Source organism: Anolis carolinensis, chromosome 2 (assembly GCF_035594765.1).
Source record: "Anolis carolinensis isolate JA03-04 chromosome 2, rAnoCar3.1.pri, whole genome shotgun sequence".
Classification (NCBI taxonomy): Eukaryota; Metazoa; Chordata; class Lepidosauria; order Squamata; family Dactyloidae; genus Anolis; species Anolis carolinensis.
The window spans coordinates 103,922,551-104,066,729 of NC_085842.1; the positions used below are offsets into that span (position 1 = coordinate 103,922,551).

The window sequence follows — 144,179 nt, forward strand, 5'->3', positions numbered from 1 at the left end:
GATCCATGTAACAGGACTGATTCAGTGCCCAGGAAAGCATTGGGATCCGTGTAACAGGACTGATTCAGTGCCCAGGAAAGCATTGGGATCCGTGTAACAGGACTGATTCAGTGCCCAGGAAAGCATTGGGATCCATGTAACAGGACTGATTCAATGCCCAGGGAAGCACCGGGATCCGTGTAACAGGACTGATTCAGTGCCCAGGAAAGCATTGGGATCCGTGTAACAAGACTGATTCAGTGCCCAGAAGAGCATTGGGGTCCATGTAACAGGACTGATTCAGTGCCCAGGAAAGCATTGGGATCCATGTAACAGGACTGATTCAGTGCCCAGGAAAGCATTGGGATCCGTGTAACAGGACTGATTCAGTGCCCAGGAAAGCATTGGGATCCGTGTAACAGGACTGATTCAGTGCCCAGGAAAGCATTGGGATCCATGTAACAGGACTGATTCAGTGCCCAGGGAAGCACCGGGATCCGTGTAACAGGACTGATTCAGTGCCCAGGAAAGCATTGGGATCCGTGTAACAAGACTGATTCAGTGCCCAGGAAAGCATTGGGATCCGTGTAACAGGACTGATTCAGTGCCCAGGGAAGCGCCGGGATCCGTGTAACAGGACTGATTCAGTGCCCAGGAAAGCATTGGGATCCGTGTAACAGGACTGATTCAGTGCCCAGGGAAGCGCCGGGATCCGTGTAACAGGACTGATTCAGTGCCCAGGAAAGCATTGGGATCCGTGTAACAGGACTGATTCAGTGCCCAGGGAAGCGCCGGGATCCGTGTAACAGGACTGATTCAGTGCCCAGGAAAGCATTGGGATCCATGTAACAGGACTGATTCAGTGCCCAGGGAAGCGCCGGGATCTGTGTAACAGGACTGATTCAGTGCCCAGAAAAGCATTGGGATCCGTGTAACAAGACTGATTCAGTGCCCAGAAGAGCATTGGGGTCCATGTAACAGGACTGATTCAGTGCCCAGGAAAGCATTGGGATCCATGTAACAGGACTGATTCAGTGCCCAGGAAACCATTGGGATCCGTGTAACAGGACTGATTCAGTGCCCAGGAAAGCATTGGGATCCGTGTAACAGGACTGATTCAGTGCCCAGGAAAGCATTGGGATCCATGTAACAGGACTGATTCAGTGCCCAGGGAAGCACCGGGATCCGTGTAACAGGACTGATTCAGTGCCCAGGAAAGCATTGGGATCCGTGTAACAAGACTGATTCAGTGCCCAGAAGAGCATTGGGATCCGTGTAACAAGACTGATTCAGTGCCCAGGAAAGCATTGGGATCCATGTAACAGGACTGATTCAGTGCCCAGGAAAGCATTGGGATCCGTGTAACAGGACTGATTCAGTGCCCAGGAAAGCATTGGGATCCGTGTAACAGGACTGATTCAGTGCCCAGGAAAGCATTGGGATCCGTGTAACAGGACTGATTCAGTGCCCAGGAAAGCATTGGGATCCGTGTAACAGGACTGATTCAGTGCCCAGGAAAGCATTGGGATCCGTGTAACAGGACTGATTCAGTGCCCAGGAAAAGCATTGGGATCCATGTAACAGGACTGATTCAGTGCCCAGGAAAGCATTGGGATCCATGTAACAGGACTGATTCCGTGCCCAGGAAAGTGTCGGGATCCATGTAATAGAACTGATTCAGTGCCCAGGGAAGCGCCGGGATCCGTGTAGCAAAACCTGATTCAGTGTCAGAAGCAAGGCCGAGAGGATTTGTGCAACAAAACTGATTCAACACCTAAGGCAAAATTGGCAGAAGTTGTACTAAGAGAAAGATTGTGAGGCAGAAGTAAACTTTTATCAGAAATGGCTCCCCTAAAAAGTGCGTTCAGAAAGTGGAGATAAGCAATTAAGTGAAGGAGAACATGAAGAATCATCACAAGAGCAAACAGGAGAAGTTCTAAGATTAAAATTGAAATTGAGAAAAATGAAAATTGAAGAATGCAGTTAGTTAGGATAGAGGCGGAGAGAAAGAGGGAACAAAGAGAACATGAAAGGGTGGTGATGCAATTAAGGATACAAGAAACGAATACAAATAGTGGAAATGAAAATATACATAACTATAATGAATTCTCTGCCAAGGTGAAGAGATTTGCTAAATATCAGAGGGGAGATGCTATTGAAGCTTTCAGCTACATTTCCCCTGTAATTTTATGTCAATTATATAAAAAGCCAGATTAAGTGGTGGTACTTCAAGAGAATTCTTTCTATTTTTTTTAAATTGACTTCTGGAAGAAAGTGAAGGAACTACCTTTGTGCATAGCTAAATATAATGTCATTTGGCTGTACACATTATGAATTGGGGAAATCTGTCATTTCATCTGCACTTTAGGCCACTAAATTTTAATGGACCAAAAAGGTAGGATTTTGTTTTCTCCTATAGAGGACGATCCAGAGAACCTTCCCTGCTCTTTGCCATTTGAAAATTGTATCGTCTAGAAAAGATTTACAACTTGATTTTTGTGTTTGCCTATTATATATGCCAGTTTCTTGTATTTCACAAGTAGCACCAGTCTGTCATGAATGGTAAGAGCAACTCTAAGTTAAACAGCATGCCATAGCAAACTATTCCACAGGGAATGGAAAAGGATAGCTTTTTCAGGGGCTAGTTTTAACAATAAACATGATAGAAAGGCTGGAGCCTCCGGTGGCCTAGGGGATAAAAGCCCTGTGACTTGAAGGTTCGGTTGCTGACCTGAAGGCTGCCAGGTTTGAATCCCACCCGGAGATGAGCTCCCTCCATCAGCTCCAGCCCCATGCGGGGACATGAGAGAAGCCTCCCACAAGGATGGTAAAACATCAAAACATCCGGGCGTCCCCTGGGCAACGTCCCTGCAGACAGCCAATTCTCTCACTCCAGAAGCAACACTGGTTGCTCCTGACATGAGGAAAAAAAATAGAAAGGCTAGGGCTAGAAAAATATATTTCATTGCTGGCATGATGTACACAGTTGGACAGGCTGGGGAAAGTGGCTTGCAATCTATTTCATGTATTTGATTCTGTATGGACTAAACCTTGTTAGACCATAGCTCCCATTATCACTCAATAATTATATCCTAACAGGGTCTGACACCTAGAGTTCTAGTTATATGTGTTCCTTTGTCACTAAATAGTAAATCCCCAAAACAATACACTGTATATAAAAGAATAGTCTAAAATATTGTGCAGAACTGTTGTCAGAAATTCAATTTCTTCTGACGAGTCAAACGATTTTTGAAACTATCTTGCATTCTGGTCATCTCTGAGCCTAAAAGAACAGTCTTTGAGGTCCAATTACCTTGACTTTTAAAAATGTTTCAAGTTCTTTCCTTCTCAAAATATGAAGAAATTTGTGAATTTTGGTGAACTCAGAACAAAGACTAAATTTTCACTTCTAGCTATTGGGCTTGATGTGGGAGCTATAGCAGTATTTTTGTCTTCCAATTTTGCTGAAACAGTGAGTTGTTCCAGCATCTACACTGTAGAAATAATGCAGTTTGACATCACATTAATTGCCGTGGTTGAATGCTATGAATCATGGGAGTTGTTGGTACCTCACCAAACTACAACTCCCACGATTCCATAGCCTTGAGCCTTAGCAATCAAAATGAAGTCAGACTGCATTAATACTCTTGAACAATAAAGGTGAAAGGTTGTTCTCCTATGAGGGTTCATTCAGTGTCATCTTAGTGATTCAGGAGGGAACTTATCTTGGATTAGCTATATATTACAATCTGTAACTCTCCAAATTTCATAGTCAGCATGGCCAGTCACCAAGGAATTCTTGGAGTTATTCTCCCAAAACATTATTGTCCACATTCTGGGAAACAGCAGTGCTACTATAGGTCTTTCTGGGGTAATCCAAGTATTAGAGCACCGTGATAAAACTGTCTACATGATGAAATATTTGCAATATTAACACAGCACACTTATATTTTTAAAATAAAGGCCAAGTTTTATTACAAATGAATGGTTTATTTGCAGGTTTTGATGAGGGAGAGAAACTGTGACCATATTACAGAGGGGGATGTTTTCAGACTCAGGAAGAACAAAAGATATTAAAGTTACAACCATATGTGTAAACAAAAGCTAACTGACGGTAATGATCAAACCGTTGCTTATATCATGCAAATTTCCCCAATATCAACAATGAGGCTTTTAAAAAGTTATAACACAGAATTGCACGGAAGGTTTTCAAAGCACAGGCGGGAAGAAAATAAAAAAACACATGTTCTTGCTGAAGTATACAAATTGTACAGTTCAGAGACTGCCAGTAAGGACTTTTAATATTATAGGACACAATAGGTCAGTTACTTTGCTATATTGCAATTTCCAGACAACAGCACTGCTGGCAATCATGGAACATTATGTGAGCCATAACCTGGCAAATGTAACTTTTCCCAATTTTGGACCACAATTCAACATGTGTGATAATTCCCTGATGCTTAGGCAACTTCTGGCAACCATTACCCACATGACGTTGGAAAGCCCCTTTGAAATTTAGAGTTTCTATATTTAGGATTATCTATAATGCTGATTGTGGAGCTCCTTGAATTGCAACTTAAGAAGCTGCAGTTTGATTGAAGGCATGGGTTAAACTCTTTAAATACACAAATTTTCTTCAACATGTGTCTGTACAAGCATGCCCAACACAAGGGAAAAGCAATAAAAAATAGCCATTGCTATTAAACTTGTTGCCAGGTCTACTACCCGGAACCACAACAGAAAAATATTATGCAGATGGGTTAAAACCTCAAGCAAGAAATTGTGAAAGGTCTGTAAAGCTGGGTGGTTAGTCTGAAGTTTAGGTGAGGAACCTCTTGACCCTCAGGTGTTGTAGGACTACAACTTTCACAATTTCTCTCCACTGGCCATGCTGGCAGGGGCTGATGGGAGCTGAAGTCCCAAACATCTGGAGGGTCAAATGATCCTGGTCTGAAATGACATTTCTTCATTATGTGATACAAAAATATATAATCATCAGCACCAAGGTACAAGTACAAGCTCAATATATGGAAGTGAATCCCAGATGGGCATTTTAGCTCTCGTCAAAAAATATTTCACAGCAAATCTCTTTGAAATAGGAAGCTCCTACTTTGTTAGCATCACTGAAAATGGACATATTGGCCTGTTTCTCCCAAGGATGGTATAGGGTTCCTTCAAAATTGGTTTTCAACGTGGAAGTATGCCAAAGAGCAGGGTCCATCTGAATGACTGCACTTTCCTGATTGTATACAAAGCATAGCTTGGGAGTAGGGAGCATATTTTTTGGACTACAACTGCCACAATCACCTAGCCAGCTTAGTACACAGGGATTCTTGGGAGTTGCAGTCCAAAAAGGGAATTTCTCCAAGTTCTTAGACAACATTAAGAAGAAAAAGGGAAGCCTGCCTGAAACTCATTTAATTCTCTTTCTGCAACCAAAGTCCAAGATATATCATACGACACTGTGGGGGGAAAACTTAGAAAAACATCATGTATAGGTATAGGAACATCCCAGAGTTATATTATGTGGGAAGTCCAAGGCACAATGGTCAGCAAGACAGATCTGCCAGAAGGGATGAGAAAAACCTAACCTTGAAAACATGAAGATCCCCTGCCTACCAGAGGAGATGGCATTGGGCTAGAAGGACCCAGCATACTACAGTGACAGAACAAAACATCCTTAAAATCTTTTTAGCATTATCCTGAGAGACAGACTTAAGTGTTATGGTTAGTTGTAGTCATTGTTCTCGTCCATCTGGACGTGTGGCCTATTTGAGGCTTCTCAAATTATCAACTAAAGTTGGGAACAAAATTAGGTTTATTAAAAAGAGTTTAAATATATATGTGTATGTGAATGGCTTTTATTTTCTCTCCTTCATTCTCAGTTGGGAAAAAGGTAACCTTTGTGTAACACATTTTGACAACAGTTTTCGGTTTTGTTTTAAAGCAGTCCTTCTCGTCAGCAACCCAATAGCCAAAGCTAGCTGAATCCTTGGTTGTGATTCCAATGCAGAATTGCTTTCATCTCACTGCTGCTGCTGCTGCTTTTCTTGTTGCTCCTTCAATTTTTTTAACAGTAGTGAATATGTAGGAGCTGGAAAAAGAGGAAAGTAGAGACAATGAATACAAGCATATTAATCATCCTCACCAACTGCAGTGCCTCGAAAAGATACACTGAGGTCATTCTGATTTAAACTCAGTAATCATTTGACTGGTCTAAACTGTTCCATTGTCAACCTGTGTTCTCAACTAAACAGAAATTGCTTGAAGCAAGATTCAGAATAGGCTTACAGTGTTGGTTTTGAATATAGGCTATACAGTAATTGTACATCAATTCACACATGGTCAACTCCACTGGAGTTGTAGATCTGCACTAAATGAAGTTTAGTGGCTGTCGTGAGCACAGATTGAAGTCTACAGAACTGTGGTTTGGACACACCTAATATTAAGGAATATTAAGTGTTGGCATTGTGGTAGAGAGGGTAACAGAACAACCTGTATCCATAGGCATGTGCACTGAAACCTTTATGTGTCTATTCTGCAATATATGAGGCCATGAGGGAAAACATGTTGATAGTGCTCTATCAGTGAAGAATAAGCCCTATAAGAGTGTTACAATGAAACATATCAACTTCACACTGTTCGTGAAAGAATCACACTATAAAACATTTCCCTGTTTAAAAGCAATCCCATTTCCCAAAAGCTCACTCTGACTGAACTGGGCATTAAAAAGAGGGGTTGTGATTTGACTTGTTGTTTTTCAGTCGTTTAATTGTTGTTTTATTTTATATCATGATAATAATGGAACTCCAAACAGAAAAGAGAATTTTTAAAATGCATTTAAATATTTGAAAGTGCCATCCACCATTTAAAGCCCGAAGTGGCATGGGTCATCCTGACATCACAGAATTTTGCCTCATGTAAACTAGGGCTTCTTCTTAAAGCTTGGCATAAAGTTGCCCAGGGATGAGCATCCCACTATTGTTGCTCAAGTATACAACCAACTCTATCCTACAGAGCCAAAAATAAGGAGTGCAAGGAGTTGCCATCCAACAACATGCACAACAACCCAACATTTAGAAAGCTTTATGAGCCCCACCCCCAATAGAAAAAGAAATCTATGAAAAGATCATGATAATATGAAATTAATAGTTCTTTGGTACAGAATGTGACAGCCACATTGCTATCTGGTATTGCTTTAGTACATTACTGCATTGGCTGTCAGTTTGCTTCCAAGCTCAGTTCAAGGTGTTAGCATTGGCACAGAAATGGCCGGAACAACTAACAACCTACTTCCTCTTATATCAGCCTGTACAAATGCTAAGATCCTTAAAAGAAGTCCTATTGCACAGTTCCTAGGCACAAGGTTGGTGGGTACATAAGGCAGGGTTTTCTTGTAGTAGCATCTTGGTTGTGGGAATTGCCTCCTAAAGGAAGTTAGATTGCCTTTGTGCTCTTTGAGCTTCTAGCGAAGACAAAAGTGCACCATTTCTTATGGCTTTTGGACCCTAAAAGCAAGGTAAGATTTTGCCATTGTTTTAACTACTTGTGTCCTTTACAACATGCTTTTAAAATATTGTTTTGGTTTGTTTTAAAATAATATTTTTATCTACTGTGCATTGCCTCAGAGGCCTTGACATGCTGAAGTGATCAGCAAAAACTTAAATAAATAAAGTCACTTCGCAATTATCTACCACAGCAATATCATGTGTCTATTATTTTGATTATTAAAATGTACTGAAAATTTGACTTTGCTTTCCTTTGATGTTGTTCAATTAATGACGGATACTGAAGGGCATGGAAAACTACAAATAAAAGTGGATGAACTATCCCCAAAGAAGCAGATGGGGAAGTAAGTGAATGAAATGCTAAGCAAAAAACAATGTCTACCTCCATAAATTATGAAAAATAAATATTTTGAAATTTGGACAGTGTGTTCCATTTGCATCAGCAGACTTGACACACTGAAACCATTTGAATATTGGCTCAGACAGCCATGTCAAGGCAATGGAATCATGAGCAAGAACTCGAAAGCTGCTTTCTTCATCTGACTTGAGAAGTGTTTGCCAAGTTTGATGTGACAACACAGTACAAATTAACCATTACCTGTTGTTTTTTTAAGCAGGGGTCAATAGCACAGTCTCCCCAAATTTCCCTCATTGCTACATTGTGCCTCATTTTATTTCTAATTATTCCAGAGGAATAGGAGGGGAATTTTGAATATTCAGCAGTCCACATATGGTCATAGGTCCTTGAATTGCTTCACTTTCATTTGCAGCATTTGCCATCACAAATACATCACTCTTCAGGGTCTTTGTATATATACAATCTATATATCTAAACCATACAACAGATTTGAGGAATGTGTCTTGTGTCTAGATGTTGTGAGCTTTCACTTGGCATTAACCTTAGACAGCACTGCCAGTAGCTACAATTCAACAACATTCCCAGCTGCATCCCTACTATTGCTTCGGTTGTTGGCACTGTAATAACATCCAGTGGTCAATGGTTTTCAGCCTTGCATGTCTTGTTATCAGTCTCTCAAAGACCCCTGACAGGTTATCCCCAACTCCCTGCTCAGTCCACAAGCCACCACTTCCCATCTGGTAATGAAACCCATGCTGTGCTGGACCAGAAGAGAGGGAATATGCTATCCTGGTGTAAAGAGGGATTGAGAGATGGAATAAACAGCCCTAGTTATCACTGCACTTGGAAAGCTGAGAAGCATTCAGAATGAAAGGGTCCTGAATGTACAAAGAACAAGTGAGACAGAAGGATGCTAAGTAACAGGGAAATTCCAACAAAGGTCCAATCTCTATGTTACCCAAGGATAGTGAGTGCTGCTAAAATGTTTTGTTTTGTTTTTTTCAAATTCACAACACACTAACAAGACGTGAAAGCAAATAATCAGGTCAAAATGCCTGGCCTGCTCCACTAAGGAGGCATGGGCTGCCTCTCTCTCCCAGCTCCCTTGTCACTGATGGGTAAAGAGGTCAAGAGGTCATGAGTTCGAGGCCAGTTCGGAGCCTGCGTTTGTCTTTGTCTTTGTTCTATGTCAAGGCATTGAATGTTTGCCTTATATGTGTAATGTGATCCACCCTGAGTCCCCTTCGGGGTGAGAAGGGCGGAATATAAATACTGTAAATAAAATGAATAAATAAGTTAGCACTTTATAGTTGGCCACGTCAACGTTAGATCATGGCCACTGTATTTGGATTCATTGATGGAGTTCTGTTATTAGGTTTTAAATGGTGGGTTATGTGTTTTTATAAATATTTTTATGTTCATCTGTTTTTGTGTCTAATGTTGTAATTGCTGTATTTTAATTGACTGTATGTTTTTAATATGTTGGAAACTGCTTTGGCAGAAAAAATGGAATGCAAAGATACAGAATGGGGGACACCTGGCTAGACAGCAGTACATGTGAAAAAGATCTTGGAGTCCTTGTGGACAACAAGTTAAACATGAGCCAGCAATGTGATGCGGCTGCTAAGAAAGCCAACAGGATTCTGGCCTGCATCAATAGGGGAATAGCGTCTAGATCCAGGGAAGTCATGCTACCCCTCTATTCTGCCTTGGTCAGACCACACCTGGAATACTGTGTCCAATTCTGGGCACCACAGTTGAAGGGAGATGTTGACAAGCTGGAAAGCGTCCAGAGGAGGGCAACTAAAATGATCAAAGGTCTGTAGAACAAGCCCTATGAGGAGAGGCTTAAAGAACTGGGCATGTTTAGCCTGAAGAAGAGAAGGCTGAGAGGAGACATGATAGCCATGTACAAATATGTGAGGGGAAGTCATAGGGAGGAGGGAGCAAGCTTGTTTTCTGCTGCCCTGCAGACTAGGACACGGAACAATGGCTTCAAACTACAGGAAAGGAGATTTCACCTGAACATTAGGAAGAACTTCCTCACAGTGAGGGCTGTTCGGCAGTGGAACTCTCTCCCCCAGACTGTGGTGGAGGCTCCTTCTTTGGAGGCTTTTAAACAGAGGCTGGATGGCCATCTGTCGGGGGTGCTATGAATGTGATTTCCTGCTTCTTGGCAGGGGGCTGGACTGGATGGCCCATGAGGTCTCTTCCAACTCTACTAATCTATGATTCTATGATTCTATGCTTTGAGTCCCTTGAGGAGATAGGGCGGTATATAAATAAAGTTTTATTATTCTCCTCCTTCCTGCAGAGCTGATCAGCCCCACCCCCATGACTACTGGATGACATATGTTCTGTATCAGAAACTAGAGCTGATGTGATCTATTCAATGCAATTTTCTGAATCAGCACACCAAATAACCAAACCGAATCTAAAGTTGACCAAAAACTGATTTGTAACTCTCTTGGTACTAATGTTGGAGAGTGGTCCCTGGTCAAAGTAGTCCCTGTTCAACTGGTCCCTGGTCAAGTGGTTCCTGGTCAAAAAAAGGTTGGGAACCACTGCTATAAAGGAAGTCCTTTGAACATTTATCTTATTTGGTATGGAAGCTGGCTGGCTTCCATGTTTCTGTTTTACTGGTGTGCTTTTAAACTGGATTCTAATGCTTTCATTCATGTCATAATTTCAGTTATTTCATTTATTAAGGTGTTTGCACCCTATATTCAAGAATTTCAGAAAGGTGCACAATGCAATTTATTTTAAACAGGATAAAACAATAACCTTACCTGAGACTGTGCACCATGACTAAAATTATGGTATTGGGGTTCCATAACTACAAGGGATAATGCTCCTCCACAACTACCTTTGTAGCCTGATAGCACCCCACTTGAAGCATTTCTGAGGCACTAGAGATCAGAGTAGAGGGAAATGACATCTCAGAACTCTTCAGTCTCAGAGTGTCTTGGGGACAGGCAGCTGGAAAGGCCACTCTGGGCCCTGCCACAGCCACTTCTCTCATTTCCCGTGGAGAGCTTTGGACATTAAAGTTGGGTTCTTGAGTTTCTACTAGAGTTTGATTCCAGGACCCTTGTGGATACCAAAACCCATGGATGTTCAAGTTCCCTGCCTGGCCCTTATGACCTCTTCCAACTCTATGCTCCTATATACTTCTAAGTTCTATTATGTACAATGCCATAGTAAAATCGTGTCCTTATATAAAATAGTCCAGTAAAGCTTTGCTTTTTGATTAAAAAATACATTCAAGCTGTAGATGGGAGAATCTAGGCCAAGATGTGTAATATATAAAAATCACTTACTTAAATAATTTCGCCTTGCTGAACTCTGTCAAAAAGAAAAAGAGAAAGAAAAAGTGAAATACAGTATGTTTGCAAGAGAACATGTGTGTACTTCAGACAATCTCCCCTATCAAGTAAGATAAGTCTTGACCCCCCAGGGGCTCTCCCTTAATCCGCCAACCCCTCCTGTAGCATATATCCCTTTATGTTGCTTGATATTATGCTTACAAAGGATAATGCAGGAGCATGCCTGAAGATTTCCAGTGCAGGGTCAGCAGGCTCATCACTCCTTTCGTTAGCTTTAGGGGCTAGAGAGACACAATACAAATAACATTGAGACATTCTTGCAAATATTTTTATCATTTTATTGATTAGCAGATCCAATTTTTATTGCCAGGTTTTTTAAAAACATATTTATACTTTCAGTGTTTATTCTGACTGCAAAGTCCTTTTTTTGCAAAGGTTATTGCCATCTACTTACCCTTTTGTCTATCTAGAAAGTTATAGCAGCATCATCTAATGAAAGAGAACTGGAAAAACAGACTTTTTGAGCTGAACTATAGCAATGTGCTTGCAGTAAAGAAAATCTGAGCAGGGAAAGAGTAGGATTTTACTCCAGTTGACCTTTCTTTAGCTGAGTGCCTCTCTACAACAGGCAAAATAAGCTGTATCTGCCTCTAGGATCCCCTACTGAGTATGCATGAACAGTAAAACAGAAAAAAGGGAGAGCAGATAAGCTTCCATCACCAGGTTCCCTCAATATATATATATATATATATATATATATATATATATATATACACACACACACACACACACACACACACACACACACACATACACACACACACACACACACACACACACACACACTTGAAAATTTGGTCACCCACATGGAAATCATAAAGAAAAATAAAGGCTAGTGAAAGAAAATGTCACCCAAGAATGCATTTTGGAAGAAGCCTTCAAGCAGTCCCTGAAAGGTTCAAAAATCTTTATTTACCCATGCAAGATTTACCAGACTTGGTTTGTTTCATTTTATATGTGTACTGAATATTGTTAGTTCTGAATGAAAAGTTTGTCAAAACATGTCACGGGAGTCTTCTTTTGGGATGCAAGGACCTATTCCTACTCTTCCCATGATATTTCTTGCCACTGGTAGCATTTTTTCTGTGAAAACTGTAATATTCCAAAACTCACCTACTTTACTGAGGTATACCTGCACACCCTTCAGAAAACTGTTGGGTTGCACATACAGAACAGCAACCATTGTGACAAGTACCAAGTATATGATATCTGTATAAAAAACTGGCCACACAGTATGATACAGGGCTTCCTCTTTTATTAGTGATCACTATGTTTAAAAAATGACATCCAACTGAGCCCCATGAATAGGCCAACGCATCAAAAGCACATGCTTCAGGTTATTACTGCAAAGCTGGAATACATATTATAGAACTAATCAGGAGAATAGGAAGTTGTTTGTCTTAAGTAACTGGTCTAACTCAGTGTTTCACTCCCTCACCTGTTCCAAAGCTTTAAACACGAATATTGCTTCACACTACATATGTGGCTTACTCAAGGTATTGCCCATGCAGTGAAACAAGAAATCTAAATTGATTGATTGTGTATGTCAAATTGCATATATTTGTAAAAGTTAAAAATGATAGTTTTGAATGGAAGGAAACACCTCTAAACACATTTTTGAAGATAATGGGAATTTTAGCATGGGCACCATCTGACATGAGGAAATCAGATATGAAACTTTGGCCAATAGTTTTATTAAAATCAGTCAACATCTCGGCAGGCAAAATATGAAAAGGAAACATACGCTAGAATGATAAGTTGCATTTTAAGAAATTAACCCCTGATCCTATTATCAGCCTTCTCTCTCATAAAAACTGTTGCAAAATAGATACAGCTCCCAGCGATTCAAAGCAAGGAGCATTTGGATCTCAAGATATTTGACTAATGGTTATAACTCTAAGGATATGTCTCCTGTTGACTTGTGGTGACTCTATGAATTTTATAAGGTTTTGTTAGCCAAGGAATGTTCAGAGGTGGTTTTTCAAGTTCCTTCCTCTGAAATATGGCCTATAGCACCTGGGATTCATTAGTAGTCTCCCATCCAGCTACCACCCAGGGCTGGCCCAGCATAGCTTCCAAGATAATATGGGACCTGGTGCTGAGCATGGAAGAATTCACATGGTCTGCTTCCATCCCAGAAAGAAGGTAGAACATAAATTCAATCAATTAATAAGACAAAAAAAGAGTATTTTATGGGATATGTTAACACTGAGGAAAACACAGACCCCGTGTGGCTGCTTCATGTATGAACTGAGGCAAACTCTTAGCAATTATTTTCAAAGGTTTTCTGCTTAATAGTAGTCTTCTTTGTGCTAATTGTGTGCTTCTCATTAGACAATTTGAGATCCTGCTAGATTCTATAAATGTGTTTTATATTATAGAGAGTCAATTTTACACACAAGGCCAACTTGACTTCATCAAAAGCCAACCTTCAAATAGCCCCCCTTATTTCTGCAAGAATACAAGCTTATTCTTGTCAAAGGAAATAATTCACAGCACAGTGGAAATCATTTTTCTTTTTAACTCCCAGTTAAAAGTTAGGAGTACTTATACATTGAGTTTTGTCCAACTAAGCCCCTCAATGCAATTTACAGTGCAAAACAATAGATTGAGAACAGATGGGAAGCATTCCTTAAGATGCACCAGAACAATATTACAAAACCCATCAGAGCTAGAACAGTATTGAAAGCCATGACAATGTTTTGTAATTTTTGCTTCCTATCTAAAACTCAGAAGATACGAGGCCAACCTGACCTTCTCCGGAGCAGAAAGAGTTCTAGGGTTCCAGTGCTGCTACCTACATAACACCTATATGCCATTTATATTTTAGTCTTAAAGTTCACCGTCGATCAAACAGCGAAGTGCATTAATATTCCGTGCACACCCTTCTGAAATGAACAAACAGTTTGGAGACTGGAGCTATAACATTACTTTGGAAAATGAGAATCACCCTCTTGTTTCCTGCTGCACAGGAAATGGACTTCCTTTTAACTAACAGGCATTTTAATGGTGTTCCATAATAATAATGCATTCTTAACTACTGAGGAAATAGAAGCAGACCTGGGGGAAAACATAAGACTTCTTTTGGGCCTGAACCCAGTTTGACCTACCTGGTGGCTGTAAAACAGTGTTCACTGCATAAATCACACCATTAGTGGCCATAATATCAGCCTCAGCAACAGGCTCCTTGTTGATATATATTTCATCATTTTTCTAAGGGAACAAAAAAGAAAAAAATCAGAAGTATATGCTTGGAGTAAGGTTAAGATCAGTTCCAAACTTTATAGAAAGTTTGTAGGTTATCAATCAAAAATTCAAAAGGGGGAATAAGCTCCTGCCAAACCTGTTAAGAGCACTAAAAACTGAGCCTGCCAAACCTTGAACATGTGATGGGATAACATGGGTCATTAGAAAAAGTGATCTTCTTTCTTTGAGGTTATAATGAAAGTGTTGTCACTCTTCTCCTTGGTTGATAAGTCCCACATAAGACCAAACATTACCCCATTTAGATTAAATAGTATTATTTTCATTTTGCAGGTATGACAGATTAAGTTTTGGGCTCACCATGGAGAAAAGGTAACAAATTAAGTTTGGCAGTGAAAAAAGCACTTTATGTTAGACCAGTGGTTCCCAAACTTATTTGGCCTACCACCCCCTTTCCAGAAAAAATATTACTCAGAGCCCCCTGGAAATTAATTTTTATTTTTTATAGCAATTAAACAGAAATATATATGTATTAATGTTTCTACTTTTTTTGTAAAATATAGTAAAGAAAGGTGTAAATTAGAAACATTGAAGTTTGAAATTATGAAACTATTTTTTTGAACTCAGAATAGAAAGGTAATACAAAAAAATGCACCTGTGGCCATCACTGCCCCCCGGATCGCTGCAGCGCCCACCAGGGGGTGGTAGCGCCCACTTTGGGAATCACTGCATTAGACATTTCTTGCTAGAGCTCCTCTAATACTCTTCATAGAACTCTAATTTCTCCAGATTTGCTTATGTCAGCTTAAAATCCTTAAAAGTACTTTTGTGGCATGCATTGTCTAACCACCATCATTTGAGGCTAGTTAGCTTCAAACTGCATTACATGGTCAGTGTAATGGGGCCTTAACCTGGTCCTATTCTCTGGGGCAGCAAAGAAGAAACCTGTGCCCTCCTCTGTGGGAATCTTTGGGATATTTAAACTTTGCAATCATGTCGCCTTTGTGTGATTTCTTAGGAAAAGGCATACCAGAAAGAATCAGAGCAGAAGAGTACAGGAGTACGGAAACAAGGAGTTCGGCAATAAATAAATAGCCCACGTTTCATAAATTTGTGGATAAAGAATTCAAATCAGCCATCTGGGAGAGAAACAGATTTTCTCTAATGCTAATACTTAAAGTTTAAGACTTCCTTAGGCTTCATGTGGTAACATTCAATCTGTTAGGCCCTAGTGGGTCTTCCTTTTAGTAGGGGAATACATAAATGGGAAAACTGTTCTTAAAAGTACATTAGAACAAAATGATTCAGCATGAAAACAAAAGGGAAACAAGAGGTTTCTTTAAAAAAAATAATGAAGGGAAGGAGTGAGGAGTAAACTTACAGAGCTGACTTCTAGTTTATCACCCTGCAGAGACTTGATTCTTACAGCAGCCCCAACTGCCCCACTGACCAGTATTTCCTCCCCAATGTGATATTTCAGAATGTTGGCAAGTTCTTTTGCATTACCTGGGGGAAAGAGACCAACAATGAAGAATGGTTAACGTTCCAAAACCCATGTGTTTCATGGTATTCAAGGAAAAAAAAAATCTTCACCCTGGGATCCTATATAGGAAGATAAGCAGATGGGGAGAAAAACACCACAAAGTATTTCTCCTTCCGCCAAAAGCATGCAGCTGTCCTAGGAGAGGTTTTTTTTTTTTTTTTTTTTACAATACACACATCCAAATTTTCCTTTATGCATGGGGTATTGCTTCCAACTAATAAACTGTTTTAAGACAATGGGGCGGAAGCATTTTGTACAAGCAGCAGGAGAGATAACACCAAATTGCACAGAATCTTCCAGCTTCCTATGGTTTAGTTTTCAAGTACAAACATGTGTGATTCGGGTCACACAAAGGTTTTAGAAGAATGGCCCAGGGTATATATTTAAGAGTTTGGAATTTCTCTTAACAGAAGCAATGAATTTCCACCATGCTGTTTTAACTTCTATAATGCTTAATTGACATCACACCATTTTTCTACTACTCCAGGCTCCCACTGAAATTCAACCATTTTTTTCCCCACTACTGAAAAAAAGGGGGATGCCAGCATACAGGGATACTGAATCATAACAACTATCATATAAAATTGATCTCTGGCAAGAGATTCTGAAGGGGACCTGACTAAGAAGAATGGCTCCAAAGTGACTATTTTAGGAAATACGTGATAGTGAAGAACTTCCTAATTGTGAGAGCTGTTCAGCAGTGGAACTCTCTGCCCCAGAGTGTGGTGGAGGCTCTTTCTTTGGAGGCTTTTAAGCAGAGGCTGGATGGCCATCTATTGAGGGTGCTTTGAATGTGATTTCCTGCTTCTTGGCAGGAGATTGGACTGGATGGCCTGTGAGGTCTCTTCCAACTCTATGATTCTATGAAAGAGCATCAGGGAGCAAAATAACATTTGACTTCGGGCATAAGTTATCTTTTAATCCATCAATTATTAGCAGGCAGCCAGGATTTCTGACTAAATGCCAATGTTTGCATTTGTGTTGTGTCTTCAGCAATTATTAATGCATCAACAAAGCATGAGGAGAAGACTGGGGAGTGAGATGGCGGGTGCATACTCTTGTGTCTAGGATGCCATTTGAAATGAAGGAGGGTTATACCTGGCAGCAGCTCTGTAAGGCCCAGAAGAAAAGGGAATTTTCCCAAGAGGTGAGGGCTGGCAATGAGCCTTTTACTTGCCCCAACAGGTGTTTAGGGACTGCAAAAAGACTCCCTGCATGTCATGTGTGCTGCATGGGGCACAAGACCTAACTATAATGGCAGCAACCATCGTAACTATTGGATATCAAAACTGAACCATCCCTACCCTACTCTGTCCAGTCTTTCTGGATTGCTATATTACTTGTTTTACTAGGTTTCACAGAAGTTCTGGCCTGGTTGCTCTCATGCCCTTTTCCAAAACCAGGTGGCTCAGAACTATTTTCAAATTGGCCTCTAATCCTTGTCTGCCTTACTTCACAACATCACAAGGACCCACCATCTGATTTCAGGATTAGGCGATTAAGTCTTGAGCAGGAAGATGTGTTGACCTCACAGCTCTATGAAAAGAATGGTAAGTAATTTTTCCTTGCCCTAACAATAATTCTTGCCCCCACAATCATGTCTCAGGTGAAACACCACTGGCTCTTACAGCCTCTAGTAAACAGGCTAGGAACTTGTTTTCAAATTTACAAGCCTGTGCATTGCTTTCGTTTGCACAAGTATTTTGTGAAAGACTATGCAGAGGGGACAAGTCTGGAGAAAGTGATATATGTATATACATATGTATTTATGTATGAATTTGACCTTAACCTTGGATTGACCCTTCATTTTTCCTTAGGTGCAAACCTAAACCAAAGCTAATGAGATTTAGGAGCAAAGCTTGATCTAATTATAAGAAATGATAATGATATCATCTAATGCAACAATCATAATATCATAGGGGCATCAAGTGGAATCTAGTCCAACTTTCTGGCAGTGCAGGAATCCACTGCTCAAGCAAACCCAAGAACCGGTCCTCTTTTAAAACACTTCGGACAAATGAGAGCCAACCATGTCTCATGCTAGTTTATTTCACCATTTTTAAATTCAGAAACAAAAATCTGTGTTCACACAGAAGGAAAATATACTCACCTTTTGTCCAATATTCTACCAATACATGGCATGCTTATTATTATGAATATGAACCATGATTTTGGGGTACTTCTCAGTGGCCAACATGGCATTAGTGTTCTGAAGTGAGAAGTATTCCAAGCTAAAGGCACTTTAAAATAGTGATCAAACAAGAAACCACAACAACTGTTGCTTCCACCCCCATGTCTTACACAACTCCACACTTTGCTATAATGTTCCCACTAACTCTGATTCACTGCTTTCAGAACCGTAAGTTAAATATTTTGCTTACAAAGCCAGAGAACATTTTGGCTGTACACATCTGGGATGTCTCAGCTCCACAGCTGCTTACAGTAGCGACAAATCAGTTTATGAAATATTTGGACAATAAGCAATAGAAGGAATAGACAGAGTGCTGCTCTACACACTTAAAAGGCTAACCAACTTTCATAAGCTGTGTTGCCTCACAAATTGGTTGGACTTTAAGAGTGAAAAAGCATTGCCCTAGAATGGCTTGTAATTGTTCCCAGCCATAACTATTTTTCAGCTCATGTCTCAATGTTTTTTTTAAAGATGACTAAACATGTAAGCTTAACCTTTCCTTACATGGCCTGAAGTCAATGCTTTCTGAACTGAATCATCCCTATGGTGATATAAGAACTGTGTTGGATCAGATCAGACCAAAATCTGTATGATCCAGCATTCAGCAATGAAGCAGTTGTCTATGACAAACCATCATACAAGACAAATCCATCCTACTCATTTTCCCAAGCAACTGATAAGCTGAGGTACTGTCCTTCTCCTACTGGGGGAATGTATCTCTAGCATTTTCCCCATCAGCACAACTAAAATTATTGTAATAGATATACACTGCTAAAATATAATTATTTTAGACATGAATGTTAAAAGAAAGAAACCATGTATTGCATACAGAAATATCTAAGACAGAAAAAAAATAAAATGAGCACACCAAATTTAGCAAAAGAAAGAAAAATAAAAGAAAGGAATCTTGTGAACATATAGTATGGTCCCCGTATCTATGGTGAATAGGTTTTCTCCCTGAAGAAAACCCTACCGAAATGAATGACTTCAATAGAAGCATACCATAGGGTCTCATTGGACAACCTAGAAACTGTCAAGAGAGAACATCTTCTAGCATTTCTAGGACCTCCAGCATGACTCTATGGTCAATTTCTGGTGCAAGCATGCTATAAAATCACATAAATCCAATAATAAATCCAATAAGATAAATGCTGCACATTATCCACATACAGGAAGACTTTTTGCAATCATAGACAGCAACCATGATTGGTGCGCACACATCCATCTTCAAATCTTGATCAATACATCTCTTTATTTTTTCTTCAGTATATCTACAATATTCTTTATAGTATAGAAAAGGTCAACAACGAAAAGCTCTGTGGCACATAGGAGGTCAGAACTATTTGGATAGAAAGTCTTTGTCACTCAATGGGCAAACATTTCATTAAACATCTGCTGTTAGAAAAGCTAGTACAGAATGGAGCAAGTGGCCTGAGGTCTGAGCATTTGAAGCAGGATGTTAGAGCCCAAAGGAATTGATGAGCAGAGCATCTTATGTCAACAAGAAGTAACAACGGATTGCATTAAATCTTTGATAATATCATTTAGCTAGCAAATATTATTTTTTATTTTTTTCGTGTTAGGAGCAACTTGAGTTGCTTCTGGAGTGAGAGAATTGGCCATCTGCAAGGACGTTGCCCAGGGGACGCCCGGATGTTTTGATGTTTTTACCATCCTTGTGGGAGGCTTCTCTCATGTCCCCGTGTGGAGTTGGAGCTGATAGAGGGAGCTCATCTGCGCTCTCCCCGGGCGGGATTCGAACCTGGCAGCCTTCAGGTCAGCAACCCAACCTTCAAGTCACAAGGCTTTAAACCACTACGCCACCGGAGGCTCCAGCAAATATTATGGAAATCTACTGAAATTTGGAATTATTTCTCAATCAACCACGTGTGTGTGTGTGTGGATTCTCATGAGAAGAATGGACAAGGTGGAAGAGGAAGATATTACAGATGGATAAGAAATTTCATCCTCTATGGGTCCTTGCACCTTCTTGAACCTACTAACAAAGCTTTTGACCAATCTCCAACAAGCTGATCTGTTTTGCCTCCCCTTTAGTAGAACATGCTACTTTCTAAATATTAGTAGTGATGGTAGTAGTAGCAGCATTATTGTATTCCTACTCAAGCTTGCAGGTCTGCATCTAGCTGTCTTTTGCTTTTGCACAGAAAAGCCTGCCTGAGTAAAAATGTTTTAGCTTCCATCAGAAGGATAACAGGAAGGAGGAAATTCTAGCCTCCCTGGGAAGGGAGTTCTAGATCTGGAACTACATTAAATTGTAGCAAACAACAATAAAGAATGCTCGATTATAGTCCTCCTCTCCCCAAGAAAACAGAATTGATAAAATAGTTGTGTGCTTGCTTTCCTCAATGAAAAGTATTAACTCACAATGGAAATCTGGGCATCTCTTTTGTAACTAATACAGAACTCCCTATTTTCCCTGAGATTAAATCAGTTGTTGGAGGCATACTTATTCAAGGAATACTCAAAACATAGCATTATATTACAGCAAAACGAATCTATGGAAATTTACCCATGAGTTTGTTCAGCTCCCTTTGTGACATGGCTCGGAAAGCTTCATTGGTTGGTGCAAATACCGTGAAGGACCGTGGCCTATTCAGCATCTCTGTAAGACCTGCAGACTGGATGGCTGCTACCAGGGTACTAGAAAATAGTCGTATGCGGAGCAAAAATACATTAAGTATTGTGCATTTTCTGAAAACAGTTCAAAATGTCACAACAAAAATACAACAGTCCCAGTTTAAAGCATCACATGCATCCCAAAGAAACTCCTGAGCAAATTCCCCATTCATTTCATCAGAGTACACAATTTCATTTTGGCAACCCTTTCCCTTGGTGCTCAATATGTGCAAGTTAGTGTTGATGTAGAGAATATCAAGTTGAGAATTCCCCAAGGGAGTCTGTCTGCTGTTAGATTCTGATTGAGACCAACTTTTGCATTTGTAGATCACCTGTTCTTAAGAATGAACAAAAGGGTTCCTGCAGTTTGACTGCCCAACCTGCATAAAGTACAGTTGAATTAACCAAAGGCTCAGGAAGCAGTCTCACTCCCCATTGTTTACAATAAATTATGCTATCTAAATTTCCTCTCTTTAATTTGCAAAATGTGATCTACATCGATGAATATGCTTGTTATTTTATGGTGACTCATTCCATTTTCTTAGGCAAGGAATATTCAGAGATGATTTTGCCTGGTTTTTCTCGAAAATAGAGTCTAGAGCACCTGCCATTCATTAAACGTTTCCTATCGAAGTACTAACCAGAGCTGACCCTGCTTAGTGTCCCTAATCAGATGGTATCTGGTACTCTTTTATCTTATAGTACTGGTTCAGTGTGGTAATTACAAGCCAAAACTAATTATGTTAAGAGCCATAGCCATAGAGTAGTACATATTTTGTATGCAAAAGGTCCCAGCTTCAATATTCTGTCTGAAAACTAGAGAACACTTGCCACTCAGTATAAGAGCATTGAGTGAGATGGATAAATAGCCCCACACAGTATTAAAAAGAAATGCTTAAATCGGATTACTTGTTTCAAAATATTGCCTGATAGCCTCCATTAAACAGGATGTCATCTGCTCTCATCTGACTCTGAAACCCACCTTAACAGCCCATCAGCTATTCAAGGCAACTGAGGTTGTTACTGAGTAGGGTGTTACAGAAAGTTGAAAATAGCTCTGTTCTACCAGCAAGTGACATCTCAATGAGGGGCCTGGTCATATCTTTCTGCAGGACCCTGCTCAGCAGCAGCACAGATATTCCTTGCACCAGACTGGAGACTGGCTTTTAAAGTGGCTGTCATAGACATCTGTAGTGGCTGTATTTCAAATGAGCACTACAATGTCCTAAGTCAAACACAGGACATCATAACTACAAAAATGTCAGCCACAGGTAGAAAAAAATGAGCTGCACCAATAATACTCATTCTAAAGCAAAATTACTTCACTTTCCACCCCACTCCACTGTTTCCTCACGGACAGTAAGAAGTAAAAACAAGACCTGAAACGATCATCCGCTTTGAGTACGTCCATCACAGTTCCAATTGGGGGAGTCACTATCTTGTCAACAGCAAACAAGGTGCCAAATCTCCCTCTCTTGTCATGGGCAGCAATGCAGGCATTTTCAATACAGAGATTCTACAAGAATAATTGTATTTTTTAAAAGTCCCAATTTAAAAGATTAATAGTTTATATGACAACAAATTCAGTTTACTATCCCATTTTATTTGCACAGACTGCTAGATCGGAAGCTCATTTTAAAGATATTTCCCAATCTGCATGTGGATCTTTAGGGGCAAAGGGCTGCACAAGGAAAAAAAGGAAAACCCTTTTGCAAGGAATTCAAACTCAGTAGGAATGCTATTTGAGCTAATGAAATCAACATAGAAACTGGAAGTTATTATTAATTAGAAACATACATTGCGGTATACAAATACTCTCAGTTCTTTGCCACTCAGAGTTTCCAGCTTCTGTCCATGGAAAAGGTACTTTGAGGAAAGCTGCTCTTTAATGATGTGATCCCGGAGTAAGTTCCGATCTGCAGAAGGTGTCCGACCTGCAGAACATACAGAATGAAACAAAATCAAGGTTCATTAATGGACATTAGTCCAGTTAGATTGCTGGTTGCACACGCTCCAGAATCTTGTTGGAAAGTATACAAGTGATAGCTATTGCTTTCCTTTTACAGTGGAAACAGTGTTTGTAAGGAGCAGATTCAGTGTCAGCAACCCCTGAGGAGAAGCCTGTATAAACAGTGATGGAAAATTATGATTCATGTTGGTATTTGTCCTCATCCATCACTCTGATACTTACCAGAACCAAAAACAACAACAAAACACTTCACATTTCCAAGACAATGAACTCCCTAGTTACACCTTCCCAGCCTGCTGGAGACATTGCCTTAAAACTGTTTCAAGATATTTTTGTGCAGAACACGTCATTTCCTTTAGAGCCCATAGGTCTCATCTTCTCTCCTTCCACATAAGTACTAGTGAGTTGCAATTACCCCCAAAAGGGCAGAACAAAAAAGAAGGAAACTCTGCTATAAAAGCAGCCAAATAAAACAGGGCTGTTTGAAGACCAGAAATTGAATTATAGTGAAAACTTCAGTGCGTTAGGCCCAACTTTGCCAAGATTTTCTGGCAAATGCTGATATAGCTCCACCATTATTGCACGCTGGGTGGTTTGATTTTAGTAGAGCACTACATTTTCATTAAATATGCTTATTTCTATTTTTGTGAGTAAATAAAGGATGCTCAGGATAAAAAGCAAAAGTTCTCCTCCTGTGATGACTCATGGGCCTTGTAGTCCTGCTCATGACATTGTAATGCCTGATGAAGAAGAAAACTTGGGTTTTTTACCTTCCCAGTCAGAACTGGAATCTTCTCAGCCAGATCTTTCCCAGGCAGATCTGGGAACCTTGCACCTGCAAGAAAGTTGTGTCCCAGAAGTATGTCAAACAAACCCTGAGCCTACATCTCCCGTGTTCTCTCGCCATGAGTTTTGTAAACAACAGAGGGGTTTGGAAGCAGCTTCGCGCAGGAGTGCGAGGATAGCAGCTAAGAATGTACCCAATTAAGTCTGCTTTTCGTGAGAATCTTTAAGGAGTCAGACATCTGGTCTCAGAGTTTAGCTTTCGTTTCTGGTTCCCAGAGAACTGCTTCGGCGGGAAAGTTAGACTCTATATAGGTGTTTTACCCGCGTAGTAACTTCGCGGAGTCAATTCGTCAGCCTCCGGAGCGAGTTGTGTCTGGACAGCGCGCTCCGATTCAAGCCTCGTTCCTGCTCAAGCCTTGCCTTGTTTCCAGCCTCCGCTCCTGTTTCCCAGCCTTTGTTTACCTACGGATCTTGCCTTGTTTCCCAGGACTAACCCTTGCCTTGTTTCACGGATTTTACCAAGTTATTCCACGGACCTTGTTCTTGTTCCTCGTTACCTTGTTCCACGTTTCAAGCCTTGTTTCAAGTATCAAGTTATTTCCTAGCCTTGCTCAAGTTCATGGACTAAAGGACCTTGTCATCTCCCCTCACTTTGCCTGGCAAAGTGAGTGTTTCGGTTATTGGATTACAACTTTGGACCTTAATATTTCATATTGGACATTATTTCTTTGGACTAATTTTGACCTTTCCTGAAAGGTCTGCTTCTGGACTAACTTTTACATTTGCTTTTACTAACTTTATATATTTCCTTAATAAAGATATTAGATAGAATCTGGCCTCTGCGTATGGTTATTGGTGCTCTGTAGCCTGGGTCGTGACAGCTTGACTCCGCCACCCTAAGCACCAATTAACCTCGGCCAGAATGTCTACCGGAACCGTACCTGGGCCGAGCGGCCAGCCGATTACCTACACCATCGACAAGGACGAGGTGGACCGAATCCGTGATAAGCTCAATGCACAGGATGGGGAAATAAAGGGTTTGAAGGAACGCGGAATCCGTCTTCCGGCCATGGCGTTGCCAACCAAGTTTACTGGAGAAGCTTCTAAGGTTCATGTTTTCCGTCGCCAATGCCAAGCTTATCTAGAGGCCCGTGATGCCGAGTTTCCCCAGGAAGACATCAAGGTGGCGTGGATTTACAGTCTCCTAGACGGGCCAGCGGCTAACTGGGCGACGGCTCTGTTCGACCAAGCCTCCCCACATCTAAGGTCAGCGCAACATTTCTTGGACCACCTTAAGGCGACCTGGGGAATCGAGGACAATTTGGAGGCCGCCGGGCACAAACTCCGCCGCCTCTTCCAAGGAGACAGACCCATGTCTCAGTACATAGCCGAGTTCCGAGTGCTGGCCCACAACACCGGCTGGAACGATGTTGCCCTCAGAGGACAATTTCGGGAGGGTCTCAACATTGAAATGCTGGAGGAAATCTCCAAGGTGGATCCTCCCCAAACGCTGGAAGCACTCATCGATCAATGTTTACGGGCTGAAGTCATGATTGCCAACAGAAAACAGTGGGTCCGAGGCCAGAGCGGTAGAGCTGGGGCAAAACCCTCCGCTCCCGCCAGCGTTCAGCCGCGTCCAGTGTGGAGACCCCCACCACCATCCCCATACCCCAGAGGGAGCGAGGAGGTGCCGATGCAGTTGGGCAATGTGCGTCCCAGATTAGATGCCGCCGAGAAGGCCCGCCGCCAACGCCTAAATCTCTGCTGGTATTGCGGGAATGGGGGCCACTTCGCCAGAGAGTGCCCAGCCAAAGGGAAGCCCGCCGCCCGTCTTGCGGCGGCGTCCTCCACGGAGACGAAGGCGTCTGAGGCGGCTGGCACACAGCCGGCGGGGGAAGCCAACGACCGGGCGTAGAGAGGCTCGCCAACCCGGTCAAGAAACCCGTTCAAGAGCCGCCAACCGGGGTCCTGTTCCTTCTAGTGGTCACCTTATGGTCAGCAAAAAGGGGACCCGTCATGATCCACGCCATGATAGACTCAGGAGCTACCAACAATTTCATTGATAGAGAGTATGCCGACTCTCTGGGATTACAATATCATGACTTCAAGAATGCCCGTGTGGTGCAAGCCATTGATGGTCGCCCTCTCAAGACGGGCCCCGTAAGCCAGTGGTCGGAACCCACCAGGATGTGGATAAGGGAACATATGGAAGAGATTTCCTTCTTTGTTACTGAGGTTCCCCATTTCCCTGTGATTTTGGGGATTCCATGGCTGACACTTCATGACCCAAGCATCTCCTGGTCCAACAGAGAACTGCAGTTTGCTTCAAAGTACTGCCAAAATCATTGCCTCGTAGCCAAGGTCTGCCATGCCACAGACACCGAGCCCATTATCACCTTGCCAAAGAAGTACTCCGAGTATTGGGATGTATTCAATGAAAAAGAAGCCGAAAGGTTACCCCCACATAGACCTTATGACTGTGCCATTGACTTGGTGGAGGGGGCCCCGATCCCGCGAGGGCATCTCTACTCCCTGACTGAACCAGAGCAAGAAGCTCTCAGGGAATTCATAGAGACAAACCTTCGCAAGGGATTCATCAGACCCTCTCAATCCCCAGCCGCCTCCCCAGTGATGTTTGTGAAGAAGAAGTCAGGGGAATTACGCTTGGTGGTGGACTACAGAGCATTGAATAATATCACCAAGCGGAACAGCTACCCCCTGCCCTTAATCTCGGATCTACTAGACCGACTTCGAGGAGCCAAGGTTTACACCAAGCTGGATCTTCGGGGAGCTTACAACTTAGTTCGCATCAGAGAAGGGGACGAGTGGAAGACCGCCTTCCAGACTAAATTCGGATTATTCGAGTCCCGAGTTATGAATTATGGATTATGCGGAGCTCCTGCAACGTTCCAGCATTTTGTCAATGACATTTTCCAGGACTATCTAGATAGGTTCTTGATAATCTACCTGGACGATTTTTTGGTGTTTTCTAGATCACAATCAGAACATGAGAACCACGTCAAAATGGTGTTACAACGATTGCGGGATCATGGACTTTATGCCAAGCTGGAAAAATGCGCTTTTGATCTACAAGAGGTAGATTTCCTTGGATACCGTATCTCGCCTCTAGGGCTCTCCATGGATCCAGCCAAGGTTTCCGCAGTATTGGAATGGCGGGCGCCAACTAACAAGAAGGAGGTGCAGCGATTCTTGGGGTTCGCGAACTACTACCGCAAGTTCATTCCAGATTTTGCCCGCTGGTCTGACCCAATCACTAGCTGCATCCGTGGAAAACAGCCCTTCCGCTGGACTGATCAAGCAGAGAAAGGGTTCCAGCAACTAAAGAAATTATTCACATCCCAGCCAATCCTTCAGCATCCAGATCCTGAAACCCTTTTTGTGGTGCAAGCGGACGCCTCTGATGTGGCAATTGGGGCTGTGCTCCTACAACCGGTGGGAGATCACCTTCATCCTTGTGCCTATTATTCTCGTCAACTAACCACACCAGAGAGGAACTATACCATTTGGGAAAAAGAACTATTAGCCATAAAGGCAGCTTTTGAAACTTGGAGACATTGGCTAGAAGGGGCCAAATTTCCCATTGAAGTCCACACTGATCATCGGAATCTAGAACATCTAAGAACTGCCCGCAAGCTAAATCAGAGGCAGCAACGTTGGGCTTTATTCTTTGAACGTTTCAACTTCCAGATTCATTATGTGACCCCAGCCCAAACCAAGCAAGCAGACGCCCTGTCACGTAAACCGGAATACGCTGCAGGACGCAAGGAGACCTTTGAATCCCAACTACTACAACCCGAGAACTTTGCCACGCTCACAGTGGGGAACACCAAATCCACTCCCATTGATTCAACTCCCTCTACTCCAGGGCCCATCTGTGCTCAAGAAATCAGGGCTAGTCAGCAAGCAGATGCCTGGGCGCAGGACCAACTTCGTCAAGGTCTGCATTTTCCCTTTTCGCTTAAAGATGGACTGCTTTGCTATAGAAATCATGTTTATATCCCACCCGGACCGGGCAGGGAAAAAGCACTTCGTCTGTGTCATGACTGCAAACCAGCAGGGCATTTCGGACTATTTAAAACCATGCATTTGATCCTAAGAGATTTCTGGTGGCCCAAGATCCGCAAGGATGTGGAAAAATATGTTAACACCTGCCCAGTATGCCAGCGCTCCAAGATAAGAAGGGAGAAGCCCTCAGGGCTTCTACACCCCCTTCCTAACCCATCTCGCCCATGGGAAATAATTTCTGCGGATTTTATCACTGACTTACCACCTTCCTGTGGATTCACCACGATCCTAGTGGTGGTGGACCTTTTCACCAAGTTAGCCCATTTCATTCCCTGTGAAGGTCTTCCCACGGCCCAAGAGACTGCAGATTTATTCCTCCAACATGTTTTCAGACTACATGGATTGCCCAAGAGTTTGGTCACAGACCGTGGATCCCAATTCACCTCTCGTTTCTGGAAGGCACTACAAAAACTATTGGGCATAGACTCTCGTTTATCTTCAGCTCATCATCCCCAAACGGATGGGCAAACGGAGCGCACCAATGCCACTTTGGAACAGTACCTTCGCTGTTATGTAAACTACCAACAGGACAATTGGGCTTCTCTGTTACCACTGTCGGAATTTGCCTACAACAATGGAGTCCAGGCTTCTACAAAAGAAACGCCGTTCTTTGCAAACTACGGCTTCCATCCACGTTTCTTTCCCCCTGTCATTGAAACTTCAGAAGTTCCCGCAGCAGAAGATTGGCTGCAGGAACTCACAGCGGTGCAACAACTTTTGCTCCAGCAACTGGAACAAGCCAAGGAGGACTATAAACGTCACGCGGACAAACATCGCCAGCCGGGCCCCGAAATCAAGGTAGGAGATCGGGTTTTTCTGTCCACTCGCTTTTTGCCCTCCCACCGCCCTTGCCGGAAGTTAGATGCCCGTTTCATTGGCCCCTATCCAGTGGTGGCGCAATTAAACCCCGTGACTTTCAAACTCCAACTTCCACGTTCAATGCGCATTCACCCAGTGTTTCACCGCTCCCTGCTCCTTCCGGCGGATGGTGTGCGGCCAGATGTAGACCGGCCGGCCCCCGTCCCTATTTTGGTGGATGGGGAGGACGAGTTCGAGGTTCAGGACATTTTGGATTCTCGCTTTCACCGCCGCCGCCTGCAATATCTCATTGACTGGGTGGGTTTTGGCCCTGAGGAACGCTCTTGGGAAGACGCCTCCACAGTCCATGCTCCTGATCTAACCCGTCGCTTTCATCAGACCTATCCCGCCAAGCCACGACCTCGCGCCTCGGGGAGAGAGTCCCAGTTTGGGAGGGGCCTTGAGGAGGGGGATAGTGTGATGACTCATGGGCCTTGTAGTCCTGCTCATGACATTGTAATGCCTGATGAAGAAGAAAACTTGGGTTTTTTACCTTCCCAGTCAGAACTGGAATCTTCTCAGCCAGATCTTTCCCAGGCAGATCTGGGAACCTTGCACCTGCAAGAAAGTTGTGTCCCAGAAGTATGTCAAACAAACCCTGAGCCTACATCTCCCGTGTTCTCTCGCCATGAGTTTTGTAAACAACAGAGGGGTTTGGAAGCAGCTTCGCGCAGGAGTGCGAGGATAGCAGCTAAGAATGTACCCAATTAAGTCTGCTTTTCGTGAGAATCTTTAAGGAGTCAGACATCTGGTCTCAGAGTTTAGCTTTCGTTTCTGGTTCCCAGAGAACTGCTTCGGCGGGAAAGTTAGACTCTATATAGGTGTTTTACCCGCGTAGTAACTTCGCGGAGTCAATTCGTCAGCCTCCGGAGCGAGTTGTGTCTGGACAGCGCGCTCCGATTCAAGCCTCGTTCCTGCTCAAGCCTTGCCTTGTTTCCAGCCTCCGCTCCTGTTTCCCAGCCTTTGTTTACCTACGGATCTTGCCTTGTTTCCCAGGACTAACCCTTGCCTTGTTTCACGGATTTTACCAAGTTATTCCACGGACCTTGTTCTTGTTCCTCGTTACCTTGTTCCACGTTTCAAGCCTTGTTTCAAGTATCAAGTTATTTCCTAGCCTTGCTCAAGTTCATGGACTAAAGGACCTTGTCATCTCCCCTCACTTTGCCTGGCAAAGTGAGTGTTTCGGTTATTGGATTACAACTTTGGACCTTAATATTTCATATTGGACATTATTTCTTTGGACTAATTTTGACCTTTCCTGAAAGGTCTGCTTCTGGACTAACTTTTACATTTGCTTTTACTAACTTTATATATTTCCTTAATAAAGATATTAGATAGAATCTGGCCTCTGCGTATGGTTATTGGTGCTCTGTAGCCTGGGTCGTGACACCTCCCTTATTTTCATTGTTCATTTCCTATTACACAAAAACACACAAGTCAATGAAGTGATGTGACTTCAACTTGCAATGCTACTAATGAGAAAGGACTTTTGTTGAAGCCATGAGTTTATTAAAGAGTATATGAAAGACAATATGAAGAATGAAAGACATACGGGCCTTCTCCACTTCTGAGATCTTTGGAACAGGCCCGTCTTTTAGGATGTGTCTGCACTGTAGAATTGATGTAATTTGACACCACTTTAACTTCCATGCCTATGGAATCATGGGAGCTGTAGTTTTACAAGGTCTTTAGCTTTCTCTGCCAAAGAGGGCTAATGCCTTACCAAACTACAACTCCCATGATTCCATAACATTGATCCATGGCAGTTAAAGTGGTGTCAAACTATTAATTCCATAGTGTGCTGTAGATGCACCCTTAGTCATATGACCTACTTGGGAACAACTATTGAAAACATAGGAGCAGACCTTCTTGGTGGCCACTTGCTGGCTTTGGAACTCCCTTCCTAGGGAGGCCTGGATGGTTCCCTCTTTGTTGTCCTTCAGTCTGCTTCAACATGCTTTTAAGAACAGACTTTCAGAACTTTCAATAAGGGTCTGTTGCTTTCTATCCTTTTAAGGGATTTATTATGAATAGTTTATTCTAGAATAATGTATACTTTGGATGGCTTTATAGAAGAGATCCAGTTCTTACCTTTGTAGTATGAGTTAGTGGGCACCAAAAGGGTCAGTCGCTCATTTCCAGTGAGATGAGAACCAAGACCAGCTCGTTGAAAAAGTTCAATAGATGTTGAAACATCAGACTCCCTGCCCAACTCCAACAAATTTTTAACTTCAGTTTACAAAAGGAAAGGAAAGAAAGATTATTGGATTACCGCATAATTGTTATTTGTTGTTGAAGAAATAACAGATTAATTCTCAATGCTTCTGAAACTAGAAGATGCAGCAAAACATTTATACTCAATATCACACATAATGCCTTTTTGGGAAATAGTCTGAGCTGATATTTTAAAAGAGCAATTCCCTTTTTTTTAGAATTAAACTTAGCAAAAGGTTTTAATTTTCTGAATTAAAAACAGGAATAAAGAGACTCCTTCCAGCAGTGAGAAAGCCACACTCTTTAAGAAATGTGACCCAACATTTTCCTTTGGAGGATGATATCTTAGATCACCTTGGATTAGGAAAAAATGAGTCAACTGGAACTGGAAATCAAGTCTGATACACATTAACATTATTCGGGCATCTGAAATGGATAATGAAGATGAGAGGGGAGTTGTGAACATTAATTCCAGTGCTTTGAAGGGTTTATGTTTTGAGACAACTTGACTAGTTTATCAATTCTTCTTGTTTCCCCACCTCCGAATTTTTCTTTTCCTTGGTTATAATACAGCACTTTATTATCAATCCCCTCAGACTCCATGCACCTTTGCCCAATCTTTTATTATTTTAAATCGCTATTTTGTTCCTTGTGGCGGTTCTATTTAATCACTGCATTATTGTTTTTATGGTGCTTTTCATCTGTTTAAATCTTTTACCACTGACGATCTTTGTTTGTTCTGATGGTATTTTATCTTGTTTTATTGTGATTATTTGGGCATGGCCCCATATTAGCCGCCCCAAGTCCCTGCGGGGAGATGGAGGCAGGATATTTTAAAAAGTTGTTGTTGTCATCAAAAAATTAACTTGACCAAATTCTGAATTTCAGCACTTCGAAGAAAACGAATCAATTCAGAGTGATTAAGGCATTGACACGTACATATGACATGCCTCATTTTGAGGGAATGACAGAAGGAAAATTGTACCTGAGTCTGGGATGAGCAATTCATTGACAAAGTGTATCACACCATTGGTAGCTATGACATCCTTGTTAGCTATGATAGGTCTCCCATTGAGGGTCAGTTCATCTCCATTACAGCCAATTTCCAACATGTTGCCTTCTAATGTTTCCATAGATAAACCGGCAATAATAGCTTCAGCACACATGCCTGATTTCAAGATGTGGTTGCTCAACAGATCTACATGTAAATAAAACACAGAAAGCCATTTTCAAGCAGCTTGGGAGTTACTATTTACTAGCACAGGAACACGTTGACACAGAAGATGTCCATGGCTTGCATGAGCCCATGGGCATCTGAAGTGTAGACAGCTGGACAGAAGAGGGTAAAGTAACAATTGATCTTCCGATCTTTTGCTTACAATGTCATTAGGTAACGAGAAAATCTAGTACTCTTTAAGTATGTGCAAAGTCTTCCTATTGATTCCAAAACACAGATTTACACACACACACACACACACAAACTGCACTTCATCAGAAACTATGGCTGGGATACTCATTTGTGAAAGCAGGCACATGTTTTTTCAGAAGGATGAGATTAGTTTTCCAAGCTTACTGCAGGCACTTGCCAGTATAGAATGCTGCCTCTCATCTAAAAACCTGGACATCCACATTAATTGTAACTTTTTTTTACAATCTAAAAGCAAATGTATATTTTAAAAAACCTTCTTGCCTTTGCTGAAGTTGTAGACATTAGAACAAAGGTTAGAAAATTACTTTTCAAACTACAGCCAGAGCAGGCTGGGGAATTCTCTAAATTTAAGTCCACAAGATGACGAGGCTGGCGACTTTTAGTATGGCATACAAAGTGCTGATCAACTTGCTCATTTAGTTCCTCATGAAAATTGCTGATCGGCTTGCTTACTATTGCTCATTCAACGGCTCTCAATGCATCCGTTTTTGCTTTCTGACTAATAACTTAGTGCTGGTGCAGCATCTTTCATGACTCTGTGTTCTGGCCACCCAAGCAGTTTCCCATCAAGCAAATTTGCAGGGAAAGGTCATGGCCACTGCACTAACTTCTCCAACCAAGCATACTGTAATGGGGAGCAGGCCTCACTTTAATTCTTGAAATCTGTAGTACAAGTATTCTACTTGGAAAAATGATATTAACAAGAAGAATAATGCTCTAATAGAACTAGACTAATGCCTAACCAAATATTCAAAATACAGTAAGACCCCCTTAAGCACAGAACCCATATCTGAAATTTCAGTTACTAGCACCCAGGAAATATAGTCTCTCGAGGCATTTTCTAGACACAACTCAACTCTATGATATGCTAAGTCTGGAAGTGGGGTAATTTAATGGTGTTCAGTTATACCTGCAGTTTGATGTAAATGTCGTTCCGGCTGGGAACGTATCTCCTATGGATACAGGGCTTTTACAGTACTACAAAAAGCCCCCATTATTCCTTACGTTTCTGTCATTATAAGTAAAGTGGCATGAAGCAGATATAAGTTTGTAATGCTGAGAGGACCAAATTTCTACAACTTTCTACCATCTCTTTCAAAGTCTGAAAACTATACCCAACTTCAAAGAAGTTATTGAGAGCCAAAGTCCTGTGGGAGATGAAGCAACAGGACAGAGTTGATCTGTTCATGATACTGAGATACTACACAGCATATCATGACCAGGGTTCCCAAAACTGTTATTAAAGGAGAGGGTAGCTCAAAGCTAGCAGGCAGGCTATTGTGAATGTTGCAGTTAACAAGGTGATTACTATGACAGCAATGAGAAACTAATAAATGAAAATTTGTTTAGAGCACAAAATGATATATAGAGAAAAAGAAAATATATAAGAGCTATGAAGTGATGCAAAGATGGTGATAAACACTTATAACAAGCAACTGCTCAATAGACCAATTTTCAGAATAATCTGTCTGATTGTTTGGGGGCTTCAGCCCACCTCAGCCTAGCCTTTGAGAGGACTCAAATACCTTGTCCTCCACCTTGAGCCCTGGTGATGAGAGTTTACCTTTTAAAGCTTCTGGGTCTCTCAGGATCCTGTTTAAAGTTTCTTGTGGGATCTTCTCAAAGGCTTCGTTGGTTGGAGCTAGCAATGTATACTGGCCTTCTTTTTCTAAAAGGTTGTTCAGGCCAGCTGCTGTCACAGCAGTCTTGAAAGAAATGCAAAAGAAATTAGCAAATTGGAAAGACTTCTGTGATGCGACAAATGAAGTAGATCTCCAGGAAAATGATCCCAACTTAAACTGACATCAGAAGATATAGACTTACCAAAAGAGTTTCTAGACTTTCTTCAACCTCAACAATCTGCAGGATATTATTTGTTGTTGTGGAAATGACTTTGTCTATGAGATGGACAACTCCATTGGTGGCATGATGGTCAGCCTTCAATAACCTAGCACAGTTCACTGTTACAATCTGGAGAAAATAAAAATCAACAACATCAAAACCTGCAGTTAATGGATTGTAGGTATGAAAAATGTTGATGTAACAATATGGTGTTTGTTTGAAGAATTACAGTTTATTGGATTACTCATTGTACAGATGCAGGTTGAGTCCTTGAGACTGAGTGGGATGAAAACTATTTCAAGGAGTTCCACTGATTTGAAAGTCTGATCACCAGTTTTAATACACAAATAAACTAAGTGGCTGATGGATTTATTTTTTAAAAGAATATCACTGACAAGCAGATCATCTTTTGTACTCAAAAACAACTTAGTACATAATGCAAGCATACTGAATCCATTACAAAAGTTGAGTGATCAATTTGTTCTTTGCTGCTTCTTCACATACCACAGTACTATATGCATCCACACATTGATAAAGTTGCAGTCCAACACTGAATGGACCACATGTTCCTCATGCTTGATCTTCAGTAAGAACAGCTATATCTATTCAAGTAGATATAAATACCTTTTACAGCTATGTTTGCATTTTCCATAATATATCTAAAAAAAACCTGAGGTAGCAGCTGTACAAGGGCAGTAGGATTTAGGCAACTTCCTAGCTTAAATTTCCAAGCACTAATCGATTGACTGCCAATGAAATGCAAAGGGCATACCGAGACCATGTTGAAAAGCTATTGAAAAAAGGAATCAAAAGACCAATGTTTCCTACCAGCTTTTCTATGTTTCTGTAGAATTTTTTGGAACTGCTGCTGGGATTGTACACTTTATCTGAAGCAATGAAGGGGAACATGATTGTATAATTCACTGCTATATCTTTCATCTCTATATTGCATCTAACTATGTACCTCTACAGCAAGGCTTAGGATCTTACTGTACTGCAAGTCTCATCATCCATCACCATCATATTTTATGCTGGATAGAGATGATGGAAGCTGCAGTTCAAGCCTAGAGGGCCATGCATTCTTAAAAGAGCAGTGATTTTTATCCTTTTTTTGACATTTCCCTTTTTTATAAATATATTTGATATGTTTGAACTCCCACCATGAAATAAAGAGCCAGGCACAAGAAAATGGATCTAAAGGCCCATTCTCTGACCTATTTATTGAAAGAACTGGTAATAACCTGTTGAAGGAAAATCTGTAAAAACACAAAAAACATAAATCATGGGTGAATGGCCACCTAGTGAGCCTCATCCCGGGTCCAGGTGTCACTCCCTCTGACCACCTCTAAGGACATGCGTGCACCAAGGATCCTGAAGGCCAACCAAAATTCTTAGTCTGCACCCTTGGCCGATCATAATTGGAAGGCCATCCTGAGGGCGCAGAGTCTACAGAGTCTTTCAAGAGTGAGAACCCTCAATCCCGCCCCAAGGGTAGCTCCCATTTTATGAAAACTTATGGGGACTTTTGTGGGAGTCTACCCTTCACCCCTAAGGGGGGGGGGGGTGCCACGGTGCCTACCATACCTATTTAACCTAGTTGTATAACTAATTCACTTACCTGTAGGGCCCCAAAGAAAGCTGTCATTGCTGTAGCATGGAAAAGCAGGGCCTCGAGTGAAAATGACAAATCCCAGGCCAAACATTTGCCACACCCCTTAAGATTGCTGGCCCTCAGTGGTACCCGAGTATCTTTTACTGTGCCACAATTATGAACCCTGAAACTCTTGGTTGAGTTTGTGTACCCTTGAGTTTGGAAGGCAAATGCCAATGCAGGCAATTTATTCCTAATTGTGGAATAAATCTTTTATTTCCTCTTTCAAATTGCTCACAGACAAAACATTCCCTTCAACTGAGAGGTGAACTCCATCAGCCCTAAACAACTCTGGCCATTTGAACAGTTTCCCTGGGTGGGACTAAACAGCCCCCACTCTGCCCCATGGCAGTTTCCATTTCCCAATTGACCTTCCTCCTGGCAACATTGAGTTTCTTGGGATCACAATCCCTTAGCCACAGCAATCATGGCAACAGTGCTGACCAGGCAATCGAACTCGAGACCAACATTGCCAGATGGCCACATTGTCACACCAAAAGTGAACTACATTGTTGGCGAAGTCAAAGGCCCATAGCCAAACAGCTACCACTATAGGGAAGAACTCTAAAAGGTTAAATCAGATAACACTCCTGCAGAGGACCACTGAATTGGCCACCACTGGCCATTAAAGTAAACTCCAAAACCCACAGATCCAGAGGAATCCGATGCGACCTTCAGAGTGTCACGCAACTGCAAGTTGTGTCTCCAGAAAGAGACACCATTGTAAAAGTTTAAGAATTCTGCCCAAGTACTCAGGTGTCCCAGATGCCCCAAGATATAGCTATTCTGTGGTGGGTCTTGGTGACACCACACGTAGCCTCACATAAATGATGCAAAAAGAACCTACCTGGAGCAACTACTTGACAGGTGAAATTAAGATGCCCCATGAGTTTTTGAAATTCTTTGAGTGATGCTTTACGGTGACCTAAAAAACTACTTAACTTACCCTTCAGGTTTCTAACTTATCAGATGGCAATCAACAGCTCTGAGCCACTGTATCAATTTCAATCCTCTCCCTCAATTTCAATCCCACCCCAAAAAGAGAGTACCTCTGTTTACTCGCATGACAGGGGTACGCCAAAGTGATCAGCCAATTGGTGAAATTGCTGCATTAGGTATCTGCATTGGCCTGCTCCTGCTTTGCCAATGAACATGAAGTCATCCAAATAGTGAGCCACCCCGACCAGCCAGATTTCTTTCTAATAGCCCATTCCAAGAATGAGCTGAACTGCTCAAAGGCATTACAGGACACAGAACAACCCATGGGAAGGGCTCTGTCCCTATAGTATGCCCATGCAAAACAGAAACCCAATAATTCAAAATCCTGAGGGTGCACTGGGAGCAGACGGAAAACTGACTTAATGTCACATTTTGCTAGTTTCGCTACGGGTCCCTGCCTTCTAACTCTCAAGACAGCATCATCGAATGATGTGTACTATACTGAGCATAATTCAGCCAGGATGGCATTATTCACAGACTCACCTTTAGGAAATGAGAGGTGATGTATGAGGCGAAACTCTCCAGGGGCCTTCTTTGGGACAATTCCCAATGATGAGACCCTCAAATTCAGAAGGGGGGTTCACCAAGGGACCCCCCCCCCACATGTCCTTCCCAAACTTCTTTTTGTATCTTGTGGTGAACTGTATCCTCCATTCCAACAATGGACCGAAGGTTACCTGACCTAAAAGGCCACCTATCCGCATGAAATGGAATTCAAAAAAAACCTTCAGAAAAAATTCCAATAGCAAATAACTGGCAGCAATACGATCTGGTATTCAGCCAACCAGCCCATCATGTTTTCCAATTTAATGGGGCTGGGGCCCTTTAGGAGGTAATTGGGGGCCTCCTTGATTCCACTGGGCATTACTTTAGTTTCTTTTGCCTGACTGACCCACAACTTGTGCATTGCCATGTCCTTTTGAGCAGTTATGAAAGGAATGCAGTCCTTTGCACAATGAACACTCATGCTTAAATAGGCACACCTTTCTATTGCAACTACCTTGAATCCCAAATTCCCAGTAGCATTTATTCTGTTCCCCTTGTTTGAAGCTAGTGTTGTTAAGGAAAAAACTAATGTTTGCCAACAAATGGCCGCTGTGTGACCTGTCCCCTAGCACTGGGTGGGCAGGATTCATGATCCTTATCCACATCTCAGAAAATGGCCTATCCCATGGCAAAGTAGGAAAGGAGGCTGCCTTCATACGGAAAGCCTCATCATAAGAGAGCCAGGGGGGCCTTGATAGTCTGTGTATGCTTTCTATATAATGTCTAAGTATTTGGTCAGGGTGTAAGCCTGCCATGGCTGAACCCTAACAATGACTCCCATGTAGATAACATAACCTGCTAGTCAGTTATGCCAGGTTCTATCCACTTTTCGTTTCTTCACAGTTTGCCTTTCTTTGTCATCCAGTAGTTCCCAATCTTTTTTTCAATTTCCCTATGTAATAATGAGAATATATTGACATACCACCCTTCAAGATTTTATCAATGGTTCCCTGAGTAAGGTGATCTCCTAGCTCCATAGTCAGGTCACCTGGTGGATGGCCGAGTAGGCTTGCAAGGTGGGCTGTTGCCCCACCAAGGTCTGCCCATAAACCAATTGTCCTGGCTGAGGGACTCCTGGTGGCTTGGTGTGTGCAGTGGCACCACCTAATGAAACGGTTGATGGCAAAGCTGCCAGAGCATTTCTGACAGAAAGTGACCCAGGTCATACTACTAAGCTTGGTTGTGTACCTATTGCTGTAGAAACCAAGGGCGTAACACCTACGTAAGGAGGGGCCTGAGGCATAGATGATGCCGTCTGAGAATATGTAGGGACCTGCAGAGGCCTTTTTAACCATAAAGGCAGGCACATAGGGTACCACAGGTGCAACCTGAGGCATTGGAGAAACTCCTGCAGGGGCTACTGCTCCAGGAAGGGCAGGTGCCTGAGGTCCCATTGGTGCTACCTGAGAATAGGTAGAGGTCTGGGGCACTGTAGATAGTACTGCAGAAGCCATAGTGCTAGAAATGGCAGGAACCTGGGTCACCAATGGTGCTACCTGAAAAAAGGAAGGAGGCTGATGCAGCGCTGGTAGTACTGTAGAGGTGAAGATAGGAGCCTGAGGCACTGCAGGGGCCACCTGAGAATAAGCGGGAGCCTGAGGCAACTGCAATAGCCCTGCAGGGGCTGCAGGTGCCTGCAAACTTCCTCAAGGCCAAGCCCCTGCTACAGCTCTTGAGGGGGGCAAATGCTGAGCGGGCAATGGAGGGCTTAATATTGCTGACCCTGCCAAGGACTGTGGCTGAGAAAGTGTGGCTGCACCCATACTCTGCTGAGTGCCAGGCTGGGACATCTGTGCAGGGGGCTGGGTACCAGTACAGCCCCCATTGCAGCCTCCTGCCAAACCTGTGGAGCCCCCTGCTGCCCAGCCATTGCTCCAGAGGCAGTAGTGGACATTTGCTGTGCAACAGGGCTCCCCTCACAACATTGCTCAACTGTTGGAGCACAGGAGCCTCCTGTGGTTCAGAAACTATTGCAGTCCCCGAGGGGGCCTCTTACTGGACTAGAGATTTCCCCTCTAGGTGAAGATGTCAATTCCTAAATGATGGCCTATGCCCTAATGGCACTGTCTGCCAAATGCAATGGAAAGGTTAAGTTAAATGGCACAAAATGGCTGCCATAATAATCAGACTTAAAAAAGATACAACAAAATGGCCACCCTACTACCAAACAGGGTCTCTGCTGACCATGTGGTTAGGCCCAAAATCAAAATGGCTTCCCTGCCAAGCAAAGGTATCAAGGACAAAATGGTCACCATACTCCTAGGCAGGCTTCTTGCTGGCCATGTGCTTAGGCCCAAAATCAAAATGGCTGCCCTGCAAGGCAAAGATAAGAAGGACAAAATGGCCACCACACTCCTAGGCAGGCTTCTTGCTAGCCATGTAGTTAGGCCCAAAATCAAAATGGCCACCCTGCTAAAGGGGAAAGGCATTCCCCAGAGTTAGGCTCCTGGCAAGCAGGCCTTCCTCCAGGAGCAGTTGGCACTGTGAAAAAAGGCTCTTCCAAGGGGGCTCTAGGCCCAGGGAGCCTCCAAGGGGACAAGAGAAGGACCAAGGGCCCATCAAAATGCAGTCCTGCTAGAAAGGTCACTCCATGGGATATGTGCAGAACAGGCCCCTCCAAAGGGGCAAAAGGCCAAGGGGACCGTCAGTGCCACCACAGAATACACACCAAAAGGCCCCTGCTAGAAGGCGAATAAAGGAATCAAGCAGAGGGGAGGTCTGGCACTGTTGGCACCCCTGCAAGAGAGGGCAGGCTGAAAGGGGGCGATAAGGAGAGGCAAGGGGCCCCTAAGGGCACCCAAAAGGCTCCTGATGGGGGCGAAGGCCAAAGGTGCTGGAGCAAGGGGCAGCCAAAATGGCTGCTTGCCTAGCTCATCTCTCCCCACTCTATAGTTACCAGCCTGGAAAGAGGAAGCTTTGTCAGGCCTGAAGAAGGGCAGATCAGCAGCTGCCTGCTGAAGGCACAACCTCTTCGCATGCCGTCAGCAGGAAACTGAAAGAGGGGAATGGAACAGCCACTTGTTACAACTTGTTGCTCCGCCCCCTCACATGGATGGGCTGGCAGACCAGCCAGCCTCAGCAAGTTTGGCTCCTTCATGGGGTCTTTCAAACTGCCCTCTCGCACCTTAAGCTTGCTTGGCCGTGGGTGGGGCAAGGGCCATGCATTCTTAAAAGAACAGTGATTTTTATCCTTTGACATTTCCTTTTTTTATAAATATATTTGATATGTAAGGAGGACCTTGGATTACAAATGTGATTCAAGGTCCTCCTTACATATCAAATATATTTATAAAAAAGGGAAATGTCAAAAAAGGATAGAAATCACTGCTCTTTTAAGAAAGTACAGACAGAAAACTTGGGCATGTTCATATCCCAGTATGTCAGTCCAGTGTAGCATCTTGCTCTGCTCTCCTTTGGCCAGTTTCCATTATGCTCAATTTCTTGTTGCTTATGAAGATCCTCTGTGACAAACTTCATGGGAGGAAGAAACAGAAAAAATCTGATTCCATGATCTTGCTTTTGTTTTTAGTTTTTGGGATCCATGCTAGAGTGAGTAGCCATCTACAGTATCTTGTAACTGCTATGGACTTGTCTATGTATCATAACTGCCACATGAAAGCTACTGAAAGAATTCCATGCAATGGCATAATGTTGACCAACTTTAAATCTGTGGTCACCATCACCTTTATCGCCGCATTGGGAAAAGACAGTTAGCATTAATAAGTAATTTTTAAATCAATTCATCTAAAAAAGTCTCATTGTTGCATTTGTACCATTACCAGATACTCACTCCATTTGGATAATGATGGATCTGGATATCAATATTCTGGTACATCGAAGGGAGAGATGTTCCATGCTTCAACTCATCAGTTAAGACTCGCTTATTCACCATGTGGTAGCGAAGAGCATTCAGCAGTTCAATATTAACATTACTCACCAACGAATCTAACATTTCCTAAGAAGAAGAAATCTAATTAGTCACTTAGTTCTACTGAGTTCATTTTCCCAGTTCAAATGCAGTTGACTCTGTCTGCCACAGCATGAAAGGAAGAGAGAAATCAGCCCTTTTACTTGAATTTCTTTTATGTATTCTGTAAGCTCCCTTGACTCTAACTCTTGGGAACAGTCAAGATAGAAAAAAGTGATTGAATGATTTACTCAGAGAACCAACTAACAATTGCTCTCTTAATAGACTTCCTGACTTGAGACTTGTTAAGCAAAGCTGCATCTTATTCACCTCTAGGAACATTATCACATTAGGAAATGTTCCCCTTCTGAGATTGTTTGAGAATGATTTTGAACGAGTCCCATCACATGACGTTTCCCTCATTCCACCTGGGCTGTGGCACAGGCTGGTGAGCAGTCAGCTGTAGCCAGCTGCAACAAATCACTCTAACCAAGAGGTCATGAGTTCGAGGCCAGCTCAGAGCTGCGTTTGTCTCTGTCTTTGTTCTATGTTAAAGCATTGAATGTTTGCCTTATATGTGTAATGTGATCTGCCCTGAGTCCCCTTCAGGGTGAGAAGGGCGGAATATAAATACTGTAAATAAATAAATAATAAATAAATCAGTATTCCGTTGGAATCCGTCTGCAAAGCATCACAGATATGGATTCTTTGCAGGCGGAATTCTAATCATGTTTTCTGAAATACTACAGATTCTTCTGTTGCTGAAGTGCCATTTTTGTGTGTGATAGGAAAATCTGCATGCATTCCATCAGCAACTATACTTTTTAAAAGGTCATAGAGTGAGGTAGGGGGTGTTTGGAAAGGATTTGAGGAGTCAGCCTTCCATGATGAGTCAAAGCACAGTATTTTCAAATACTGTAATAAGAATCGTAATAATCAGGTGTAATCAGGAGAGTATGCATTCCATCTCAATACAGTATGCATCCAGTCCTTTAAAAATGTGGGATGCATACTGATACAAATGGATTGTATCCCAATGTGATAAGGTCCTAGGTCAGGGGTGCAAAATCTTCAGCATTCCAATGTTTGTACCTCAACTCCCGGGAAATCCAGCTAGTATGAGCAACGACAAGTAATTATGGAAGCTGTGGTTTAAAACAGCCAAGAGACAAAAGATATTTTCTCCTGCTCTGGATAATAGGGATTGTGCCTTCCCAAACAAGTAACTGTACTAATGAAAAGGACAGATCCATTTGCATAGATCCTGTGACAATAGAATTCCACTGTGCATTTTGTCATAGGAAGAAGTGTTCAGATTATCTTATTTTAACTTTAATATTTTAATGGCACCATTCAATGTTTTGTAGCAAAAAGCTTTAGTTGTGTCTTATTGCGCACTTCCCACTATGTGGCTAAGTATCCCCATTTTTCATTATCTCCTCCCCAGCCCATTCATATTGGGAGAAATGATTATTTATTCTTACAGCAGGCAATGATGCCCAGGCCTCATTGGTTGGGGCAAAGATTGTGTAACTTCCGGGGCTCGTGATTTCAGCACTCAGGTTGGAGCTGGCAGAGTAGAGTTGAGTGGTCGTGGCTCCAACAACTCCAAGGGTCTCATAAAGGTTTGAAAGTGGCAATGCTGTTAAAAGCAACAACAAAAACAACAATGTAACGTTTAGTTCACTTTGACAAGGTAATAGCAGCACCATGGAAACAACACCTACTATTTCCCATGAGGATGATGAATGCTGGATCAAGGTGTTGGGTCCAGGTTTGCATAGACCCAGATTTGCACTCATGTATAGAGTCAATGGAACATGTTAGTCATCCCTAAGTAAATCCTATTGGTTTCAGTGATCTATCCATAAGTATAATTAAATATGAGTCCAAACAAAAGAATTAATTCCAAGTTTTAACACATCAACCTTCATATCAAATCTCAAATGATGTTTTAGGTACCATTCATAGGTTCTGTATATGTATATGCGATTCAAATGTTCAGTATCTAGAATTCAATTAAAGTTCGGAATCTAAGCATGAGAAAGATGTGATGAAATGGAAAAATGACAGAATTGAGGAACCCTTTTACCATCCACCATCTTTCATCTGTGCCAACTTGTCCACCCAGCAGTCATTTTCTGTCAGTTGTTAAGTGAGCATTTTCCTGAGGACTGAGAGAAACTGTCTGGATAATTTGCAGCAAGCAAATTATCAACAGTGGTTTTGGAAATAAGGAACATGACCACCATCTTATTATTCCACGTATTAATATCCAGATTGCCCTCAGCATCTATGGCATATATGATAAAAGGCAAGCCAAACAAAAATATAAATATTGAATGGGAGCCCAATTACAGGAACAGAACAATATTACACATGCAGGCAAAGTAAGCCTAAGCTTATTTAGGAACAGCCAATTTATTAAAAGTTGATATGTGGGACTTAAGAATAGTCTTTAAAGAAAAGGGGAGTATGGAGAAGAGGAATCTCTCCCCCCCCCAATCTCTCTCTCCATAGAGTTTCAAACCTTCTTTTTATACCCTCCCTGCTCCCGCAGGGAGCAAGATGGCAGAGGCCCTCTATGGCTGAAGCTCCTATAGGTGTGGTCCATTTGTGCCCTGGTCCCTGGAGGCAGGCAGATGTTCTTGCTGGGCCTTGCTTCGTAGAATGACTGAGTCACAGGGCCAGGGCCTCAGTTCTGCAAGGAGTGAGTTGCGGGAGCTGAGCCAGAGGCAGCAAAGAAAACAAAGGCTGCCTCTTTCCTCAAAGCCCTTGGCTTTCCTCAAAGCCCCTTCACTAGCTTGATGGTTCTCTATGCCTCTATACATGAGCAAGCCCAGTCCAGTCTGGTAGCTTTCTTACTGGTGAGTAGTGCTTAAAATATTATCTTTGAACCTAGAAATATATTTATCCATGAATCAAATAAGCATTGGCAGAAAATAAATGTGGCTCCTGGCGATAAGAAGACTTTAACATATGGCTGAACTTCTTAACAGCTTGCTTGTGGGAAGAGGTACCAAAAAGGTTGCATGCCCTGAGACATACAGACACCCCTCATAATGACCAAAAGTAGGAGGTGTTTTGCTCTATAATCCTTTTGAGATGTCAGCAGGATGCAATGTGAATCAAGAACAGCTACTTTTTGTATATATGGGAACATACTTGTGTTTCTGGTTACTAAATGTGTTTTGTTTCCAAAACGTAATGTTTAAAATCAAGTGTGGCTGCCACTTTTCATATCAAAGACTTTGAGGTCTGTATCTGAGGAAGACCTTTCCCCCTCTTCAGTGAAAGCTACCAAAGAGGTTTGTTGGCTGAATCCCTAAACAGACACCCCATTTATAACCTATTCCAAGTTTATGCAGGATTTTATTGTGTGCTTTATTTACCAGCTGGGCAGCCTTTTTCTCCAGGAACTTCTTCATATCCTGGACAGCATTCATAGGCAATCACTCTGCAGTTTAAAGAAACACAGTACATTAGATGAAATAACTAACCGGTATTCAATTGATATCCATTTCAGCAGACGTGGGGAATGCCAAGTGGAGTCAAATCCAATTATACTAGCTGTCTCCAAACTGGAAGTTCTCGAGAAATTCTGGCTCACAGCTGCCATTACGCCTAACTATTGGCCATGGAACTAACACAACTATGCTTGAGAAGGCTGAATTAGGCAATTGAACAATCTGTTCAGAAATACATATAAGACTATAGCGTGAAGTAGTTACAAAACGCCTTCCATGAAGTCTGGAATCAGAACCCTTTCATTGACATGCAAGCTTTTCATATGAAAGGAACTTGGAGGATGGGGTAACATCCAAACATGCATTGTCGAATGCCCCTGCTACACTGCCATATTAAATTCAGATTATTGCTTTGAACTGGATTATATGGTCGTGTGGGCTCATATAATGAGTTCAAAGCAGAAAATGCACAATTTACTGCATTTAACTGGAATTCATACACAAGCCTAAATTGAAACTATGACTCGGAACTAACTGAGTGCCACTGCTTTAATGGGAACTTTGTAAAATGCATAACAACAACAACAACAACAACAACTTTATTCTTGTATCCTGCCCCCATCTCCCCAAAGGGACTCAGGGCGGCTTACACAAGGCACAAGGTGCCTAAAACGCAGAACATGAAATAAAGCACAATATAAAATGTAATTGAATAAAACCTATAAGCATGTAAACAACAACGTAAAATTCAGAATAAAGCAGTGCTCATCTGTCAATGGCAGTAGCAATGTAAACATGGCCAGGCTGTAAACAATAGGGCAAAGGAATGGGAATAAGTGCAGAGCTGTAACCATGTGACAAGGGCATGGGTAAAGTGCAAGGCTGCATAACAAATTCGTAGATCTTAGGCAAGTTCCATTCACTCAGTAGGTCTTTTTCAACTGGGAGCAACTATAGACTTCAGTCAGAGACTTTGGATATTTTCACTTAGGACGTGACCTGCATATTTGCCTAGTATCATATTCATATGGTTCTCACAAGCCATGTTTCTTATGTGCAAATGTATTTAAGTGTATCACTTGCAAGAGGAAAGTTCTCATTTGTGAAGGAAGTACCTATTTACATACAAGGACGGCATTTTTATTACCATGGCGGATTTGAAAAGGGGCCTCACCAATCATAGTAAAAACATATATAGGCATTCCCCAAGTTACGAACAAGATAGGTTCTGTAGGTTGGTTCTTAAGTTGAATTTGTATGTAAGTCGGAACAAGTACATTTTAAGCGTACCTCCAGCCAAATATATACTTTTTTTAAAGCTTTGGATAGCATAGGAAAGGGTTAATACCCCCTTTGTATTTGTTTTGTCTTTGCTAGAAGATTACTCCTCATTTTCTGATCCCATGATAACTGGATTTTGAAAAAATTGGTTTGTTGTGGAAACAGAGATTAGTGAGAAAGCTTCAGTGAAGATACCTTTTCCCCATGATAACTTTTTCAGGAGTGACAACTGAAAAAGTTGTCACTCCTGACAACTTTTTCTTGGGGGTAGATTTCTTTCACTTCCTGTTGTCCTACTCCCGCTCTTAACTAAGAGTCAATTGTAAGTCAGATGTTTGCAACTCAGAGATTATCTGTAGTAAGTTAAAGCATGGATTTCTAGTTTGTACATTATTTTCTCTCCAAAATAATAGGCAAGCACACCTTTTATGAGCAGAAAATTCAGTAGTATAGTCACTAGTGGACATTGATCCTTGGTCTGAACAAAGAAACTGAAACATTCAACTTTAAACAAAGCTGCCACAATCACAATGCAGTTACAGATGTGGAAAGGAACAACCCTTGCTCTGTTGCATGAAGAACGTCTATAGCATATTCAGAGAGTACAGAGCTAATTAGCATTGCACAAGAATACATGCAGAACAAAACTACAAAATGTTAAGATTATATTGTTGTTGTGCTTTTTATTGTTGTTTATTCCACTGGCTGCCGATTATATTCCGGGCCCAATTTAAAGTGCAGGTTATTACCTATAAAGCTCTAAACGGTTCGGGACCTGCCTATCTTCATGACCGCGTCGTCCCCTGTGAACCCACCTGGTTGCTGAGATCTTCCGAGGAGGCCCTCCTCTCACTTCCGCCTCCTCACAACTGTGTTTGGTAGGGACGAGAGAGAGGGCCTTCTCGGCCGTGGCTCCCCGACTCTGGAACTCCCTCCCCAGGGAGATTAGGTTGGCTCCCTCTCTACCTTCCTTCAGGAAACAACTGAAGACTTGGATGTTTCGGCAGGCCTTTGGAGATACAGTCATTAATTAATCAGTCCCAGAGGGTTTTTAAGAATCTATCCCGTTTTTGTTACAATTTTACCATTTATGTGTTTTAAATGCAATTTTTTATCCTGTATTTTTGTTTTAATTGATATATTGTATTACTGTTTTATCTTTTTATAGTGTGATTTGTATTATGTTGCTTATGTTTTGTTCTATGTTGTTTGGGCCTCTGCCCCATGTAAGCCGCCCCGAGTCCCCACGGGGAGATGGTGGTGGGGTATAAATAAAGTTTTTTATTATTATTATTATTATTATTATTTATATAGTACCATCAATGTTAATGGCACTTTACAAGTGAAATTGTACACACACACACACACACACACACACACTAAATTACATGAGTTGTTAGATCAAACCCAATGAGAGATGTGAAAGCCCAGAACTAAAACAGAAAAGTCTGAGGAAATTCATTATATTCTGAAGTCTTCTTTTTTCAAAAACTGAAAAATAAATAAATACAAGAGATGATGCAATATTTTCTTTAGAGTCATGAATATTTTTTTAAAGATAAAGTGTTCATATATTTACTCCCAAAAATGATTTCTAAAAGCGTTTCACTTTATGTAAGACAATGCACAAATATCTTATTGCAATTCCTGGTCTTGGTTTCATTTTCCTCATTTATTTATTCCCTTCGGGTCTCCTATACAAACAATACCCTTGGTATCTCCATTGCTTGTCCAACTAAAAATAACAGAGCTCACTATTTTCTATAGTTTCACCTATCCAAGTGATGCCTGGGAATGTATCCCTTGTGGATATTGAGGTCATACTGTATACTTAACATTGAAAAAGCTGCACTGTTTGCCCATTAGCATTGTTGACCATTTTGTTGTTGACACACAAAGTTCAACACTTTACGAACACACTGGATTTTCATATACATGCCCTGTGATCCTAAAGAGAAGCCTTACTGGTTTGTTCTATATCCAACTAAAGACGGCGGAGTCACACGGCCAAGGCAGGAGTGCTCAATGATGGAACCCACCCTCTGGCTCTCTTTCCCTCCAATGACTCCAAGTGGCAGACCTTTCTTCCAATGACGATGGCAACTATTCTTTTTTTATATTATTGCTACTGTTGAAGTACTGTTTTATGTTTTAAAATTGCATTACAATTACTGTTTTACATTTTGTTTTTAGATCGGACTAGATTTGAATTTTCAATGTAAACTGTTATTACATCACACAAGTCATAAATACTGTAAAATCATAAGCATAATCACACAACTTTCAGAAATACAGCTGCTTTATGCAAGAACTGTCTGTATTTCCAGGCTTCCACAAGACTTTGGTGCTGAACATAGACAAATGTTACTGCTATAAGATAAGCTTCATTGGTGGTAAATGATGCAGCAGATGGTAACAGCTGAGAAGCATTCCATCCCTTTGACTGATGGAGTGCAGCATTCCCCTCACAACCAATGGTAGAACTGGATCCCAAACAACTAATTCAACCCAGACTAAAAGATGCAAATTCATCAATGTAAATTCATCAGGGCATATTTGTTTATTACCCTTAAGCATTTGTTTGTGAAGTTGTGCAAAAGAAGAAAAAAAGTCATGCAGGAAATCCCTTCTGTAGGAGATACATAAACACATGGGCTATAATGGTAGCCAAGATAAGGATAGGAAGATATCAGCGCAATACAACTAAAAATATGAATTGCACACTAAACATAGCAATCATTTATGTCTAGTTTGTATTAAATGGAGGTGTTTTAGAATTCAAGTTCATGTGCACCTTTACCGTACCTTATCTTAGCATGGAGTAATCCTTCTGATTACAGTGGGACTTATATTACTTCTGATGTTCTTAAACTGATTTGAGACTGCGGACCTTGGGGCTTCATGTATTTTCTAAAGCCCCAATAGTTCTCTAGAAATTTGTTTAGTAGTATTACAAGGAATCTCCTGATAAAAAATGGGAATGTTTGGTAACAGTCTCTTGTGTCTAGCACTGTGTTTTGTTAGTAGATTGAGCTATTTTGGGAATTGCTGGGCTTGTACATCACATTTAATCACTGTTTGGATAACACACTAATTCCATTATGTTTATTATCTTAACAAAACCAACTTGATGTTTTCTCTCAGAAGGAATAATGCTTCTTTCCTTGAGAAACACTTTTTGTTTCCTTGGATCACACAGTCATAACGCTTTCAGCAACATAGACAACACTGCAGTAAATGGCTTTATTTATACTTCCTACCTATTTAAATGTGCCCAGGGGACATCTCAGCTCTGTAATGAGCAGTTTGATCAGTAAAACAGCAAATACTGTACACCTTTATGAGAGTGAAACTAGCTAAGCCACTTAGTAGCTATGTTCTAAGGCTTTGGTCAATTACATAATACTAATGAACTATTCTATACATTTAACAGCTGCTGGTTTGTCCTTTCTCTGCCTCTGAATACTGATAAGTCATTCTAGCAGGGAATCAATTAATAATGCAAATACAAATCACTTTTTAAAAGACACTTCTATTTTATATGTGTGCATATATGTCTGTGTGTGCATAAAAAAATAAAGTGCAAGCAAATGATTACTGTGCTTTCTTTTTAATCATAAAAAACCAATCTCAAACTTTCATCTTGTTTGTTTTAATTCTAGCTTTCTGGTTTTTGGAACACAACAAAACTATCATATCTGCATCAAAATTATAAAAATTAATTGTGTGCTGTCATGTAAAGTTGTTTTGGAAGCAACTGTTGTCAAAATTGACCTGCAGTGATACAAAGAAAAGTGTGTGTGTCTCTGTGTGTGGAAGGGCAGGGAGAAGCAATCCAAACTATATTGCATGTCATGATTTGGACCAGTAAATCAGCAAGGGAAACACTCTGGGATGAAACAAAATCCTTCAAGGTAATTAGGAGTTAGTATGTGAAACAAATACCTGCATGTCAGCTAGGGAAGCAAATAAATTTCATGTCACTGTTTCCAAGAAAAATTACACAGGAAAATCCAGACTGATTGTCTAGACATTATATATTCCACGTGGGAAAACGTTTGCCTAAAGCAAATAGCTTTCTTTGACTCCTGGAGATCTCAACACCCGCAGCAATATACTTTTCAGTCTGCACCGCTCTACATTCTCATTAAGAAACACAAATGCTCACTTGTATTCCCTAATTGTACTTCTGGGCCACAAAACACACAAACGTATGATAGACGGATAGACATAGAAACTCATACAAAATTTGTATATGCTCTCTCACAGCCTAGCCAGCATCTTAGTTCAAAACTGGAATTAAACATGAAGAGATGATTAAAGGCAAGTCCACCCAACATTTAACATGAAGAATTCTCAAGATATGACGTTGTTTCTCAAAGGCTTATTTATAGAGAGATGGGAAGTTAATGAACTGCAACTAACAAGCCAGGAACCTTATGTATACAAAACTCGACATGGTAGTCTAAACTGTCCAGTGAATGAGTCTGACTGGGTGAGAGAAGCCACAGAACTGAGCTGTATTTAAGATTTGCTTATAAGAAGTTCAAGAAAAAGATGGTAAGTACAAAAGAAGTACTTTTTCTGATGTATGCATCAGAGATATATTACACAGACAACCAACACTTAAACAAGTTATTAATATAGAGCCACTGCTTTTGTCTAAGCAAATAAATCTTTCTCAAAACAAACAAGGCTAGGGTTATGAAAAGTCTTGACAGCCATGAGCATCACAGGCATGGAAAAAAATGTTTCAAAGCACCTTTTATGACTTCTGACTGGCTTTCCACTCACTGCATACTTAACATCAACAATTATTTTGGCTGCAAGCACTGTGACATAATGTGGGCGCAATTAACTGGCAGACCTTCCAGAAAATAGTGCCCTTAAATTTGTTCCATGACAATGCAGCAAAGCTAAAGTTATACATTTGTTAATATGAAAAAGGAGAGGAAACTTTTCAAATAGTATGGAATAGTTATAGTAGCATTAGAGGTCTCTTTCAAACTCCAGCAGATGTGTGACAATGATAACCTGGAAGAATAAAGATGGTTCTCTCCACTTAAACATGTCAGTATTACCTAGAAATAAACTTGAGCCCGCTCTTCATTTATTCTAGACATTCCTAATTCAAGCTCAGATTAGTATGGGCTTTGAGGAGGATTTATTGTAGACTACACAGTGTCTTAGCTTAAACTAGCTCTCTTCTGTGCCAGTTTCCTGGATCACATTGAAACTGGGTTCCACGATGTATGCATGTGTTTGTGTGTATGTCTTTTTGTTTTTGAGGAATGACTGGACAATTACGAATTGTTACGTAATAACCTTCGGAATCCCACCAGGATCTCAATTTAATATTAGTAAAATGGATCTCAAAGCAGTATCTTTGATTTTTCCCTGCCACTACTTTTGTTAGTTGTTCCATATTGATCAGGCCATTTCTCCCAGGCTATACTTCCAAACAAGCAAATTTCAGAAAAGGAATTATATTTTGCAGAGCATTATACACCTCAGTAAGAATGTTCATAACATGCTCAAGAATAGGAATAGTGATAGGTAAAGGTAAAGGTTTTCCCCTGACGTTAAGTCCAGTCATGTCTGACTCTGGGGGTTGGTGCTCATCTCCATTTCTAAGCCAAAGAGCCGGCGTTGTCTGTAGACACCTCCAAGGTCATGTGGCCGGCATGACTGCATGGAGTGCCGTTACCTTCCCACCAGAGTGGTACCTATTGATCTACTCACATTGGCATGTTTTCGAACTGCTAGGTTGGCAGAAGCTGGAGCTAACAGCGGCTGCTCACGCCGCTCCCGGGGTTTGAACCTGTCAGTCTGCAAGTTCAGCAGCTCAGTGCTTTAACACACTTTGCCACTGGGGCTCCTTAGGAATAGTGATACTCTTGTCATTATTGTGCCTCCGCAAGACATCCTTTAGTTTCTTCCCTAGTTAGGAAGGTTTCGCCTATATTGTAAATAAATGTTGTGGAAGAGATCCAAAGTTAGCCCTTTCCCTTTAAGACATCCCCCACCTCTGCCCTTTAAGAATCTTCCCCAGGGGCAGAGTCTCATCACCAGACCCAATTGCTTCCCCTGGAATTGTACATTTTGGAGTTGTAAGGTGTAGAGGACAGCTGGAAAGAAGTACAATTAGTACGTTGAGCATTGGACCTTTATTACTAAAAGACAGATGAACGAAGAACGCGAAGAAGGAACACAAAGCAAAGTTAAGCAGACAGAAGCAAGATTTCTACCTTTTTTAAAAAAGACTCTAATAGTCATTCCCAGGAGGAGAGAGGATTTGAAGTTTGTAGTTTATTAAATTCTTGTTTACTGTTCATTTGTGCATTTCCCAATCTGTTGTCAGATAAATCAAGGCACCTTCCACATAAACAGCTCATGGGAGTAGAAAGGTCACTTATCAGTATTCCAGAGTTCAAACCAGTCCTAATATCTTGTCTAGAAATGAGTAAAAGTGAAAAAGTGAATATAATGATGGAAATGACTATGAAAATGCCCAAACCAGTAATCACTAGTCTTGTGTAAGTCTATAGAATCACTATTCATTGCTGTTTGTTTCATTCGCAAGGCCCCATTTGCATTTCTGAGCACCTCTCCCGAAAACAGGCACCTTTCTGAATGAGCTTTTCCATCCAAGGTCTGAAAAATATGAAAATTTTCAGCCCATTAGTGGCAAAGCAGAAGGGCCTGCCAGGGCCTATATCCGAGCGCTGAGTGAGAGGCGCTAGGCTGTAGGCTTTGCCAGGCTGTAGACCCTGTCTTGGAAAGAGAGTGCATGTGTGGCGAGCAGGCCCAAAGCATCTCCACCGGCAGCAGAAAATCAGCCAACCAAATGGTTACCGTTCCCACTTCCGTTTCGTTTAAATTATATTTCTATACCGGAGGGGGGTGTACCGTTTTGTGCATTCCAAATGAACAAAACGGTACGGAAATACGAATTAAACGGGTGAAACAGTAACCGGGCCAATGACTAATAATCACACAGAAAAGAAGTCATCACTACAGTAAAGGGGCTTCCAGACAGCAGGAGTGAACATGTTAAAGTAACCAATTTTTGCCCACATTTGGGTCTCCACATCCCACCCCAAATCCTGGATTTTTCCTTGTGGGTAGCCAGATAGTACTCCCATTGTAATCAAGATAGCAGCCAGCCACCCCAAATCCCAAATTTATATCCTAAAACTTACCTAAATGGGCTGGCAGGTACAGGGTCTGCTTGCCTTACCAAAATAGCACCTGAAAAGATGGAAGGGGGAATGAGGGATTTCCCTCATTCCCCCCTCCCTTTCAGCCCCCACAGGACCCATATCCCATTAGACCCAGGCTTTTCAGGAAGGCCCAAATATCTAATTAATTTGGGATAAAGCAGAGTTTTCCTGCTTTGTCCCGAAGTAATCCTCTTCTACCTGATGCCTCGTTTGCATGTCTCAGGTAAAAATCCGACAGGGCCTGCATTTTTGGGCCCTGTCTGGAAGGGCCCGAAGATCTCACAAACTGCAACAATGCAGGCCACCAAAACATGCCTCTTTGAAAAACACTGAAGCTCCTCTCAGAACATTAACATTAAAAAAAAAGATTCAGACAATTTTTTTCACCATCCTATCTCAAATGCAATTTTTCTCACACTCCAACCTAACCAAGTCCAGTTCCTACATACCCAAGCTAACTGAAATAAAAACAAAAGTGAAAGTAATATGATGTAACTTTGGGATGCACCAGACAATGGAAGACAAAAGAAACCAGGATGGCACATGCATCTGAAAGTGTCTGGCTTGAAATTATACATGTCAGTGGATTGCTGAAAGGAGTTTCCTTGAGAGGAGAGAGAAGGTTATCCATCTGTTAGAATAACAACACTTTTTCTTCATCACAAATCTGTGTAACCATCTTATGACTGAAAATATATAGTGCAGTGGGAGAAAGAGACAGAAGTTTAAGGTGCTAAAATGGAATGTGATATGTTTCAAATTACCCCAAGAGTAAGCAAAGCAACTGGTACTACTTGACAACAACTTGTCAAATATGATTTCCCCCATCCATTAAGCAAGTTGGAAGAATGTGCACACTGCCCTACACTACAACTTTTTATGCAAGTAGCAAAAGGTAGATGGATGTGCTTATTGTCCGTGAAGACCTGCACATATTCTCAATGTTCGAAATATTTTTAAAACAGATAATATTGAAACTGTCCAACAATGGGAGAGGCTGTAAACAGATTTTGCTCTCATCAGCTTTTATATTTTTCCTCCAGCAATGAAAATCCTGATGTTGGTTCCTAACAGGACTTTTAACATATTTCTTTCACAATTTACAGTCAAGAGCCTGTACAAACCACTAGTATACTCTAGTTGACAGAACTGCATTCTGTGCTTATGACTAGAGGTATCTATGTCTCATAAGTTCATACCAAGGGCATTTGTCCTGTGCCCACTAATGTCTACTAACCATTTTATCCCACTTTCTTAGGCATGAGAGGTAAGCAAAAATCTTTCTGATGACATTTGGATTTGAAGACAGGAAAAACAGGCATTAGAAGGTATGAGGAAAGTCTCTGCTTTTGTTGGTCATATTGCTTCCCTTCTCCCAATGACATTTAGAAGCCAAAGTTAACTTGCAGTACATTTCTGAAGGAATTTAAAATAAGCATGAACAACCAGCCAAATCAGATTCATGGGGTTTGGCATTATAAATCCCACATGTTTTGATTTGATAAACTGTATCTGAGATTCATTTCCCAGAGACAAGGAAAGCTCTCCATCAACCAAAGGATGTGCTATAAGAAGCAAAAGCAGAAAGGCAATTTTTAAATATTCAAACTTATGAAACTCCAAGAGTGGAATCAAAAACACAAAGAATTTCTGTCCTCCATGAGATCATAAAACTGAGCAGAAGATTACATAAAGAAGCTTAGCTGAGAGAAAAATAAAGAGAGAGCAGAGACCATTGGGGTTTCCAGGTCAAGTGAGGGGCATGGTTCCTGTACCTTTAAGGGTTGTGTAGGAAAGGAATTTCATCATATGTTGGTTGTTTTGCAAGTAGAACTTACTGAAAACCCTCACCTCTATACAACAGGAGTCCTGTCCCCTCTTTCACTTGGCAAACGTAGGCTGGATCTACACTACCCTATATCCCAGGATCTGATTCCTGGATTATCTGCTTTGAACTGGATTATATGAACCCCCAAATAAAATCTAGATTATCTGCTTTGAACTGGATCATATGGCAGTGAAGACGCATATAAACCAGTTCAAAGATGATAATCTGGGTTATCTGATTTGATAATCTGGGTTATATGGCAGTGTAGATTTAGCCATGGTGACCTTTTCCAAAACAGCAGCATCTATACTGCGCATAGCTACCATGCAGACACCCTGGGTTAAAATTTGAATACCCATTAAAATATTTTGGGCTCCCAAGGATGCAACCAAAATGGAGGTGAGCCTGGACTGAGTGACTACACATTGGTCCCATTTGCTTCAGAAAAGTGCTATGGACATGTTATCTCTTAATTTACTTATTGAATAAAATAAAATAAAATTGAAAGTTCTTCATATGGCCAAATACTCCAAGTGCAGAGAGGAAACAGCGAAGCTTCCTTGCATGAGGTAATCTTCAGGCTAGAAGTGGCTGACTATCTCTATGGGGCCCAAATCCAATTTAGTGCTGCTGTTGAGCCTTCTATTTGAATTATTATTAGAAATAGTTCTGCAATGTTTTTCATTTACAGAAATCACTAAGTACAGTAGAATCTCACTTATCCAACGTTCTGGATTATCCAACGCATTTTTGTAGTCAATGTTTTCAATACATCATGATATTTTGGTGCTAAATTCGTAAATATAGTAATTACTATGTAACATTACTGCATATTGAACTACTTTTTCTGTCAAATTTGTTGTATAACATGATGTTTTGGTGCTTAATTTGTAAAATCATAACCTGATTTGATGTTTAATAGGCTTTTCCTTAATTCCTCCTTATTATTGAACATATTCGCTTATCCAACATTCTGCTGGCCCGTTTATGTTAGATAAGTGAGACTCTACTGTAGTTTACAATGGCATCTCAACATCATTTATAAAAATCCAAAAATAAAATAATATATGAGAGTTCCAAATATGGCAATTAGCTTATGGAATCTCATTTATAATGATCTAGAAACAAAGGTATTCTGTGGGATAGTTTGTGTTTCTGTGGGAGAGAATTTTAACAGGCATAAGTAATTTTCAGTCAAAGGGTGAAATCTAACAGAAGGCAAATATAACAGATATCAGAGGAATTTACTCATTTCCCCTGAGATATCCAATTTTAGAAAGTTACATAACTCACCAAACAGAGCTCTTCTTTTACTACACAGTTAATAAAATATGATGATGTCACATTTGCTGTCACTGCTTGTACGCCAATTTATCCGCAATTTATCCAAACATATGCTAACAATTATACTCAAGTACAAACCTACTTCTGGACCAGATGTTCCACACCAGGACTACCAGACCTGATTTTAAAACATGGAATAACCAAGCAAATGCTCTGTGAGCAGAATAGGGTTAGATGCATATTCTGTAGTAGCAATGCTACATACTTGCCAAGTATTGACTTGAATATAGCACTTTCCCAGGGAATAAATTGCTATCGTGCATCTGTTGCAACAAGAGCCTTTGTGTAACATAGCAAAATGCTCAATATATCAAAGTAAGCTAAAATCTATTATTTGTACTTAAGAAAAGCAACCGACAAGAACATAATGACTCCTATAATTTATTTCAAGTTGGTTTGGCAACCATGATTCATAAGACCAGGTGGGGTTGGAGATAGGGCAACCCCATACCAGAGGAAAGAAAATGGAACATGTACCAAGCCTAAACTGAAAACAATGAAAGCCGGAAATGAAACAGGACAAGCTTTTGCCCTAATGCACATCACTAGTGCCTACAATTTATCGGAGGACTACTGATAGTTCCATATTAAAACAATTCCACTGAATGTTTACAGACAAACTAAACATATACTATTTGGCTGCTATACCCAAGAGACAAATGAAGGAGTCAGGGACATTCTTAGATGTCAGAGATGAAAGGATAAGTTTTAGAGGCTGAAAAGTAGGATAACTTGGTAGCCTCCTTCAGATAAAAAATTTCTACAAGGAAGCCCAAAGGAAATGAGTACCTGGTAGCTTCCTATATGTTTTCCATTAGGAATACATAGCTCCTCAATATTTCACAGATGAAAACTGGGACACATGTGTCCAAGCAACATCAAAGTGTGGTCAAGATGGCAAAAGTTATTACTGACAAAGAACACACAAACTAGGAGAATAGTTTGCTTCCCCATCCCCCAAAAACAAAAGCAACAGTTACAAGTATGGTCCCTGCTCTCCTCTCCTATTCCTGTCCCTGAATTGCTTGAGTGAAAACTACTTTTGAATTTTGAATTTAGTGCATAGTTTATATACATGAAGCCAAGAACAAAAGGGGAAAGTGGAAAGAGAAACTGGGAGTTTCAGAGTAGTTGAAAAGTAGAATGGCAGAGGAACTGCCCTTGCTAACCAGATCAGTTGGAAGGCAAGGGATGCTGAGCATAGTCCTTTTGTACTAAATAATTCTCTGAATTAGAAAGGTCAGTGGTTCTCAACCTGTGGGTCCCCAGGTGTTTTGACCTACAACTCCCAGAAACCCCAGCCAGTTTACCAGCTGTTAGGGTTTCTGGGAGTTGAAGGCCAAAACACCTGGGGACCCACAGGTTGAGAACCACTGTTCTAGGCAGTTCTATGTTCCAGTTGTAGCTGCATACATTTCCATTCAACAGCTCACTGACCAGGAAATGAAAGAAAGAACTAATGCTTCATAATGCCAACTGGAAAAAGCAGGTTTTGATAGATCTCCCAGTCTATCAGAAATCAGGGAAAAATTAGCTGTAGAGAAACAACAGAGAACCACATGGCTCTTGTGTACCAAGAAGGCAAGTCACTGTTCAGGATTTCCTTATATATATGAAAAGATATCCCAGTTCTGATCTTGCTTTGGGGATAAAACATAACAAAAACACACACATTGAAATATTACATTATTATATTTAATATTCAAACATGCTTCTAAATGAGATTACTTTCTGATCCTCCTAGCCCAAGAATTAATGGTAGATCACAATACTTATTTTATTACTTGGGCAGCTCTTCAAAATAGGCTATGCAATAGTAGTTTACTCATGGCACCTTACAGTTCAGCAGGGATTTTTTTTAATTGATGGTCCAAATATATAACCTAATATTTTATGGATACAACCTAGGCAGACATACCTAGTGCCATATATAAAGAAAGAGAGAAAATGTACAAACTAACCACTCTTTTTTACAGATCTTTTAAACATCAGCACTAACATTCAGCAATGAGACATCCAGAGGGAAACATGGGGAAGGTAATGTCAGACAGGCAAATGTTTCTAATTACCTGAGGTTGTGCCTGTATCAGTCATGCATAACCACTAGACTCAACTGGGACTCCACAGTAGACAAGATGCATTAACCACAAAAGTGCTGAAATGAGCATTTCATTTTACAGTGGAAAGAAGATACTTTAAAAAAAGAAAAGAAAGATAATCTTTAGGAACAAAGCCAATGAAATGTTCCATTACTTCATAGATAAAATGCATGGATTCCAATATGTATGGTTCATAGCCAGAGATTCACTTATGTTGGGAAAGCTGAGGTTTGTTACGCAGCAGAAACTATGCACCCTACAGAATTGATCTTTCATAGAGAAAGAGTGAGGTAAGCACAATGTTGGGAAATGGACTGTCATTCTTGAGCCCCAGGACACCCCCCTCAATGGGATGGCAGAGTGGTGTATGGGTCACAGCCTTCCTAGACCTTCTAAACTAGTCTGTTGTCTCCATTGCAGTGTCAACTGCAAAGAAGCAAAATTAATTGTTTCAGGTACCTCTGAGTTGTCATGGACAGCTTATTTTCTGATCAGGGCTAGAATCACAATTACAATCTACCTCTTCAGGGATACGGACCTATTAAAATGATCTATCCTCAGCCTTAGAGTTCTATATTTGGTATCACGAACACGCCTGCTAATCTAACCATGGCCCAGCGCTAATGACACAAATGCTCCCAAACATCTTCTCCAAACCATTACCACTCAGTCTTCCTGGAATACAGAGATCTTCAGGAAATTGAAATGGGAAGTATGGTGACTAGAGCACAGATGATGGAACACTCGAATTCTGTGTGAATTCGAGAGCAGACCTTTCTGTTCCTATAAGGTGGCAATATGTGCATTAACCCCTTTCTCAATTTCCTGGACATTATTAATTACAGACCAGTGTCTAATCTTTTTTAGGGCAAGGTGATTGAGAAACAAGTTATCTCAAACTTGTGGCAGTCTTGGATGACTCACACTTCCTTTACCCATTTCAAACTGGCTTTACCAGCTGCACCCCTTCCTAGAATCAGAGGAGCTAAAGATGGTGGTGCACGTGCTAGTAACCTCAAGGTTGGACTTCTGTAATGCACTATACATTGGGTTACCTCTGTATCACCTTCAAAAACTCTAATTAGTTCAAAACATAGCAGTAAGACTGGTTAGAAGAACTTTTGGGAATGAACATATTACACCTATATTATAGGCACTCAACTGGTTGCCCATTAGTTTCCGGGCAAAGTAAATGTGGTTTGGGCCCATGTTACCCATAGGATCACCTTCTCTCATATAATCTACTCCATAATTTAAGTTCTCTGGGAGGCATTACTTCAACCAGCCAGAATCTAACTGGCAACCGTCTCCCAGAATACTTATTTCATCAGCTGCCCATGACTTTCAAATAACCTGCTGGAAAAGATCTGGCAGCTAAATGAATGCTAGAATTCAAGACAAAATTGAAGACGTACCCTAGTCAATCAATTTTAAACAGTTAAAGTTAATTTTAAATTTCCATTTTATTAGTATTGGTATCAATCTTTGTTCTGTGTATTTTATGCATTTTAATAGTATTATATTTTATCTTTTATTTTAACTATATTGTACTGCACCTTGAGCTATGAGAGGTGGGCAACTATTATTGCTATTATTATTATTATTATCTCAGTTCATATATGGCATAGCTGAGTATCTGTACCAGAAATCAAATCACAACGTGGAAGGCTACTCCAAGATTGGCATGAGTCTGCTGGCACGCTACAGGTGCTATGAGACATTCCTGTTCAGGCATGCCTGAGAAGGGACTGAACATTCTGGGATGTTATTCTGGTATTCAGTATCCTAGCTCTATATATATGCACCTTGAGGTCACCTGTTGATTTATGTTCACCCCATTATTTTCACAGGGGTTTCTTAGCCACAGAGGAGGCTTTTACAGTTCTTTCTTCTAAAATATAGCCTACAGCACCTGGGATTCATTGGAAGTCTTCCCTCCAAAATGCAAACCATGGCTTACCCTGCTTAGCTTCCAAAATAGGATATTGGTGCTTTCAAAGTACAGTATGTAGGCCCTTTTAAACTAGAGTAAGTCCACTAAAATCAATGGAACATATTTAAGTGATAACTAACACATTCATTTCAATAGTTCTATACCAATGGAAATGACCACTGCATTTAGCCCTGTATGCTTAACTACTGCATATACTCATGTATAAGTCCAAGAGCTTATACATAGGTCAATATAAATTCTGTACTGTAACACTGATCAAAAACTACATTGGCAAAAGGTAAGAGCTTATCCTCTCTCAAGAGAACCTAAAAGAAGCACCGACTTCTGCAGTCTCTCTGCTGTGATACCATGCTTTGTCTTTTTGAATGTCTGCCTGGACAAATGATAGTGATTCTCTTATGCTTTGTCTGAAATTAATCATTTTATCATTTCTGTGTTTCTTTAATATTCCTCCAGGATGGACTTAGCCTTCACTTTTCACCACTCTGCTCACTCTACATAGAGAAAGTTCGTGCCTTTTTTGTTAGGAGTTAATAATATACCTTAATTTTTATCTTAAAAAGAGGGAAACATCCCCTTCTCTTAGTAAAGTGATGAAAGGTCTTTTTGAATGCCTGGGCAAAAGAAATGGTGTGGGAATGGCCAGGTGTGTTTAGCTCACGGTAGTGGTTGAGGAGGGGGACAGTTTTCCCTCTCCACAGAATGACCCTTTACTTATCATAACAAAACAAGTCATAACAAAACTGACTTAGACATGTGATAGACCTTTACTTGAGTATATATGGTAATTCTACTCTAACCAACATATCTGGAGTATGGACCCTGGCCTGACCCTGTATCAGTGGGGTAACTGCTAGTCCTGTGCTCCTATTTGGAAAAGTTTAGGAATACTTGGCCAACACTACTCATTTTCCAAATAACATTCAAGTTAACATATACTGAAAACAGTTTTGCTACTTCATGGCATTTTCATCTCAACATATTTTATCAAAGCTCAAACAAGTTTGTGCAAGATGGACAGCTTACAGTACAGTTCCAGCATTGCTATATTGCTGAATTATCACAAAATGTATTTTTGGCCCCACAACTCATCACAAAGGTGTTTGGCAAATCTATGCTGAAGGAAACTATGTACAAGTTAAGAGGCACACCCTCCACCTGGTTAGTGCAGACAGAAACATTCTTCTTGTCTGAAACACTGATTGCACTAAATATTTGAATGGAGGCAGAAGATGCCCCCCTCCTTTCTGCCATGAACAAAGACAACCACTGGTGAATCACTAGAGTTTATATTTATAACGACATTCTCCCCAACACTTTCTTTTTCCTAGGTACAAAGGCTTAGTTTGCATTCTTGATGTAAAGTTTTCAATGGCTGCTTCTGAAGGTTAAGCAACAAAGTTTAATCACAAAATGAAATGAACAACTGATCCCACAATCAAAAAATGGTAAAAACAAATGCAGTGACAAACAGTCAACTCTGACTATTAAAACTGGATTGCACAATATATCCTAATCCTGCTCAGGCATTCATCTGAATGCATGGAGGAATAATACTGTGAATGGGAAAGTGGCATAAGCCACAAAAGTGAATTAGATATTTACAATTGAGAATGAAAATATTAAGGCGTGGTAACTGCATTCAGCTGAATACAGAACTATCCAGGTTGGATGCCCTACCTTATCATGGTTCCTAATCATGTTCAACAAAACAGAGTTAGAAAGAACTTTTTAATCCTTTAAAAAGTTGAGAGACACAGTGGCACCTGGGGATATGATTTATTTAAGGATCCATGACCACACAATTCATTAGCTCCTCACACTTTCAGGAAAATGTCTTTAATGTAAATGTCCACATTATACTACTGATATATCCAAATAACACTTTGTTATGGTGCCATCCTATGTTGAGGTCTGCAGTTTTGTAAAAAACAAAACAAAAAAAAAACGTAGAATTCTCTGGCAAATCTAATACTGTAGTTCAATGGTGTGCCTCTGACAAATTACAGATTCCAGAATTCCCTAAATTGGATCCATGGCAATTAATGAAATCAACGCACTATGATTATGTAGTATAGAAGTAACCAATGCCACCCAATAACTTCCTAGATTTGTTATAAAACAACTCTTCCAGTTTATGTCCACCAGACATGATTATTAGAAGAGTTTTATAAATAGGAAGCCACTACCAAGAAGGCTTTATCATCCACAAATCTAGATGCTCTTCCAGGCAGATGTGCAAATAGGGTTTTCAATACTGAACTCAGAATGGGGATAGATTGGTAAAGGGTATCTTTGTTTGTTTTTACAGGCAATTTATGGGCCCTGCTTGTGTAACTTAAGACACTAAATGTGTAGGAAAGGAAGTTAGCATGTCTTCCACAGTTTTCATGGCATTTCCCACAACAATATGAATGCATACAAGTTGTATGCATGCAGGGTCGTTGCTTGTGCAGAGACTGTATGCACAATTTGTGAATACACAGATAGCGGAATTACAAAAGCAATCTCATTTCATTCTGTCACATGTAGACCTCTGAATAAACATATGATCATACACTGAATGAAGAAGAATATTATTCCACCCTGATTAGTAGTAGAAAAATATGGCAAAGTTAAGCAGATAAATTATGTATTTATAAATACAAGCAATTGTTTTTCCAAAAAAAACTGAGCAGTGGATACATGAGTAAATCATCTAGGGGTCTACAATGGTTGATTAATGTATGTACGTTCAATACTTTGGCTTCATAAATACTTTATAAATTTAAACCTGTATAGATGAACAGCCCATTGATGACACCATATCACGAAGGACATGACAGGGCTAACTCAACACATTGCTATTCCAACAATTATGTGACAAGAATAGGTTGCTCAATGTGCAAAGTCAATCCAAAAATTTTACTTATAGGGTGCCCAAAATAATTTTTACAATTTCAATACAACTTCAAACTGTAAAGACAATTTTCAGACACCTTGTATTTTAAAAAATATTTCCAACCCACCATATGCTACCACTCATAAAGAGTTAGGAGTTACAACAAATGCTCACATTACAATGTGGTGACAGACAAACAGTTCCTCTATAAAGTTTGAACCACCTGTGAAAAGGGGTGAAATTATTAGTCTCCATGGCCTCAGTAAAACCAGCCAATCAATCAAGCCTTTAAAATGCTAGGTGAGTTCAGTATGTGTGTGCGTGGGGGGGGGGGGGGCAAGACTATAAACTCAGATAAAAATGTTGGTTTGATGGAAGCTACCTACATGGAAAGAGATCAGGCCAAATCATGACTGTGTTAGTTAATATTGTGTAGTGAATATGCAGAGTCAGCATGGAGATAAATATTTAACTTGTTGTATACAAAGAAATAGTTGTATTAGTCTCAAGCAGTAAACCTCTGATCTTGTAGCCTTCCTAAAATTGAGCAGGAATGGGGAACCTTTTCATTGTGACTATTGCCTCATGGGAAAAGGCAACTGGATGCTGGAGACAATGATAGCCATGGTCACAGCTGATAGTAGTTGGCGCAACTGCTTTGCCTACACACACATCTTAAAATTGAGAGTTTCATGAACAAGCATTCCCTCAATGCCATATTTGTCATCTATAAGGATCCATGTGTGGATGAGGATGTCCATGGCAGCAATATGCTTAGATCCTGTTATCCATTTAGATCAGGGGTCCCCAAACTAAAGCCGTGGGCCGGATGCGGCCCTCCAAGGTAACTTACCTGGTCCCTGTCCTAAACTTTAGACTTAGGGTTGACTTAAGTCTGAAACTACTTGAAGCCACACAACAACAACAATCCTAATTTTGGACTATTTCATCATGTTTTTCATGAACTATTTCAACGTATTTTTCATGTTCATCATGTTATTCTTTTACTAACCCCATGATCCAAATATCTCTTCATCCCAAAGTGTTTGTAAATCCTAATTTTGGACTATTTCATCATCGTTCAGCCCCCCCCCCCCCAACAGTCTGGGGGACCGTGAACCGGCCCTTCACTTAAAAAGTTTGAGGACCCCTGATTTAGATTGTGGGATTGTCTGTATCCCTTTTTGGACTGCACTTCTATCATGCAGAAGCAATTTTCAGCAGCAGGCACACTGCTGCACTTGCCCAGTCTTCTTAGGTTATCTGATGTAGGAAAGCAGCAACTTCTGATAGGACCATTGGCTACATTTATTTGTTTCATCCTGAAAACTCTTCAATGACCTGCAGTTTGTGGACCAATGCTGTTCTAGCCCTGGGAAGAAAGAAGACTTGCAACTTTTATCCCAAGAAAGAGGATCTGTGTGCTTTTAATTCAAGTCTTTTCAATGAGTTAAAAAAATGCTGAAATCATGAACGTGAGGGAATGCCTCCCGCACAAGCCTGAAGGAAATACATGCTCTCTGCAGACACATTCAGCTACTTCAGTTTATCAGACATTCCCCTTAACTCCTGCATTTGTCTTGGCTTACACAGAAACTTTTATTCATCCCGATTGCTGACAAACATTGAAGTCACTCAAGGGAAATTAGCTGTCTGGAGTCTTTCATGAATCTTTTACACGTTTGTCTCATCCAGTCCCCCAAATTTCAATTTTCTGGAGCTGGCGTGACCTTGTGGAGGTTACACCTTCCTTAGAAGACTAGCAGACTTCTGCTCAAGACTGGCAGTCTGCCAGCCCAGTCCCCATGCCTAATGAGGAGCAGGCTGCCCTTTGCAAGAGTACGTGTCGAGGCCACTTTTATACGAAGCTATAGGCAACAACGCGGATTGAATGCTAACATCTGCAGGGACAGGCTTCAGGTTGATTTGCAATTCTGTCTGTGTCTGGAAGGACTGGGGCAGGGAAAGAAAGGCAAATAGTTTTGCATTTATTTGCAAATATTTGTATGCAAATTTGAAGGGTTTATACATCCAGTACATTAAAACACAGCAACACAAAACACATCAACACATTTTTAAAATCATGGGAATAAATATAGTTACCATAATCAAAGAAGACTTGCTTAGATAAGTATGGTTTTTAACATTCATCAAAAACAAAAGACATTTGGAGTATAGAATGAACCCACCTATCCATGAGACATACAATGTCTGATGTGGATATGTGAATGTGTTGATAATAGCAAAACCTATTGAGAGGAAGGGCTTCTGGCCAAAAATGCCATAGACTATGCCGGAGGACCTAGAAAATGCCCAGTGAGGACATATTTTGTCATATGTGGATAATGAACTGAGGATACCAGGATTCAAGGATTGTTCTGTACATATTTAAACATTTGGCACTGCCAGGTGAGCTGCAAACAAATGTAAGAACCTCTCTCCCCACCCAAAAAAAGAAATGCAAAAACCGCCCCCCCCCCCCCAACACAGACATAGACAATCCAGATGCAACACCAAAGTCTACCTCTCCAAATGTATCTCCTCCTACAAACCACCTCAGAGTCTGAGATCGTCTGGGGAGGCCCTGCTCTCGGTCCCACGTCCTTCACAAGTGTGGTTGATGCAGATGAGAGATAGGGCCTTCTCAGTGGTGGCCCCTCGGTTGTGGAACTCCCTCCCAAGTGATGTCAGGTCAGCCCACTCCCTCCTGGCTTTCAGAAAGAGAGTTAAAATCTGGCTTTGGGAGCAAATCTTCAAGAAGTAGTTGTGCGATACGTTTATTTGAAATCGTGCAATTGGCTCTGGATTGGCTTTAGACCTTGCTTTTGGACAGGCCCGGTCTAACACGGAAGCCAATTACCTCCGTGTTGGGTGCCATGGTCCTGGGGGCGCTGTCGAGCCCCCAGGAGGCAGGGCCAGGGTGCGCAGCGTGAGAGGCGGGGCCAGGGCATGTGGGCGGGAGGCGGGGCCAGGGCGGGAATGTCCAGCCAGCCTGGCTGGTCCTTCACCACGGCCTGGAAGTACTTTCCCGCTGTGGTTTCTGTCTGGGCCAGGCCGGCTGGTGGCTGGACCAGGGCACGCGGCGTGGGAGGTGGGGCCAGGGCATGCAGCGCAGCCTGGCCCAGCCACCAGCCGGACTGGCCCAGCCAGCAGCCATGGCGAGAAAGTCCTTCCAGGCTGTGGCGAAGGCCCAGCCAGCTGGGCCAGAGGGTGCGGTGCGGGAGGCGGGGCCAGGTCTGGCCCCGCCTCCCACGCTGCACGTCCTGGCCCAGCTGGCCTGGCCCAGCAGCCCAGCCGGCCTGGCCCAGCCAGCAGCCGTGGCGGGAAAGTCCTTCCAGGCTGCGGTGAAGGCCTAGCCAGGCTGGCCGGACATTCCTGCCATGGCCCACGTGCCCTTGCCCCACCAGGAGGCATGGACACGTGACGCAGGAGGCATGGCCGCGCGATGCGGGGTCAGGGCGCGTGGCATGGGAGGAGGGGCCAATTCTGGCCACGCCTCCTGCAGCACACGGCCACGCCTCCCATGGCGTGCAGCCATGCCTCCCGCGATGCGCGGGGGGGGGGGGGGGCAAAACAAAGTTTGCCTACAACTTTAAATTACCTCGGGCCGGTTCTGCTTTTGGATGCTGTGTCTTAATGTTGGATTGTATTTAAATATGTTTTTATGTATGCTTATTTTAATATTAACTTTTTTATGTTTTATGCTGTAGGCACTATGTAGTGTCGTTTGTAAGCCGCCTTGAGTCCCCCCAGGGGTTGAGAAAGGCAGGATATAAATATGGTAAATAAATAATAAATAAATAAAGCATGGTTAGGCAGTTTTCATATCTGGTCTTCCTCTCTCAAATACCCATAGCAAGCAAAGGCCCCATCTACACTGCCACATAAAATCCAGATTACCTGCTTTGAACTGGATTATATGGCAGTGTAGACTCATATAATCCAGTTCAAAGCAGATAACCTGGGATCAGATACCGAATTATATGGCAGCATAGATCCAGACAAAGAGTCCTCCCAGTCCTATCTAGTGATGCTGGGACTGAACCTGGGACATCCTACTCTACCACTGAGCCATGGCCACAGGAAATCACAGTCCTCCAGTTTTTGTGATATGATTTTATTTTTCTGAGCCCAGTTTGTGTCTCTACCCATCAAAACAAGATTGCAAGCCAAAACCACAACCAATTTTGCAGGCCAACAACAAATCCCATTTTGCCAGTTTGGATCAAACTGTACACACTGAAGCCCTAGCAAATCCTCTTTTTTAAGAAGCCAAACTGCTCATCGGCTACCAAAGAGAGAAAGAAAGGGTACCAGGCTGTACAGGACATGGCTCTTGTCATTTTAAGCCTGGACAGATTGAGAAGCAGGACAAGGTACTGCAATATCTGTCACAGTCGATGAAGGTCTCTGTCTAACCTTACCTTCCTATGTCAAACTATTGGCCACAGCTCTTGCCTATCCAGTTGGAAAGCAGGGTGTTTCTGCCAAGATACCATGGACAAGAACAGAGCTTGGTGCTCCTGTGTTGCCCCTCCCTACTCTCTACCAAGCTGTCTTTAGAAGGTATCCGCTGCAAGTAAAAGTTTGAGTCTATAAGGGAAGAAAGGTACCTTTGCCCAGCATCACAGAGTTTTATGGTACCTTGTCCTCAATGTGTTTGGTCTTAACATTATAAGAGCCCCTTCTTATAGCTAACTTGGAAATCTTAAGAAAGAGAGAAGTTGCAAAAAACATGGAAGTGTCATCAAAATCATTAGTGGTACAGTGTTTGGACCTGTGGTCAGAAAATTTACTTCTTGAGAAGGTAAGTTCTTAGTTTCTCCCAATCAGATGCTGGCAAATAAATTTTGTGAGTTTTTTGGGGGGTTTTTTTTAAGCATTTTTCCAAGCTCTGTCTTGACCTTGCAGATAAAAAGAATCACAGACCTCCTATAAAGCATCTTAAAGTCATGAGATTTCCACTTCACAGAATAGTCTTTGAAGTCTATTAGAAATACTTACGTTGATTTTCCACAGATTTTCCTTTGGTACCAAAGTTTGCAGTTTGGCAAGTACTTCCTGTTTGTTCCAATCAGCTTCAGCACAGCACACACATTGGGACTGCAGAGAAAGGAAATGATGAGAGATATTTTGAATTGCCTCTTCATATCTTGATGTTCAACGATCTCTTGTAAAAAATATATATATCTTAATATAAGCACTGCATTTCTACCAGTCATGGAATGTGTTGTCGAAGGCTTTCATGGCCAGAATAACGGGGTTGCTGTGAGTTTTCTGGGCTATATAGCCATGTTCCAGAAGCATTCTCTCCTGACATTTCACCCACATCTATGGCAGATATCCTCAGACGTTATGAGGTTTGTTAAAACAGTTTCCAACATATCTCACAACTTCTGAGGATGCCTGCCAAAGATGTGGGTGAAACGTCAGGAAATAATGCTTCTGGAACATGACCATACAGCCCGAAAAACTCACAGCAACACATCATGGAATGTTTCAGTTGTTAATATTATTGCTCCAGTAGCATAACCCTTGCAGAAGATCTGAATGCAAAATTACTCACATATATTGAGCTAAAAGGACCCCCCCCCCCCAACACAAACACACACTCACATATACACACTTACTATGCCAGGTGTTGGGTGAAAATAAAAAAAGTTGACTTTTCTTTCCTATGATAACAACAACAGTGATTTCAAATTATCCAATTCCAATTGTACATTTTTATTAGGGCAAATGGTTCTCAAAAATACCACAGGAATAAATGGGTTTCTTCTTGAAATAACCACCAAGCACTGCTACTCAAATCAGTTGTACCAAAACAAAGATTCCTCTCAAACAAAAATTGTTGAAAAAATCAATTTCCATGTTTTAAATGTAAACAAATAGACAGTGATTTGGCTATCTAATCATACCCATCCTCCATATCCACAGATTCAGTCATCGATATCCATGGATTCAGTCATCAAGACTGATTTTAAAAAAATCCAAGAAGCAAATCTTGATTCCTGCCATTTAAATAAGGAGCAGCATTTTACTATACCACTGTATATAATTAAACCTGAGCATCCATAAATTTTGGTATCCACAGAGAGTACTGGAACCAAACCACAGAGGCCCATTATACTGTGGCGGAATTTTTAAAACGTTCTCTTTTTTTTCTTTTTTTTTGATTTCTACATGATTTAAGGAGTTTTATTTGCAAAAGTGGTCTTCCCAAGCTTTACTATGGTGGCCTCACAATACGCCTTGTTGTACCAAATTCTTCACCCATGCTTTCCCACCCACACTGCATTTGATACTGTCAGCACAATGAACACAATGAGGTCTTGCTTTCCATTTATTCTTCTAAGGCTTTCTGTATGGAGGCATCAGCTCACGTGTGATCAGCATGGGGATCCATCTCATTGCCCAGCAGTCTGTTTACAGGCCCAAAGTATATGGGCACAGAGGGGAGGATTTAGGATTCCGGAGAAAATTATACTCCATGGGAAACATGTGGTAGTGGCATATGACATATCATTACCATTACCCTATATTTAATTGGCCCTTTACATTTAGGGGTTTAACATTTGTGGATTTGATTATTTGCCATTTTGATTATTATGTTCTTGCTAGGAACCTTTAGGTCAACTTCTGGCAGAGATTGATCAAAGAGTCATGCTGGAGGGCCTAGAGCAGTGGTTCTCAACCTTCCTAATGCCGTGACCCCTTAATACAGTTCCTCTTGTTGTGGTGACCCCCAACCATAAAATTATTTTGGTGCTACTTCGTAACTATAATTTTGCTATTGTCATGAATCATAATGTAAATATCTGATATGCATGATGTACTTTCATTCACTGAACCAAATTTGGCACAAATACCTGATATGCCCAAATGTGAATGCTGGTGGGGTTGGTGGGGGGGGGGGGGAGATTGATTTTGTCATTTGGGAGTTGTAGTTGCTGGGATTTATAGTTCACCTACAATCAAAGAGCCCCTTAAGCACCTTGAACCTCACCAGTGATAAAATTGGGCCAAACATCCCACACACAGAACCCCCATGACCAACAGAAAATACTGTATGGATTTGGGTTCCTAAGACCATCAGAAATATGTGTTTTCTGATGGTCTTTGGCGACCTCTCTGAAATCCTCCTCATGACCCCCCCAGGGGTCCCGGCCCCCAGGTTTAGAAACGCTGGCCTAGAGATTCCTGGGGAGATGTTCTCTAGGTTAAAAAATATTTTATTATTAATTTGGCCTTTTACTACTTTCTCTGGGGCCCTCCACTCCTAATCTCCATTAATGTGGAGGGCCTACTTCAACAACCTGCACAAAACTGCTCAGACACTGAAACAGCAGATGCTAGGGACCCATCTCTTCTTTGCCCCTATTTTTATGTCTTCCCCTTGGTATCTCCTCCTCCTACTTGTGGTTACATATCAACAAGTGAACTAGAAATATGTTGATATCTTTGGCCTAACAGCTACTAAATCTGGGATGGATTTTACTATGCAGCTTTACAATTTGTCAGTCAAATGAGTAATCCAATTTGCTTCCTTTATAGTCCATTCCTTTCATCTCCTGCATGTATCAGCCTGCTTTGATTCACTTTTGTTTAGTTTTAGCATGTGTAAGAAGTTCAACTGAATGCTATTTGGCTCATTTAATTCACTGGCAATCCACAGATGTTTCTAAACTGTGCTACACAAAGGGCTTATACTATCACATGACATGTACACATGTTTATGACAGAACGTCCAGATTGCAACCAGGTGTTTATTTATATAGCAGGCTGGTGTGCCACTAGGCAGGCTGAGCACTAGCCACTTCAGAAGAAGCGGGTTGGACTGGATGGCCCGTGAGGTCTCTTCCAACTCTACAATTCTATGATTCTATAAGAAATTATTTAGGAACCAGGACACATTTAACGCAGAGAAGACATAAGTCCCTTCTCCACTGCCATATAAAATCTAGATTATATGCTTTGAACTGGATTTGGTAGTGTAGAATCAGGCTGCATTTATTCTGCCATATAATCCAGTTCAAAACAGATACTTTTGGTTTTATATGGCTTTGTAGACTGGGCCTCATATAATGCAATTCAAAGCAGATAATGTGGAGTATCTGATTTGATAATTTGAATTATGTGACAGTGTAGAAGGGGCCTGAGACAGTATCTTTTGTTGCTGCTGTTACATGTCTTCAACTCAAAACTGATACATGTCAATTATATTTTAGGGTTTTCTTTATAAGATCATTCAGAAGAGGTTTGCCATTGTCTGTTGTACTACAATTTTTTGGGTCATCATTGATCCTTTTGAAACAAAGTTTGTTTAGCTGTATGGCTGGATATGGTGTGACTTGGTGACCCACTGGCACTCCTTTTCTGAGTATTTGAAAATCAGCTAATAAACTATGGTTGCTATTCCGGGACAGAAAACAATGGAATGAGATATCTCAGATATCTTCTGGAATGAGATATCTGAGATAGGCAAGATTTTGAAAGATCATCAATTAGATGTAAATGCCAAATGGTAATTAGAATATAAGAATTTAGCTTTATATAGTATTAATTGTTATCACTTGCCTATATATTGATTCTGACCTCATGATTTGATCAATAGGTTTTCTTGGCAGGATTTATTCAGAGGGGTTTGCCACTACCTTCCCTTGAGGCTGAGAGTGTGTTACTTGCCCAAAATCACAGAATGTGTTTGCACGGCTGAGTGGGGATTTGAACTCTTCAAAGTCCTTGTCCAGAATTCAAACCAATATATATATCATGTTTCTTTCCATTCTATTTCAATTCACATGGAAGACAGTATTAGTAGTCTTTTATAGTTATGTTTTTGAAATTGGTGATAGTTAAAGGTAAAGGTTTTCCTTTGACAGTTGGTGCTCATCTTCATTTCTAAACTGAAGAGTCGGCGTTGTCTGTAGACACGTCCAAGGTCATGTGGCCAGTATGACTGCATGGAGTGGTACCTACTGATCTACTCACGTTTGCATGTTTTCAAACTGCTAGGTTGGCAGAAGCTGGGGCTCCCCAGATTCGAACCATGGACCTTTCAGTTAGCAAGTTCAGCAGCTCAGCGGTTTAACCCGCTGCACCATTGGGGGCTCCCTTTATGATATTCATGACAATACACAGTATTATTACCTCAAGTATTTTTGAACTGTGAGATGGAATTCCAGAAACAATGGAATGGGACAGGCCACCAGGAAAAGTAGGGAAACCCTGTAAAGTTAGGACTCTACCAGGGGAAACTATGGCCTAAATCAGATTGCATACCCTCCAGCATTTGACAGATGAAAACCAGAACACCTCTAGCCAGGCAACATTGCAGAGTGCTCAGGATGACAAAGGCTTTTAATGAGGAAAAACAGACAAACTAGGAAAGGCTGCATCAGTTTGCTTTTGCTTCAGCCTTTTGGCAAGGACAAGATTTTCTCCTCTCCCTTTCCCCATTGAGTTAACTGAGGCCCCTTCTACACCGCCAGAAAAAAAAAATAGATTATCTGCTTTGTACTGGGTTATATGGTGGTGTAAACACGTATAATCTAGTTCAAAGCAGATAATGGATTGTCTGCTTTGGTATTCTGGGGCCCCTTCTGCACAGCTGAATAAAATCCCACATTATCAGCTTTGAACTGGAATATATGCCAGTGTAGACTCAGATAACCCAGGGCCCTTCCACACAGCCCTATATCCCAGAATATCAAGGCAGAAAATCCCACAAAATCTGCTTTGCACTGGGTTATCTGAGTCCACACTCAGATAATGTGGGATTTTCTGCCGTGGTATTCTCGGCTATAGGGATGTGTGGAAGGGCCCCCAGTGCAAAGCAGATATTGTGGTATTTCCTGCCTTGATATTCTGGGTTATATGGCAATGTGGAGTGTAAATTTGCTTGCACTTTAAACTCAAGTTTGCAATAATTCCAATAAACTGAGGACAAGGTGGAAAAGTGAGAGGAGAAGGGGGGGAAACTGGGACAACGGAAAAGGGAGGGATTGGGACCATTCTGTCCAAATCAGAACAGCTGAAGAATAAAATGATTGCCAATTTCAACTGGAGTAAAACCTATGAATCTATTATGGAATGGTACGTTTAGAAGAGTATAGCAATAAATGCCATTGTTTCAGTAGATTCACTCTAGTTATGATTAGGAATTTGATTTAGGACCTAATGTATCTTGTAAGACTATAACTAACCCACAATAACTCTGGGGCAGTGTGCAACTATTCTGGCAATGTCATTTGGACAGAAAGCAGTAGAAAAAACTGTGCTTTGTTCTTACACTTTCAGATATGCTCCTATAAGAAAGAATTGCACGAGACTTCCTTCCAGTGTGAAAAAAATGAACAGCCTTGTGGCACATGGAAAATAACACACTTATTGCTGAATAAAGGTCAGAGTCCACTGATCCACACATCAAGCAGCAGGCTGTTTGCAGACCACTTTTTGCAAAGATCTCTTAAACAGATGGCTAGTGGGGAAATCCATGCATACGCTAATAGAGACACTGAATAAACCGAGGCCTCATCTACACTGTCATATAAAAACCCAGACTATTTGCTTTGAATTGGATTATATGACAGTGTAAACATAATCCAGTTCAAAGCAGATAATCTGGATTTTATGGCAGTGCAGATTCAGCCTGAGAAAAGAACAGAACTGAAAGGGTGAAAAACAATAGGCTTATTTATACTTTGCCTTTTTCAAAGTAAAGTAAATGTTGGCTAGAAGTTTGTCTGGACATCAGATTTAACTTTGGGTGTCATGGCTCAATGCGATGGAATCATGAGAGTTGTCGCTTGGCAAGCCTTCTCTCCCAAGGAGTGCTGGTGCCTCACCAAACTACAAATCCCAACATTCCATAGCATTGAGCCATAGCCATTAAAGTGGTGTTGAACTGTATTAAGATGCACCATTGATACCTTCTTGAGCCTTTTCTTTTGCTGTGTAAAACATCATACAAGCCACATAGGACTTTCCTGTGTGCACTTTTAACTCTCACCATTGTGCATATAACTAACAGCACCTGGAATTCATTGGTGGTCTGCCATCCAAGCACTACCAGAGCTGATCCTGATTAGCTTCCAAGATCAGATGGGATCTGTTGTTTTAAGGTCAGTGAGCCCCTTGAGAAACAATTATACCCATAGGATTGTTGTGAGTTTTCCGGGCTGTGTGGCCATGTTTCAGAAGCATTATCTCCTGATGTTTCGCCCACATCTATGTCAGGCATCATCAGAAGTTGAGAGGTCTGTTGGAAACTGGGAAAGTGGGGTTTATATATATGTGGAAGGTCGAGGGTGGGAAAAAGAACTCTTGTCTGTTTGATGATACCCATAACTCTGGCTTCACAATTGATTGCCTCCTGCTCAGAGCCATGCTTTCAAGGAAAACTGCCAATGTTTGTTTTTCGCCACCTCTATCCAAACAGGGCAGCTATAGCACCCTCTACTCTACCATCCTTTAAGGATGCAATGCACACAGACCTTTCCTCCAGGCATTAAAACAAGGTGTGCATTTTGAACCTTAACCATCCTACCCAAGTGGTCCAATATTGCCATTGCTTTCATGTTGTTGTTTATTGTTCAATTGTTTCCTACTCTTTGTGACCTCATGGACCAGCCCACGCCAGAGCTGCCTGTCAGCAGTCACCACCCCCAGCTCCTTCATTGCCTTTATAGCAGTGGTTCTCAATCAGTGCGCCACAGCCCAGCAGTGGGCCATGAGAACGAAAATCCAGTCTGCGAAACTCCTTCCTCTTTATTTATTTTATTGATTTTATTTCCGCTGCTTTCCGCAGAGCTGACCATTGCATTGGATAGATCACATCAGCTCTAGATGATTAAATATGGTTTTCTGTGGGCAAACACTTGGCGACTATTGGATGATATATGTTCTGTATCAGAAACTAGAACTGATGTGGTCTATCCAATGCAATTTTCTGAATCTGTACCCCAAATAACCAAACCGGATCTAAAGTTGACTAAACTGATTTGTTACCCTTTTGGTACTAATGTTGGATAGTGGTCCCTGGTCAACGTGGCCCCTGGTTAAAAAAAGGTTGGGAACCACTGCTTTATAGCTTAGGTTTTACTTAGAGTGCACCTATACTGCAGAGGTAATGCAGACTGACCCAACTTTAACTGCCAAGGCTGAGCATTACAGGATCCAGGGAGTTGCAGTTTGACAAGGTCTTGAGCTTTCTCTGCCAAAGAGTGCTGGCACCGCCCCAAACTCAGGATTCCACAGCACTGAACCATAGCAATTACAGTGGTGCCAAACTGCATGAATTCTACAGTGTAGATCAGGTATGGGCCAACTTGGGCCCTCCAGGTGTTTTGGACTTCAACTCCCACCATTCCTCACAGATTCAGGCCCTTTCCTCCCCCCTCCCCCCCCGTCAGCTGCTTAAGGAAGGGGCCTGAGGCTGTGAGGAATGGTGGGAGTTGAAGTCCAAAATACCTGGAGGGCCCAAGTTGGCCCATGCCTGATGCACCCATTCATGCCTAATTCTTTGAGCCTTCCCTTTCGCTGTAAAACAGTTTTTCAGTTTGACACCACTTGAAGTGCCATAACTCAGTGCTACAGGATCCAAGGAGGTAGTAGTTTGACAAGCCTTCTCTGCCAATGAGTGGCGGTGCCTCAGCAAACTACAACTCCCTAGTGTCAAACTGCATTCATCCTCGAGCGCAGATGCACCTAAAGCAGGGTCCCGCTTGGATCAGGGGACTCACTGTGCGGAAGAAACCTACTTCATCTCCACAAACCCTTGAGTCCAGGATGAGACAGAGGGAAATGTCCTGGCACCCAAAGGCGTGGCGGGATAGCGTGTTCTCAGGTGGAGAAACCTTCCCCTTCCTCTGCCCAGCGCGGGGCTTCTTACCCTTGATGCCTTCCGCGGATCCGGCTGTGATGCAGGATCTGCTGGTAAGGGGCCCTGGAGGCAGCCCACGACACGGACAGCCACAGAGCCAAGGCCAGCGGGCACAGCAGCAGGGAGCGCATCGCCGCCGAGGAGGAAGGGGCCAAGTTCGGAGAAAGGCGACCCGGCGGGACAACGCAGGGAACGGAGTGAGCTGCTCTCCGCCTCAGGAGCCCTTACTTACAGAGGGGGAGGGGGCGTGGCCACCGGGAAGGGGCGTGGCCAAGCTCCCTGAGCGATTTTGTGGATGTGGGGCGTGGAGGTCCCGACCCCAGGCGATCCCCGCGTAGAGGAGCGGGCGAGGAGAGGAGGAAGCCCAGCCCGGGGTTGTGGATGGAGCCTTGGCCTGGGACTCCAGAGACCAGGGCTCGAGTCTCTTCTGAGCCATGGACGCTCTTTGGGCGACCCTGAGCCAGTCGCGCTCTCTCAGCCTCAGAGGAAGGCAAGGGCCAGCAAGGCTTGCCCAAGTCGCGACCTGCAAGCACACCGCAACAAGAAGTCTGTTCCAAGCGCCAGGAAGCGCCCCCCAGATGGACCCTTGGAGCGAATCAAGGCTCTGGTTGAAAACTGCCTCCTGATCCCCCAAAGTCACTTGGATCCTTTTGCATCTTTTCTTTCTCCTTTGTTCTTTCCTCATTCTTTGCTGTAGAACAGGCATGAGCAAACTTCGGCCCCGCCGATAGGCTGTTAGGAATGGTGGGAGCTGAAGTCCAAAACACCTGGAGGGCCCAAGTTTGCTCATGCCTGTTATAAGCAAGGCCTGTTTGGAAAACCTTAAACAACACAGTCCCCCGACTCCCTTAGTGTCTTGGTTTTTATCTTGTTCCTGGAGTTATTTGGGGCGCTGATTCAGAAAATTGCATTGGCTAGGCCACATCTACTCTAGTTTCAATACTCCAGAAGACAGGAGCAGAATTCAAAATGATCTTGAACAAATTAGAGAGATGGGCCAAAACTAACAAAATGAAGTTCAACAGGGACAAATGCAAGATACTCACTTTCAGCAGAAAAAATGAACGGCAAAGATACAGAATGGGGGACGCCTGGCTTGACAGCAGGATGCATGAAAAAGATCTTGGCGTCCTCGTGGACAACAAGTTAAACATGAGCCAACAATGTCATGTGGCAGCTAAAAAGGCCAATGGGATTTTGGCCTGCATAAATAGGAGTCTAGTGCCTAGATCCAGGGAAGTCATGCTCCCCTTCTATTCTGCCTTGGTCAGGCCACACCTGGAATACTGTGTCCAATTCTGGGCTCCGCAGTTGAAGGGAGATGTTGAGGAGTTGGAATGTGTCCAGAGGAGGGCAATTAAAATGATCAAGGGTCTGGAGAACAAGCCCTATGAGGGGTGACTGAAAGAGCTGGGCATGTTTAGCTTGCAGAAGGGAAGGCTGAGAGGGGACATGATAGCCATGTACAGATATGTGAGAGGAAGTCATAGGGAGGAAGGAGCAAGCTTGTTTTCTGCTGCCCTGGAGACTACGATGTGGAACAATGGTTTCAAACTACAGGAAAGGAGATTCCACCTGATCATTAGGAAGAACTTCCTAACTATAAGAGCTATCCAGCAGTGAAACTCTCTGCCCCAGAGTGTGGTGGAATCTCCTTCTTAGAGGCTTTTAAGCAGAGGCTGGATGACCATCGGTTGGGGGTGCTTTGAATGTGATTTTCCTGCTTCTTGGCAGGGGGTTGGACTGGATGGCCCATGAGGTTTCTTCCAACTCTGTGATTCTATGATTCTAAGTCTTGCTGAAGTCATGACCTGAAAGCACACTGCAACAAGAAGTCTGTGCCAGGAACCTGATTATTTGATACAGCTATAAAATCAGGGGAATCGTAGTGGGGGAGGGGAGGAAGGGAGGAGGGGAGTGAACGGTGGGGAAGTGGTGGGGATGGGGAGGGGTGAATAAAAGAGAAAAGGAAAGAGGGAGAGGAGAGAGGATCTATGGGGCAATGAGATTTATGGGTGATAGAGTATAATCTCCTGGTGGTCATGCGGTTGGATGTGAAAAAGTAGTTATGAGTTCTGAGAGGTGGGGGGACCTTCTCTTCATATGACATTATTGTGGTTGCTTGGATAGTCTAATTCTTCTTTTTCATGTGTCATTTCCTCGGTCTGTATCCATCTTTTTCTTACTTATTCTTCAAATGTTGACCAATCTGTTTCTTTTATTGGTTTTCCTTGGTGTTTCATCATCAAAAATGTCAATCTGTCCATGTTCTTTATTTCCCATATCTTCGATATCCATTGGTCAACTGTAGGGATCTGGTTCAGTCTCCATATCTTGGCAAAGACTATTCTGGCTCCTATAACCAGGTAGTTTAAAATCTTTTCCTCATTTGTGTCTAGCTTCGAATTAGTTAGGCCCAGTAGATATAGTTCTGGTCTTCTGTTGATCTTCCAATGTCTCTAGCCCATTGAACCATGCTTTCCTTAATTTGCTCCGTCTTGGTGTTCCACTCCAATAGTTTCTTGTAGAACTTTGTAATTGCCTTGTTTTCGGACTCCAGTATTTTTTCCCAATCTGAACCTTTCTTCATAAAACCTTCTTGTTTATCCTTGTTATATTGCTCCTTTATTTGCCTGTAGTGGACCCATTATAGTTGTCTAAATGGTTTCAGGGCTACTTCTTGAGTTTTTAGGGTATATTCGTTATTTTGTTTTATCAAAATATCTTTGTAAGTTGGCCAGTTCGTATTGTGCCAGGAACCTTGGAGCAGGTCAAGGGCCTGGTGAAAACTGCCTCCTGATCCCCCAACGTCACTTTCCCCTTTGTATCTTTTCTTTCTCTTTTGTTCTTTCCTCATTCTTTGTTGTAGATCAGGCATGAGCAAACTTTGGCCCTCCAAATGTTTGGACTTCAACTCCCACAATTCCCAATACCAGAAAATTGCATTGGCTAAACCACATCAACTCTAGTTTCACAAATATGATTATCATGATTTTCTATTAGTGAGCAGATAAGAACTGGTAAATGGCGTATGTTCTGTATCTCAAAAATTAAAGTTAATAGAGTTGAAGTGATGCCATTTTGGAGATCAGCAGGTCAAATATATGCAGAAACTGCTAAAATTTGAGGCCCCAAAATGTGTGTTGGCTGTGTAATTTTTTTTTAAAAAAGGAGTCCCATTTGCCTCATTTTGGGAGTTCAGAAGAAGAGACAGTAGAAGATATGAGCAAAAATTAATTTTAAAAAAGGTTTTTTAAAAGGCCCCTTTGCACCCTGTCCAAAGTGGAGCTGTTGTAATTGTTGCTATGTACCTTCAAGTGGTTTCCAACTGATGACAACCCTAAGGCCAACCTGTCACAAGGTTTTCTGGAGCTGAGATGTGATTTGTCCAGGGTTCTCCCAGTGGTTTTCTACGTGTGGAATTGAACTCTAGTTTCCAGAGTCAAAGTCTGACATTCAACCTTATTGGGCAGATAGAAGGGAGTGCAGATTGAGAGGGTTGCCTCCACTCAGAATGCTAATACACACACCACAATAACATTTGCATTCAGTCTTCAAATGTTGCAGTAACTTACAGTATTTGGTGACAGAGTGTAGACCTCCAAAGAAAAGAGACAGGCATAGTTATCAAGGGAAGACAACCAACGTAACAGTTCTAGGTATGATCAATTTTCCCTCTGAAAAATTGGAAGCCATTATGGGGGAAACGCACCCTCATTTTGCCCCTCTGGAACTATATTCCTTTAAAGCTAACAAAAAAGTCAGTCATTCCTAGAGATAAGGGGATAATGGGATTTTCCTGCCTCCTGTGCCAAGGCTCACGGCTGCCTTTGGCTACTGTGCACCTTGGGGAGGGAAACATTGTTGCTCAAGGCAGCCAAAAGTCTTAGTTTAGTCCCATCTTCAGCTCTTTGTCCCTGTTTATATAAATCCTTATTTTTGGCACGAGTTTTAAATATCCCTGATTCACTTCTCTGTTTCGACCCTTCCCCACCAACACCATCACTTCGGCAGAACTGAGCTCCCTGTTCCCAGAACAGTCCTCCCCAGAGAAAAGAGAATTGTCTGGAGCCACAAATATTTATCTGAGATGAAAAAAGTCAGACAGTTGAGTGAAACATGCATACACTCTTTGGGCTGAATGACGAACAGTACTAAGATGCTGGATTTTTTTAAAAAAATATTTTTATTGAAAGAAAAAGGTTTTAACTACATAAAAAGTGGGAGAACATTATCATTAGAGGAAAGTAAGAAAAGCAAATAAAAAAAGGGGAAAAATGAGCCTACCATTCACCATTATCTTGGCCCACTGTTGTTCATGTAGAAACATGTTGTGCTTGTCTTTTCTTTCTTATCTGCCTGAGATGCTAGATTTTTTTGACTTACTTTCTCAACGTTTTGTTGTTAAATGAACTAGTCAGAGAACTAGATTATGACTTTACTTCTGGATCAAGAAGAAAGAGCAAGGGGGATAATGGCATAAGAAACTGATGCATCACCCTACTGGTGATGGAGAACAGTAGTGGGTTATTTATTTATTTAGGTTGGATCAGTGCCAGAGGATGTGTTTTACTTGTTAGCCAACAAGTTGCTTCAGAGTGATAGGTTTTTTAAAAGACAGAATTCCAAGCTATGTCAGCTAGGAATAGTCAAAGACATTTTACTCCTTGAGGTTCTATCTGATCCCTGACTGATCCCTGACAGACCTTCCTTCAATACAGGCGATGGGAAATCTATTTTTTTTATTTTTGTTATTATAGGTGGCTTGCAAAAAAATCAGTTTGAACCATTTAAATTGGAAAACAATAAAATGTAATTAAAATACAACTTCAAAAACATAATAAACTATAGAATCATTTTCAAAGTTTAAGCAATATTAAATCATATTCATATTTTTTATTTTTGTGGATTTAATTATTTATGGATTTGATTTACAATGCTCTCTCTAGCATTTCTAGTTCCTCTAAGGCAGTGGTTCTCAACCTGTGAGTCCCCAAATGTTTTGGCCTTCAACTCCCAGAAATCCTAACATCTGGTGAACTGGCTGGGATTTCTGGGAGTTATAGGCCAAAACACGTGGGGGCCCACAGATTGAGGACCACTGCTCTAGTGCAACTTTATGGTCAACTTTGTCTAGAAAATTTCTAAAGAGAACAGCTCTCTAGATCCTCTAAAGTAGTCCTATGGGCAATTTCCAGCAAAATAGCACATGGAGTCATGCTGGAAGACCCAGATTTTTCCTAAAGAGTTGTTCTCAAGATTACAAAGAAACAAACAATGCTTTATTTGGAGTGTTTCATTTGGGGGGGGGGGGGCTGTGTTCCTATCCCCAGCAAATGTGGAGAATTGACTGTAGATGCAAAGTAGCAATGGGAGAGACACACCATGTGATAAGCGCTCAATCAAGATTTTCCAGCCTCATGTGATAAAGTCCATGGTCAGTGGATACCAAAAAGACAGAAACACATGTAAAAAGTGTTTCAAATGTGCTTTAAAAGCCAAAGTGAGCAGTTTTATCTAGTGGTCTGAGAAAATAATTCTGACCTAAATCTAGCCCAGTGGTTCCCAAACTTCTTTGGCCTACTGCCCCCTTTCCAGAAAAAATATTACTCAGCACCCTGGAAATTATTATTTTTTAAAAAATTTAATAGCAATTAAACAGAAAGATATATGTACCTGTGGCCATCACTGCTCCCTGGATTGCTGCAGCGCCCAATAGGGGGCGGTAATGCCCACTTTGGGAATCACTGATCTAGCCTAATACCTGACTAAGCCTATTTGCATATCTGCAGCCTTTCCTTATTTCACCTTAATATCAGTCACTTCACTTCCTCTCCAATACCACACCTTACTTCTTTGGAAATCAGATTAACGTTTTATTGGGAGTAAAAGTTCAAAACTGGTGCAATGAAAATGGATGTGAATCTTGGCCTTTGTGATACAATTTCACCCGTCTGATGTTCTAGTGCAGAAGTGATCAAAATATAGATTGTGATCTAGCGATAAGTCTTTGAGTGTTCAAAGTAGATTGGCAAGGATTTCTAAATCCAAATTACTTAAAAATAGCAATGGCAGAATAATTCCTTTCATGGCAGGGGATAGACTAGATGGCTCATGAGGTCTCTTCCAACTCTATTATTTTATGATTCTGGGGGAGAGAGAGGGGTATAAATAAAATCATTGATTGATTGGATCCTTTACTCCACTATGCTTTAAAAAAGGGGGGAGAGTAGGAGTGAGAGTGAAAGTAAGGAATATGTGAGAGATCTGCAGGCTCTGTCAGGTCTGATACTCAAAACAAATTCTTGGGCTCAGAATTCTTAAATTTTAAGTGTAGCTCTTTTGTCTCAGGTGTCAACTGGCAATTCCCAGGACTCCATCAAAGCCAAAGTAGATCCCCAAAGTCTACCCACCAGTGTTCTAGTTCACTTCGTATCTCTCTTGCAGACCCTTTTCCACCTCCGTGACTCATGGTAAAGCACATGTTTTGCACGTGGAAATTTGCAGTTTCAATCCCTGGCATCTCCAAGATGGGCCAGGAAAGAATCCTATCTGAAATCCTATAGAGCCATTAGCAGTAAACCTCAACATTACTGGACTTATGGAGATCACCAGTCTGGTTTAGTTTAAACCATCTTCTATATTCTTCTATGTTTGCATGATCAATTTAAATTAACAATAATGCAAATAAAAGGAGAGGCAAGTTACTAAATTATAGAAAGATTGTTTCACTCAAAGTTGTAAGATCTTACAGTATATACACCACAAAAATGGACTGTCAGATGACAAGGGAGCAAAAGGTGTACAAAGGAGAACAGAGAGACTGTGGAGAAGCTGAATGATTTTTTTTTGCACCTGTCTTCACCGGGGAAGATGTAAAACAGAAACCCATGCCTGAAGTGACATTTTCAAAGAGAAAGGAGTTAAACAGATGTGATAAGAAAGTGCATCTGGAGTTAGCTTATCAACAAATGGGGGGGGGGGGATAGGAGAACAGATCTGGACGATGACCACTCAAAAGTTCTTAAAGAACTCAAATGCAAAATTGATGGTTTCATAGAAATGATTTTACAATGTGTTGTCGAAGGCTTTCATGGCCAGAATCACTGGGTTGCTGTGAGTTTTCTGGCCTGTATGGTCATGTTCCAGAAGCATTCTCTCCTGACATTTCACCCACACCTATGGATGGCATTCTCAGAGGTTGTGAGGTTTGTTAAAAACAAGTGGGGTTTATATATCTGTGGAATGCCCAGGGCGCAAGAAAGAACTCTTGTCTGTTTGAGGTAAGTGCAAATGTTGAATGTTGCAATTGATCACCTTGATTAGCATTTAATAGCCTTGCAGCTTCAAAATTCTCCTGTTTTTGAGTGTTGTTCTTTATTTACTCTCCTGATTTTAGTTTTCAAATAGTGGTAGCCCAATAGTGGGCTAAACTACTGAGCTGTTGAACTTGCTGACCAAAAGGTCAGAGGTTCAAATCTGGGGAGCTCCCACTGTTAGCCCCAGCTTCTGCCAGCCTAGCAGTTCAAAAACATGAAAATGTAAGTACATGCAAGCCACATGACCTAGGAGGTGTCTACGGACAACGCCGGCTCTTCAGCTTAGAAATGGAGATGAACACCAATCTCCAGAGTTGGACATGACTAGACTTAATGTCAGGGAAAAACCTTTACCTTTTACCTTAGCCAAATTTTGTTCATTTTATAGTTTCCCCCCTTTCGGATGAAATTGTCCACATGCTTCTGGATTTCAATGATTTCTGTGTGTAGTCCGACATGGTAGTTGTTAGAGTTCAGATATGTGGATGACAGCTTCACCATTTGGAGCCATGGAGAGGAAGAAGTAAACAAGTTCCTGGACCACCTCAACAGCATCCATCCAAATATCCAATTCACCATGGAAAAAAGAAAATGAAGGAAAACTGCCATTTCTAGATGCCCTAGTTATCCGCAAACCCAACCAACAGTTGGGTCTCACAGTTTACAGAAAACCAACACATATGGATAGATACCTGCATAAAAACTCCAACCATCGCCCAAGTCGAAAGAGATGCACAATTGAAGCCCTGGCAAACTGTGTAAAACGAATCTGTGAACCCCACCTCCTCCAAGGTGAACTAAACTACCTAAACTGGGCTCTAGAGGCCAATGGATACTCCACCACAGACATCAGAAGAGCTGCAAGACCCATACTCCATTCTGCTTTGGCTTCTTGATCCAATTAGTCTTAAAGTTGCTGCTTCTATTTGTTACCCCCCTCCCTCCTTTTTATGCCTACATATTTAAAAGCACCACAAGATGTAGTTATGGTCCCCACTTTAGATAGTTTTATCATAGATGAAATCATGAAGCCAAGGTCAGCTAGAAGCATAGCTATAGGGACTCTCTAAATTCAAAATCTTATACCCCTAAATTGGGGCATCAAGATTTGTATGTTTAAAAGGTTGGTTTCATAGCTGCATAGGTGGATGTGGTCTCTCAGACCCCTTCTACACAGTCAAATAATCCAGATTATCAAAGCAGATAATCCACATTACCTGCTTTGAACTAGATTATATGAGTCTACATTGCTATATCATCCATATTATCAAAGCAGATAATCCACATTATCTGCTTTGAACTGGATTATATGAGTCTACAGTGCCAGTTCAAAGCAGTAGTGTATGGAATTGGTTGTGGTTTGAGCACTGAACTGCAGCTTTGGAAATCCAGAGTTCAAATCCCTGCTTGCCCATGAAACCATTGGGTGATCTTAGGCAAATCACACTCTCTCAGACTCAGAGGAAGGTTATGGCAAACCTCTTCTGAACAAATCTTGCCAAGACAATCCTGGGATAGGTTCAATTTAGGCCCCTTCTACGCTGCCATATAAAATCCAGATTATAATCAATATAACTGGATTATATGGCAGTATAGACTCAAATAAGTCTTTGAGTAGCCAGTTTACATGTTTGATGCATTTTCAAAGTCGGTCAGACAATTCTGGGCCTAGATCTAAAGTACCATTGCACAAAAAGAATAGCTTCTTTTACTTAAGGAGACTATCACAAGAGGACAGCGACAGTCCTCTTCATTTTGGGTATTCCTCTTTCCCTTTGGCAGGCCTCAACACTATCTACAAAACTATTTGGAAGGATTATCTAATCTTTCAGAATAGTTTTTTGGAGGATGCAGAGGGCAGGTGAAAGTCAGCAAAAATGACCTTCCTCTTTCCTCCAGTGGGAATTTCTCATAGCAGGAGTTTAGCTCACATGAATTCTGGATCCAAGATATATATTTTTATTATTACTATTATCCTGTATTTTTACCAGTCTGGGACTCAGGGCTTATTACAAAAGTTAAAATAGACACAGATTTAAAATTCGCATCATAGAAAAGTTAAACACATAATTAAACTACCAATAGAATTAAAATCATGAACATTAAATAGAAAGCAACAAATAAAAACAATGTTACATCTTCTGAATAGCTCTTTTCCTCTTGAGTGGTCAGGCTACATATAGTTATGAAGGGACCATAAGCCAGGAAGTAGTAAAATATTGCCTATGTAGTTTTGCCTCTGCCTATACCCCTCCCTTCCTGTGAACTGGTGCCTTCCTTCAGGAAGTTCCAGAGAGAGTAAACAAGTTAGGTCATTGTTATCACTTATGCCAAGTAGGTGTGGAAGGTGAGGAAGACCCTCAGCCATTGGTCAATTCTCGATAAGGCAGAGATATAAAATTCTTTGTTTGCTATGACATGCTTTGCGGCAGCCATTTGCATTGTGCAGCCCTCTGGGGTATATACAGCTGTTCGCCTTCTCATAGTTTTTGAAAATAAACTTTGCTTTTTGCATCTCTCATGAGACTGAGTTTCTCTGCCTGATTTCCCTCCTGAGCCAGGACCCTTTGAAGGTAATTGTCTTACAGTCAAAGAAATAGGCTAAATGTTAGCAGGGAACATAGGCCTGGGGTTTTCTGTGTGAGCCATACTAAAACTACTGAGAAGGATTCAAGAATGTTTGTGCTGGATTGGGTCCAACAATACAAAACTATATCCAGGACTGTAATTTGCAAGATCACAAGCCAGTGTTCTGCCTGAAACAAAGGATAGTTTTTCAGTCCATTATTACTATAGTTTTTTTTTAAAGAAAAGAATCTAAAAGCACTCTCATCAAAAAGGATTTTCTACATGTCATAGGGGAATACCTTGTCCATTGTCTCACTCCTCCAAATAGGTTGGAAATATTGACAGTCTGCACACAAACATGCTTTTATACACATTTTCAAACCAAACAACAGCCAAGAAATGGCAGCTGTTTTAGTACAAGTCAGGAAGCAAATTTCCCCCAGAGGTATCATAGAGCCAAACAGAAGAAGCCTTTAGCAATGATAAGGCATTATTATTTGGAAAACTCTTCATGCTTTTCCCCCTTCTGTAAGCAAAACTTGAAAATGACTAAATGATGCAAATTTTCTTATGGGGGAGCAGCATGAAAAGTTATCTTATGTGAAGTGCGTAGGACAGTCAGGCAGTTACTAGCCATGATGATTGAATAACTAGGCATCTCCTCCTGTTATGAGCCTGGCACAAATATCTAGGCCCCTTCTTCTCCTGTATCCCTGAGAAGGGCTGCTCTAGCATAAGGTAACCATTTTAGGCAGGGGTCCCCAAACTAAGACCCGTGGGCTGGATGTGGCCCTCCAAGGTCATTTACCTGGCCCCTGTCTTAAACTTTAGACTTAGAGTTGACCTAAGTCTGACACGACTTGAAGGCACACAACAACGACAATCCTAATTTTTGACTATTTCATCATGTTTTTATGGACTATTTCAACATGTTTTTCATGTTCATCATGTTATTCATCTTTTACTAACCCCATGATCCAAATATCTCATCATCCCAAAGTTTGGGGAGCCATGAACTGGCCCTCCACTTAAAAAGTTTGAGGACCCCTGATTTCAGGTGTCTAATTTGTGATCCACAAAAATACAGTATGCTGTTGAATTTTTACTGCCAGGGAGCTGGAAATATGTTTAAAGAATGCCAGACTAGCTGGGTTGGTCTTGAAAATATCACATACTTTGATTTATGTAAGGCTGGTGCTGATGGATATGTGGCAATTCTAGCTCAGGAAAACAATGCATTTTTGACCAATTGTGGGGACCTCAAAGTAATTGGCATGACTGAATCCTGTATGATGAAACAAAGAGCACTTGGATGTACATAGTGGCTAGAAATGTTATCGCCCGCAAATAAACAGCAGAGCATTTTTGTCAGATGCATAAATGTCTACATTCAGTCCAAAGATATAAAGTGGACTTCTTGCCATTGCTCATGAAAGCATTGGTAGGTGTGCATTTGAGGGATGCATTAAGTTCCATAATCTTTTCATTCAACAGGAATGATACCAGGCCCACAGCCAGAAAAAAAGTCGAGAGGGGTTGAAACTTTTTTCCAAGATGATTTTCAGGTCAGTGTCTCCAGTTCTGGCATGAGATCTCAACATTAGCATCATTGTGTGAAGGTTCTTCACAGGTAATAGATCCTGAATTATTGCTCCCTCTTTAAGTCAGTTCTTGTCCGCCACAAAGGACAATAGTTTCCACAACTGGCAAAAGTTTCTTTCTGTTTTCTTCTGCTTCCATCTTATTTCCTTTATCATGATGATGGGTTACATCAAAATGTTTTCCCCTGTGAATTAGCAAGAAGTTTTCAGCCAAGCACAAGTTGTTCTGATGATACTCTGTTTTTTTGGTATCTATTGAAGACTTGAATTGCATTTTTCCATCGCACAAATGGTTTAGCAACCAATGCGCCAAGCTTCTGATGGCCACCTTTACTCCAACTTCTCCTCCACACAGTACTTACAGAGTACATATCATACATGAATTGAGTAGGCCAATCAGGGAAATCTGCTGAACCATTTGGGTTGAAATCTTAGATGCTTCTTCTTATCCACAGGAAATACATATCCTGGCAATGGAGTCTGTTGGTTTTCCATTAACTGAGCTTTCACTTGGTCATCAGAAACAGTCTTGTTCATATAAAATCCAAGGTCTAACAATGACACCACTTCTTGTCTTTGTTCCTATTTCATGGTTTATTTGGAAAGGCTTGGATTAGATGAACCTGTGGGAGACACCTCAGTTTCTACAGTTTCCTCAGTTTTCATCTGCCATTCAGGTCAAATCTGAAAATATATCTTTTCAAAATGGCAAAACCATTTTACATATCTTATCTATTAAGAATGGTTCCCAGCAACTACTACCACAAATTACTAACACACTAATGAAAGAGATCCATTAAAATTGACATCAGTGCAAACAAAGCAGAAACATCTTTCTGTTTCAGATTTGGGCCAATCTCCTTCAGATATGGCTTCTTTCCAGCAGTGACATAGACTGTTCTGCAGCTCAGGTTAGAGATAAATATCTATCAGTGACAGCTAAGCCAATATTGTACATATTGACTTTCTTTCCTCTGGATCTTCAATTTTATTTGCTGAACATTAAAAGTGTGTTTAAGGCCATGAAAGGAAACAGAACGCAGACATGGCTACATTCATTTCACTATGCTAATGGCCCTCTAAATCCAATGAGTTGAAGTCACGAAGAAAAGAAAGAGGGTTGAGGATCTCCCTAACCATGAATGGAAATGCTCTCAATTGTATGATGTCATTGCATACTCATGTCATGCCAGTGAGTGATTGTTAGGCTGCCCTTTTCAATGCATGGGGGACTCCCATTTTTAGGCTGGAGAAAGTGTTGCTATGGTGTGATATGTCAAATACATTACTGCAATGAGTTTGGGACATGCACATATTGCTGTGAGTGTATTGTGGGCATCACTTTTCACTGCTTTACTTCCCCAACTGCTGAACATTCAACTTCTGGCAGGCAGCAAGAAAGGGCCTCCAACTGCATCTCCATAATTTCCTGATTTCTTCCCATTTGCTTCATTTTTTATTTTAATTCCAGGTAACTGTGCAGTTTCACAGGTAATTCCTAGCATGTATATCTATTTTCTTTTGTTGGTTAAGCATTTCCTTACTATTTGAAAGGCTTGCAATATTTGTTCTGCAAAGGTTTCGGCTTCTGCAATCCAAAACAAAGTTTGGAACTCATAAGTATACTTCCTCCTTCAATAATAAACTGAGACCCCTTTGGGCAAGCATATCAGAATGTGGTCAAGATGGCCAAGGTATTAATGAGGAAGAACAGACACACTGGGAGAGATTGCATCAGTTTGCTTATGCCTGAACCTACTGCGAAGGACAAACCTCTACTCTCTCCTTTCCCCCTTGCTGAGTTAATCGAGTGCAAATAATTCATTAATTTTTGAACTCAGCTTGAAACCATTGAAGTAATCTGAGAATAAAGTGTGAAAGTGGGAGAAGGAGGGAGAAACACAGACATTTTAAAAGCAGCAGAGAGTGAGATGAGAGAAGATTAATTGGGGCTGTTCTTGCTAAATTGTGACAGTTGGAAGTTAAGCACCCTTATAATGTCCGCAAACATGTTCTAGTTAATTTTCTCTTATTATCCAGATTCTTTCATGGGGTAAAATTATAGGAACAGAGAAGGAGGAAGTAATGTGTTTTTTTTTTCTTGACATGTACAACATGTTCTTTCTACCTGACCTGGCAAGAATCATCTAAGCCTGTCTCATCAGATCAGTCAGCTCATCAGATCTAGGTATGGTATGAAACATCTGTATAATTTGTGCCCTTGGTCATTGTTCTGCCACATAGTGTTCATGCATATGTATGTGTGTGCACTATCCTTTCTCAGCTATGGCCACACACAGTGAAAGTATCTTGTTAAGCAAACTGGCCCTCTGTGAATCATTATGCGGTACTACCAGCAACAGCTGTTTTCTTTCTTCCTTCCCTCCCTCCCTCCCTCCCTCCCTCCCTCTCTCTCTCTCTCTCTCTCTATCTCTCTCTCTCTCTTCCCCCCCCTCCACAATTAAAAAAGCTTTAAAAGTCTGGCAGAATTATGTTACACCAACCATGTGGATCCTTTATAGAAACAACAACCTACCTGATAGTCTAACAGTAAAGGTACTTTTATGGGCACATAAAAGTTAAAGGCCAAATGCTACGTATCAGTGATACTGGTATAGGAGAATCTGAAGACTTTGAAGTCTTTCCCACCCACAAAGCTAATAATTCAACTGAACAGCCAAACTGATTTTCAATGGAACAATCAGTCACACTGGTTCACCTTCTGCACCAGCCCTGTGCATGCCCAGAATTGGAACTAAAGGAGTTCTTGGACATCACTAGCCATGGACACAGAACACAGATGCTGTATTGTAATGGCACTCATGCTTTTGATTTCTCTTCTGAGTGAGACCCATCCATTGCTTCTGGTCTTTCACAGGTCTTCTTTAAACAGAAATTTGAAGTTGACTGAATCAACAGCCTCCTCAGCTAAACTTTTCCCTTTCTTATTTTGTTATCATGTCTTTGCTTATTCAACATACACTTTAAAATAGAGGTTGGCAAAGTGGCCCATAGGTTGTATGCAACCCTGCAAGATCATTTTTGTGGCTTTAACAGCGTTCATGATTTTATTTTAAAAAATTGGTCCAAACTGCCCCAAATGCACCTTTGCATATTTCAACTACATTTGGATGGCCAAGGATAAAGAATTATGCAGAATTATTTTGATTAATTCGTTATTTCTTGTCAATTTAAAATTTCTATTTCAGGCAAGACTATATCCAATCATTAGAAGAAAGAGTCATGTAAATTTGTATCCATCCCCTCTTCTCTTCTCATCCATGACTCTTTGTTGTCTAAATAGAAGTTGAGAGTTGTATACTGAATAGGAGTATAAAGGATATTTTCACCAGTCATTTCCTGAGATTTTGGAAATCCGTTCAGGAAAAATAAACTGGGGTGATAATTTTTTCCTATTTTACTCCAGTATCTGTACATTTTCACATATTTAAGGAAATTATTCTATGCAAAATACATGTGCAATTTTTGTGCAAAACATGTGCTATTTTGCACATAAAAGACATAAAACACTGTTTTGTAAATAACCCATGTGTGCCTCTTGAAGATTTGTTTTTGTGCAGTTAACAGCACTTGTGCAAATAGTGCAAGGGTTTTGCCAAAAATGTTCATAACATTAGATTTGTAATAATCCAGCACAACTTGTATTAAGAATATTTATCATGCAAACTTCACAGTGCATGTAGATAGAAACTACAGGAAAAAGAAGGATCATGTTTATGAGAATGATGGTGATGAGACTAATGGCTTTTAAACAGAGGCTGGATGGCCATCTGTTGATTGTGCTTTTCCTATATGGCTGGGAGTTGGACTAGATGGTTCATGTGGTCTCTTTTAACTCTGTGATTCTATGATCATCCTTGAATAGATGTTCCTGTAAATTAGGGATGAGCAAAGTGCAGCCTGTGGGTCCCATGCAGTTATTTTTGTGGCCCTTGGGCAGTCTCAGAAGTCAAAAATTGCTCTCTAGATGTCTTCTATGCATTTTCACTATTAATGTCCTGTTTCATACCATTGGAGGCCCAGGAAAAATCCCTTTTTTGTAAAACTAGAAGCAAGCTTAGTGTGATTTCTTGCCACCTTCTGATCTGAAAAAAAAGTCTGGATAGGTGAACTGGCGCAATTGCATGAATGAGAAAAGGTGTGATATTGAAGGCATTGAACTCAGCTACTCTTGCTGCACAGAGAACTGGTTTGATAAAGTCCCCCCCCCCAAAAAAAATGTGTCAGGTAAAAAAAACCTGATTTACTCATGAATTTTAACTGGTTAACCAATTCATGAGTAAACCAGTTTTTTTTAACCTGACACATTTGGAGGGGGCGGGTTGAACCCTTAACCCTCCCCCAGCTATGGCCCTGATGAGGACACTAGTTAAAAAAATACTAACTCTGGGATTTTAAAACCTGGAAGATGCTGTTCCAAGTACCTCCACCTAAAGAAGCAAGGTGTGTGGTTCATCTTCTCAGAAATAATACCTGTGACAATGAAGAGTCTAGTTTTCAGAGTGTTTGACTGACAAGAGAAAAATTCAGGTATTAGTTCCTGCTGTATAGAAATTTCACAGTCCAACAAATGATGCTACATTTGGGAAGCCTTACAGGAAATTAAATGGTGGACAGCTACTCACTATTAAACAGAGTTCTTCTACAGGGTAAAATTGAAATAAAGAAAAGCCAAAGTGAAGATTCCTGGAAATAATAAGGCTTCAGGTGTAGAATTAATGCAGTTTGACACCACTTTAACTGCCATGGCTTAATGAAGTGAAATTATGGGAATAGCACTTTTACAAAGTCATTAGCCTTCTCAGCTAAAAAGTGCTGTTGCCTCACCAAACTACAAATTTCCTGACTCATAGCATTGAGCCATGACAGGTAAAGTGGTGTCAAATTGCATTAATTCTAGGTGCACTATTAATCTCTCCTCTACCCCGCCCCCTCCAACACACACCCACTTCAGTGCTAACTATTTCTTGCATGTTGGACATAATTTGACCCAACTGAAGTAGGTGAGAATGAAGAGAGGAGACAGGAGGACAGAGAAACTTGGACATTTTAAAAGCTGTTGAGAAAATGGAGCCACAGAGGATTGATTGGGACTGTCCCTGTCAAATCAGGCCCGTTGGAGGGTATGTTTTATCTAGTTAAGCTTTGGGGCACCAAGCAGCCATATATTTCATAGATTCTATGGACACCCAGATGTTTAATATAGAGTTATTTCCCTTTGTCCATTACATCATGATGTAAGTGAGACTCCCTAAACTTGGTCCCGGTACAGAGCATGGAAAATGGCAGCCAGCCATCCCACCCTTGGGCCTTTCACTGCGTGTAGACTTTAGCTCTATATGCAGAAAGAAAGAAAAACAGTTCCTTACAAAGACACACACTCTCTAGGTCCCATCTTTGTATTTGGAAAACATATGGTTTATTTTAGTAAGAATGATTTTGTAGATTACAGTTAAGCAGATAATTGGGAAAAGATGCTGTTTATAGAAAGAGAAAGAGAGCCAATTCAGAAGATTGGTAAAATTCCTTGATAAAAGAACTGGGAAGATAAAAAGAGAATTAGATCTTTTCCTTTCACAGCTCAATTAATAAGCCGAATTTGAATGAACTTTGTTTTGTATAATTAACTACTAGATATAACAAGACTTCAATAATCAAACAAAGTTTTCTTAGTTCTAGCCAGTAATTACTAATTGCATCAAAGTGCTCTTCTCAAAGTGCTCTTTACAGAGTTTTCTTGTAACACGCTTCCATTATTGTGATGCCTCCAGGCCAAAGATGAGATGGGAAACATGTGGCCCTCTAGATATGAGGCCAATCCTCCAACATTTCACAGATGACAACATAGGCATGTAAATCCATGCTGCATCAGAGTGTGGCCAAGATGGCAAACATTATTGATGAGGAAGAACAGAAAAGAACAGCTGCAGCAGTTTGCTTTCCCACAAGCTCCTTGTAAGGACAAGGGATGCTAGTGGATTCACCATTGCAGACTATGATTGATTTTACTGCCCAACTCTCCAGAAGCTGCTCTCAGTTGACCTGGAACTCAATAAGATAAAGTTACAATGCTGGTAAAATACAAAAATATCAAAAAAAACCAACAAAACAGTGATGCCTTTATTAGGTTAACCAAAAATGCATAAAATATATGAAGAAGCTCTATTGGATTCTTCCTCAAGCAAAGTGTTAAAAACCTTACAGGAGAAGAAAAAAATGAAGTTAGAGTCACAGATCTACTTTTGCTAAGATGTCTCCTTTGAGTTCAGATGGTCTGGAAGGATTTCCATGGAAGTAGTGGCTATTCTCTCTTTGGCCATATAGGTTCTGAAGAACAAAGGGCAGTTCCACACAGATACATAATGTGGGCTGAAACTGGCATCAAAAAAGCCAGTTCTGGCCAATATTGTGGGCTAACAGGGGAACCCTGAACCACTTTGGTGGTGGCAACTTACAAGGTGTTCCTACTGCCCAGCCATACTGAAGCAGTTTTGGCACTTCTGGTAGGAACCGGGCTGTCATTCCCTTTCTATCCCTGTTACTGCTAATTGCAGTGGTGATAGGGGGAACTGATTTGGCAGCTTTGGGGGGGGGGGGGTCTCTTCCTGGTTCTGTGCCATGTGACTGGCGAAGGAGCTTGTGAGGAGCTCCCCTCTTCCTTTCAAAAGGTTCAACATAAAGAGGAAGGACATCAAGTGGGAACTCCTGCCACTGCTGTAGCTGGCAACTACAATAGATGGGGGGGGGGCACCATCCCATGGCCCTGAGCCCAGGGAGCCCAGGATAACTATCAAGACATAGGAACACTTGGTGTGTATCTGCACTGCCAGAATACAGGGGAAAGCTCAAATCCTGGTATGGATTTGGCTTTCCCTTGAGTTATTTTAACCTGGGTTGCTGCAGCATTAAGCGGCTTTCCCTGGGTTCATCCAGATCAGCTTGCAAGTGTTTTGTGACCACCTGTGGGTTGATCCAACTCTACAACAACTTAAGTGGTCACTGTAGATGGTGTGAAAGAATAATAACATCTAGGAAATAAAATTTAAACTCAATAAGCAATATAAAATCCAGCCTGTCTCTGTCCAAGGTGAGACTATGTAGTCCTTTCTTAGGCAGAGAATTGTATTTTGCTGTATGGTCAACATCTATGAGGCCAAAATAATGAAGTTTGACACCACTTTTAACTGCCATGGCTGGATGCTATGGAAACCTGAGAATTCTAGTTTTACATGTCTTTAGACTTCTTTGTTAAATAGTGTGGGTACTTCAACAAATTACAACTCCTATTTTAAATTGTATTTATTATTTTATTTATTATATTTTTCTGGATGTTAACCTAACACACATGGTATTATTTAACTGTGTTTTTTTTAATGTATTCTCATTGTTTTAAATTGATCAAAGTGTGTTGTTGTTAGCTGCCTTGATTCCCCTCAGGGAGAATGTGGTGTCAAACTGCATGATTGCATCCCTGTGGTACTTGAGTAGATATAATGTATTTCCCTTTGAAAAAGTGTGTTGTGTTTTGGTCAATAATCTGTCTTTGCCAATAACTTTTATTCCCTTGGGACCCTCTTTTTTATCACTAGAAAGCTTTTCAAAGCCTGTATTGAAATTTTGGGCACTTCCAGATAACACAAAGTATGAGTTTAAAATGTAGGTTAAAAAATCCCGAGACTTGACTACAGGTCCCCACACAAACCTATAAGTCCCCGGATTGAGTCCCCCACCATCCTCATGGGCTTCGTCTGTATTGGAACAAGATAGAAGGCAGATGGGGGACATCTGGCTGAAGGGGTTTTAAAAAAATCGTGATGCACTGGACTGTATATGCATACTTGCAAATATTTTAATATTAATAAAAACTTCCACCTGATTTTTCTCTTTCCCCAATTGTTTATTCAAGATCTCTCAGTTTGTGCTTCCTTTAAACCACCTATGTGTCTGTTTCACAGTCAAATCAGCTGATCGGGCTTTTAAAAAGTGGACATGTGTTTGAGCAGTCTCCACAGCAGGAGGGAAGGAAATCACGTGGTTTTTTTTTTGCAGAGGCAAGAATGTACAGTGATGAGAATATGTGCATTTTCCAGCTGGAATAGGGATGTAAGCTGACTTTTTAAACACATGGTTTTTTGTCAATTGCAGTGAATCAGTGTGGATTTACTGCTAGTGTCATGTAGCCATCCCCCCTTTTAACCCGGTAACTTCCATGTTTTAGGTGCTGTGTAGATGGGCCCTTAGGAAGCTTTTCTTGCATAAGGCTGTATCCTATGCATGCTTACTTAAGAGAAAGGTTTATTCACCGCAATGAAATATATTTTTGTGTGGGCATACACAACATCTTTGAAATCCTTGAATAGCATGATGTAATCTATGTAGAATTCCAGTAGGATTTGCCTATATTTTGTTACACGATCAAAACAGACAGATGTGGTGTTTATTACATTTACTCATCTGAGCCTGTAATGCTGAAAACTGTGTGTGGGGTGGGGTGTAATGTCCTTGAGTGCTAAGCTAGCAAGTAGAAATGTTGGCTTCTTTGGTTTATTATACGTCTGAGACTTTCTAATTAGGTTCTTTGTGTCTGTTAAATTGTAAAATAAATGAAACGTCCTTTTATAAAAGGGAGAATCAGCTTTATTTAGTTTTTTGTTTTGTGTAGCAATGAGGCAAGGGACCATGGGGTTTGAAAGTCATATGGTTTTAATCTCTTCAAGCAGTATAGAGAGTTGAAGTCATCCTTGGCTACTTCCTTTTTTGCTGTGTGTTCCTAGACAGAGGGAAAGGTAAGGAAAAGGCGGAAGCGTCTTTGGCACGTTTTGATCCCTTCAGTGGTTTTGTCTGCATTGAAAGGGTCTCAGGAACAACTCAGCACAGCATCAAAAGAGCACTTAAGAACATGTTTTGGGATACCACATGTACTCCATTTTCTCAAGAGATGCTGAGTTTCAATCTAGACACATGCAAAATCAATTAAAAGAGTGGATGGATGTATGGAGGGTCCACCTATGTTGTGCTAGAAACACAAAATGGTTGTGAGAGAATCTATCCTGGGATATGCAGTAAGGCTAACCAATGAATAACTACTCAAGGCAATCCTAGTGGTCAGACAAATGGTAAACTCTAGGTGGCCCCAAACTCTTTGGATTACATTTACGCCTGAAGGAGAAAATATGTTTACAGTGTACAAATCCTGATGTTGAAAAAAAAGAGAGATGATGCCATTGGTCTGCTACTGATTTATGCTTCTAGATTAAGTTTCCTTCTTGTGTGGAGCAGAGTTCTGGCTTGTGAATATTGCATGTATTTCTACAGCACATTGACTTTGGCAGGTTCAAGACCAAAAGAAACATAAGCAGTCTTGAGATGTGCAAAACAGGCATTCAGTTTACAAAGACTGCTGTCAGATACAGTCCAGAGAAACAGCCAGGTGTTTCCCCAATATGATTTATGTCTGGATATGTTTAAATAAAGAGATGCTAGGTTATGGTATTTAAAATGCTGTCTGACCAGTAAAAATCCTTGTATGTAGTGCAATTGACTGCTGTTTATATGGACAAAGCCAGGCTGACCTGAACACTACCCGATGCACCTAGAAATGAAGTTGGAAGATGCTAGCTTGTTCTTTTTCCCACTGAAAAGAAAAGTTATTTTCTCGTACATTGTGACTGCTTCAAAAACTCTTTTCCAATCTACTCCATTACTTAGTAAAACTGGGAGCTCACAGATACTTTACATATTCCCTCCATCTATAAGCGCTGGCTGATTCTTCATCATTTATTTATTTATTTACAGCATTTATATTCCGCCCTTCTCACCCCGAAGGGAACTCAGGGCGGATCACATTACACATATAGGCAAACATTCAATGCCTTTTAACATAGAACAAAGACAAGACAAACATAGGCTCCAAGCGGGCCTCGAACTCATGACCTCCTGGTCAGAGTGATTCATTGCAGCTGGTTGCAGCTGGCTTGCTCTATGTTCAAAGTTCTCTTTCTTCCTCTCACTTTTCCTCTTTGCCTTCAAATTTTCTCAATTACTGCAAAATGAGTTCAAATAGCAAAAGCTGGTTTGACTCAGGATGATTTTGCACTGACACTACAATGCAGTTTAGAGATGTATTAAAGTGAACTGGTTTCACTGTGCAGCACCTTCACAAACACCCCAGGAGCCAGTTCCAAGCTGGGATGGTGATCGCAGTATCTGCTGATTTGGAATCAGAACCGAACACAGGAATATTTTTTTCATAACCAGTTTGCTGACATGTACTGATGCGCATTGCCATGTCTGTTCAGGATCAGCACTGGACATGGTAGGGCATAGGAAATGATAACAAAGGAGCAAAAAGTGACAGTCCACCTGGGAATAATGTGGTTTCCTTCCTAGGAGAGCATTTATTTACCCTTTAGCTAGAAGTGTTTCAGTGTTTTTTTTAAAGTGTGTCAGCATGAGCAGTATAACAGTGCTGTATTTTACAGTTCCGGTGTTGAGACCTGCATGTGATATACTCTGGTAGGCTGCAGCACATTATTCTGGACATTATGGCTTATTCTGGACATTATGGAGATTTTTTTTTTAACATGCTGCTTCTAGCTTGATGTGCACTGCAGCATTCATTTGGGTGGGGGTGGGAGGGCAGGAGGTGTTTTGTGGACACCCCGCTCTCAAGCCAGCTTCAAGCTCCATCAAACAGTATGTTCTGTGTAGATGCACTCACAGTTATCTTATCAGGAAAGAAAGGAGATGGATAGAATCTTAGGCTTCCTTATAGGCTCAGATAAAAGCAAAGTGCAGCGGCATCTTCTTGCTTGTGCTTTTTTCCTCATTACAGTATCCAAGACTCACTTATCCAAGGTTCTGGATTATTCAAGGCATTTTTGTAGTCAGTGTTTTCAATGTATCATATTTTGGTGCTAAATTCGTAAATACAGCAATTACAACATAACATTACTGCGTATCGATCTACTTTTTCTGTCAAATTTGTTGTATAACATGATGTTTTGGTGCTTAATTTGTAAAATCATGACCTAATTTGATGTATAATAGGCTTTTCCTTAATCCTTCCTTATTATCCAAGATATTCACTTATCTAAAGTTCTGCCGGCCCGTTTAGCTTGGATAAGTGAGACTCTACTGTAATTATGTTTGCCTCATCTTGAGCACATGTTGATAGTGGTTACAATGAATTCATATTTATTTCAGGAAATTATTTCTACACTAATTCATCTGACACAGAAACCAGCAAACAATAAAGTTGGTTCTTGGATGTGAATTCATTTTGCCAATAAAAATGGCCATCAGCCACTGTGACCTATGAAAAGTGACTGGTTAACTGAGAACACAGGCTGCATTTGTGTGTCTGTATACTGCAGGGGGAAATTAGTAATGAGCAGAAATCCATAAATATAGTCACTAGGTCACACACGGTGACCATAAATTCTACTGTGGCAACCAACAGGAAAGAACTCTAGTATGCTTCCCCATCTGCTGGAAACCTTTAATTGTAGAAATCTTCTATTGCTGACCTTTCCACTGAGAAACCCACGATAAACTCCTGGGGAATACTCAGAGTTTCCCAGAATGCTGGTTTGCAACCACTGATATAAGGGAAGGTGGGAGGAGGGAGTCAGAATGGAGATAACAAATAGAAAAGCAAGGCTCAGACCACAACGACACTGGGGCCTTTTATTTCAGTTCTTGGGAAATTGGCTTTCAGCTGTTTTTAATCCGCTCTCCAATTTTTGTGTTTCCAAGTTTTAAGCTAACAAAACCTCCCTATATAAAGTCAACAACTACTTCCTATTTTGTTTTATTTTCCATTATGAATCTTTCCAAGCTCAAAGCATTTGGTCTTCCATTTCCAGAGAAGGAGGATAGAGGAGAGCCACAGAACAAGAGTTGTATAACAAATTATTTCTTCCCCACCTCCAGATATACACTTTTTGTTCTCCCTAACATAGGTAATTCAGTAGCTGCAGCCCTTTATCTCTAGGTGAAAGTCTAGCTACGCATCTGCCATATACATAAAATTTCCCTGCGGGCATGGCTGCCATTAGATAGAATTTGGCCACTATTTTAAATATCAAATGCTGTATGACAGCAGTTGCAGGCTCTTCAAATCTGAGCATCTGATATGCATGCTATGCAAATTAAATTTATGCATATACAAATTATAATAGTTGTAAAGCCTCACATTGATAACTGCAATTTTTGCCACTTTGTCTCAACCATTTTTGTAATTAATCCCTTTTCTGAGAGAATCGGTATAAAATAATGTTTAAAGTGTCAAACCTGGAACAGAGGACCCAAGTTCAGGTCCCTGTCTGGTCATGGAATTTACCTTGTGACCATCAACCTCCAGTGAATGTATGTATGGCCTTCAAGTCACCAGTCAGTGTATAGCTATCCCTTTAATTTCATAAGGTTTTCTTAGGCAAAGGAGGTGTTTTTGCCTGTTCTTCTAAAATGTAACCGACAGCATCTGGTATCCCATTCAGGTACTAATCTCTCAAAAAATCTACCTATCAGTTTTTTTAACTGACAGCCACTGTTACAGATTTATAAAAATATCACAAAGCACCCCTCCCTGAAAGTGACTGCCATCTGTCCTCATTCCTCTGCCCTCTGTTGGGAGAATGGACACAGGATTTCCAATTATGTGCTGTTCAGTATTTATAAGGAGTTCTGCAAAAAAAGGCTCCATTTAGATGTTCTTCCAAAAGTTAAACTTTTCAACAGAGTTGTAATACTAACTCAAGGAACTGAGGGACCTTCTACACATGCATTATAACCTAGTTTAAATCTGATTATGGGGGTGATGTCTAAATGACATTCAGTCAAATTGCAGGAGGAATCAGGAGGAATCAAGTTAAAGGCTGGAAAACACGTGTTTTAAAGGTGCCCTTTAAACCCGATTCCTCCTGAGAAATGCGCACCTTTCCATGCCTGTATATCCCTGCAGGCATGGAAAACACTTGTTTTCCTTCCCTCCTCCTTGTCTGGACTCCCTCTCTGGCCCCCATTTCCCTCTCAACTTACTGGAGCCTTCCTCCAATGCAGGCCTGTAGCCTTTTCTTCTCTTCCTCCTCCCTGGAAGAACCAACAGGGGGGCTTGGAGGAGAAAAAACCCCTCCCCTCCCCAAAGTCCTCCTTTGGCTCTTCAAGGGAGAGGGGGAAAGCCTGCAAATCTCAAATCGTGCTTTCTTCTGGTAAGTGCAGGGGAAAATGGAAGGCAGGGAGGGAGAGGCTGATAGTTCCCATGCCCTGGGGTGAGTATCTGGACAGCACCCCTGCAAAAGTGCAAAGTTTAGGCCAGCTGTGTGGCCTCAATTCCAAGAGAAAGTGGGATTTAAAATCCCAGTTCCTCTTGTATTTTTGGCCTGTCTGGAAAGGCTCAGAGAGAGGGCTTTAGAGAGCAGTGGTCACTAATGCTAGCCATAGATATGAGATTTCAATTATTAGGTGTACACACTCAAAGGCATGAGCAGGCTTCTTTTTGAAAAATGGCTGAATACAAGAGTGGATGCACATTTTGCCCCATAATTCAACTTCTTCAATAACTAGGGACTAGAAAGTTGTAATCCAGGTCCAAATGGGCAGCGGGTGGCATGTTTGGAATCTGCAATGTCTAGAACCTAGAATATAGAATCTAGAACCCATGAAAGAGATATAGAATTGGTAGCCTAATACTGGAAATACAATCACAACACTGTATACAATGGGAAAATTGAAGCCATAAAACACACACACACTTGTACCTTTAACTGAACACATATCAAATACTCTCAAATTCAGTGTCTCCAAATAGGTGACAGTGCAGGACTTAACCATAGGGCTCTTCTACAAATGTGCTCAGTAGTATTGAAACTGTGGGTGGAAAGCACAAAATAAAACATATAAAAGAAATGCAAATGCATAATAGAAACTTCACTATAAGAGATTTTTCTTTTTTATCCACTTCTTAATATCTAATTGAAAATTCTTCTACCTAATTCAAGGTGATAAAGACCTAATCCTTAACCTGGCAACTACAGCTCCATTTCTCTCCAGCTTGTCTTCTCTTTCTGAACTAAGGTAATAAGTAAAGCTCCCTCTTTAGAATTTCCATACATTCTGGTCCAAACCAATATTCATTGAGGTTATTTTACAATACCCTCTCACTGTACTGCCCCAACTGGATGGGAATTTGCAAAAGCAACACAATATTTGCACAGCAATATACATTAACTGTCTCCATACATTACAAAGGATACTGACCTTTCCCACTTAACTGCATGGACTAGTCCATCTACCATACCAAAGAATCTACTGGATTCTACTAAGGGAAATTTGGTACCATGGATTTCACTGCCTTCCCTAGTCCAGCATTCCATGTCTTCAAGTTATAATTCTGTGGTATTTTCTCACTTTTTTCTGTTTTATTTTTTCTTTCCATACACACCTAAAACTGTTAAGGAATAAAAGAACAGATGAAAATACAACAGATTGGTAGCATGAGGAGATTTCTTCCTGGGAGTACCCAAAACAGCATATAACTTCTTTCTATCTTTGGATTCTATGTCTAGAATGACATATTTTATATTCCACTGAAATATTTTAGGTGCAAAATTTAATAACATTGATTTTCTTTGGAACGTAAACATCCCTTACTTTATTTGAACTATGCTTTCTGCCTTTTATTTATCAATGATCTTCATGCCAGTATCAACAAAGCATACTTTGCATCTGTATGGGGTTCCTCTCCACCCCCCCTTTATGTTTTTGTCTTCAAAGCTTTCTCTGTTTTCCGAATAGAGCAGCAGCCACGTCAGTTCCTCTATTTATGAGCTCTTCACATTCCGTTCTCTGGGATAAATCATTGGAGAGACATTTTCCACCTTTTGCCATTCCTTAAACCTGTTTCCTTTTCTTCTGGTTTGGTGATTAACCACAACAATGTGTTTTTTCTAGTACTTAAATATGTAATACATGTGCTGAAATGATATTCTTTGCCTTATATTATTCTTGTTGGCACTTGCTTCTAGAATATTCACTGATGAATCCAAAGGGGGCAAATGAAATAAATTAGCATTGTCACGGGTACCAAAAACGTAATGAGACACTACCCCCTCCCTCGAACACCATAAATAATTTCTGCCATACATGAACATGATCTAATGAGAAGTTGCTCCCTCTTTGGCAATAACAGCTACTGTTTCCCAAGAGGGAATAAGGGATCCCAACCTGCTTTTAAAAAAAAATTACTACAGACCCCAAATGGTTTTGCAGGAGTTTTTTTCCTGTAGAAAACATATCCATCAAATTCTGGGCAAAATTATTCCTTCTTGAATCCCAAAGATATGCTGCAATACTAATAAAACTGTTGAAGTCAGTTTCCTTTGGCTAAATCTATATATATAAAAGAGTGATGGACTTCGAGCGCCGAGCAAAACAACAAAATTAAACACCCCCCAACATAGAAATTTAACCACACAACCCATCATCCACGCCTTAAGGTTGAAACAACAAAAACTCCCGTCAAGAACCTCCATGGGGCCTTAAAAACCTAGCCGTCAGCCTGGCTGGAAGGCCCCATGGTGGTTGGAGGAGGAGGGGCCTCCATGCGGCGGGGTCTGTGACGCCAGCCGAAGAGGAAGGCCACGAGGCCCCAAGGTTTTTTTTTTTCTTTTCCTGCGTTCAGGCCTGCAGAGCCAAAGGTGTGTGTGTCAGGGGGGGGGGCTTCCAGAAAGACGGGCCCGCCCCCCCCCCCCCCGGCCTCCTCCATGCTTCACAGGCCGGAGGGAGGCCGCCCCCCCCACCAAAAAAAAAAGCCGCCTCAGCCTCCCGCCAGGGAGGGAGGGAGGGAGGGAGGGAGGGAGGGAGGGAGGGAGGAAGGAAGGAAGGAAGGAAGGAGGGAGGGAGGGAGGGAGGGAGGGAAGGAAGGAAGGAAGGAAGGAAGGAAGGAAGGAAGGAAGGAAGGAAGGAAGGAAGGAAGGAAGGAAGGAAGGAAGGAAGGAAGGAAGGAAGATTATCTGAATGAATACAGAAACAATTGTGGATCACTTAACCATTGTTAGTTCTATCCGTGTGTCTACCAGGGTCTTCATCTGGCCCTCTCTGGTCCTCCTAGGCTGCATTTATAAACAGAGTTTGGAAAAGGTGGCAAGTATTTTGTTTTGTTTTTTCCTACAAGTTTCAATTCCCTCTGCCAACATGGATACATTTTGAATTGTAGAAACATTTTACTCAGTGCTCATTCAGAAGCAGGTTGCAATCCAAAAAACTTTCCATTTCACCCTAGCTTCCTCTTCACTGTCAAGGTCTGAGGCTTTGAAGAGCTGAAAACCCAAGATATTATTTTAGGAAACTGAGTTACCAGCATATAAGTGAAGACACGAGCAGGATATAGAGAAAGTGAGAAATGGAAGAATGGGGGTGATGGGACAGTGGGTGAGCTTCACATCATCTGCTTCCTCCCAAAATGTACAAAGTTCCCCAGACACTGCTTGAGCACTTTGCCCTCAAAGGGGATGATAGGAAGGGGCAGTAGTTATAGCTTACCTCTGGACCGATGTAGGTCTTTTCAAAAAAAAAGGATGCATTGCTACCTCTTTCAACAAAGCTGATACATCTCCCTGACAGAATGAAGCAATCTCTGTTCAATTCTGTGGAGAGGAAGAAGGAAAAACTACCTACAATTAAGGGCCACCCATGTTTTTCATGAACCTAATAATTTAATAATTTCTTTTGGCTCTCATATTACTGTGAAAGGCCAAGATTTTTGTCCCATACAACTTTGAAAGAATTCTCTTTAAATTTTTGGTGGTTAATAACATGTAACTGATGTATGACTTCAGAAGGGTTTGCCTTTCTCCTTTTTAATTATTAAAACCACTTCAGACTGTGTATCCATGTTTATCTGGATATCCTCACAGTTGTTGAAATTGTACTTCATTTCCTGAACCATACTCAGACTAAATCCTACACATTTTGCTATATAAATTTATTGAGTTAGTCCTGTGGCTTCTTCATGTATAATTTCCATTTCCATTGATATAAGGCATCTGTTGCATTACCAAGATTGGAGAATGTTTTTAAAAAATGATAGTAAAGTTAGCATTCTTCCCCATCATGTCTTTACTTTCAATTTTAGGACATGGTAGTTCAGACTGCTGCAACTGAAAATATTGTGAAAAATAGAATTAGTGATTATTCAGGGGGCTGGAATCGGATAATGATGAAGATGATTGGAGCGGGGGTGTTCAAGGAAGTCTATGACATAGGTTTGGTTTTGTTTTTTCATGTCAGGAGCAATCGGAGTTGCTTCTGGAGTGAGAGAATTGGCCGTCTGCAAGGACGTTGCCCAGGGGACGCCCGGATGTTTTGATGTTTTACCATCCTTGTGGGAGGCTTCTCTCATGTCCCCGCATGGAGCTGGAGCTGATAGAGAGAGCTCATCCGTACTCTCCCCGGGTGGGATTCGAATCTGGCAACCTTCAGGTCAGCAACCCAACCTTCAAGTCACAAGGCTTTTATCCCCTAGGCCATCGGAGGCTCCCTATGACATAGGTAACCTCGGTGGAAATCCATTATTGTTTCTTCTTCAGTTTCTTTATTTTCTAGCTGGCAAGATGATGGATAGATCTTACTTTGGAATAGTCTGTAAATCAATGAGTCCTATATTAGGAGAAAGGTGTGATATTAAATGCATACATAGCTGTATATTAATTTAATTTCAAAAGGACTAACAATATTTTAAATTATTAGAGGCTGGTCCAGATTAGTCCAAAAAAGCATGACTACAAATAATATAGCTTCTTGGGTTTCACTGCATATTGCCAGTTGTCATTTCTGTATCCATTCATCCTATTCTTTTTTTTTGTGCAGCTGTTTTAGAGATTTATTTCATCTGCATTGTTTCAAATGTATAAACATGCATGCTTACACACAAACATTGTGTGATTTTCTGAGGTGATCCTACAGTCTGAAAAACATGCTGCAGAGTGACCCTCTTTAGTTGGAAGGGGAAATTGGAAAGCCTCGACTTGCATCTTTACAACTCCCAGAAAAGTATTAGAAAAAATGAACAGTTATGTATTTCTTAGCAGCTCTTAAAAAAATAGAACCTGCATATCAGATGAGCACTAGATGAAGCTAGTGTTAATAGTTCTCGAGCTGCTACTCAATAAACAACACCCAGCATACCTTTATATACTCACAGAGTAGTGATTGCTACTTTCTTTCAGATAAGTCTACTGACATTCCAAATAAAGGAAATTCTATAGGCTCTTTTCATCCTCTGCCAAACATCTCTGATTCCTCAATTCCTTCAGTCCCACCCCTCTTCCCTGCCCTCAACATCTTTCCTTTTCAAGAGGTTTTCCAGAGTCCACTCTCTCTTCACACATCCCTCTGGGTTTTCCAGCTGTTCTTTTTTTCATACGTTTTTATTGAGCATTTTCATTTTTTTCGCACAAAAAGAAAAGAATAAGAAAAAAGAGGATGAGGGTAGTGGAGTTCTTGTTAATAGGTTAGATCTATACAAATACAGTAGAGCCCCGGTTAACCGAGCTCTGGTTAACCAAGGCTCTGGGTTATCCGAGGCACCGACAGGGGCGCCCCTCCCTCTCCTTGTCCTTCTCTTGAGTTTGAGAGAAGGAGAGGGAGGAGGAAGCGCCCAGCGATCCTGCCTAGATATCCCTCTGCGGGACTTCGCCCCTTGGGAAGCCCCTCACTATCGCTCCTGCCTAGACACTCCAGAAGCGACACGAAAAACAACAACAACAACAAACAGTTACCAGCCAAATCCCTCTGCAATGCCAGAATGGTGTAACACCATTAAGCTGTACTTCTGACATTGCAGAGGGGTTGTCTGGTAACTGTTGAAAGAGCACTTTGGTTTTCTTGATATTCAGTGAGAGGCCAAGTTTCTCATATGCTTTTGCAAAGGTGTTTAGAGTGGCTCTAACTGACCAGCAGGCCTGTGTAATTAGAAGAGGCTTGAATGGAGGGCAAAAGGAAGAAACATGTCAAGAGGAAGGCATGTCAAACTAACCCTGACCAAAACCGCCTTCCACCTGGAAACCAATACCCTCACTGTGAAAGAGCATATGGATCAAGAATATGGCTCTACAGCCACTACATATCCACTGCCAAGACATAACACTTGGAGGGCCATCATCCTTGGACAACGAGGAATCGCCTAAGTAAGTAAGGGTGTAATATTTATGCATTTTAGCAGAAACACTTATCATCTTATAGTTTAATAAATGCCATGTCTCTTTGTCTGGCTAGAAAAAAACCTGCAGTTAATATTATTATGTATAGTTATGTAAACCTATTTGCAATCTGATAATAGTACTACCATAGCTATCAAACCTGCTTCTGAAGGTATGGTTTTAATTTTCATTCTAAACTAGATCCATTAAGGGGAAATGTGAGACTGAATGCATACGCTTATCATAGGAAATAGTGGACACAGTTTCTTTGTAAAATATTAAAGCATGATGTGACTGTGGAAAACGATTACTAAATATAAACAACACGTGAAGGCAAGGAAAGGAAAAAGATGAAAAGCAGTATAGCAGACATAATAAATGTATATTGGTTTTTTGTTATGTGGCACCAGTGAGTCAACATGGAGAGACCTTGTACTCTGGTCAGTGTCACTGCCAACCCACCATTGCAAATATTGTCAGATGTACTTCCCATAGAGGTCCATTCTTCATGAGTGGAACTACCAAGGACATGCTCCTGGGCTCGCAAAACCTAGAGCTACTCCCATCTATGCAATTACATTCATTTTTGTCTTTGAAGCTCTGAAAATAGGCACTTGGTTGCCAACTGAGAGAAACAGGGCCACACTGATCTTGCTGGACTCTGTTGATATTGCCAGACTAGGTGGATATGACTGAATCCAGAACAGCATAACACAGGACTATGAAAAGATTTGAAACTGAAACCCACATGACTATATTAAAAACAAAAACAAAAGAATGCACATAGTTTTAAATGCATTGTCTACACCACATATTAATTAAAAACCAGATTTATTGACCTATCCTATCTCTGGAGACCCTAGGAACTGTAATTCAATGACAAAGTGAACAACTGGTCCTTTTCCAAATGTTGTTGAATTGCAACTCCCACGAGCCCTTATCTGCCTTGTCAATAAAAGTCAAAGATCATGAAAAATGTAGTCCAACAATATCTGTAAGGCCATAGTTATCTAGTTCTATTCTATGAAAGGGTTTTGGAATTTCATACAGTAATAGCAACAAAATCTTGACACTTCTACCAAACTATATTCATTGGGATTCCAAGAAGAAATCCATAACAGTTAAACTAGTATAAAATCAATATTTTTACATAATACAGCAGAAAGGACTGTAGCAGCAACACATCAGTTCAGTATTCTGTTAGAAAATTAACACATGGTTGCTCTAAATAAGCACTTAACAGCAATGCTGGCACTTAACATCTTTTGTGTTTTTATGCCAAACATAAATATGATTTTTTCACAATATATATTTATTGCAATTATCTCCAGTTCAATAAAGAAAAACAAAAATCAGTTTTAATGTGTACAGAGCATGTATGTAGGTTTTGGTTTTACTAGCCCTTTACAAACAGGCCAGTATTTTAACCTACCTATAATTACATAGCATAAATCAGATGAAAATTGAGAGCAGATGTTACATAGCAATAGTAGCCAGGATTATCGTGCTTAGGTTAGGCTTTCATGGAAAATACCCTCAACAGGTTTTGAAGGATGGTTTATGTATAGAGTAATGTGGCTACTTGAAAAAGAATATTTATGTCTTGGTTTCTTTTATTACAAGTGGTAACTCATCCTGTCAGTCTCATTTCAGATGAGTCAGACTAAATTTACAGATGATTTGGCAAGAGAAACATTTTCCACTAACGGATCATTTGTAATCGTCTGCATCCCTTGAGCATAACCTTTTCACAACTTCTTCTTTTTACAGTTCACAAAAGCCCATCCAGTTTAAAGAGATCATTTTACTTTTTTTTTCCACACCAAATGCTGATAGTTCCTTTTCAGTGGGAAGTGGTCAGATTTTGCTCAACTAGAAATAATCACCATTCATGAAAGCCATGAAAGAGTCAAAGAGAATGCCAGCATGATTGAATGAGAGTGTAAACGAAAACATAAAAGGCAAGACACCCTCCTTTATAGAGTGGGAGAAGTGTGAGAGAAATATTGAAAACTGGAAGAGAGACTTCAGAGACATTAAAGCTCCTTACATCACACTCTGATATGGTGAAAAGAGAGAGAGAGATTATAGAATGTAGAAGTGTGACTGCTCTTTGCCATGGAGCTCAGCTCTGGAGCTGTCCTCCATAAAAGTCCTGCTTAGCCCCTTCTCTCTCAGCTTGCTAAATGACCACGACAGTCTTTCTCATTAGTTTAATCCAGGGGTCCCCAAACTAAGGCCCGTGGGCCGAATGCAGCCCTCCAAGGTCATTTACCTGCCCCTTGTCCTAAACTTTAGACTTAGGGTTGACCTAAGTCTGAAACGACTTGAAGGCACACAACAACAGCAATCCTAATTTTGGACTATTTCATCATAGTCTGGCCCCCAACAGTCTGAGGGACCATGAACTGGCCCTCCACATAAAAAGTTTGAGGACTCCTGGTTTAATCCTTCCCTGTTTGGACTTCAGTAACCTCAGACTGGTGTTTTACTATGGCTGCTCTGATGTTATTTACTCGATGATAAGCAATTTCCAGAAGGCAGGTATGCTTGTATGTTGCAGCAAAACCAACAAGAAATCTTCTGGTGTCTCAAAGAGGAACACATTTTATTTGGCCTACATTTTCATAGACAATGACCTACTCCAACAGATGGATCTGATCCAATGCATCTGGTGAAATGGGCTCCTCTTCATGAACCTGTATATTAAATAAACATTTAAAATAACTATAAAACCCTTTATTATCTCATTGCATGTGTCTTGTTCTTCAACGTATCATAGCATTAGAAGGGACTACCATCTGGTCTATTTCCTTGCAAGGCAAGAATACACAATTAAAAGCATGTCTGAAAAATGGCAATTCATCTTTGGAGAACAAGATCTCCAATTCTGTTCCTGGTTTGAAAGTGTTACTTCCTGTTTAATTGTGCAGGACTTACTTTGAAAGTACAGTAGAGTCTCACTTATCGAACATAAACGGGCCGGCAGAACGTTAGATAAGCGAATATGTTGGATAATAAGGAAAGATTAAGAAAAAGCCTATTAAACATCAAAATAGGTTATGATTTTACAAATTAAGCACCAAAACATCATGTTATACAAATTTGACAAAAAAGTAGTTCATTACACATTAATGCTATATAGTAATTACTGTATTTACGAATTTAGCACCAAAATATTACAATGCATTGAAAACATTGACTTCAAAAATGCATTTGATAATCCAGAATGTTGGATAAGTGAAACTCTACTTTAGTTATATACCAGAAACTTGTTTTTGTGACAGCCACAAACTATGTTGAATTGGGATATTCATTGAAAAACTATATCAAAATGTGCTGTAGGAAAAAAAGTTTTTCAGTTTACTAAACCTTTTCCATGTTTCTATGATAGAACCAATTAAGAAATCACATTTATAACCTATTTGTAGTTAGTTTTTCCATATGTTTTCATATTGGCAATAATCCATTTATTAGTGTCCCACTGAATTTCAGCAGCAACTTGCTATATTATTTAAAAATCAGTGAAGGAGTCACAAATAAGTCTTGGGGGCTGCATGTAGCTTGGATGCCACAATTTGCTACTCCTCCTGTATAGACATGGAAATGGGGGGGGGGGGGGGGATTGCTACATTATTGGGTTCTCACCTACTTTTCTTAACTCATTGCTTTAGTACAGCCATAAGGCAAGAGTTCTGGTGTCATTATTCCCCTATTATTTACCAAATAGTTACCATCACAATACGAATTACTGCTTGGAGTATGATCTTGTAGTAACCAGAATTTGGCCACCTCCATAAATTCCCAATACAATCTCCAACAAAGAATGACTCGCAAGACAATCTGATTTTCTAGAATCCTCCCCTCTCCAGTTTTTTTTTTAAGTAGAGAATGGGGATGTTGAAGTTCTGAAAGAGAAAATATCCATATATGGAAATTTCAGCTTGCTGACATTACCTAAATGAAAAAAAAGATTTAATTAAAGTTTGTGAGAAAGACTGGCCACAGGAGATAAAGAACACATTTGATTGTTTATTATGGTATATTTAATCTGGCTTTTCCAAGAAACGGATATCAAGGAAGATAAAAAGGAAGTGAATGAATGTACACTTTGCCATTTTTTTCTGGGATTCTGTGTTACCAGTATACCGATGACCCATTTTTGCCCCCCTCCCCCCAATTAGAATTCTGTGTCTCCCTCGTAATGGAATTTTCCTTTTATACTACCAATCAAAACAGTGCACTCAGAATGGTCTAAGTAGGAAAGGACTCTAAGGTCCTCCCCAAAAGAGGGGTGACAGCTCATGAACGGTAATATCAAACTGATATAATTTTGAACTATTGATGCACATTTGCATCCTGTTTTGTACAGTACTACCATAATACATTTTACATGGACCTGACTCCAAAATCTGGTTGGTTTCCAGGCACAACTCAAAGTACTGATAGTTATGGCCCACTAAACTCAATGCGATTTTGGACCAGCACATTTGAAAGATCATTTGCTCCCAAATAAGATAACTTGGGCCCCTTCTACACTGCCATATTCTCTAGATTATCCAACGCAGATAATCCACATTATTTGCTTTGAACTGGAATATATGAGTGCACACTGCCATATAATCCAATTCAAATCTGATAATCTGGATTTTATATGGCAGTGTAGAAGGGGCCTTGGGTACCCATATCAGTTTTAAGATGTGGATGGGGGGCAGGGAGAGAGGTATTCTGCACATCTGTACATTTACCATAAACAGAATTCATTCCTGTACATACGTTCTCCTGGTGTAATATCCACACTGTTGTAAATTGAAGTGACTTCTAAGTAGATAAATACTTCCTAGTGATGACAATTACAGGCCAACAGTGACAAGCTCCTATGGCCAAGATCTTGCATTGTCAGATGTATCAAAGATATTATTGGAGCTTCATTGTCATAGTTGCAATGTCTTCTCACCATCTTCCTGGGGGGGGGGGGGTGGGGACCCTTTAAACCAGGAAGCATCCCAGCCAAAAAAATTTTGAGGTACTGAAAACTAACATCTGCAGCACCCTCTTGGTCACAGAACATGCTGGAAACAGGTATCTGGAGAGACCTCTTGGGGTCTTAGCACAATTGCTTGTCTCAGTGTGTCTCTTGACTGTGGCTTATGCAGACATTTTTCAATGCCCTGATTAGCAGAACCTTTAAGTGGGGCATTGTCTGGTGGAAAAGGTAGGGTTTTGAGGTTATTAACAACAGTAAATGTGATTCACAAAGGTTATGAAATTGTAAATCCAGTTTATGAACTCATAACTACTGAACAGGATGCCAAGTTATGTGCATGAGAATTAAGATCTGTTGAAGTGCTCTGAGAAATGTAAGAGTCACAGTGTAAGGATATAATTCTATAAGCACTTACTCCACAGTGAACTGCACTGGCCAAAAAAGAACTCAATTCTGATTTAAAAGACATGCATATGAGAAATAGAGAAGCAATATATAGTAGAACATACCTCGAAAAGCCTGACTTGGCCATGGTGGTCCATGCCTTAGTTACTAGGGTTGTCCAAAAATTCATTATGATTCTTATTTCGGAATTATTTTGGATTGTTCTCGTATTTTGAACCGATTATTGAGACGTTGTCCCTGGGCGCAACTGGCAATGTAATTCGAACCATTGTTGGCCCATTCTCTAATTGTGTTTTAATGTTTCGTTAATTCCCCCCCCCAAATTTTTTAAATATTTTTTAAAAATATTTCTTAAAAAATTTTGGTTTCTGCAACCTAACTTGAATGGGAGCCTAGCGCAGCCTAAAATGGCTGCCGCTCCCTGGCCAATCAGAGACTTCCACGATGGCTGGAAAAGGTGGGGGCTAGCGTCCTCTGCGTCCACGTGGAAGATCTCCATAAAAAACTCCTCCCTAACCCTGGCAAGCCATTCGGGGCTGGGTTACCGAGCGGAGAGGGTGGATTTGCAGCGCTAGGAATCAAGCCGCCTGCATTGAGGGGAGAGAGGGTCAAGTTCTGGCTGTAGAGAGACACTGAGACAGGGGGTTGGGTCTGGTAAGGGCTGGCTTTTGTTGCTGGTTCAATATTGTGTGTATTTTTTGGGTAATTGGCTTGGGGCTTGTGGGATCTGGCAAAGAGTCCTTGCTGAGGCTTTAGGCAATTTTTAGTTTTCAAAGGACATTGCCAATCCTGTCAAGGCATTGCTTGGCGTGTGCTGCGTTTCTAATCCAAAGTCCTCGGCCAGAGTTTCATTTTTGCAATCACAAGGTCAGCCAGTGGCACCATTGATCAAAAGGTTCAAAGGCAATTTATAGTTTCCAAAGGACAGTGACACTCCTGCCAAGGCATTGCTTGGTGTGTGCTGCGTTTCTAATCCAAAGTCTACACAAGTAGAAGAGGGACTTTTACAGTGATAAGAACCCAATTGAACAGGAAAAAAGACTTTCAAACCAGGAGCATGTTTCTTCAAATATTGAAAAATAGTGTATTATAAAAAGTTATGAAAATTCACCAAAATTCATAGGAGAGAGTAAACATTCTGCAATTTGTTGAGCAAAGAGTGTTGAATGTGATCTCCCACTGTACCAAATTTGATGAGGATAGCTCAAGAAATGAGGGCGGGAGAGCCCTGTAAAAGTCCCCCCCGGTTTCCTTTTTTTTTTTGGCGATTGCGCATGCGTGTGCGCCATTTTAGAAACATTAAGAATCATTATGAATTTTCGGAAATATCCGAAATTTTTGGGTGAAAAATTCGGAAATACTTTCTATATCGAAGCGCCGGCACCCCCTACTTTAGAAACGAGAATTGAAACATTTTTTCCATCGATCGGACAAGCCTATTAGATACGTCCAGAATTGACTACTTGTGGGGCTGCCTTTGAAGACGACTCAGAAACTGTGGTTAGTGCAAAGGTTGGCAGCCAGATTACTAACCAGGGCGAGCTTTAGAGAGTATACCATGCCCCTCCTAAAGCAGCTCCACTGGCTCCTGACAAATTTCCAGGTCCAATTCAAAGTGCAGATGATGATTACCTATAAAGCCCTATATGCTTCAGATCCAACCTATCTTCGAGACCGTATCTCCTTCAATGAACTGGCGTGGACATTGAGATCTGCTGGGGTCCCTTCTCTCAGTGCCACCATCCTCACAAATACGATTGGTGGAGACAAGAGAGAGGGCCTTCTTGGTGGTGGCAGCCCAGCTCTGGAATGCCCTCCCTAGAGAGATCGGGCTAGCCCCTTGGCTTCAAGCCTTCCATTGCAGCTTAAAAACATGGCTTTCTAAGCAAGCCTTTGATCTTATTTAGCTTTTTAAGGATTAGTCCAAGGACTTACTGTGGGCATCATGTTGGCACTGGGTTGTATCAATCAAAACAACTTGTTTTTATCTGTAGCTATGACTGCATTTTATGAATTTTACTGTTTTACATTGTAATTATGTATGTGTGTGATTGTAATTCTATGGTTATATCGTTTTAGATTTATGTATTTCTATATGCGACACTTTGCTGTATTTTTTTAGCCCCCCTGAGTCCCTTCAGGGAGATGATGTCTCAGGTAATAAAGTGTCTCTCTCTCTCTCTCTCTCTTAGTCAAATTATACAGACTTAATCTATATCACTTGAAGAGATTTTTTGACTAAAGAACAATCTCAACAAGCTGTAAAGACAAGACAAAAAAGGTACCTGAACCAAAGTTTTGACTGCAACCCTAATTCCTATTAATTTTTAAAATATTACTATTCTACATATTCCAGACTCTACCAAAAAGAGAGGTTGCATGATTAATGATCAAGGTGATTAATAGGATAAGGGATCTGGAGTTACTGTGCTTTTCATGACTTTAAAATTATAAGGTGGCTGCGCCAGGTTCAGTTATATATGTGTATTGCTTCAGTGCAGACTTATCATGAAAATATTTTCCCTCAGTTATAAGAAATGAAGTTTATTTTATCTGTGATTATTTTCTGGGAATGGAAATCTACATCCTGTAACTAAGGCATTTATCTTTGAACAGATTTGTTTCTGACACACACAATTTGATGGCCCATTTTTACAGATATGGATGAAGAAGTAAGTTTATTTGGCTGATGGAACTCTGGAATCAATTCAGAGTTTACATTGATTCCAGAGTTCCATCAGCCAAATAAAAATTCTTAGGTAGCCTAATCTTGCATGTTTTTTCTTTTAAAAATTCGTGTCAGGAGCGACTTGAGAAACTACAAGTCACTTCTGGTGTGAGAGAATTGGCTGTCTGCAAGGATGTTGCCCAGGGGATGCATGGATGTTTTTGATGTTTTACCATCCTTGTGGGAGTCTTCTCTCATGTCCCCACATGGAGCTGGAGCTGACAGCGGGAGCTCATCTGCACTCTCCCCAGATTGGATTCGAAGCGACAATCTTCAGGTCAGCAATCCAAACTTCAAGTCAGCAGTCCTGCCAGCACAAGGCTTTAATCCATTGCACCACCGGGGACAATATCTATCAGGGAAAGGATGGAAAGTTTTCATTTCCCAAAAAAGCTTTGAAGCAATAGCAAATTGTCACTTCAATGTCAGTGGGAAGGGGGATTAATGGCAGAAATTTAATTCTCACTTGAACGTAGCAATCTAAAGTGCTAGACTTATTGGTGGAATAGGATTCAGTGCCTTGTATAGCAATTTAAAGTTTGGAGTAAAACTCAGTATGGATTGAGGACCCCAATATCACGAAAGCCAGTAGAGCCCCTACTTAAGACTTCAATTCAGCTCTCCCCAAATGTAATAGATTTTAGGAATTTAAAATATTTGAAGGATACAAGGTTGACCATATCTATGAAAAGAAATTGACATTTAGTATACTGCATGCACATTTCTTGCGTGGTTCTAGTTCTTTGTCAGAAGTATCTATCTGCCATTTTAATGTCCTGGTAAATATTACTTAAAATGTCATTTTGACAGTGCAAAAATTTGTTATCTTGCTGTATTTTGTTAATAGTGCATCAAAGCCACTTGTGAGGAGCATGCATTGTGGGTGGCAGGATAGAAAGCTATCAATCCATAATAAATAACAGTAACAACAACAGCAATAATAAATAATAATAATTCATTTATTACCCATTTCTTGTGGCTTGCGGTGGGGTACAACATGGTTAAAATAGTGAGATTAAAAAACCACAATTAACATACATATAACAAATATACATAAGTAAAATGCAGATTAAGATTCACTGGGTTTACTGGATAGACCTGCCAGAAGAGATGTGTCTTCATTTCGGTCTTAAATTCTGACAGCTTATTTTGATGTCAGAGCTCTTCTAGCGGGTCATTCCACAGTCTTGGGGCGGTTTAATGAAAGGTCCTCTGGATGACAATCACCAGTCGAGTTTTGGCTGATTGGAGTAGCTGCCCGCTGAGGACCTAAGTGTCCAGGGTGGATTGTATGGGAGAAGGCAATTCTGAAAGTAACCTGGACCCAAACCATGTAAGGCTTTAATGGTCAAAAACAACAGTTTGTATTTTGCCTGGAATATACAGTAATTGGCAACTAGTCAAGTGACTATAAGGTGCTCACTCCTGGATGTTCCTGTAACTAGTCTGGCTGCTGTGTTTTGAACTAATTGGAGTTGCCAAACTTGGTACGGTGGTAAGTGATGAAGATGATGATAAATTGCACTTAAATAAAACTTAATGCCCATAGTATCATCTTTACAGAGTAGATGGCATACTTCCCTAACCTTCTCTAACTTCTGAAGATGACACTAAAGGCAGATTCGGATAATAATTTCTTCAGAGTATACATTTTGTGCTTCTCTTGCAGGACTCCCAAACTCTTCAAATATTTAAGGATGTTGGAGGGAAGAGACTGAGAGAGAAAAAGGAGGAGAGGAGAAATAGTAGACAGAAGGAGAAAGATTACCAGGGTAAGGAGGAAACTGAAGTAGTTCTAACCCATGAGAACCTAAATATTTTCTGCAAGCTATAAATAAGGAATGACATGGATTTTAATATATTCCATAGCTGAGAACAGAAAAATTTGATGGCAACGTTATCAAGAAAATAGCAGGATATAGGCTGTATTGCAAACTGATGGCTGTTATACTTGCCATATGGCAAGTGAAGAACTTTCCATTATACAATTTGCTAAACAACCCAAATCCCATGGTAACTGCCTCACATTACTCCTCCTCTCATATACTGTGCACATTTTTGTTTGGCAGCAACCATTTGAGATAGAACACAGTGCTTGGAATCACTTCCTTCAAGAGTATGGAGACCAACTTTATTCTCATATTAACCATGTAGAGTACAGAAAAAAACAGCATGTCCATACAACATAAGCATTAATGTTTATTTTTGCTAGAAAAATAATGTGAAGATGAATGAAGATAGAAAAAAACATGAAAAAGAAACCTCAGACTGCCTTGATTATGTGATATGAATGAATTTTAAACAACACTGTGGAAACCTCTACTTGTCCTATTGCTACCAAGATTCTACTTGCTACTTGATTCCATTCACTGTCACCAAAGGAGCTTTTCCAAGTGTCTTCATGATTCCCATGTGGGAGACCTTAACTCTTTAATCCTACCACTGGCTAACATACTGTCAATAATCAGGCAGTTACCATGCTCTATGATGTTTGGCTCTGTGACTTTTTAATACTGATTCTCATAGAATCATAGAATTATAGAATCGTAGAGTTGGAAGAGACCCAGAGGTGGTCCAACAGTGAGGCGAATTAAGCACATGCACATGCAGGGCTTCGATTGTTTGCGCGGACATGTAAGGCACGGCAGGCTGGCGTGCCTTACGTGTCCGCTCGAGCAATCGAAGCCCTGTGCGTGCGTGCGCACAGAAATCCCATCAGCCATTTTGGGCGATGGGATTCCTGTGTGCACACATGCGCAGGGCTTCGATCGATCGCGCAGACGGGTGACGCCCGCCCATCCCCCACAAACCAGAGGCCGCGGCTGTGGCGGCGGCTGCAGCAGAGGTGCGGTGATGGCTGCTGTGGCAGCGGTGTGGCGGCGGCAGTGCGGCAGCTGCTGTGGCGGCACATGCTATCACATCGCCCAGAACACGGGCCCAGGACAGTGTGCGCCCGCCCACCCTACGTGCCGACACACGCTGTCCTGGGCCCACCTTCTGGGCAGCGTGCACAGTATCGCGTTGCCTGGAAGGTGGGCCCAGGCCAGTGTGCGCCCGCTCGCCCTGCGTGCCAATGCATGGTGTCCTGGCCCCGCCTTCCAGGCGGCGCTCACGCTATCATGTCACCCAGGAAGCAGGTCCAGACACCTTGTGCCCGCCCACAGCAGCCGCCACACTGCTGCCGCACCGCCGCCACAGCTGCTGCATCGCTGCCACACCGCCACCGCATCACATTGTAGGCTCATGTTTAACTTGTTGTCCACAAGGACTCCAAGGTCTTTTTCACAAATACTGCTGTCGAGCGAGGCATCGTCCCCCATTCTGTATCTTTGCATTTTATTTTTTTCTGCTGAAGTGAAGTATCTTGCATTTGTCCCTATTGAACTTCATTTTGTTAGTTTCGGCCCATCTCTCTAATCTGTCAAGATTGTTTTGAATTCTACTCCTGTCTTCTGGAGTGTTAGCTATCCCTCCCAGTTTGGTGTTGTCTGCAAACTTGATGATCGTGCCTTCTAACCCTTCGTCTAAGTCGTTAATAAAGATGAACAGACCTGGGCCCAGGACGGAACCCTGCGGCACTGACTTCTTTCCAAGATGAAGATGACGCATTCGTGGGCACCCTTTGGGTTCGTTCACTTCACCAGTTACCGTAGTTTTGCCTAGCCCACATTTGACTAACTTGTTTACCAGCAGGTCATGGGGGACCTTGTCGAAGGCCTTACTGAAATCCAGATACGCTACATCCACGGCATTCCCCGCATCTACCCAGCTTGTAACTTTATCAAAAAAAGAGATCAGATTAGTCTGGCATGATTTGTTTTTGGTAAATCCGTGTTGACTATTAGCAATGACCGCATTTGTTTCTAAGTGTTTGCAGACCACTTCTTTAATTATCTTTTCCAGAATCTTGCCTGGTATCAACGTGAGGCTAATCGGATGGTAATTGTTTGGGTCGTTCTTTTTTCCCTTCTTAAAGATAGGAACCACATTCGCCCTCCTCCAATCTGCTGGGACTTCTCCCGTTCTCCAAGAACTCTAAAAAATGATTGCTAGTGGTTCGAAAATAACTTCCACTAGTTCCTTCAATACTCTTGGGTGTAGTTGATCCGGCCCTGGAGACTTGAATTCATTTGAGAGGCCAGGTGTTCCTGGATGATTTCTTTCCCTATTTTGGGTGGGATTTCCCCCAATCCTTCATCCACTCCATGTTGCTGAGGTTGAGGCTGGCTTTCTTTTTGTGAGAAGACTGAGGCAAAGAAGGCATTAAAAAGTTCTGCCTTTTCCCTATCCCCTGTCAGAATTTCCCCATCTTCTCCTTGCAGAGGCCCCATCGCCTCCTTGTTCTTCCTTTTCCTACCAACGTAAGCAAATAAGCCCTTTTTATTGTTTTTAATGTCTCTGGCAAGCCTGAGCTCGTTTTGTGCTTTAGCCTTGCGAACCTTTTCCCTACAGGAGTTGGCTATTCGTTTGAATTCTTCTTTGGTGATTTCTCCCTTTTTCCACTTCCTGTGCATGTCTTTTTTTGAGTCTTAGACCAGTTAGAAGTTCTTTGGACATCCATTCTGGCTTCTTTGCACTTCTCTTGTTTTTATTTTTTATTTTTTATTTTTTATTTACAGTATTTATATTCCGCCCTTCTCACCCCGAAGGGGACTCAGGGCGGATTACAATGAACACATATATGGCAAACATTCAATGCCAACATTCAGTTTTAGACAGACACAGAGGCATTTTAACATCTTTTCAGCTTCACGATTCCGGCCACAGGGGGAGCTGTTGCTTCACCGTCCATTGGTGGCTGTTCTTCCTCATTCTTTTCCTCATGTTTTGCTGGCAGTTTTTTATGGTGTTGTAGATTAGTTAAATTAGCCTCCCGCATAAAGCGTACCTAAATTTTCCCTACTTGACAGATGCAACTGTCTTTCGGGGCTGCATAGGTCAACAGCAAGCCGGGGCTATTTTTTTTTAATGGTCGGAGGCTTAACCCGACCCGGGCTTCGAACTCATGACCTCTCGGTCAGTAGTGATTTATAGCAGCTGGTTACTAGCCAGCTGCGCCACAGCTTTGTTGGCATTGTTTGCATTTGTGCCTTGAGTATTTCACTTTTGAAAAACTCCCATCCATCCTTAACTCCCTTGTCTTTTAGTATTGGCATCCATGGAATGCCGCTCAGTATTTCCTTCATTTTTTGGAAGTCAGCTCTCCTAAAGTTCAGAATGCAATTTTGACTTGTCTTCGTTTTGGCCTTCCTTTGTATCGCAAATTGCAGGAGCACATGGTTGCTCGCCCCTAAGGATCTGACCACTTCAACTGCATTGTTAGGATGAGATCAAAAGTAGCTGATCCCCTTGTTGCCTCTTCTACCTTCTGGACCATAAAATTGTCTGCAAGGCAAGTGAGGAATTTGTTGGACTTGGCCGAGTTTGTTTTCCAGCAGATATCAGGATAGTTGAAATCACCCATGACTACTATATCTCTTCTTTGTGCCTGTTTGGTCAGCTGCTGACAAAAGGCTTCATCAAGTTCTTCATCCTGGTTCAGAGGTCTGTAGTAGATACCCACGATAAGATCATTTTGAGTCCCGGTTCCCTTGATTCTTATCCAGATGCTTTCAAGCTGGTTTCCCAGATGGCTGTCTTGCATCTCTTCTGCAACGTAAATGTTTTTGACATATAAGGCTACTTCCCCTCCTCTCCCCTTTGTTCTGTTTCTGTGAAAGAGGTTATAACCTTCAATGGCTACATTCCAGTGATGGGAGTCATCCTACCACGCTTCAGTGATGCCTATCACAGTGTGGTGTTGTGCTAAAAGTTGGAGTTCGTCTTGTTTATTCCCCATACTCTGTGCATTTGTGTAAAGACATGTAAGCCCCTGGGACCTTCCCCTGAGCTGTTCCTTTGGGATTATTGTGTTCTTGGTAATTGGTCCTTGTGTTTGTGCAGCCCTCCATTTAGCCTTATGGCGATTCTCTATGATCGTGGGTAAAATACTGTTCACAAGGCTATTGTCCCCCTCCCCTGGCTGACCTAGTTTAAAGTGTGCCTGATGAAGTTTGCTAGTCTGTGAGCAAAAAGGTGTTTTCCTACTTGTATGAGATGCACCCCATCCCTTGCCAGTAGGCCTTCCTCCTCAAAAAACAGGCCATGGTCAAGGAAGCCAAAGTGTTCCTCCTGACACCATTTTCTGAGCCAGTTATTGACTTGTACTATTTTTCTGGCCCTCGCAGGGCCACATCATACAATGGGGAGAAGGGATGAAAAGATCACATGTACATTACTTTGTTTTAGCTTTGTTCCAAGAGCTTGAAAATCATTTGTGATCTTTTGAAAGGTATGCCTAGCCGTATCATTGGTTCCTACATGAATCAACATGGGGGGGGGGGGAGGTGATGGGGATTTAGGAGCCTGGTGAGCCTCTGAGTGACATGGTGTATTTTTGTCCCTGGGAGGAAGCATGTTTCTTGAGCCATCCCATCCTGCCTGGAAATGATGGCTTCCATTCCTCTAAGGAGGCAATGGCCTACTACCAAGACCTGTTTCCTTTGAGGATTGACAGGGTCTCTTTTGTGCAAGATAGTGTGTAGGTCCGCTGAAAAGTGTTCCTGTTGAAGTGGATTGTGTAGTTCTAAAGTGTTGTCCTCCTCCTTGACATCCCCAGTGCATTCGTCAATGACAATCCATTGAGATGCGTCCAAGAGCCCATCCCTCTCCCAAGGGTGTTCCTGTTGCTCCTAGTCTACGATTGGGGATGGAACATCTTCATGATTGTGTAAGTGTGAATGTGGTAATGCATCGTCCCCATCAGGGCTATTCCCCATGCATTGATCAAGAGTGGCCCACTGAGCAGTATCTAAGTAACTGTGGTCCTCCACAAGATGTGTTTCCTAATCAGATGTTAGTGGTGTAAGAATTTGGAATCTGTTGTGTAAGTCAAGCTGAGCAGAAGAATGCATCACCAGTCACAAGTCTCAATGCATCACCAGTCACCAAATATGCCAGTTAAAAGTAAACATCTACTGCCACACTTTGCCTGATTGATAACCCGCCTACTATTAATAACAAGCCATGATTGTTTGTGTGCTTTACTAGAAGTCAGAGAGACCAGGGTTCAAATCCTTGCACAATCCTGGAAACCTTGATCAAGGGCCCATCCAGACAGGGCCCATAACAGGGGAACTTCAAATGATGTCTCTGGTAAAACAAATTTATTTGAGACAAAGCAGGAAAACCCTGCTTTGTCTTGAATTAATTTGATACTCTATTAGACCCGGGTCTTCCTGAAAGACCTGAGTCTAACGAAGTATGGGCCCTGTGAGGACTGACCCCTGAACTACCCAGGGGTCAATCCACACAGCCCAGTTTGCTTCTTCGAGTCCCATGGGAGTATTCCCCAACTTTCTGTAACACAGGGCTAAAGCAGTTCACCTACACATTAAAGAGTGAAAGTCTCTGTATGTTGTCTGGACATCCAAGGTCTGACTTTTGAGCCACTTTGGGTTGTAAATCTAGTACAAATTGTATTAGCTGGATTGTAGAAGGATATGTTTGAAAGCCATACTTCTTACCTGTGATCTTTATCTTTTGTGCAAACTAAAGTTTATGATTAATAAATAAATGAAAAGCCCAGGTTCATCAAAAGGGAGCTCTTTTACCATAACCTTTGTGTCTGATATCAGACCAGCAGAACAGAGCCAGAAATGGCTAGAGAGTGATATTGCTCCAGTGAGTGACTTGACAGCAGCATCGGTTTTGATTTGTTGCACTGCCAAATGGTGGACTTAGCTGTGGAAGATGAAGGCTGATTTCTTATCTACTACCAACAGATGAACTAAAAATAAAAACAGATCAAACAGGGGGGGAAAATAAGACAATAGAATGAAAAAACTAGCTCACACTCCACGGAATACATTTCTTATAATGTTGCTAATGTGGCAAATGAAAAGGAAGTGAGAAAATTGGGCAAGAAGGCTCTGGGAGCAAGCTTCATTCGAAGGGGCTGGGGCTCCTGCTAAAAGGGCAGGATAGCTGTGGAAATTTCCTAATGCACAACTGCAGAGGCACAGAATGATGAAGGGAGTGTGACGGCCCTTCCACACTGCCCCTATATCCCAGAATCTGACCCCAGATTATCTGCTTGTACCAGGTTTTCTGGCAGTGGAGATTCATATAATTGAGTTTAAAGCAAATAATCTGGGATTTGATCCTGGATATAGGGACAGTGTGGAAGGTGTCTGAGTCTCAGGCCCCTTTTACACTGTCCTTATATCTCAGGATCTGATCCCAGGTTATCTGATTTGTATTGGATTATAGGAGGGCACCTCCAGACAGGGTTTAACCCCATTCCAGAGCGTGTTAAATAAACCTAAGTGGGTTTAATTCCCCAAAGGTGCCCAAAAGAAGCAGGGTTTCCTGGGAATTGTCCCCATTCCCGCGCAGCAACTACCACACTGGAATGGGGCCACCCCAAAAACGCCCCCCAGAAATGCTGCCAGGAGCGATCCCCTCACCTCCTCATGCATCATTGGTACACTCCTGGAGACCTCCAGAGAGGCTTAATGGCGGCACGGTAAGTTTTTCTTTTCTTTTCAGGCTGTTGGGGGCGGGTGCCTTTTGCACTCCAGGACTGGAAATATAAGCAAACAGTTTATTGTAATCTATATATATAAAAGAGTGATGGAATCCTGGCGACCGCCAAAACAACAAAACTAAACACCCCACAACCTCAAAAATTGACAACACAACCCATCATCCACGCCTCTAGGTTGATACAACAAAAAGAAAAGAAAAATAAAGTCCTAATTAGAGGGAGAGGAATAATTGTTTTTATCCCTTGCTGCCAGTTAGAAGGCTAAGCTCTGTCCACATGGTCTCCTAGCAACCCACTCAGCCCAGGGGAAGGCAGAGTTAGGCCTCACTTAGGCCTCTTCCACACTGCCTATAAAATACAGATTATCAGATTTTCACTGGATTATATGGCAGTGCAGACTCAAGGCCCTTCCACACAGCTATATAACCCATATAATCTTATATATTATCTGCTTTAACTGGATTATCTGGACTCCACACCTTTACCCTTTACCTTAACTACCACCAGTTCCTCAATACTTTATTTCCCATACCACCATACTCCGCCACAGCAACGCGTGGCCGGGCACAGCTAGTAAACATATAAAAGCATATACAAATCAGGAATAAGAAAGGAAGCTATATAATCCAAAAAGATTTAGCAAAAGGTGAGAATCAAGCAATAATCCAAATGTCTCATTACGTTCCAAAGGTGATAAAGTCCAAGAACAGCCAGGAATCACAGATACAGCCTAAGTCCACAATCAGGAAGATATAACTAGTAAGACATGAACAGGAGAGTACATGAACAGGAACATAGAAAACCTCAAATCCAAAATCAAGCTTGACTTGAAACAGGAACAAGAGAACTCATGCTTAACTTCTCACTCTAATACAGCATTGCCTGAATTGACCTTAAGGTAAACAACTTATTTTTTAATAGACATCCATAAAATCATTCTGTTTCCCATGAATTTCTTTCACAACTTTCCCACGTAATATTTCGGAACGATACAATCTATTTTTGGCTCTGATTTGTATACAAAGACTTTGGTTGATTGTCTTAGCTCCTTATCACTCAGCTCTTTACTCGATTCCTTATCTATTGTTGCTATTTCTGACTGCCCTGAATGCTCTTGAGGCTCTGTACTTTCTGAGCCAGTTTTCTCACAAAGAGAACCATCATTTCCCAGACTTGAAGGCCCCTCATTTGGTGCCACAGGAAAGCTCACAATCCTCTAAACCATCAGCCTCTGCTGACTGATCTACAATAGTGCCCTCCTCAGTTCTCTGAGCATTTGGAAGCCCAAATAAATTAGGTAGGCTGTGGGGACTGACCCCAAGACTGAGGAAGCAGTCCCCTGGGGTCCTATACTCCATTAGATCCGGGAGATTCAGGAAGACCTGGATCTAATCAAGTATCAAAGTAGTTTGGGACAAAGTAGGGTTTACTTGCTTTGTCTCAAATTACTTCACTTTTACCTGAGAAAACGCTTTGGGCCCTGAGTTTTCACTACCAAAAAGTCTGGCATAAGCAAATAATCTGGGATCAGATCCTGGGCAATAAGGCAATGTAGAAGGGGCCTCAGAGACCATGGACAGGAAGTATTTGAGACACAGGGTGCATCTACCTATCAAACTCACAGTTTGGTATCACTTTAACTGCCATGCTCAACACTATGGAATTGCAGGATTTGTAGTGTTGTAGAATTAGCTTTAAAAAAATCTATTTGGTCTCATTGGTTTCTCCCCAAAATCTACATTTGCAAAGCTTTTGTCAAAATTTGTTAACATGAATTCCACAAGAATTTTATGCTTTCTAGAGACCCCGCCCAGTTTTAGACAAACAGACAACTAATACACAAAGAGGGGAGGGTGAGTTGTGGGACCTGACCACATACAAAGTCCCACATCTTCGGCCTGACCCGTCACTGATCTGATCAGCTTTCTGGCCATTCATGCACACATTCATTCAATCATGCATTCAATACAAGGTACCTATCTTTTTCCAACCTAGGCAGTCGGTTTCCCTTCTTTTTTCTCTCTAGGCAGTCAATTTCCCTTTTTTGTCACAACAAAAACACAATACCCCAAAAAAGTCTACTAGGGACTGCCTTTTCCCAGGTTAATTACTCCTGGAGCCTTCTGCAAACAGCTTAAGGCTTTTCTGATGTCTACCTTCTCTAAATGTCTTTTTTCACAATCATACTTGCCTATCCGTTGTTTTCAGCCTCTTCTGGTGAAAGGAAAGAACTCCATCAGAAGCAGCCGCCCTGCCCTAAGCATCGAGTGCTCCCTGGTATCAAAGAAAGACGCCCCGGCCAGTAGGGTTCAGTCGCTGGTTGGATGCTGGCTTGGCTGACTCCTGAAGGTGTTCCCGATCTCAAAATCTCTCTCTTGGCTTCTCTCACCTTTGACCTCTTGATCCGAGTCACCAGAAAATGTTGTAGAATGATAGGAGAGATAACACCAAGAGAGGTCCCTTGAGAGGCCAAAAAGTCTGGTTTATTATTTTCAGCTGAGTCTCTGGAACTGGAATCTCTTCCAAAAGCAAACCAGAGCCCCGATTAAGGTGTTGACATTGTCTTTTATACATTTTCAGACAAAGAACATGCTTCTACATACATCTCGTCATTAGTACGTCACTTCACATGCTTACATACATGGGCATAAATATGCACAATCAGCATTTTCCTATTTAAGCACTCTAAAAGCCTGTAGCAAGTCACACACACCACGGCTCAGCTATAGTACATTAATCAGGGGCCTACTCTTGACTTGTCAAAAGTCTACTCTCCCTCTAATGGAATGTATAGATAACAGGCCCCCCCTTCTCCCAGCTTGTACATTTACATAGAATCTAACACACAGAGAGTCTGATTTTTGTACATTTCGGTGTTTCTAATGTGCATACAATATATGTCTAAAAACCCATATTTTCCAGTTCCTCATCAGTAGTTTGGTGAGGCACCAGCATTGTTTGGCAGAGAAAACTAAAGACTGTTTAAAACTACAGGTTCCCTGATTCCATAACATTCCATGGCAATTAAAATGGTGTCAAATTGCATTAATTCTGTAGTGTAGATGCACCTCCCGTGAGGTACTTGCAGGATAAATATTCAAAAAATTTGTTTGAACTGTATCCGGTCAAGTAAAAATGGGATAAGAGCCACTCCATACAAACCTGGTTTAATGCAGCTTTAGTATAGCAAGTACAGAATAACCTCCTCCAATAAGAAATTTAAAATGCCCATTTCTGGAGGAGAGGCAGGATTTAGCCAACCCATATGGAATCTTTGGGCTCATCTACACTGACCATTTAGGATGGTGTGCCATTGGATCAGCTACACAGCAGCTAAACATCATGTAGGGCTGATCCAGCTTAATCCAGGGCAAGACTGCCTTAATGTGGCCTTGCTCCAGGTTAAGCTGAGATGAGGGAAGGCCTGAATCTCACCCAGGATTTGGACTTTCCTTCAATTTAGGGGCTATCCAATAGTTGGGCCAGTTCCAAAGTGGAACAAACTGCAGCTGTCTTCTCCACACTCCCATGTTTCCTAGGCTCAGGCAGCCCAGGGACACAATATGGCCTATTCAAGGCCTGTCTAGACCATAATGCCTCAGATTAGTGACAAGTGTAGATGAGACTGGCGTCTAAATTTCACACTGTACTAATAGTGCCTGATTCTTAGTAAGGCTTGACTATTTTCTTGCCCTTTCTCCAAATTGTACCCAGCCATGTTGCTCAAGAACTGCTCACACAAGGAGTTTGCAGCCTGCAATTTCGGTTTGAAGGTGCAATGAGTTCCTTCAACTTCTGGTCCTTCTAAACTTGGAAGAAGTTGCATCAGCTAAAGTGGCATATTATATGCTAGCCATAAAAACCAATCAGACATAAAGGTTTAACTGTGTGATTCAGGATCATTTATTTCTATGAACCCATCCCTCCCAGTATTCTCTGGCTATGATCTAAACCACATTTACCAGGAAATAAGTCCTGTTAAAATCTGTGGACTTTGCCTCCAAACAAACATGCACAGGTTTGGGCAACCCACACATCTCTTTTTGTTGCTCTCCTCTTGACTTCCAGAAAATGTGATTTATTTTTTAATTAAATGAGTGCCTGCTTTGTAGTAGCATAGGAATGCTGTTGCTTTGCTAGATTAGTCAAACTCCATTTATTTCCCACAAATGATTTCCCATATTTCCTTATACATGTGATTTAATTTCCTCACTTTCAACATGAATTAAGAAGCAGCATGTCACCTCCAAGTTGGTCTGCTGGTTATCCCTGTGGCAAGCTAAGGGTAAATTTTATCCATTCCAAACAGTTGGATTGGCAAGCTTAATGCTAAATCATGGCCCAATATGAATAACATACAGAGTTGGTCACCTATATTAACCATGTATGATGAGATCATTTCCAGTAAACTCCTGAAATACAGTAATGTGAGAAACATCTGGCTGATGTGTACTTGCATTTGATTTAAACTTGGAAACCTTGAATCGAAGGGGACCACACGTTTATCCTGACGTTATGTTCTTTTCTGGAGGTTGCAATTGACTCACTGGACATCAAAAGCTGGGAATGTCTCACATTTCTTAATTCATATTATTTACAATTCCCATTCTGCTTTAACATATTTTTGAAGTGGATATTTTCTATTTCTGACCACTTATAGCAAAATGAGCTGAAGCAATCTACTGGCAAAAGATGAAACATCAAAAGAACATGCACATATGCAGCAGTTGGCAAAGAGTCGTATTTAAATTAAAATTGAAAAATTAATTAATCAATCTTGTTGACTTATCAACATCTCTTGATGAACTCCCATGAGCTGAATAGGTTATCCCATGCAGTCTACCACACATGCTTTGGGACTAAATACAAAACATTGGTTTTCCAACCACTGAGAAAAAGTTAATTAGCCTTAGCTTGATGCTAAACTAGTTCAGACACAGTTCAGAAAGATTCCGAATGCATAATTCCCATAGGAAAATTAATTTTGAATTTCCACATTTAATGTGGAACAGGGACAAGCTACTGAATGAAGCCTACCAGATATCTACCAGCAGTGGCACCAAATAAAGAATGTTAAGGCATTTATTTATTTATTTTCTTTACAATATTTATATTCCGCCCTTCTCACCCCGAAGGGGACTCAGGGCGGATCACAATGTACACATCCAAGGCAAACATTCAATGCCATATGAACATAGAGAGAGACAGACACTGAGGCAATTTAACCCTCCCCAGCTTCCAGCTTCCTGAGGGTATGCTCGATTCTGGCCACAGGGGGAACAGCTGCTTCATCATCCACTGTGATGCCAACTTCTTCATTCCAAATGCTGCTGGACGATGTTTATGGTGTTGTAAATTAGTTAAATTAGCCTCCCCACATAGTGGTACCTACATTTCCTACTTGATAGATGCAACTATCTTTCGGGTTGCTTAGGTCAACAATGAGCAGGGTTATTTTTTATTTTAATGGTCAGGTGCTCACTCCAACATGGGCTGGCCTCGAACTCACGACCTCTTGGTCATAGTGATTTATTGCAGCTGGCTACTAACCAGCCTGTGCCACAGCCCGGCCCGGTACGCAGACCAAAGACTTCTCTATACAGACACAAGATGTGGGTCCAATTTGACATCTCAGATGCCAGATCAGAGCCTGTATATGTCCTTACAGATATTCCCTTAGCCTCCTTGGAGGTGGCTGGGAGTCCCTACTACTTCAGAGCTGCTAAGCAGCTGCCCTAGAGGTCTTTCTAGCTCCGACACACCATCTACCTGGTCTTCAGCACTCTGTCTGACATCAGGCAGAGTGCCACTGTGTTAATGGAGCTGGGAGGGGGAAAAGCTACCCCTTCCCATCTCATGTAGCATGGAGATGCCCTGCCTGACATCAGAGAGAGGACCCAACCGGTTGGGGGCAGCCACAACATGGAGGACAGACTACTGCGAAGAAATGGGTTAAAAAGCATGTTTCCTTTGAAAGATGATGTGATGAAATATGGTACTTTTCTTGGATATGCAGAAGGCCAATCACATTAAGCCTGTGCCTTATGGCCTTACACTTTGGATTTGGTGGTAAAGAAGTAATGGCTAATTGAAATGATTTAATTGCTCAGTGTCAGGCCCATAGCCGGGGGGGGGGGGGGGCTGGGATTTTGATTTGGAGGGGGGGGGCTGAGTCTGAGCAGGAGAGGGTCTACCCTAGCAAACCTTTTGTATCGTTATCCCAATACCCCCATGCATATGGGATATATTGAGCATGGTGATCAGATCATGATATGAATAAACATAACAGTTTAAATCATAAATGTAAAGCCTTATGGCAGACCATCCTGAGAATTTCGGGGGGGGGGGGCTGAAGCCTCTCAAGCCCCCCCCCCTCCCCCAGCTACATGCCTGTTCAGTGTCATCCAACAGTGCTGACAGAAGAAATGTTTCTCTGCTCCTTTCTCTGAGGCAGGGAGTGTGACTCAAGGCTGAGAGAGTGTGACTCACCCAAGACAACATTTATTAATAACTAGTTCATTTACCCAGTGTTGTCTGGGTTTGCATTTTTAATGGTAATTATTAGAAATACTCATGGTAAGCATTATACGATGATTGCTAAGCTGTACAAACTTAAATGCATTTTTCAGGTTTCTAAATATAAGCAGTTTCTTACTACTTATATTTAGTTAATTAGCAAAGTAATTTTTCACAATAATACGATTCTATAATAAAAATCTCACATAACTAGTGTAATTAACTGATATTAATTGAAACTTCCCTTTTTCCAATGTGATTTATTTGCACAATAGTTTATTCTTTAATTATGCCTTTACTTGAAAAGTGAAGTGTTAAAAACCTATCTGTGGCCTGAAAAGGTTTCACCCATTTTAATTTCAGTCCCTTACTACTGTCACATTGTGCAGGCCTGCTCTAGAATATCCCTTGACTTTGCTTAATGTGGGATAAAGTCAAATTAAGAGCTAAAATCTCAGAATACTTTCTGGAAGTCTTTATATGTTGTAAAAATTGCCAGCATGAGATTAATGGATGAGTATGGTGTTGTCTTTTCATGTAGACCCAGCTTTATAGAGCTTAGACATACCCAAAGTTCTCTGGGTTGTGAACAATGGTTTTGACTGAACTAAACTACATAGAAACAGGATATGGAGCCCAAAATCTTTAGTGGACTTTGAAAAGAAATGTGTAGATCTGTTTTGAGTGTTTGCTCACACTCAAGATCTACACACAGAGCCCATGTGATATTGAGTTCTGCCAGTAACACCTACACCAGTGTTTAAACAAAAATGCAGAGATTTCTCATCAGCTACTTGAAATTGTCAAACCAAGCTTGTAGTTGCATAGAGAGAAATATTTAAGTTGCGATGTGTCTTGTTTTGGATACCCTTAAAGTACCTCATTGTACCTCATTTATTTGATTACTTAAGTGTTCTATTTGTGATCAGTGAATAGTAATGGTTGTTTCACCAAGCCAAGGCACGGTCACCACACAGTTATCAGAAGATGAGCACAATGGAAGTACATTTAAAACAGAGAAGAATTATTCAAATAACTTTCTCACAGGCTTCATGAAGTTTTTATTGCCTCTGAGCCAACAATGCATGCCAGTTTCCCTTAGGCTTCTCAGGCAGAAGATCAAAATGAAGCATCGTAGTACACTGTGTTGTTATTCTCTGTGGCTTTAGTCTTCTGAAATAAGGGGCACTCTTTAGTGTTTGGCAGAAATGAGTGATCTTCAACTGAATAGGCAACTTTTTTCAGAAGTATAAGGAACCTCTGGCAGTGCTACTTTTGGCAGCTGTACAAACAGTATTGGAAGATGATTTAAAAAGAACATACTACAGTAGAGTCTCACTAATCCAAGCTAAACGGGCCGGCAGAAGCTTGGATAAGCGATTATCTTGGATTATAAGGACTGATCAAGGAAAAGCCTATTAAACATCAAATTAGGTTATGATTTTACAAATTAAGCACCAAAACTTCATGTTATACAACAAATTTGACAGAAAAAGTAGTTCAATACGCAGTAATGTTATGTTGTAATTACTGTATTTATGAATTTAGCACCAAAATATCACGATATATTGGAAACATTGACTACAAAAATGGCTTGGATTATCTAGAGGCTTGGACAAGCGAGGCTTGGATTAGTGAGACTCTACTGTATTTAAAAAAACCTATGGTGACATGAAAATTATTCAATACAGCACAGGGAATTTATTTATGCACTACATGTTTTTCCTCCCACAAAGTTAAACCCCAAGTTCTAATCTTTGCAGAAACCCAGTAAGTCATGTTTAGCAAGGAGGCAAAGGAGACACTTCAAACAGAATTGTATGAGCATTTCAGCACAACTGTCTCCTATCTTATGTAGACACATGAAGTTGAGAAGAGAGGGATTCTGTTCCAGAGGCTGGATCTCCACTCCGAACAATGTGGCAAGCCATATATCACGAGGTTGAGAGGTTGTCAAGCCCCTCTTCCGTGCTAATTTTAGATTTCCTCAAACAGATGGAGGAATTGAACACCATGCTTCAGTACACAAAGACAGGCATGACTAGAACATAGGAGGAGGAACCCCCATGAATGCAACCTGAATTATGTTCCTGTGCAGCATATAGGCAGAAATTTGACAAGGAGTTAAATGTGTAGATGTGTGGAAATCTAAGGTGTAGATATGATATAGCCATAAACTTGTTTCTAAGTGGCCTTATACAGAATACCATATCCTGGGTCCTAAAGCCTGGTTTGTGCAGTGTAATGCTTCTCCTATGTGATGCATTTTTGCCTGTACTTTTGGGAAGCATTCATATGAATTTCCCTGGGAAAGTTTCCCAAAGGTGATTCTGCAGCCACAGTAATAGGGCAGGAATTTTGGAATAGGCATCATCATCATCATTTATTATGACACAGCAAACAAGACAGATATGCTGGATTTCGTATCACAAAATCATAAGTCGAACACTTCCCAAGTGTCTAGGACTGTGTGATGTATTTTCGGATGATGCGTGCAGATCCCAGAAGGGTGGCCTTTTGCAGTTGGCAGATCGTAATTTTATCAATATCTATTGTTTCCAAATGCTGGCTGAGATCTTTTGGCACGGCACCCAGTGTAGCCATCACCACCGGGACCACCTGCACTGGTTTCTGCCAGGGTCTTTGAAGTTCAATCTTGAGGTCCTTTATCTTTATTTAACTAGACAATCCTTAGTTCTCATTATATAAAAAGGCAATACTTGGCCAGTGATTTGTAAAGTTAGAACTGTGTGGCAATTATTTTCTCATCAACTATACTTTAATCCAACCAGCGGAGAGCCTTTACTTTCGCACGATGTCATGCGCTCCCATCCGCAGTACTGGAAGGTCGTTACCAGAAGATTCCATACCCTGAGAGGCTATGTCCATGTGACTCAGGTCAGATAGAAACAACGGAGCATGTACTTCTGCAGTGCCTGTTTTACAGAGACATTCGAACACGCCTCATCATGCCATGGACAACTAAATACCCAGGACGTTTTGGACAATTTTACGTAACCTTATTGCTCTCAGATACCATCTCAGCTGTGACATATAATGTCGTCAAGTTCTGCACAGCTGCAATTAAAATCCGGCAGATGATGATTGAGAGCCAAAAGAACTAAGAATCATCTATAGAATAGAGTTGGGAAAGCAGATATTGTCACGACCCAGGCTGCAGAGCACCAATAACCATACACAGAGGCCAGAATCTATCTAATATCTTTATTAAGGAAATATATAAAGTCAATAAAAATAAGTGTAGAATGTAGTTCAGAAGAAGACCTTTCAGGAAAGGTCAATTATAGTCCAGGAAAACAATGTCCAATATAAAATATTAAGGTCCAAAGTTGTAATCCAATAACCGAAACACTCACTTTGCCAAGCAAAGTGAGGGGAGATGACAAGGTTCTTAGTCCAAGGAACTTGAGGCAAGGCTAGGAAGTAAACTTGATTCTTGGAACACAAGGCTTGATACAAGGCAGCAAGGAACGAGGAACAGGGACAAAATCCGTGGTAAAATACTTGGCAAGGTCCTGGAAGACAAGGCTGAGTCCTAGGAAGCAAGGCAAGGTCCGTGGAGGTAAACAAGGCTGGGAACGGGAACGAAGGCTTGGAAACAGGAACGAAGGCTTGGAAGCGGGAGTAGCGCTGTCCACACACAACCTACTCCAGTTGCTGACGAATTGACTCCGCAAAATTCCTTCAGGGCAAAGAACCTAAATAGGGTCTCGTTTTCCCACCAAAGAACACTTCTCTGGGGAACCAGAACCGAAAGTCAATCTCTGTGTCCAGATGCATGACTCCCTAAAATTTCTCATGAAAGCAGTCTTAATCAGCTGAATGCCTGGCTGCGATTCTCAGGCTTCTGCGATTAGCCTGCTGAACTCCTTTCTGTTGTTGATAATAGTTACAACGAGAAAATGGGGGAGATTTTGACTCAGGGCTTGTTTGGCAGCTTTCTGGAAGACAAACCTCCTGCAGGTGCAAGGGCTCCAATTCTGGCTGGGAAAATTCCAATTCTGGCTGAAACGGTGGAAAACCCAAGTTTTCCTCTTCATCTGTCACCACAGCGCTAGGAACGGGACTACATGGCCCATGAGTCATCACACTATCCCCCTCCTCAAGCCCCCTCTCAAAATAGGGCTCTCTCCCCGAGGCGCGAGGCCGCGGCTTGGTGGGGTAGGTCTGATGGAAGCGGCGGGTTAAATCGGGGGCATGGACTGTGGAAGCGTATTCCCATGAGCATTCCTCAGGGCCAAAACCCACCCAGTCAATGAGATATTGCAGGCGGCGGCGGTGAAAGCGAGAATCCAAAATGTCCTGAACCTCGAACTCCTCCTCCCCATCCACCAAAACAGGAGGGGGGGCCGGCCGGTCTGCATCAGGGCGCACACCATCCGCCGGAAGGAGCAGGGAGCGATGGAACACTGGATGAATGCGCATAGAGCGCGGAAGTTGGAGTTTGAAAGTCACGGGGTTAAGTTGCGCCACCACCGGATAGGGACCAATGAAACGGGCATCTAACTTCCGGCAAGGGCGATGGGAGGGCAAAAAGCGAGTGGACAGAAGAACTCGGTCTCCTACCTTGATTTCGGGGCCCGGCTGGCGATGTTTGTCAGCGTGGCGTTTATAGTCCTCCTTGGCTTGGTCTAGTTGCTGGAGCAAAAGTTGTTGCACCGCTGTGAGTTCCTGCAGCCAGTCCTCTGCTGCGGGAACTTCTGAGGTTTCAACAATAGAAGGGAAGAAACGTGGATGGAAGCCGTAGTTTGCAAAGAACGGGGTTTCTTTAGTTGAAGCCTGGACACCATTGTTATAGGCAAACTCTGACAGCGGTAACAGGGAAGCCCAATTGTCCTGCTGATAGTTTACATAACAGCGAAGGTATTGTTCCAGAGTGGCATTGGTGCGCTCAGTTTGCCCATCCGTTTGGGGATGGTGAGCCGAAGATAAACGAGAGTCTATGCCCAATAGTTTTTGTAGTGCTTTCCAGAAACGAGAGGTGAATTGAGACCCACGGTCTGTGACCAAACTCTTGGGCAAACCATGCAATCTGAAAACATGCTGAAGGAAATAATCTGCAGTCTCCTTGGCCGTGGGGAGGCCATCGCAGGGAATGAAATGGGCTAGCTTGGTAAAAAGGTCCACCACCACTAGGATCGTGGTGAATCCACAGGAAGGTGGTAGATCAGTGATAAAATCCGCAGAGATTATTTCCCATGGGCGAGATGGGGTAGGAAGGGGTTGCAGAAGCCCTGAGGGCTTCTCTCTTCTTGTCTTGGAGCGCTGGCATACTGGGCAGGAATTGACATATTTTTCCACATCCTTGCGGATCTTGGGCCACCAGAAATCTCTTAGGAGCAAATGCATGGTTTTAAATAGTCCGAAATGCCCTGCTGGCTTGCAGTCGTGACACAGACGAAGTGCCTTTTCCCTGCCCGGTCCTGGAGGGATGTAGACATGGTTTCTATAGCAAAGTAACCCATCCTTAAGCGAGAAAGGAAACTGTAGTCCTTGGCGAAGTTGGTCCTGAGCCCAGGCATCTGCTTGTTGACTGGCCCTGATTTCCTGAGCACAAAGGGGCCCTGGAGTAGAGGGAGCTGAATCAATTAGAGTGGATTTGGTATTTCCCACAGTGAGCGTGGCAAAGTTCTCGGGCTGCAGCAGTTGGGATTCAAAGGTCTCTTTGCGCCCTGCAGCATATTCTGGTTTCCGTGACAGTGCATCTGCTTGCTTGGTCTGGGCTGGGGTTACATAGTGGATTTGGAAGTTGAAACGCTCAAAGAATAAAGCCCAGCGTTGTTGCCTCTGATTTAGCTTGCAGGCAGTTCTTAGATGCTCTAGATTCCGATGATCAGTATGGACCTCAATGGGAAATTTGGCCCCTTCTAACCAATGTCTCCAAGTTTCAAAGGCTGCCTTTATGGCCAAAAGTTCCTTTTCCCAAATAGTATAATTTCTCTCTGGTGCGGTCAGTTGACGGGAGTAAAAGGCACAAGGGTGAAGATGATCTCCCACTGGTTGTAAGAGTACAGCCCCAATTGCCACATCGGAGGCGTCCGCCTGTACGACAAAAGGGGTTTCAGGATCTGGGTGTTGAAGGATTGGCTGGGACGTGAATAATTTCTTTAGCTGCTGGAATCCTTTCTCTGCTTGCTCTGTCCAGCGGAAAGGCTGCTTTCCACGGATGCAGCTGGTGATTGGATCAGACCAGCGGGCAAAGTCTGGAATGAACTTGCGGTAGTAGTTCGCGAACCCCAAGAAGCGTTGCACCTCTTTCTTGTTGGTTGGCGCCCGCCATTCCAATACTGCTGAAACTTTTGCCGGGTCCATGGTGAGCCCTAGTGGCGAGACACGATATCCCAGGAAATCTACCTCTTGTAGATCAAAAGCGCATTTTTCCAGCTTGGCATAAAGTCCATGATCCCGCAATCGTTGTAACACCATTCTAACGTGGTTCTCATGTTCTGATTGTGATCTAGAAAACACCAAAAAATCGTCCAGGTAGATAATCAAGAACCGGTCTAGATAATCCTGAAAGATATCGTTGACAAAATGTTGAAACGTTGCGGGAGCTCCACACAAACCGAAATTCATGACCAGGGTTTCGAATAAACCGAATTTAGTCTGGAAGGCGGTCTTCCACTCGTCCCCTTCCCTGATGCGAACTAGATTATAAGCTCCTCGAAGATCCAGTTTGGTGTAAACCTTGGCCCCTCGAAGCCGGTCTAATAGGTCCGAGATCAAGGGCAGGGGATACCGGTTTCGCTTAGTGATATTGTTCAATGCTCTATAGTCCACCACCAAGCGTAGGTCCCCTGACTTCTTTTTTACAAACATCACTGGGGAAGCGGCTGGGGATTGAGAGGGTCTAATAAACCCCTTGCGGAGGTTTGTCTCTAAAAACTCCCTGAGAGCTTCTTGCTCCGGTTCAGTCAGGGAGTAGAGGTGTCCTCGCGGGATCGGGGCCCCCTCCACCAAGTCAATGGCACAGTCATAAGGTCTATGCGGGGGTAGTCTCTCGGCTTCTTTTTCATTGAATACGTCCCAATACTCTGAGTACTTCTTGGGCAAGGTGATGATGGGTTCAGCGTCTGTGGCATGGCAGACCTTGGCTACAAGACAATGGTTTTGGCAATATTTTGAAGCAAACTGCAGTTCTCTGTTGGACCAGGAGATGTTTGGGTCGTGGAGTGTCAGCCATGGGATTCCCAAAATCACAGGGAAGTGGGGAACCTCGGTAACAAAGAAGGAAATCTCTTCCATGTGTTCCCTTATCCACATTCTGGTGGGTTCTGACCACTGGCTTACTGGACCTGTCTTGAGGGGGCGGCCGTCTATGGCCTGCACCACACGGGCGTTCTTGAAATCGTGATATTGTAATCCCAGAGAGTCGGCATACTCTTTATCAATGAAATTGTTTGTGGCTCCTGAGTCTATCATGGCATGGATCATGACGGGTCCTTTTTTCGCTGACCACAAGGTGACCACTAGGAGAAATAGGACCCCGGTTGGCGGCTCTTGAGTGGGGTTTTTGACCGGGTTGGCGAGCCTCTCTACGCCCGGTCGCTGGCTTCCCCCGCCGGCTTCACGCCAGCCGCCTCAGACGCCTTCGTCTCCGTGGAGGACGCCGCCGCCAGACGGGCGGCGGGCTTCCCTTTGGCTGGGCACTCTCTGGCAAAGTGGCCCCCGTTCCCGCAGTACCAACAGAGATTTAGGCGTTGGCGGCGGGCTTTCTCGGCAGCATCTAATCTGGGTCGCACATTGCCCAGCTGCATCGGCACCTCCTCGCTTCCTCTGGGGTATGGGGCTGGTGGCGGGGGTCTCCACACTGGACGCGGCTGGACGCCGGTGGGAGCGGGAGGTTTCGCTCCAGCCCTGCCGCTCTGGCCTCGGATCCATTGCTTTCTGTTGGCAAGCATGACTTCAGCCCGTAAACATTGTTCAATGAGTCCTTCAAGGGAGTGTGGAGGATCCACCTTGGAGATTTCCTCCAGCATCTCGATGTTGAGACCCTCCCGAAATTGTCCTCTGAGGGCTATGTCGTTCCAGCCGGTGTTATGGGCCAGCACTCGGAACTCGGCTATGTACTGGGACAAGGGTCTGTCCCCTTGGGAGAGGCGCCGGAGTTTGTGGCCGGCTGCCTCCAAATTGTCTTCAATCCCCCAAGTCGCCTTAATGTGATCCAAGAAGTGTTGCGCTGATCTTAGATGTGGGGAGACTTGGTCGAACAGTGCCGTCGCCCAGTTGGCCGCTGGCCCGTCTAGGAGACTGTAGATCCACGCCACCTTGATGTCTTCTTGGGGAAACTCGGCATTACGGGCCTCTAGATAAGCCTGGCATTGGCGACGGAAAACATGAACCTTAGAAGCTTCTCCAGAAAACTTGGTTGGCAACGCCAGGGCCGGGAGACGGATTCCGCGTTCCTTCAATCCCCTTATTTCTCCCTCCTGCGCATTGAGCTTATCACGGATGCGGTCCACTTCATCCTTGTCGATGGTGTAGCTGAGTGGCTGGGCCCCCGGTCCGGCTCCGGTAGACATTCTGGCCTAGGTTAATTGGTGCTTAGGGTGGCGGAGTCAAACTGTCACAACCCAGGCTGCAGAGCACCAATAACCATACACAGAGGCCAGAATCTATCTAATATCTTTATTAAGGAAATATATAAAGTCAATAAAAATAAGTGTAGAATGTAGTTCAGAAGAAGACCTTTCAGGAAAGGTCAATTATAGTCCAGGAAAACAATGTCCAATATAAAATATTAAGGTCCAAAGTTGTAATCCAATAACCGAAACACTCACTTTGCCAAGCAAAGTGAGGGGAGATGACAAGGTTCTTAGTCCAAGGAACTTGAGGCAAGGCTAGGAAGTAAACTTGATTCTTGGAACACAAGGCTTGATACAAGGCAGCAAGGAACGAGGAACAGGGACAAAATCCGTGGTAAAATACTTGGCAAGGTCCTGGAAGACAAGGCTGAGTCCTAGGAAGCAAGGCAAGGTCCGTGGAGGTAAACAAGGCTGGGAACGGGAACGAAGGCTTGGAAACAGGAACGAAGGCTTGGAAGCGGGAGTAGCGCTGTCCACACACAACCTACTCCAGTTGCTGACGAATTGACTCCGCAAAATTCCTTCAGGGCAAAGAACCTAAATAGGGTCTCGTTTTCCCACCAAAGAACACTTCTCTGGGGAACCAGAACCGAAAGTCAATCTCTGTGTCCAGATGCATGACTCCCTAAAATTTCTCATGAAAGCAGTCTTAATCAGCTGAATGCCTGGCTGCGATTCTCAGGCTTCTGCGATTAGCCTGCTGAACTCCTTTCTGTTGTTGATAATAGTTACGGCGAGAAAATGGGGGAGATTTTGACTCAGGGCTTGTTTGGCAGCTTTCTGGAAGACAAACCTCCTGCAGGTGCAAGGGCTCCAATTCTGGCTGGGAAAATTCCAATTCTGGCTGAAACGGTGGAAAACCCAAGTTTTCCTCTTCATCTGTCACCACAGCGCTAGGAACGGGACTACATGGCCCATGAGTCATCACAGATATAGACCACTATTTATAGTTATAGGTTGTTATTTACAGTTAGGGGTATTCCCCCCCCATGCCATCCCCACTCCCTTCCTTTAGACTCCCCCCGGATGATCCTGTGAGTTGAGTTGGGTCTTAATGGTACTGGTATATAATCTTCAGCCTAGATTTTAAATTTTGTCAAGGATTCAATTTTATAATGGTTTTTATTAATGTTGAAGTTTTTAGCCTAGGTTATAAATTTTGTCAATGATTCAATTTTATAAGGGTTTATATTAATATTGAAGTTTTTAGCCTAGATTTTAAATTTTGTCAATGATTTAGTTTTATAGGAGTTTTATTAATTGTGAAGTATATAACCTTTCGGATTTCATATGGATGTACGGGACTGGGTGCCCTTGATATGAGCTGGTGATTGGCCGTAATAAAAGTTTACATTACAATACTTTAATCCATATGCTCATTGACTTTATGGATGAATTTGGATTTAAAGATTAGTAAAAACACATTTTTATGAAAGATGTGGGCAGATAATGGGATTGTTACCTTAAATCAAAAACTTGTCGAGGACAATGAGTTTCTGCCTTCCTGAACTCTGCAAGAACAGCTAAACTAATCTCATTCAACAAAATAGCAATTTTTGCAATTGAAACAACCCAGATTTGGCCCTGCAGTCCTAAGTTTTTTTTTAAACCATGTCAGAAACGAATTGAGACTATACTGCAAGTCGTTTCTGGTGTGAGAGAATCGGCCGTCTACAAAGACATTGCCCAGGGGATGCCCAGATGTGTTACCATCCTGTGGGAGGCTTCTCTCATCTCCCCACATGGGAAGCTGGGCTGACAGACGGGAGCTCACCCCGTCTCGTGGATTCGAACCATCGACCTTCAAGTCTTCAGGTCAGTAGTTCAGCCGGCACATTGCACCACCACGGTTCCTGCAGTCCTAAGTACTTTTGTGTGATTTTTTTACTATTAGAAACATAAATTGAGGCTGACAAAGTAAACCAACAGTGTGTCAGAGTGTATGTGTATATGCATATAGTAGACTCGATGTTAACCAGCACCCATGGGGATTGGTTTCTGTGTGCTTGAGATTTACTATTAATGGACCTTAGCTTCCAAGAAATTCCAAAATAATTTACACTGAAAATCAATTGCATCTACCTCTCAATCATAAGGATGGGAAACAAGCTGAAAGGGAAAAGAAAACCTTGCGGGATGATAGTTCCATACAGCATTATCATTCTTTACACATAGATTTAAATTTGTGGTGGAGCATTCTGTCATATGAATAACTTACAATCAGAAGGATTAATGGTAGACTTAGGTTTTTATCTTGTAATACATGCCCCTTATTTATATTATAATATAATAATTATTAAAATGGGAATAATAAAGGTGGAGTTATCAGGAGGATGAAAGGAAGGTGGGTATTTCATTTCTTTAAGCCTTGCAGGAAAGTTGTCATTGGCTATTAAATCTTAATGACCCATTTCTCTCATTGTCTGCCCTGTACATAGCAATCAGTTGAATCCAGGCTTTGTCTTTAGGTACGGAGAAACACAGATACTGAGACAACTGCCTTATAGAGAGTCAGACCATTAGCTCATGTACTCTCAACTCCAGTGGACAACAATGGCTCTCCAGGTACTCAGGTAGGACTCTTTAGTAGTCCTACTGGAAGATCCCAAGTATTTCTGTAGTCTACCATCCAAGTACTAACCAGGCCTGATCCTTCTTAGCTTCTAAGATCAGGTGAGATCAGGGAAGTGTTATTTACAGCAGACCCACTGAAATACTGACACCCATGTTAGTCATACCTGGCTTAAGCCTGTTAGTGATTCATACTAAGTCTAGATCATAGTCAATGGACTGAATCCAATTAACTTTTATGGAAGGGAAAGGAAAGGAAAAAGGAATTTGTGAGATTCAGTTTGCCCAAGCTTCTACAAATAGAATTCTCCACAGGACCAAAGAATCTTCTACAAATGGGAAGACACAATGTCACATACTGGCTATTCTCCCTCTCCTAAACGAACTTGGTGCCCTTGTGTGAAACAGAAGATGCTGAGCCATTGCTACCATTGAAGTTATAGCTGCTAATCCAGGAAGCAAAATGTTTGTAGAAGACTCTAGATTTGACCATTAAGTTGAACCTACTCCAGCACCTTAAGTCATGTATGCCCAACTTGGGACCTTCCAGATATTGGAATGACATCACTATCAACCCTGGCCAACAAAGTGAGGGATGCTGCGTGTCGAAGTCCAACCGAATAATGGGCCCACCTCTGCTCTACATGTGACACCAACCTTGTTCTCCTGTATACATGTATGCTACAAAGTTTAGAATACATTTGATAGAATTAATTGACTATATTAAAAAGTTTAAACGTTCCATATTCCTGATATAAGGCATGGCAGATTATTGAAAGAATAACTGCGATGTACTTCTGATCCCAGAATGAAAAACAACAATTCAAAGATGATTCTAAAGAGTGCCAATAATCATTCTGACTAAAGCAGTAACAAAATTAAACTAAAAATAAAAACAGTGGAAAATGTAAAATAAATGAAATGAAAATGTAAAATGAATGAATAGAGATCTATTACTCCCCCTGCTGACCATTACCAAATACAGCCACAGCAACTGCTGGATTAAAAACTGCCAGCTAAGAATATGTCTTTTTTTTTTAAAAAAAAAAAAAAAACATGTATACTTGGTTAAATCCTACAGACTGCTGCCCCACAGGAATGCCTGATTTATATTGGAAATCTTAATTTGACATCTCTGGAGAACAGCTACACTTTTCCCATCCCTGATGAAAAGTCTTTAGCTACCTCTCTTTGACTTATGGCAAGTCAGGAAGAAACTTTATTTGGGGTTTACTTTGGTAGAATTTAGACTGTATACATTCTGGGAGAAAGCAGATATTCTGGACCTTTGCAGGTCCTTCCTTCACGGTGATTTTGGTTTTGCCAATTACCTAATGCCAAATTAGATGTTATTGGTGCTGAATCAACTAGCATCACTTATATTTAATCCTTGAGTTTATACAATTTGGGCCTGGAAAGTGCACCCACAACCAAATCAAAGGAGCTTGACCCAAAAGTCAATCTTTTGATTATTGTGTTCCTTTAGACATTAGTGCACAGCATAACAATTATAATTCTACAAGTCCTCCAGCCACCAGCACTCCAATGAATCTGGACAATGGGATCATGAGTAATGAAGGGTATCATCAGGGTCCTGTAAAATGGGAACACCAGGTTCAGTATTACTGAGACAAGGAAACATGGTGGAAGAGGTAAGTACTTTAAAGATGTAATAGTTCAATAACTACCGGGAGCTATATTTTTGGGAGGCATGTAGACTCAGGAGGCATATACTCGAGCACTCTCTCTTGAAGAGCAGAAATACGTCAACCTAACAGAGAATTCCAAAACCCACAACAGATCCTATTGGAGGGGTGGCAGGTAGATATCCTCCCCCCCCCCCGCCTCCCCCTCCTTACCTTTAACAAGGAGTAATTATTAGGGGTAGTGGCATCAGGATACTCCTACTGTAAATATTAGAACCCAAGTGCTAATTGCTACTTTTGCTTGTCACTTCTGAAGCATCAGTGACAGCTTACTTTCAGCTAAGGACCCATCTACACAACTCTTTAATGCGAGATGGGACCTGGATTAGGCTGAGGCATCCAAACAACGCATCAGGCTTAACAACGTGTCAGGGTTAACAAATTTCAAGGGAACGTGTGAACCTTCCAAAAAGGACCACATTGAGGGGGACGTGGGTTTAAAAAGAGAGTTTTCAAATATACTTCTTTTTATTATTATTTATTTTTATAATTTATCAATCCAAATGTACAAGGTCACATTATCCTCATTCTACAATATCTCAAATACATCACGTTGCATACAATCCGACAACAACAAAAAATCAAGAACATCCCCAAGCATATTTCCCATCACTTTTAACTTTTACATTACAACTTCACTATACATCTCTCCACTACACACCCTTCCTCTACCTATACATGTTTTATTTTCAATATTATTATTATTAATTTATAATTCAAAATGTATAAGTATACATTCTTTCCTCATTTTACAGTATCCCAGACATATCACATTGTATGCAATCCAACAATAAAGAAAAATCAGAATCAAAACATATGTTTGGATTCACCTAAGTTGCAAAATGAGAGAGGCCTACGTTTGAGAAAAAATGCTGATGTTTGGAAAAAGAGTTGTTCTAGAGAAGAAAAAAAGTTACTTTTCAAGAATAACAATACATCAGGACTGAACTGGTTAGATCTCACTGCCTAAGGTTCCCAACGGTTTAGAACGAATACTTGCAACAAGAAGTAGATAAGCAGATGCTGAGATCAGGGTCAATAACATGAAAGCACCATTGTCTAAAGAGTCACATGTTGTTACAGCATAGAAAACAAATGGAATTGCATGATGGTTAAGATGCCAGTGACGTAGCCAATATTAAACGAATGGGGTAAATGATCTTTGTAAACCATTAAGAATATATTTTCTACTTTCTGTAGAAGTGATAAAAACCCTTGCAACCATTTTCCAGGTTGCAACAAATCCTTTGATTGCATGGATGTATGCTTTATTTGTCGTTATTGCTAAGCTCACAATAGTTTTTGCAGTTTG

At 41.5% G+C, this 144,179-nt stretch overlaps 1 protein-coding gene across 1 annotated transcript; it reads right to left on the reverse strand.

The window, feature by feature from the left end:
* Positions 1–3,948: 3,948 nt before the first annotated feature.
* tgfbi (transforming growth factor beta induced) lies at positions 3,949–76,256 on the reverse strand. Its single transcript, XM_003223941.4, has 17 exons — positions 76,063–76,256; positions 68,175–68,273; positions 44,486–44,550; positions 42,578–42,735; positions 40,977–41,141; positions 33,973–34,119; positions 33,713–33,854; positions 31,705–31,917; positions 30,597–30,734; positions 22,604–22,740; positions 22,186–22,322; positions 20,700–20,830; positions 15,817–15,941; positions 14,342–14,444; positions 11,373–11,452; positions 11,166–11,190; positions 3,949–6,073 (listed from the first exon to the last, which is right to left on the reverse strand). Exons 1-17 carry the CDS (start codon positions 76,182–76,184, stop codon positions 6,006–6,008), a joined length of 2,055 nt encoding a protein of 684 aa, XP_003223989.1. The 5' UTR covers positions 76,185–76,256; the 3' UTR covers positions 3,949–6,005.
* Positions 76,257–144,179: the final 67,923 nt, after the last annotated feature.

Excerpts from the sequence above, each read along its gene's own strand:
- tgfbi (XM_003223941.4), bottom strand. The coding sequence starts at position 76,184 with ATGCGCTCCCTGCTGCTGTGCCCGCTGGCCTTGGCTCTGTGGCTGTCC. Across the intron at positions 42,736-44,485 it reads AGAAAAAGGCTGCCCAGCTG|CATTGCCACTTTCAAACCTT; the intron begins GTAAATAAAGCA and ends TGCTTTTAACAG. Across the intron at positions 6,074-11,165 it reads AGCAAGGCGAAATTATTTAA|CTCCTACATATTCACTACTG; the intron begins GTAAGTGATTTT and ends CTCTTTTTCCAG.